This window comes from Pseudophryne corroboree, chromosome 9 (genome assembly GCF_028390025.1).
Source record: "Pseudophryne corroboree isolate aPseCor3 chromosome 9, aPseCor3.hap2, whole genome shotgun sequence".
Lineage (NCBI taxonomy): Eukaryota > Metazoa > Chordata > Amphibia > Anura > Myobatrachidae > Pseudophryne > Pseudophryne corroboree.
The window spans coordinates 328,918,492-329,062,670 of NC_086452.1; the positions used below are offsets into that span (position 1 = coordinate 328,918,492).

The 144,179-nt window shown below is 46.9% G+C and overlaps 2 protein-coding genes across 8 annotated transcripts in view; one reads left to right on the forward strand and one right to left on the reverse strand.

Moving 5' to 3' along the window:
• LOC134958144 (probable endonuclease 4) overlaps positions 1-8,937 on the forward strand; it is a 149,841-nt gene extending 140,904 nt beyond the window's left edge. For 3 of the 7 annotated variants that reach the window (XM_063940533.1, XM_063940534.1, XM_063940535.1), the window contains exon 11: positions 8,306-8,935. In XM_063940533.1, coding sequence (XP_063796603.1) covers positions 8,306-8,375 — 70 coding nt within the window. In that variant the 3' untranslated portion in view covers positions 8,376-8,935. Of the gene's footprint in view, positions 1-8,305 lie in introns of all 7 variants that reach the window. The other 4 variants (XM_063940532.1, XM_063940537.1, XM_063940538.1 and 1 more) reach the window with 2 other exon arrangements.
• Positions 8,938-16,144: 7,207 nt separating this feature from the next.
• Positions 16,145-85,416, reverse strand: KDELR3 (KDEL endoplasmic reticulum protein retention receptor 3). The gene is made up of 5 exons (XM_063940539.1): positions 84,830-85,416; positions 53,455-53,555; positions 41,431-41,589; positions 16,653-16,905; positions 16,145-16,358 (listed from the first exon to the last, which is right to left on the reverse strand). Exons 1-5 carry the CDS (start codon positions 84,918-84,920, stop codon positions 16,318-16,320), a joined length of 645 nt encoding a protein of 214 aa, XP_063796609.1. The 5' UTR covers positions 84,921-85,416; the 3' UTR covers positions 16,145-16,317.
• Positions 85,417-144,179: the final 58,763 nt, after the last annotated feature.

Below are 144,179 nucleotides of genomic sequence, written 5' to 3' on the forward strand. Positions count from 1 at the left end.
TATTTTAGGAACACAGAGATCTAATTATAATGTTTCTTGTTAGAACATAACCACTTCATTTGTCTTTGCACATATGAATATATAAATATGACATGAGTATGAGCCATCAAGTTGCAAACTTTTTGGCTAATGTCCTGAAAGATAATCATTTACATAAACAGTGACATCACCAAGCTAGGGATATGAAGAGTCAGATACTGACGGGGATGAACTCTTGTACAGACTTTTGGTTGAGAATGCAGTTTAATAAAAACAGCAAAGCACTGTAACAGTACCGATGTGTCCTCATACACTATAGCTGCAGTCGTGCCAAATATCCCTTTCTTGCAAGGTCCCGTGTGACTCTGCTTGTGCCAAGTGTCTTATTTGCATGGTTTCCTTGGGAATGTGTATGCGACTAAACAGATTTGCAAGACACATTTATCACATTTGATACACGACACTTGTATATCTGTGCACGACTGAGTATGAATCTGTATGTGAAGTGCTATGATGCATTGGCCACGGTTTTTACATGCCAAGTTCTGTTCTTCGTATAGATTCAGACTCTGTTGCACGCACATATCCCCGTCTGTGTATCCCTCTTCTTTAGAATGTAATCTTTCACGAGCAGGGCCCTCTTCCCTCATGTGCCTGTATGTCTCTTACTTAACCTATCTTCTTTTCAATACTTCTTTTGATGCCACCAAATCCCTCGGTTTTCTGCCACCCTGATACTTATTTCAGTGCTATTTACTGACGCACCCTGTATCTGTCCTATATTGTATTGAACTGTAAGTCATACCCCTTTTCCACTAGAGTAGCACGGGTCGCAGCCGTGTCGCCTGACACGGCTGCGACCCGTGCTATAGCCCCCTGCAGACAGCGCTCACCAACCCGGCAATTGCCGGGTTGGTGATGCGCTAGTGACGCGGCAGGGGCGGCGCTGGGAGATCACATGATCTCCCAGCGCCGCCTTCCCTATGCACTGTGAACGGGAGCCGTGTCACCTCGACACGGCTCCCGTTCACACTAGACAGCTAGCCGGGTTGAACACGTGTTCAACCCGGCTAGCTACCAGGGTAGGATTCCCGGATCACTTGATCCGGGAATTTGCCGGGGGACCCGTTTCCACTAGGGAAAAACACGGCTAAATGCGCGCCCCACGCTTTTACCCGTGTTTTAAGGAGCTAGTGGAAAAGGGGTATCACTGTCATCATGTTTTGCTTATTTGTTTACTCTGTAATTGGTCGCTGCAGATCCCATGTGGCGCCATATAAATAAAGGATAATATACAAGTGTCGCATATCAAATTTAACAGTGCTGGCTGATGAAGCTTTACGATTAAGACACACACTTGTGTGAAAAACCACCTGTCGCAGTACACTCAAGCCAGATGTCTCGCGCCTCATGACATATTTGAGGCTAGGTGTATGAGGATACAGCTGTATAACCATGAGCCTGCTGTTACAGCCTAGACATTTCTTTATGCTTCCTTTGGTTTACTGGTAGGACCTGCCACACAGAAGACTTGGACTTTGTCAGGGCTCCCACCTACAAAACAATTAAGTTAACTTAACTATTATGGAAGGAGGCTTTTATGTGAATAATCGCCCTTTTCAGATCTGACTATGGGAAGCATCATGTTATCTTTAAACTGCTTCATGAATATTCAGTATACACCCACAGCATCAAAATATCTGCATGCTTAAAATGACACAAACAGTCACCATTCTCATTGTAGGGATTCCAGAGCTTAATGGGAAATAGAATACAGCCTATAGCCGAAGGACACAAGCATTGAGTGCAGGGGCGGCAGACATTTTTTGGTAGCAGAAGAATTCAGGTCACTGTCCAGGCATGTTGAAGATGTGTGTTCTATTAGCCAGCAACTCTTACAGGCTGCTTCTTACACTGCAGCATCATCCCAGACAATTGGCATTTCTAGTTACATTTTATGTTGTTGTTGTTTTTTTTTTTTAAATAATAAAAACAATAACTGGGTTTCACCTTGCCAATAGGACAGACACCAGAGACCTAGGCTGAAGTGAGGGTGGGGCAAAAACTGGGCATGGGTAAGAGCAGTGTTTGTGGAGTCAGTGTGGATGGCAGTAAGCAATGACTGCTTAAGTGAGAAGTTGGTGAGAACATGGTGATGTATAGAACAGCATCCACATTGCAAGTGGTGCATATATAGTAAGTGCCGTTATCATACGAGTCCCATATTGGTTCATTCTCAAGTCTGGAGATGGTCTCTTTCTAAGTAACATTAATCCACCTAGCATTTTGTGGATAGAGGCGTTATGGGTCGTTTCTCCCAGGACTGCCTGTATTGGTATTGTTGGAGCTATGTAGGATAGGCGTCCTGATCCATGTTCTGAATCTTCCAACTGAATGCGGCACAACTGTATCTCTTCAATAGCTGCAGCAATTAATCCAACATTATAAATTATGCTGCTTAGTTTTTATTTAGCTTGTTGGTTATTGTGAACGGTTTGTGAAATTTGATGACAATGTTGTGGTCTGTTACCACACTTCTGTTTGTTATTGTGTTGGTGTCTTGGTGCAGAATTCGCTTTAGTGTATGATAGTGCCTTCCCCTTGCATAAGCTTCCTATTTAATACACTTTTTGTACAGGTACATAAACCTTGCATTGAAATATTTTTAGTGTACGTGTTTCTATTGGTTCCACTCCGAGGCATAACTACAGTGGGTGCAGGTGGTGCTGTGGTGCCTGGACCACCTACAGGGCCTGCCTGCCTCCCCTGTACCGGGCACCCAGCTCATGTGACGAATGCTGCTGTGACTGTGATGCAGGGACGTGCAGGCCTCCCCTGTTGTTATTAATGATAAAGGTAATACAAAGAAGATACTTATGACACATATTCTGTGTCATAAATATTCTCTTTATATTATTGTAATCATTGTAATTCATTAAAGTAGTTTGGGAGGCACCAATAGCAGTGCCTCCCAAAGACAATGGTAACGGGATAGATTGGGGGGAGCAGTGGGCTAGAAGAGCCCATCGAAAAAAGCAGCACATATACAAGTGCCTCGTTGACAGGGACAGGCTTTCAGCCCACATCAAAGCACATCCCTGTCAGCGAGGCATATGTGATTGGACAGCGGATCCAGTGCTGGGTGCGCTGGTCCAATAACCCATAAGCGGTGGCAGGACAAGGGACTCTGAGCTGCCAATGGTGATTACCAGCTCCCCTCTCCTCATTCCCCTGACTCTTTGCCTGCTGCTGCTGGGAGCCTGCAGGAGCCGACCAGTAATCTCCGTTACCCCTCAGCTGCAGCACCAAGGCCAGATGCACTCTCCCGCCGGCGGCTCTGTGCAGGACCCAGGTTAGAGGGGCTGGAGAAGAAGGTGAATGGAAGCAGTGTGGCCAGGGGGTGCCTCACCCCCACATCCGAGACATGAGGCATTATGTGTAACTGGCACTTTATGGGGCACTGCGCGTAACTTTCACTATACTGGGGCATTGCACGTAACTGTCACTATACTGGGGCATTGCACGTAACTGGCACTATACTGGGGGCATTATGTGTAAGACTGCCAACTGCGTGTGTAGGGGGTGGTGATAATACGGTATATATATTTTATAATTTGATTTCATAATATATAGTTGCTGGGCCATGCACACTGGTTAGAGGGGGCGCCTCAAATGATCTCGCTCAGGGTTCTAGTAGGCCTGGAGCCGGCTCTGGCTGTTGTCTGGGTACTTTGAGGTCTGTCCTGTAATCACAGTATACATACAGATGGGTCCACGGTTATCTTGACTAGTTTTCTGTGCCTAGGCACAACATGACTTATTAGCATAAACCCTTCATCTATTGTTCTCAACTGCAATACAATACAGAGAACAATACAGCAGGGGATTAAGTCATTACAGCAGGGGATTAAGTCTGATTGGCCAGTCTCAGTTAATCCTATTAAAGGTCAAGATAAATGTGGACCCATCTGTACAATGGCTGCAGTACCCGCCCACCTCCCATGTACTCTATTGTATCTGCTGTTCCTAAAAAGTGAGATGAAGTTTGTATTCTTGTGCTGCTGGGGATGTACAGGAGCAGCCAGTGCCTCCCCAGCCATTGACCTCACTGCACATCACTGCTGTGATGTTCCACCCAGCATATGTGACGGCACATGCTTGCATTGTCATGTGAGGTTTATCCATGCAGGCATGTTCAGTATGTACTCTTTCTGAAATGTAACAGTGCATGTAGGTACGCTTGTACAAAGAGCACTGGAGAACACATTCTTGTCTGCATTGCTAGACTTTTCATTATATAGCACAAATACCATTACGTAGAAAATACAAACTTTTTTATAAATCTATTTGTCATTGTCATAATGAGGAAATAATAACAAATACTAAAGTAGGGTAGGCCCTAGGAAATAGCGATCACAATATGATCACATTCGATATCGGCTTTCAAAAACAACAATATAAGGGTTTAACTAAGATTTTTAACTTTAGGAAAGCAAATTTCACATTGCTGATACAAGCAATGAAGGAGATCATTTGGGAAATTGTATTTCATGGTAAGAATACTGCTGAAATGTGGGACGTTTTTACAACTGCGCTCAATAAGTACACTAATTTATATATTCCCAAAGTCAACAAAAACAGAAGTAGGAAATGCAAACCAATGTGGCTTAATAAGAAGGTCAAGGAACAAATGGATAAAAAGAGGCGTGCTTTCAATGCATTTAAGTCTGACGGAAAGGTGGAATCATTCCAGTTAAACAAGAAATGTAACAAAAAATGCAAAAAAGCGATCAGAGCAGCTAAAATAGAAAACGAAAAACAAATCGCAAAAGAGAGTAAAACAAACCCCAAAAAGTTCTTTATGTATATAAACGGTAAAAGGTTTAAAAGGGAGAATATTGGGCCCTTAAAGGGCAAGCTGGATGTCTTGATTAATGATTATAGGGAAAAAGCTGATTTATTTAATAAATTCTTTTCATCAGTATTCACGAAAGAGGACAGGTTGACGAGAGTAGAGCATAACATAAAAAATAATAATGACCCATTGCTTGGTACTTGCTTAAACGAGGGAGTAATCCGGGAGAGGATAAGTAAAATTAAGATAAATAAATCTCCTGGGCCGGTTGGACTCCACCCCAGGGTTCTTATGGAACTCAACGTAGGGATATTGAAACCTCTATATTTGATCTTCAGCGAGTCAATTAGATCATGAATGATACCAAAGGACTGGCGTATAGCAGAGGTAGTCCTAATATTTAAAAAGGGTAGTAAAACGCTCCCCGGGAACTATAGACCAGTTAGTTTGACATCTATAGTGGGGAAAATACTAGAAGGTATATTAAGGGATAGCATTCTAGGGTACTTGGATACCTCCAAGGATATTACTACGAATCAACATGGCTTTGTGAAGGACAGGTCATGTCAAACTTACTTAATAAGCTTCTACGAGAAAGTGAGCGATAATATTGATCAGGGTCAAGCAGTGGATGTGATCTTTTTAGACTTTGCTAAGGCTTTTGACAAAGTTCCACACAGGAGACTAATTCTCAAACTAAGAGAGCTTGGGGTAGGAAACACTATCTGTACTTGGGTGAGTAATTGGTTGTTTAATAGGGAACAGCGAGTGGGGATTAATGTGATGTACTCTGAACGGGTTTCAGTACTCAGTGGAATACCGCAGGGCTCAGTACTCGGGCCATTGCTGTTTAACATATTCATTAATGACCTAGGAGAGGGACTGGAAAGCACAGTGTAAATTTTCGCAGATAATACTAAACTATGTAGAATAATTAATTCGGACAAGGATGTTGAGTCTCTACAGAATGATTTATCTAGACTGGAGGCCTGGGCAGACAAATGGAGAATGAGGTTCAATATAGACAAATGTAAAGTTATGCACGTTGGGACTAAGAAAAATCAGGCAGCCTATAAACTAAATGGGGAAAATGTAGGAATAACGGTAGTTGAAGAAGATTTGGGTGTGCTCATCGATAATAAACTTGGTAGCAGTACGCAATGTCAAAATGCAGCAGCAAAGGCTAATAAGGTGTTAACATGCATAAAACGGGGTATGGAGACCAGGGATGAGAGTGTAATCCTGCCACTGTATAAATCATTGGTGCGGCCACACCTGGAATATTGTGTACAGTTTTGGGCACCATATTATAAAAAAGATATCTTGGAAATCGAAAGGGTTCAGAGGCGAGCCACTAAACTGGTTAAGGGGTTAGAGGCACTGGATTATGAGGAAAGACTTAAAAGGCTTGATATGTTCACACTGGAAAAGAGGCGACTGAGAGGGGACATCATTAATATTTATAAATACATTAAAGGACAATACAAGGATTTATCAAACAATTTGTTTACCAAAAAAAACACTACATAGGACACGAGGACACCCCCTGAGGTTAGAAGAGAAAAAGTTCCATACTCAACGGAGAAAAGGATTATTCACGGTAAGAGCAGTAAGGATTTGGAATTCTCTGCCAGAGAAGATAGTAATGGTGGACTCAATCAATAAGTTTAAAAATGGATTAGATAAATTCCTAGCGGAAAAAAATATCCAGGGATACCGCATTTAATTAATATAAAAAAAAATATGTAATATACAGTAGGCTGAACTCGATGGACATTTGTCTTTTTTCAACATCAACAACTATGTAACTATGTGATCGCACTGAATAAAAGTCTATTTTAGCCTTCATTTTTGTTAAATAAACAATTTCCTTATTTTTGCAATATGGCTAGATTCTTTAATTATTGTTTGATAATGAATGAAAAAAACCTTGCAAAACACTGGACTGAAACCGGGTGACGCCGTGGACTGGTATATATATGTGTGTGTTTATATATAGATATATCCTATAATTTTAGCTCCAGGTCTGATCTCCAGTCTCAGCAGGAAGCTAAACTACTGATCTCCTTACAAGTAAATCCTATCTAAGATGATGCTGTATAGTCATTAGCGAAGAGACCTGGGGAGGGGGATGCAGCAATTCAGTGTGATGATTCTAATAATAATTAAAAGCACAACATGTTAAATATCAGGTTGTTATGGAGATGCAATAACCCATTCAGTGTCTATGCAATACAAAATAACAATTCCTCCGACAGGGATTTATATATAGACTGCTAATTAAAATGAATGATTGTAAACCTGCATTAATTACTTATCTTCTCTCCTTTAACGGTTAGGCCAGAATATTGTATCTCAGGCCCAAGTATTGGGATATGGGGGGTAATTCAGACCTGATTGTAGCAGCAAATTGGTTAGCAGTTGGGCAAAACCATGTGCACTGCGGGGTTGGGGGGGGGGGGGGGGGGCCAGATATAACGTGCAGATAGAGTTAGATTTGGGTGGGGTGTGTTTAAACTGAAATTTTTGCCCAGCTATTAACAAATTTGCAGCTTTGATCAGGTCTGAATTAGGCCAATGATTTGCTTTATAATGTATGTGTACCACCAATTTGTCTGTGAATGATGTCGTTCTCACAAACATTGTGTTGGTCCTACAGCAAAGCTTGCAGATATATCGCCGACAGCCTGTACACTGGCTGCAGGGACTGACGTCACAGATGGGCGGGCAAATTCAAATGCCTGCCCAGCTATATGTTAGGAACGACATGTCGAGGGGCCGATCAGTAAGTGCATATGCTTACCTGAATCAGCCGCTCCATTGATGCGATGGGTCGGCAGATAGATCTACCAGGTGTGTTCCCATCCTTAGTTAGATGGAAGTTGAATCAAAAATACTTCTACATTCACAAACATTACCTACAGAATATAAAGTAATATTAATTGTATGTAAATGTGTTATCTATGTAATTACAGGGTGTTACCTTTATCGTCTAAGGCTCCTGCTGACATTACAATTATCGGCAGCTCTGCACGATAATTGTATAATGTGAATCCAGCTTATGGGTTTATTTGACAGATTTTCACACAGGAAGTCGGGTGTGCACAGAGTAACATGCCTCCCCAGTGAGGCAATTGCTACATAAGGGGGTAGTCTAACCAGTCTCAAGTTTTCTCAGCCAATCAAATCAGGTCAGAACCACAAACATGGGAAATATACGCAACCTCACCTTCTTGACAGTTGTTTTATATAGATGTTTGTGACAGTTACTCTTAATTGACTAATATAAACTGATCAGTCCCTTTAAAGAAGTATCTGCATAATAGGTTACCTCTTTCAGTTACACTGCTAATTAGAGAGAAGTCTTGTTGTGTTAGTATCTATTCCTCCACAAATCTCAAAATAACATGCAATGTTACTGGGTGTCTTGGAAAAGTAATTTTAATTGTCTTCTCTTCTTTTCCTTCCCAGCTCTGAGCACGAAGACTATTCCAAAGAGATTGATCTTCTGTACTCTCTTTGTGCAGGGGGGGTGCAGTAGTAAGTGGCATAATTTCATTCTATTTCACCATTCATAACGTAAACCTGATAGAACAGTATTTGGCAACCGGTTTACCAGAGGCTTTGGAACTGTAAATCGCAGAATGGCGTGTCAGCCATAGATTCTTTCCAGCCCTATCTGCAGACCCTAATTGCTGAAAAGAAAATGTGTTATAAGAATGTAGTATAGATTTCACAAGAATTATTTTTCATGTAAATAATTGGCTGGAGACTCCAAAGCAACTACATGTAAATATTTAAATAACTATTTTACACTGATAATCCAAAAGTTCCTGTTTAGCACTTTCCAATTCTGTTGACATGATTAAAGTAGTTAAGGATTATGGGACATTCAGACAAATGACAGCAGAAGTGCGTAACTTAATCCACATTGGAGGTCTTATGTATCTTCTTCTGAAAGATGCTGTTGATGTACATTTAATGTTACTTTGTTAATTTTTACAGATTTATTGCAGTACTCTTGTGTTTACTTTCTGTATCGCTAAGCTTATGTTGTGGAAATAGTCAAACATAAATGTTTATAAATGATTGTGTTAATTTCTTATAAATAAAATTGTAAACATGTTCTTTCACAATGAGGCTTTGATTTGTCCATCTGTGCTACACAGCCCAACTCTTCCGGTTCAAATAGCACACCACTGTGCCTACAGACAGTATCCTGAACAGGACTTCATTTAAAACCAACCGGGTTATAGCCTCTAAATTGCACTAGAATCAGAAGTTGTAGTTTGTTTGGTATAGGTTACAGTATACTTATGCATGTTTAACAATTAAATAGGCCCTAATCTGTTTGTAGAATTGGTTTAACAGGTGAGATTGTTCTGGAGAGTTTGTAATTTTAAAAAAATAGGGACATATCAAAGACCAATACAATTTCCAGGGATTAAATCTTTGAAATCGGGTGCTGTCCCTGGACATTTGGGGCTCTTTGCGACAATATACTTGCTGCATTCTTGTGTTGGTTCATCCCACTGAATTTTGTCTTTACTGTAAGTGAGTATACTTCATTTAGGCTGATTTAGATTAACAACTGATCATCTTGACCGACATTTCCATCATTTCAGGGAAAAAAGTCAGCAAATACCACCTGGCATACGTGTCCTAGATGTAAAACATACATTTCTCTTACGTCCTAGACTATACTGGGGTCCACATTAGTACCATGGGGTATAGATGGGTCCACTAGGAGCTTTGGGCATTTTAAGAAATCAATAGTGTGCACTGGCTCCTCCCTCTATGCCCCTCTTACCAGACTCCGTTTAGAAAATGTGCCCGGAGGAGCTGATCACGCTTTGGAGAGCTCCCGAAGAGTTTTCTACATTTTATTTTTCTATTATTTTCAGTCAGGGCTGTTTGGCAACAGCCTGACTGCTTTGTGGGACTTAGGGGAGAAAATGGCCCAACTTCCTAAAGAGTTAATGGTCCCGTTTCACTGCTGACAGGACACTGAGCTCCTGAGGGAGCCATTCGTGAGCTACACCACAGCGCAGCGTACCCTCCCGCAGCACGCCGCCACCCCCTAACGGAGCCAGAAGACTGAAGAGTGGTGAGTACAGCGCCGGCGTCCAGGTCAGCTGGCCGCCGGCGGGTTGGCGGCACAAGGGTAGGAGCGCAGCTCTGAGTACAGGCTGCGCTCCGGGGGCTCAGAAGGACATTTTCATATAGGTGTCCCGCTGCAGAGGGGCACGCTGAGCCACCACTGTTACCCACACTCACTACAGACATAACAGGGGTTTTAACCCGCTGTTTTTCACAAAAATTACCTCAGGTCAGTTTCAATAAAGTGTGGGAAGCCACGTGCCATTAAGGGGGCGGGGATTCTCACTGAGCGGATCCAAAAGATCACCAGCGCCATTTTCCCTCCGCAGATTGTACAAGCAGCATATACAGGGAAGCGCAGCTCCTCCAGAAGGACTCCTCGTCTCCTCAACGGTACCAGGGGGTCTTAGTGAGGAAGGGGGGGGGAGCGTAGATAGTATGCTAAGCCCGATTAAGGTGCTAGTATCGCTACCCAGCTAAAAATTTTGCTTTGGCTAAAGGGGCGCTGTGTGGCTGGCTCTGACTTCTGTATCTCCCTAAGACTCTGTAAAGATAATCTGTGTTCCCATTGTGTGCGTGTGTGTGGGTGTCCCTTCACAACCATGTCCAGGGACTGCATGTCATGCACAGCGGAGTGTCTTTCCTCCCCTGGGGACTCACTACCCTGTATTCAGGATAGTGTCCATTCTCAGGCTAGTGGGGCAGAACCCCCATGGTTAGCTTCCATTAAAGGGATGATATCTAATATTTCTACAAAATTATCCCATAATGAGAAAGAGACGCAAATTTTAAGACAGTCTATGGATGACCTAATGAATAAAGATTCAGTCCCCATACCAGCGTCTCACACCCCCGCCATTTGCCCACAAAAGCGTACTCTGGCCCAACTTATTCAGGGTGATACTGATGACGATACATCAGATCCAGAGGAGGGTGAAGTAGATGCGAGTGGGGGGGATGCCGTCCTGTCACAGGGCATACAAGCCATGATAGAAGCTGTCAGAAATGTCCTGCACATTCCTGATAAGACGGCTATAAAATAATATAAAAAAGAAATCCTCAGCTATTGTACCTTTCCGGCATCAAAGGAATTAAATTCTTTGTTTGAACAAACTTGGGCTAATCCTGACAAAAAATTTCAGATTCCTAAAAGATTAATAACATCCTTTCCCTTTCCTCTGGATGATAGAAAGAAATGGGAAAACCCGCCGATGGTGGACGCATCGGTATCTAGGCTGTCGTGTAAGATAGTCTTACCTGTTCTTGGGGCAGCATCCTTAAAGGACACAGCTGACCGCAAGATTGAGAACACTCTCAAATCACTGTACACTGCTGCTGGGGTGGCCCAGAGGCCCACTGTTGCTTGTGCATGGATCACTAAAGCCATTGCACAGTGGTCAGGTAACTTAATTGATGGATTGGATACATTACCCAGGGGGGAGATTGTTTTACTCCTGCAGCATATTCAGGACTCTGCTACCTTTATGGTGGAGGCCTTAAAGTAAATTGGTTTGCTCAACGCACTCAATGCATGACTGTGGTCCACAGTCCCTGGAAGACAGGCAGGTGGGAGCTCATTTACGTTATTTCAGTCACGTTTAGGCAACATCTTGCCAGGATCCCTGGGTCATAGATCTTATCGCCCAGAGATACAGACTGGAAATTCAGGAATTCCCACCTCACAGATTCTTCAAATCAGGCTTACCAGCTTCTCCGGAAGCAAGTGTGACTTTACAGGCAGCAATTCAAAAACTGGTTCAGACTCAGGTCATTGTCCCAGTTCCACTGCAACTACAAAACAAGGGTTATTACTCCAGCCTGTTTGTGGTTCCGAAACTGGACGGTTCGGTAAGGCCCATTCTCAACCTTAAATCTCTGAACCCATATTTAAGGGTGTTCAAATTCAAGATGGAGTCTCTGAGAGCAGTGATCTCAGGTCTGGAGGAGGGGGAATTCCTGGTGTCTCTGGACATCAAGGATGCGTACCTTCACATTCCAATTTGGCCGCCTCATCAGGCGTATCTAAGGTTTGCACTGCAGGACTGTCACTACCAGTTTCAGGCCCTGCCATTTGGCCTCTCCATGGCACTGAGGGTATTCACCAAGGTAATGGCAGAGATGATGTTTCTCCGCAAGCAGGGAGTGAACATAATACCATACCTGGATGACTTGCTGATAAAATCGCCTTCCAGGGAGAGGTTGTTGGACAGCATTGCCCTCTCAACCAGACTTCTCCAGGAACACGAGTGCATTCTGAACCTGCCAAAATCCGAGCTAGAAACAATTAGGAGGCTTCCGTTCCTAGGAATGATCCTGGATACGGAGGAACAAAGGGTGTTCCTTTCATTGGAAAAGGCATTGGTAATCCAGTCAATGGTGCGGGATGTCCTAAAACAAACCCGGATATTGGTGCATCTGTGCATTCGCCTTCTGGCGAAGATAGTAGCCTCTTACGAGGCTCTGCAGTACGGAAGGTTTCATGCAAGGCCATTCCAGCTGGATCTGTTGGACAAATGGTCCGGATCGCATCTTCACATGCACCAGAGGATACGTCTGTCGCCAAAAGCCAGGATTTCTCTTCTGTGGTGGCTCCAGACTTCTCTCCTGACTGAGGGTCGACGGTTCGGGATTCAAAATTGGATTCTGCTAACCACGGATGCAAGCTTAGAGGTTGGGGAGCAGTCACCCAAGGGGAACAGTTCCAAGGAAAGTGGTCAAGTCACCGATCAACATTCTGGAACTAAGGGCCATATAAAACGCCCTTCTTCTAGCTTCGCATCTTCTTCAAGATCAAGCCATTCAGGTTCAGTCGGACAACGTGATGGCAGTAACGTACATAAACCGACAGGGCGGAACGAAGAGCAGGGCTGCAATGTCAGAGGTAACAAAAATTATTCTCTGGGCAGAAAGACACGCGGTGGCGCTGTCGGCAATCTTCATTCCGGGAGTAGACAACTGGGAAGCGGACTTCCTCAGCAGACACGACCTCCACCCAGGAGAGTGGGGCCTTCACCCACAGGTGTTCGAGTCCTTAACAAGTTGGTGGGGCATTCCACAGATAGACATGATGGCCTCTCGTCTCAACAAGAAGCTAAAATGCTATTGTTCCAGGTCGAGGGACCCACAAGCAGTGGCGGTGGACGCTCTGGTTACTCCATGGGTCTACTAGATGATTTACGTGTTCCCACCTCTTCCTCTGATCCCAAGAATTCTCAAAAGAATAAAGAGGGAAAAGGTTCAAGCAATTCTCATTGCTCCAGATTGGCCGAGAAGGGCCTGGTATGCGGATCTACTGGAGTTGCTCCTGGAGGACCCGTGGCCTTTGCCTCTACGAGAGGATCTTCTGCAACAGGGGCCATTCGTCTATCAATACTTACCGCAGCTCTGTTTGACGGCATGGAAGTTGAGTGTCAGATTTTAGCCCGGAAAGGCATTCCGAACGAGGTTATTCTAACCCTGATCCAAGCTAGGAAAGGGGTAATGTCTAAACATTACCACCGTATTTGGAAAAAATATGTCTCGTGGTGTGAAAACAGGAAATTTCCTGCAGTGGAATTTCAACTGGGGCGTTTTCTCCTTTTTCTACAGTCAAGTGTGGCTGTGGGCCTACGTTTGGGCTCCTGCAAAGTCCAGATTTCGGCCTTGTCTATTTTCTTCCAGAAACAATTGGCTTCCAACCCTGAGGTTCAGACGTTCTTGAAGGGTGTTCTGCACATCCAACCGCCCTTTGTGCCTCCCACTGCACCTTGGGATCTTAACGTGGTGTTGCAGTTTCTGCAATCGGACTGGTTTGAACCTTTACAGGAGGCGTTGACGTTAAGTTTCTTACATGGAAGACTGTTACACTGTTGGCCTTTGCTTCCGCAAGGCGTGTGTCCGAACTGGGGGCGTTGTCTTACAAAAGCCCCTATTTGATTTTTCATGAGGATAGAGCTGAACTCAGAACTCGTCAGCAGTTTCTTCCTAAGGTGGTGTCTGCGTTTCATATCAACCAACCTATTGTGGTTCTGGTGCTTACTGACACCTCTGCTACTTCAAAGTCCCTGGATGTTGTGAGGGCTTTGAAGATCTCCGTGAAGAGGATAGCTCGTCACAGAAAATCTGACTCGCTGTTTGTTCTCTATGATCCCAAGAAAATTGGGTGTCCTGCTTCAAAGCAGTCTATTGCTCACTGGATCAGACTTACTATCCAGCATGCTTATTCCACGGCAGGTTTGCCGGGTTCCTAAAGTACAGACCCACTCTACTAGGTCGGTGGGTTCTTCCTGGGCGGCTGCCCAGGGTGTCTCGGCTTTACAGCTCTGCCGAGAAGCTACTTGGTCGGGTTTAAACACGTTTGCTAAGTTCTACAAGTTTGACACTTTGGCCTCTGAGGACCTTTAGTTTGGCCAATCAGTTCTGCAGGAACCTCAGCACTCTCCCACCTGGTTTGGGAGCTTTAGTACATCCCCATGGTACTAATGTGGACCCCAGTATCCTCTAGGACAGGCATGTCCAAACTGCGGCCCTCCAGCTGTTGAGAAACTACACATCCCAGCATGCCTCGACACCGCTTTAGCATTCTCTGACAGCAAAACTGTCAGGGCATGCTGGGATATGTAGTTTCACAACAGCTGGAGGACCGCAGTTTGGACATGCCTGCTCTAGGACGTAAGAGAAAATAGGATTTTATATACCTACCGGTAAATCCTTTTCTTGTAGTCCGTACAGGATACTGCGCGCCCGGCCAGTGCTTCGCGTTTCCTGCCCTGTTACTTCGTTAAGTAATATTGTTGGTTCAGCTGTTGCTGTTCCTGTTCAGTTTTGGTTAGCATGGCTTTCCTCTTGTTTGTGTGTGCTGGTTCGAATCTCACCACTGATCTGTTACATCCTTCCTCAGGATATGTCCGTCTCCTCGGGCACAGTTTCTAGACTGAGTCTGGTAGGAGGGGCATAGAGGGAGGAGCCAGTGCACACTATTGATTTCTTAAAGTGCCCAAGGCTCCTAGTGGACCCGTCTATACCCCATGGTACTACTGTGGACCTCAGTATCCTCTACGGACTACGAGAAAAGGATTTACCGGTAGGTAATTTAAAATCCTATTATTACTTACATGTTTGTGTACTGAAATTAGCTCTTTCTAGTTCCTTCAGCCTTCACATACCTGTACGTATATAAAGACCTAGTATTTTAGATCTGTCATATGCCGGGTTGCTAAGTATTGTGCTTGGCATCAGTGTTTTTTCCCTATCATCTCTGCTCCCCTCCCCTATCTTCTGTCTCCCTCGCTCCCCTCATCTCCCTGTCTCTCTCTCTCTCTCTCTTGGTCCTACATGTCCCTTTCTCTCATCTATGGGGTATATTCAATTAGGGTCGAAAACTGCCGTCTGTCAAAAAGACGTCAGTTTTCGACTTTTTAAGGTCGAATAGTGATTTGACCTATTCAGTCCCATCAGTTTTTTTATTCGACAAGTCGGGGAATCGGCAGCTATACTGCTGATTCACGTACTTTTGAGTGAAACGGGGCTAAATTCGACAGGATTTGGCCCTGTTTCCGACCATCTCAGTCCGACATAAAAAAATGTCGGACTGAGATGTGGGACCTAGAGGAGGTGGGGAGGGGAGACGGGGACAGCCGCAGGGCATACAGGGGAGAGCAGCGCTACAGCACAGCACTGCAGCAGGATTTCTCACAGCCGCGCCGCTCACGGCAGCGTCCACCCGGCTTCAGCAAGTGAGGCTACGCTTGCTGGAGCTGGGTGGACACTGCCGTGAGTTCGGGCGGCTGTGGGATGTCCTTCTGCAGCGCTACTATAACGCTGCTGTCCCTGCTGGTCTCCCCGCGGCTCTTCTCCCCTCTCCTCCTCTGAGTCCCTCATCTCAATTCGACTTTTTAAAAGTCGAATTGAGATGAGATTGAATAGGGGTTGTCGGATCCATTCCGACAAATGCATGTCGGAATGGATCCGATCCTAATTGAATATACCGCTATGTCTCTAATGTCAGTCTCTCTCATATCTGTCCCAGCTCCTCCTGGGACATGGGGAAACACTGCTAAGACTTGACTGTTCCCTCCTATAAACATCTGCATCCCCCCTCTCATCTCTATCCCCCTACCTCCCCATCTCTCATTTCTGTCCCTCTCACCTGTCTCCCTTTCTCTCATCTCTAGCCTCTTTGCAGCTAGAAACACAGTCTAGGAGATTATATAACAGATATTTACAAGTGCGTATACCAAATATATTTTATTACATTTATAGAAAACCAAGTGTACCATCATTGTCCCATTGTGGAAAGAGTTAATGGAGCACACATTTTTAGGAGTGAAGTTGCTCTCTTTTAAAGTCCATGAATGATTGATGAGGGCATGAGTCCGGATGTCATGTTCAGGAGACCTAGTCCATTACACAGGCATAGGCAGACTCAGCTTCTTTCCACGGAGAACTATGTGGAGGGGAGAGGGGTAAGAAAATGAAATAAATAACCCAAGGATTAAAGTGGTCCTGTCAATCCAACAACCAAAAACTTTAGGTACTGATCTGGTCATCTTTAGACACACACACACACACACACACACACATTTATTTATTTATTTTCTCCATTATTTGTGTATAATGTAAGTGGGGACTGTCAACAATCAACAACATTATTTTTATATTGCACTCTTTTATATATCCCTTGGCAATTGCTTACATTTTTTTAAGTTACCATTCAGATTGCTCTGTATGGTCTTCTTACCTTTAGTGATATAGAGGTAGAAAAAATCAAAGTAGAATATGGTCTGCACAACTCCCGAGACCACAGCTATCTGGTCGTAGAACTTTTCTGTGTGGTAACGCCAGATCCAGTTGGCTAAGTACAGCAAACGATAAAGCCCAAGAAAGAAGAGGTAGTGAGTAGTTATAGATTCGGCTTCTCCTGTTTTACTGATCATGAAGAGTTGTGGCAGGATGGCCACTGACTCCAGGTAAATGGAAAATGTCCACAGGATCTAGAAGTAACAAGAGTAAATGCGCTATCATATAAATTCATGGGTGCTCTTATAACAAAGTCACCGCACTGTTCTCCTGGATTAAACTGGGGAAATGTAATTTGCAATTGGGATGTTCGGCTGTGTACACCATGGTAGAATGCAGTTACCCCAATATCGCTAATTTTCCTGTGGCGTGCAGGTGTCCCAAAGCTTATGATTTAGGACCAGATCATCCGCAGAACCCCAGTGCACAGTTTGGAGAACATTTCTCACCCCGTTTCGCCATGGATTATATTGTGAACTTGGAGTGAACCCAAATATGGTCCTTTACAGCCAATAAAATGTCCATATCTTTTAGGATCTGTGGAGTGCTTTTATGGGCAATAAGCACATTTTGAGTGGTTTTCTGTATCATCATCCTTCTGTTTATCTGTCTCCAAACTGTATCTGTCCTAGTCTATCTGTGTGTACCTGTCTCTTACCGCTTTCACATCGCAAATGCCGGGTCGCACACGGGAATTAGAAACGAGTCCTTCCCGGGTGCGACCCAGCATTGGACCCTAAACACTGGATTCCCTGACACAGCAATATGCCGGGTCGGGTTGCCATCAGGAACGGGAGCCGCAGCGGCATTGGAGGCAGCTGCGGAGGTGGCGCTGGGAGATTCTATCATCTCTGCACCGCCTCTCCCTATGCACTGAAAGGGTGGCATCGACCCAGCAACCCGCTCACACTGCACCTGACCCGGTATTTAACCCAGGAATAACGCTGCTTTATTCCCGGATTGAATTACTGGGTCAGGCGACCCGGGAATTCGTCATGGCCCCTTTCACATCGCCAGGTTGACACGGGTAGCTGTGCGATGTACCGTCGATACCGGGTTATTTATGCAATGTGAAAGAGGTATCTGTCTCCCTTTGTCACCCCCACCCCATCTGCTCCTACGACCTACTGTACTTGTACCATACCTTCCACTTCCTCCTCTTCTGCTCATTGTGATAGGCAAAACCAGTGCTGGTAGCTGATGATCAGAATAGTCGAGGACAAACAGAAGAGCAACTGTGTCCACTACCACCTTGTAAATGCCATTTGTGCCAATTTGCTGTGTGCTGTGAGGTATTCTTCTGCTGTTCACAGAGAAGGGAGGTGCATTCACCATGTGCAGCAATAAGGAGTCTTCTCTTACGTCCTAGAGGATGCTGGGGACTCCGTAAGGACCATGGGGAATAGACGGACTCCGCAGGAGGCATGGGCACTAAAAAGAACTTTAGATATGGGTGTGCACTGGCTCCTCCCTCTATGCCCCTCCTCCAGACCTCGGTTTGATACTGTGCCCAGAGGAGACTAGGTGCATTACAGGGAGCTCTCCTGAGTTTCCTGAAAGAAATCATTTTTGTTAGGTTTTTTATTTTCAGGGAGCCTGCTGGCAACAGGCTCCCTGCATCGAGGGACTGAGGAGAGAGTAGCAGACCTACTTAACTGCTAGGCTCTGCTTCTTAGGCTACTGGACACCATTAGCTCCAGAGGGAGTCGGAACGCAGGTCTCTCCTAGCTGTTCGTCCCGGAGCCGCGCCGCCGTCCTCCTCACAGAACCGGAAGATAGAAGCCGGGTGAGTATGAGAAGATAAGAAGACTTCAGAGGTGGCAGAAGACTTTGGATCTTCACTGAGGTAACGCTGCGTGCCATTGCTCCCGCACAACACACACACGGCAGGCACTGTAAGGGTGCAGGGGGGGCGCCTTGGGCAGCAATTTAAACCTCTGGTCTGGCAAAATCAGGACATATCTGGGCTCTGCACTGTATATTTGAGATCCCCCGCCAGTTTTTAAAAGAAATCAAGCGGGACCGAAGCCCGCCACTGAGGGGGCGGAGCTTGATCCTCAGCACTCACCAGCGCCATTTTCTCCACAGCACACCGCTGAGAAGCTGGCTCCCCCGACTCTCCCCTGCTGAACACGGTGACAGAGGGTTTGAAAGAAGGGGGGGGGGGGGGGGCACATAATTTGGCGCAGTGTTATATATTATATATATATATATATATATATATGTGTATTAAAAGCGCTATCTCGGTAATTTTTTTCCCTGGGTCATTGGCGCTGGGTGTGTGCTGGCATACTCTCTCTCTGTCTTTCCAAAGGGCCTTGTGGGGGAACTGTCTCCAGATAGAGAATTCCCTGAGTGTGTGGTGTGTCGGTACGCGTGTGTCGGCATGTCTGAAGCGGAAGGCTCTTCTAGGGAGGAGGTGGAGCAAATGAGTGTGGTGTCTCCGTCGGCAACGCCGACAGCTGACTGGTTGGATATGTGGAATGTTTTAAATGCAAATGTGAATTTATTGCAGAAAAGGTTGGACAAAGCTGAGTCCAGGGAATGTACAGGGAGTTTAGCCCTGCCTTTCACTATGTCGCAGGGACCTTCTGGGTCTCAAAAGCGCCCACTATCCCAAATAGTAGACACTGATACCGACACGGATTCTGACTCCAGTGTCTACTACGATGATGCAAAGTTGCAGCCAAAATTGGCTAAAAGTATTCATTATATGATTATTGCTATAAGAGGTGTTGCATATCACGGATGAACCCTCTGTCCCTGACACGAGGGTGCGCATGTATAAGGAGAAGAAACCTGAGGTAACCTTTCCCCCTTCTCATGAGCTGAACGAATTATTTGAAAAGGCTTGGGAATCTCCAGACAAAAAACTGCAGATTCCCAAAAGGATTCTTATGGCGTATCCTTTCCCGACTAAGGACAGGATACGGTGGGAATCCTCCCCGAGGGTGGATAAAGCGTTGACACGCTTATCCAAAAAGGTAGCGCTGCCATCTCAAGATACGGCAACCCTCAAGGATCCGGCGGATCGCAGGCAGGAGACTACCTTGAAGTCTATTTACACACATACTGGTACCTTACTCAGACCGGCGATAGCGTCGGCTTGGGTTTGTAGCGCTGTAGCAGCGTGGACAGATACCTTATCTGCTGATATAGATACGCTGGATAAGGAAAACATTTTATTGACCCTGGGTCATATTAAAGATGCTGTCCTATATATGAGAGATGCTCAGAGAGACATTGGCCTACTGGGTTCCAGAGCCAACGCTATGGCGATTTCGGCTAGACGAGCCCTATGGACCCGACAATGGACGGGCGATGCCGACTCGAAGAGGCATATGGAGGTTTTACCTTACAAGGGTGAGGAATTGTTTGGGGAAGGTCTCACGGACCTTGTTTCCACGGCTACGGCAGGTAAATCAACTTTTTTGCCTTATGTTTCCTCACAGCCTAAGAAAACACCACATTATCAGATGCAGTCCTTTCGGTCGCATAAACCCAAGAGAGTGCGGGGATCTTCCTTTCTTGCCAGAGGTAAGGGCAAGGGGAAAAAGCTGCCAACCACAGCTCGTTCCCAGGAGCAGAAGTCCTCCCCGGCCTCTACAAAATCCACCGCATGACGCTGGGGCTCCGCTGAGGGAGTCCTCCCCAGTGGGGGCACGTCTTCGACTTTTCAGCCACGTCTGGGTTCACTCACAGGTGGATCCCCCACCGGCTTCTCCCCCAGCTTTGCGACCTACCGGTTCTGATCCAGTCAGACAACATCACCGCAGTGGCGCATGTAAACCGCCAAGGCGGAACAAAGAGCAGAGTAGCAATGGCAGAAGCTACCAGGATTCTTTGCTGGGCGGAAAATCATGTAAGCGCCCTGACAGCAGTCTTCATTCCGGGAGTGGACAACTGGGAAGCAGACTTCCTCAGCAGACACGATCTACATCCAGGAGAGTGGGGACTTCATCAGGAAGTCTTCGCAGAGATTGCAAGTCGGTGGGGACTGCCTCAGATAGACATGATGGCGTCACGCCTCAACAAGAAACTACCGAAGTATTGCGCCAGGTCGAGGGACCCTCAGGCAGTGGCGGTGGACGCCCTGGTGACACCATGGGTGTTTCAGTCGGTCTATGTGTTCCCTCCTCTTCCACTCATCTCAAAGATATTGAGAATCATAAGAAGAGGAGTACAGACAATTCTCATTGTTCCAGATTGGCCGCGAAGGGCCTGGTATCCGGATCTGCAGGAAATGCTCACAGAAGATCCGTGGCCTCTTCCTCTCAGAGAGGACCTGTTACAACAGGAGCCCTGTCTGTTCCAAGACTTACCGCGGCTGCGTTTGACGGCATGGCGGTTGAACGCCGGATCCTAGCGGAAAAGGACATTCCGGATGAGGTCATTCCTACTCTGATAAAGGCTAGGAAAGATGTGACAGCGAAACATTATCACCGTATATGGCGAAAGTATGTATCTTGGTGTGAGTCCAGGAATGCTCCTCCGGAAGAATTCCATTTGGGCCGTTTCCTTCACTTCCTACAGACGGGAGTGAATTTGGGCCTAAAATGAGGCTCCATTAAGGTTCAGATTTCGTCCCTATCCACTTTCTTTCAGAAGGAATTGGCTTCTCTCCCAGAAGTCCAGACTTTTGTGAAGGGAGTGCTGCATATCCAGCCTCCTTTTGTGCCTCTAGTGGCACCCTGGGACCTTAACGTGGTGTTGCGGTTCCTTAAGTCTCACTGGTTTGAACCACTTAAAACGGTGGAATTAAAATATCTCACTTGGAAAGTGGTCATGTTGTTGGCCTTGGCATCGGCAAGGCGAGTGTCGGAGTTGGCGGCTTTAACTCACAAGAGCCCCTATCTGATTTTCCATGTGGATAGAGCAGAGTTGCGAACTCGTCCTCAATTTTTGCCCAAGGTGGTTTCTTCTTTTCATATGAACCAACCTATTGTGGTGCCTGTGGCTACACGGGACTTGGAGGATTCCGAGTCCCTTGATGTGGTCAGGGCATTGAAAATGTATGTGGCCAGAACGGCTCGGGTTAGGAAAACAGAGGCACTGTTTGTCCTGTATGCAGCCGACAAGGTTGGCGCTCCTGCTTCAAAGCAGACTATTGCTCGCTGGATCTGTAACACGATTCAGCAGGCTCATTCTACGGCAGGATTGCAGTTACCAAATTCTGTAAAGGTCCATTCCACTAGGAAGGTGGGCTCTTCTTGGGCGGCTGCCCGAGGGGTCTCGGCATTACAGCTGTGCCGAGCTGCTACTTGGTCGGGTTCAAACACCTTTGCGAAGTTCTACAAGTTTGATACCCTGGCTGATGAGGACCTCATGTTTGCTCAATCGGTGCTGCAGAGTCATCCGCACTCTCCCGCCCGTTTTGGAGCTTTGGTATAATCCCCATGGTCCTTACGGAGTCCCCAGCATCCTCTAGGACGTAAGAGAAAATAAGATTTTAAACCTACCGGTAAATCTTTTTCTCCTAGTCTGTAGAGGATGCTGGCCGCCCGTCCCAGTGCGGACAAAATCTGCAAGCCTTGTATATAGTTGTTGCTTACGTAAGGGTTATGTTACAGTTTTGTCAAGTCTCGGGCTGATGCTATTTTGTTTCATGCTGTTAACTGGTTCGTATATTCCATGTTATACGGTGTGGGCTGGTATGAATCTTGCCCTTAGATTAACAAAAATCCTTTCCTCGTACTGTCCGTCTCCTCTGGGCACAGTTTCTCTAACTGAGGTCTGGAGGAGGGGCATAGAGGGAGGAGCCAGTGCACACCCATATCTAAAGTTCTTTTTAGTGCCCATGTCTCCTGCGGAGCCCGTCTATTCCCCATGGTCCTTACGGAGTCCCCAGCATCCTCTACGGACTAGGAGAAATAGATTTACCGGTAGGTTTAAAATCTTATTTTTTCTGACTCTGCAGGACATGGCCATACCCAGTATTATGTGGTTACAGCTTCTATTTTTACCTGACTACACCTTAGGTCAGTGGTTTCCAAACTTTTTTGAATCACGGCGCCCTAGAATATCAGAATTTTTTTCACGGCACCCCTAGGCCAAAAATTTCTTATTGAGACATTTTTAAAGAAATATTACATTAAGTAGATCGCGTTTATATGTCATCCTTAGGGTCAGTTGTGTGGTGAGGGACAAGATTTGCTTCTGTTTAGCCACATATTTTATGACTGGCAGCCACCAGCACTGGTTTTGCCTATTATATTGACCATTAATAATTTGAATTGGTCCTGGACCACCAACCCAGGGCACCCCTGCAAGTGTCCCGAGGCACCCCAGGGAGCCACGGCACACAGTTTGGGAACCTCTGCCTTAGGTGGAAGTATAATGGATCAAAGCCTTACATTTCATAATGCTCTGTTTAAATTTGTATCTACTGGAAATAAGCACATGAAATGTTTCCGTTACATATACATGTATCATACAGGTAAGGAATGTCCCAAGGAGTAAATTACAATATCATGTAATGTTGATTGCAGGGGAAAGGAAGGAGGACATGAGGAGAAAATGATCATGTTATGTAAGGTATGACATATGAATGCCCTATTTCTGCTGTACTCCAGAAGAGTACCATAATATAATTTTAAAACCCATTATTAGAACTGTTCTTGGACCAATGGTAATAATACAAATTTGCATCCCAGCAATACCTCTTGCCCTTGTGACTCAAGAATAGGTTTGGGAACAGAAAGAACAAGTTTAAAAAGTTCTGAAATTTCTCGTTTCTGTTTCCGAAATTTGCCCAAATGCTCTAGCCTAGTGGCAGAGTACAATGGGTATGGGATTCAAGGTCGACACACCTTAGGTCGACGCCTGAAATAGGTCGCCATGGACCAAAGATTGACATGGAAAAATGTCGACGTGTTTTTTTTTTTTTTGTCGTTTTCTCCGTAATGTGAACGGGAAACCCAATTAGTGCACAGTGTCCCCTCGCATGGCTCTCGTTTGGGCAAGGTGCCTAGCTTCGCTACCGCTGCGCTCGGCACAGGTTACCGTTCCCAATTGTATTCCACGTGGATTGTAAAGTATGAAAAAGTTAAAAAAAATGGGGGGGAAAGTGAAAAACTCATGTCGACATTTTTCCATGTCGACTTTGTTCATGTCGACCTAAGGTGTGTTGATCAATTGGTGTCGACCTTATTGGTGTCGACCTGGCGTCCGGATACAGAGTACAATAATGTGTAGTTTTTCTGTTATTATCTTTAATGAAACTGTTCTTCATTCTATTCTTTAATGCCATTTTTTTTTATTCAATGGGTACTGCAGATTTATTATTTTGAATCCCATATGATTTTTCTTTCTTTGTGTACTTAAATAATTATAGGCTTGGTTTTCCAATGCTACACTGACTCAGGGAATTGTGTGGTTTACAGTAACTGTTTAATTCAGGTGCTGATTGTCTTTTGGAATAAGTCCAGTAATAACTGAAGGCTTCTTATGTCGGGGAAATCTGATCAGGTTTGTATACTATTGAAAAAAAATACTATTGAAAAAATAGACACAGCTTTGTGAGGCTTCCAGGACGCAGTGGGCTCCTCTGCCTTCATACCCCACCCCCATGCTCAGGCATATCAGTTTTAGTTAACAAGCCCAAAGCAGGAGCAGGAGAAAGGAGAGAAGAAAGTATGGTACACACATAAAATCACAATCTCATAGAGAAGGGAACTGGTGGCCTAAAAGGCAACCCATTGAAGCGTGGTGCTTCAGGGTGGGCGCCCTGTGGATCCCATGGACCGCAAAGAAAAATAGTTAACAAAGGTAAGTTTTGCCATCTCTTTTTTTTTTTTTTTTTCTCCTTCGGGGTCCATGGTCTCCGCAGGGTTAACCTTGGGATGTCCCAAAGCAGTTATTATAGGGAAGAAACGCTCCTAAGCTGAAAGGAGGACTTGGCCAAAGGTCGCATCCTGAGAGCCAAACGTATCAAAGCCACAGAATCTAAGAAACGTGTGGGCAGAAGATCACGTAGCAGTCTTGTGCAGTTATTCAGCTGAAGCTCCGCGGTGTGCTGCCCATGAAGGACTCACAGAGCAAGTAGAATGAGCAGATACTGTACACTGAACAGGCAGATCAGTCTGTGTGTAAGCCTGTGATATGGTCATGCAAAGCCAATGTTTGTTTATTGGCTGGCCAGCCCCACTTATGGAATCCATAGAGGATGAATAAGGCATCTGTTTTCCTAACAGAACTAGTGCGGTACACATAGATCCGAAGAGCACGGACCATATCAAACTAGACTTCCTCTGGTGAGAGACCAGGTTCCAGGAAGGCTGGTACCACAGTTGGTTTGTTGACCTGAAATTTAGATACTACACTAGGTATATAACCACGTTTAATCCAAAGGACCGCCTGCTCGTGGTGGAATTTCAGAAATGGGGAGAAACATGAGAGCGCACCCAAGTCAGAGACCGTATGGGGCGAAGCAATAGCTAATAGAAACAGAGTTTTAGGGGTGAGGCACTTGCGGTATATCATTTCCAGTGGTTCAAATGGACTGTTGAAGAGCCTTAAGAACCATGTCCCAAGGAGCTATCGGAGGTACGAATGGAGGCTGTCTCCGGAGTAACCCCTAAAGGAAGGTACGCACATCTGGCAAAGGAGCCACCCTCTTCCGGAACCAGACCAACAAAGCCGATACCTGGACCTTGAGAAGTCAGATGAAGACCCATGGTGAGTTCTGCCTGCAAGAAGACTAACAATCTAGGGGATCCGAAAGACCTTGGGATCGTAGTGATGATGAGCACACCACTGGAAATAGGAGTGTCAAATCCGGTGATAAATGCGAGCAGAGGCTGGTTGACTAGCCTGAAGCATAGTTTGAACCACCTCCCCAGAGAAACCTTTGTCTCTAAGGAGAGAAGTCTCAAGAGCCATGCTGTCAAAGACAGACGAGGCAGGTCCGGATGGAGGCAGGGACCTTGGGAGAGGAGGCCCTGATGAAGAGGCAGAGGAAAGGGCTCATCTATGGAAAGCTCTATTAGATCTGTGTACCAATGGCGTCTGGGACATGCTGGAGCCAGTATTATGATCGTGCCGACGTCCTCTTTTAATTTTCGCAGGACTTAGAGATACTGGAGGGAAGAGATGGACCGGCTGAAAGTCCCAGGGGACTGTGAGAGTGTCCACAAAGCTTGCTCCTGGATCTCTTGCCCTGGCCCCATACACTGGAACCTTGTGATTGTGTCTGGAGGCCATGAGATCGACGTCCGGAAGTCCCCATTTGCGTACAAGCACCTGAAAGACCTCTGGGTGGAGAGACCATTTCCCGGCGTGAATGTCCTGTCGACTGAGGAAGTCTGCTTCCTAGTTGAAGACTCCTGGAATGAAGATTGCGGATATGGCCGGGAGGTGAAGCTCTGCCCAGGCAAGAATCCTTGTTACCTCCTGCATTGCTGTCACGCTGCGAGTGCCGCCCGGTTGATTTATATATGCCACTGCCGTGGCGATGTCCGACTGGCTCTGTACTGGAGAACCCTGGAGCAGGGCATGGGCCATCAGAAGGGCCCTTGTAGACAGCTTGAAGTTCCAGGACGTTGATCGGCAGATCCCTTTCCGACAGACCAGCGACCCTGAAAGGAGTGACTGCCTGTGACAGCCACCAAGACTGGCATCCATGGTGAGGAGTGTCCAGTGAGGAATCCAGAATAGTCAGCCCTAGTCTAAATTGGTTGTGTGTAACCACCATGACAGATACCCGAAGAGATCGGGGAAGAATCAAGGTCTGGGGTTTGATTTAAAACTGTAATCTCATCCATTCGGAGAGTATCAGGCGCTGTAGAGGCCTGGAGTGAAATTGGGCATATTCCACCATGCTGAACACTGAGACCATGGAGCCTAGGGTCTGCATTGCTGACTGAACCAAGACCCTGAGACTGCGGAGTAGGTTGCGGATGCGCAGCTGCAAGGTTACAATCTTGTCCTGAGGGAGGAATATGCGTTGTACCCTGGCGTCCAGCAGTGCTCCCAGGTGCTGCATTTCCTGGGATGATATGAGCGAGGACTTGGGCCAGTTGATTAGCCATCCATGGTATTGAAGAAAGGCCATATCCGTTGTAGGTGACTTCTCAGCACTGTTGGGGACTGCGCCAGAAGAAGCAAACCGTCCAGGTAAGGCAATATCCGAATTCCCTGTTTCCGGAGAGTGGCCAACATCACCGCCATGAGTTTGGTGAACATCCTGGGGGCTGTAGACAGTCCGAAGGGAAGGGTCTGGAATTGGAAATACTGTTGCAGAACAGCAAAGCAAAGATATCGATGACAGGGTGCAATAGGTGGGCATCCACGGAGACTATGTAGTCTCCAGGTCGTATACCCAGGACAATGGACCATAGAGTTTCCATACAGAACCTGTGGACCTTGAGGTACTTGTTCAGAAATTTCAGATTCAGAATTTGACTGTATGATCCATTTGGTTTCTGAACCAAAAAGAGGATAGAATAGAACCTCTGACTCTGCTGAGACTGTGGAACAGGGGTGATAACCCCCAACTGTAGGAGGGATAGTATGACCCCAGGCAGTGCTTGTGCTTTGTCTGGGTCCGGTGATGGAGTAGTAGGGAAATACTGTCTGGAGGGACACTTCAGGAAGTAAAGAGCGTACCCGTGAGAGGACCCAGGCGTCTGTGGGTGATTTGAAAAAGTCTGCTTCCCACCCTGGGGTCCCCCAGGAGTAGGCCCGCCCCGTCAGGCAGAGGGTTTGTCCTCTGGCTTTGAAGTTGGATGTCTGGCAGCTCAAGCCGGTTTGGTCTTTGGCTTGGAAGCCTTGACTGCGCAAATGTCTGACCCTTGGTTTTGCCTTGCTGACGAAAGGATGAAGTCCTAGGTCGCGCTGATGATGCTGAAGGCATACAGACTGTCTTAGAGGTAGCCAATTTCTCAACAATTTTGTCTAGTTCAAATCCAAACAGGAGGTCAGTCGCCTGTGTATGGCAAGACTTCCAGGGCCTTTGCATCTGAATCTGCTTTCCAAGATCGGAGCTACACAATGTGGCATGCTGCAATGGAAACAACGGAAGCCTTAGAGGACAATAGGACTGTGTCCAAAACTGCCTCTCCGATGTAGTAGGCTGCGTCTCTAATGTTATTGAGTAGAGACAACTTGTCCTTGGTGGGATCAGAGGTGAAACTTTGTTCAAGGTTGTTTGCCCAAGTCTCTGTGGTCTTAACCACCCAGGCTGTAGCAGCAGCCGGTCTAGCCATTGCTCCTGTGAGGGAGTACATAGACTTGAAACACATGTCCCACTACCTGTCTGTAAAATCCCTAAGTGAAGATGCCGTAGGGATAGGGAGTATCGAACTTTTAGTTAAATGAGGGGAATAAAAATGTTTGAGAAGTTGGTTGGGTGTCTGTTTTTTCCTGTCTATTAGATAGGAAAAAACAGACACCCAACTGACTTTTCAAACATTTGAATTCCCCCCAATGTGTCACATGAGCATCCACCATAGGTGGAGTCTCCCTCTTTGTACAGTCAGCTGGTGGTAGCGGATAAAAGGAGCTGAGCTACTTAGTGACCGTAAATTTCTTAGTAGGCGTTTTCCATGCTTTGTTCATGGCTTCTGCGAAGTGGTCTGAGTGAGGAAACTCTGCTAAAACTACTTTCTGCCGTTTATGCAGAGGGTCTTTAGTACTAGGGGCTGGTTCAGCATCTTCTAGCTGAAGTGACAACTTCACTGCCCTAATGTGAAATTTAGGTGTGTCATCCACGGAGGAGAGGGATTCAGCATCTGAAACCTCAGCCTGCTCAGCACTAACTAATGATTCCTCAGAATCAGAGAAGTGGGTAGATTGTGAGGAAGGCACAGGCTGCTTAGAAGTAGAGATACATTACCTTGACCCTGCATCATGTTTTGAAAAGTAGCCAAGCTCTGTATAGAACTAGAGAATGAGTCCAACCATGTGGTAGGGACGGGTGGGGCTGCAATTGCCTGATAAACTGGCTGTAATGAATGTGGAAATCCCATAGAGGGATCCATTGAGGGCTGCAGTGATCTGCGGTATAGCCATAGGGGGAGCCACGGGCTGCAGGGAGGAGCAGCCCAGGGCGGGAAGACTGCTGTGGAATGGTGCCCTGGGCTGGAGTATGGGCCACTTGGGAAGCGCTGATCTCCACTATGCTGAACTTCACCACGGGTTCTCCTGACCTGTCTGTGTACCCAGCACCAGTGTACATTACAGCCGTGGTGGTCTAGTACGGCCGCAGGGAACACTTAATGGTCCGGGAGCACCTCAGCGCCGCTAGCTCTCTCCCTAGGACGTATATGGACTGCGCTATAAGCGGGTCCAGCGAGCGGGTTATCCGCCTCACCTGTACCCCAGTGATCCGTCTGCAGTCCCAGGTGTCCCTGCGCCTTTGCTAGTGAAGGAAGTATGCCAGTTCGGCCGAAATCACGCACATTGTTGTGGCATCGTGGCCCGGGGGGGAAGGGGGGGATTGGAGCATCAGCACTGGCTTCCTGTTGGACTGCCAGACGCTGATTGCTCAGTAAAATGTTAAAAATGTAAAGAATAAAAATAAAAGCTTGGGCTGCAGTGTGCAGCCTTTGTTCACTGTGACCAGCTCCATGCGGACACCGAAAAAAACTGATGTTCCTGAGCATGGGGGCGGGGTATGAAGGCAGAGGAGTCCACTGCATCCTGGGAGCCTCACAGAGCTTTATTACTTGGTGCCAGTTCTGATCTCCACCAGATCATACCCAAGGTTAATCCTGTGGAGACCATGGACCCCAAAGAAGAAAGATGGATTTTCTGTTGGTTGCTTTGTGTTTTAAATTGTACAAATATAAGGGTAAAAAAGCAAACTGCAACCTATTCAGGCTTTATAAATCCATACTGTCATTATAAACCATAAATACACTAAATGGCTGAAAATAAGTGGACAGACACACACACACATGCTTGTTGAAGATTTCATTCCAAATCAGTGTCATTAATATGGAGTTGGTCTCCCCTTTGTTACGAGGACAGCCTCAGCACCTGCAGGAAGGCTGTAGATTTTATGGCTGTGGGGATTTGCCTCTATTTAGCCACAAAAGCATTAGGGGCATATGTATCTAATAATATCTGCAGGATATCCTCCCAAAATGCCCATTTTCATGGGGTACCCACAAATTTTAAGGATCCCTTAACTGTATATACATGGGACCACGTGATTTTCAATCACAGAGGTAGCTCCCATACAGATAGCAATGGCCGCTCACACATGCACAGTCTGATGACTGCACAATGGCATGACCAGCCCCAGGAGCAAGAAGTAAAGTGATTGTATTAACAATCGCTTAGCTTTTACCATTGCAAAGATGTCCCTGCATGTTTATTTTAATATTTTTTGGAAATCCATGTAATAAATTATATTTGTCAGGTCTAAAATCTGATAATAAAAAGGCCTTTTCTGATGCTTGGGAGTTGAGGCCTGGTTTGCTGTCGCTTTCCAATTCATCCCAAAGGTGTTCAGTGAGATTGAGGTCAGGGTTCTGTCAAGTTCTTGCACAGCAACCGCTGCAAACCATTTTTTGATGGACTTCACCAAGCTGTTGTCACAGCTGGAAACACATCGTTTCTAGAATGTCACTGTATGCGGTAGCAATAATGTTTCATTCACTGAAAGTAAGCGGCCCTGGCCAAGCCATCAGCAACAGACCCAACTATTATTCCTCCTCCACCAAATTTACAGTTGGCAATATGCATTTGTGTTCTTTCGACATCCACCAAACCAAGATTTGTCTATCAGACTGCCAAATAATGAAGTGTCATTCACCCCTCTAGAGAAAACATCAGCTGACATTTGGCATTGCAAATGGTGATCTCATACGTGTGTGCAGATGCTCAAGCGTGAAAAATCAATCCATGAAGCTCCCAATAAACAGTTTTTGCAATGATCCTGCTACCAGAAGTAGTGTGGGACTCCAGTCAATGTTGCAACAGATCATTTGTCTGTGATCTTTTGTTGCTCCTAAACGTTTCAATTTTACAATTACACTTCGGGTGGGTACACACAGGGTGGGTGCTAGGGTGTTCGGCGCCCCCCTGCAAACGATAAATTTGCGCCGTCTAATATCCCACAAAGGGTCAGCGCGCGCAGGGAAGGGGCATGGCCACACAATAGTACCGCCATTTAAAATTACGCCACACATACCACAATCTTATTCAACGTATACGTAATGCCCCACTCATAGTAGTAGCATCCTTATACGTAATGCACCCCAGTAGTAGTAGCGTCCTCATACATAATGCCCACCCCAGTAGTAGTAGTGTCCTTATACGTAGTGCACCCCCCAGTAGTAGAAGCGTCCTTATACGTAATGCCCCCCCAGTAGTAGTAGCGTCCTTATATGTACTGCACCCCCAGTAGTAGACGCGTTCTTATACGTAATGCCCCCCCCAGTAGTAGTAGCGTCCTTACATGTAATGTCCCCCCAATAGTAGTGTCGTTATACGTAATGCCCCCCCAGTAGTAGTAGCGTCCTTACATGTAATGCCCCCCCCCCAGTAGTAGTAGCGTTCGTAAATGTAATGTCACCCCAGTAATACCGTCGTTATAAGTAATGCCCCACCTGGGGCGTGGCTAGCTGTACACTGAGGTGGACGTGTGGCCTCTCAGCTCCCGCATAAATCAGCGAAACAAGCCTGTCTAGGCCACCCCACACCAATTTGAGGGCCATCTCCCTGCATCCCTTACCCTATGGCAGCTACCCGGTGCTCGCTGCGGAGCCGGCGGGCGCTGCCCGTGCAGGTTGCGGCCTGTACCGGGCTAGAAGCCGGGGACTCGCGTATCCCAGAAGTCGGACCGGAAGCCGTCGCGGAGGACCTCGGATGCGCTGGATGCCGCTGACTCCGGCTGCACTGTGCCTCCTCTAGGGTGACCGGGAGGTCGCCCGGCCCGCCGCCACAGTACGAAGCAGAAGGGACTTGGAGGAGCGCTCGCTCATCCCTGCGAGCGGCTCCAACATCTTCCGGCCGTGCCGTACTACAGGCGCCTAGACCTGCCTCTCTCCCTCGGGGGATACTCATCGCGGACGACCCTGGCTGACCCGTGACCACCAATCCTACCGTGCTCAGCCCCATTGGCACGGCGGCGGGACCCTCTCCTTCCTGCTGCTGTGGAAGGCCTGGACGGAGCAGGGAGCAGGTGAGTGGACACCAGCACCACACTTCCAGTCGCATTACTGGTAAGGTGTCCTCCCCTGTATTGCTCCCAGATACATCTCCTGCTGACCTGCCTACAACCGAGGGTCTTCTAATTACACACCTTGCTGCCCCCCCCCCGTTGTGGTAGTTATTTGTGATCTGCAGAAATTCAGCAGCAACCCGCATTTTTGGCGCAGTATTTCTTTACACCAAAGCTACCCTGGGAACCGGGAGACGGGAGCCACACTACCGGTGTTGAAATACAGTATACTGGCGGTGTGGTGAGGAACTCTCCCTCCCCTCCCCCCTCTTCACGACCGGGGCGCTACACGCTTACACCGGCTTGCTACATCCCCCTTTACATACAGCTCCTTATCAGTTTTACCGTCTACTTTCTCCATGAGAGCTGCTGTGGGCGAGTTGCAATTATTTCATGCATGTTTGCCGTCTTCGCAGTGATGTAACTCTCTAGTCTCTCCCTCTCACTGATGTGACCCTCATTAAACTACTCTCTGCGCCCTTTACTATTGCTTGCTTTATAAATTTGTCTCTGGCGACCTCATATGGAAAAGTTCCTGGTGTCCACTCCAATGTCCTCCTCTGGTCCTGCTTCAAGCGCACGTGAGGACATCTCCCATAGAAATTCTTCGGATTCTGACTGTTCCACCACCCGTTCTCGTTCCCAATGAAAACGTACTAACGCTACGGTCACTAAACAGCCTAAAATGAAACCTACTGATGTTGCTGCGGTTCTCGGGCCTCTTCTAGATGAAAAGCTGGCGGGCCTCAAAGAGGTCATAGATTCCTCCTTGACCCAGCTAACTCAACATAATGGCCGTTTGGATGAAGTCGAGCAGAGGGTCTCAACATTGGAGGATGATCTACAGTCTGCACAGTCCACTATTGAGGCCCAAACCAAAGAAATTAAAGGCCTCACTGATAAGCTCGACGACTTGGAGAATCGGAGCCGGCTAGCCATTGAAAGGGCTCATAGGATTGGCCCTGAACGTAAAGACTCTGCTGGACGTCCTCGCCCTGTTATCATGAGGATCCTAAACTATGCCGATAAATCCAAGCTCTTAGACCACTACCGAAAGTCAGAAGGTCTCCTCTACAAGGGTGAAAGGTTGCTTATATTCCAGGACTTTTCCACTTATGTCGCTAACAGACGCAGAGCGTTCGCTCCGATATGCAAACGGCTGTTTGAAGATAACGTCAAGTTTTCACTGTTGTATCCAGCTCGCCTTCGAGTCTTTATCAATGGAAAACCACACTTCTTCGATGATCCATTGTCGGCAAAAGCCCATTTGCTCACCCTGACACTTGACTGTTGATTCCTACTTAAAGTTTGCTCTTCTCTTCAATTGCTATTGTTTACAGGTCACACAGTGTTAGGGGCATGATGTCAGCATGCTATTTATGCATGCTGGAGGCTACACCTCTAATTGTTTCATGTTTACTAGTTTGATGTCTTTGTTTGTTTGTCTTGCCTGAGGGATGATGTGTTTCGGTCCTCCATGGGTTGGCCCCTCCTTGCTCACTGGGAAGGGGGGGGCACCACTTTACCTATACAATTTTGATATTTTATTCTCCATCTGCGGGGGTGGGGTAGTATGACTGACCATGCTGCTTCTCAACCCTCAGATCCGGCAGTCACCCCACTTTTTGATTTTAACATAATTTCTTGGAATGTAGAGGGTCTTAATAGCCCCATTAAACGTAAGAAGGTACTCGCCCACCTCTCTCGTATGTCCCCTCAAGTTGTGTTTTTACAGGAGACACACTGGGTGCGTGATTCATCTCCGTCATTTAAGGCCCCATGGATAGGAGAGTGTGTCTCCGCTCCTTACACCAATAAAACCAGAGGTGTTGCCATCCTCTTTCATAGGAATCTCCGATTCTCGATCCTTAAAAAATGTATTGACCCTGAGGGCAGATTTATCCTCTTAGATGTTTCTATTGATAACATGGTATACACCTTTTTGAATCTTTATGCACCTACTGGATATAACAACCTCTTTTTTGCAGATGTTCTTCAGAGAGTTCTGTCTTGGGGCGGCCAAAATGTAATTTTAGGGGGAGATTTCAATACAGTCGTCGATCCGTCCATGGAGAGGTCGGGGGTGAGTACTAAACAATCCGGGCCCTCTCCTAATCTTCTCTCCTCTTTTTGTTCCCAACTTGCTTTATTAGACCCTTGGCGTATACATCACCCCCTCCAACGGGACTACTCTTTCTACTCACACCCACACTCCACTCATTCTCGCATCGATTATCTTTTCTTATCTAAACACCTATTCTTCAAAGTCTCTCACACTTCAATTAAGGATATTATTATCTCAGACCATGCCCCCATAACTCTATCCCTACATTTGGCTTTACCCCAAAGTATTTCCAAATGTTGGAGGTTCCCAGCATATCTCTTACACTCTGAAGATTTTTTACTATATCTTAAACACACCTGGCATAACTGTTACTGATAACCTGGATCAGGAATCCAATACTCCGCTTTTTTGGGGAGCCTCTAAGGCGGTCCTTCGAGGCCACATTATTTCTTATATTAATTCTAAGCGCAAGAAATTCAATACTAAATTGCAGAAACTTAGTACGGCTCTTACGCTTGCTTATCGCATTTACAAACAATGCGATAGCCCCACTCACAAGGCCCAGATAAGCTATGACTATGGCAGGAAGAGGTTTCATAGATGGGGGAATAAGTCCGGAAAACTCTTGGCTAATTTAGTCAGAGGGCCTCGGAACAAGACTTGGGTTGATTCACTACACAGTTCTGGAATTGTTCTTTCTGATCCTACCGACATATGCTCGGCTTTTATGCGTTTTTACAAATCCTTATATACTGCGGGCACTGATAATGCAGTTGATGGACAATCGTTTCTAGATGAGACACCTGCCGAAGCTTGTATCGGAGGAGAGGGACTTGTTGGACGCTCCTATAACCGATGATGAGGTTCGAGCCACCATTAAGTCCCTTCCTAATGGAAAAAGCCCTGGCCCTGACGGCTTCAGTGCCGAATTCTATAAGATGCTAGACGCTGATATCCTCCCTGTTCTAACGCGATTATATAACCATATCCTTACGACCGGGGAGACCCCCCTCTGTTTTAACGAGGCGAAGCTTATCGTGCTTGCGAAACCTGGTAAGGATCCCACCCAGGTAGGGTCATACCGCCCTATCTCACTCCTCAACCAAGACTTTAAAATCTTGACTAAAATCATGGCTAATAGGCTGCAGACCTGCCTCCCCCGTCTCATTTCGCCTGCACAGATGGGCTTTGTCAAGGGTAGACAATCCACACGGGGAACACGGGCGGCCTTAGCTGCGATATCTTACACTCACTTCAGTCAGGCCAAAAATAACATTATCATAAATTTAGACGCAGAAAAGGCATTTGATAAGATTGTCTGGCCTCATTTGAATAGAGTACTTACCCACCAGGGTTTTGGCACCTCGTTCTGTAATTTAGTGCAGACTATATATACCAACCATGTGGCGCAGGTGCTGGTCAACAATGTGACATCCTCCTCTTTCACATTAGAAAGAGGCACCAGACAAGGATGCCCTTTATCTCCCCTTCTTTTTAATTTAGCATTAGAACCCCTTATACGACATATCCTGTTACACAGAGACTATAGGGGCATTGCTGTTGGCACGCAAGAACTAAAAGTAAAAGTGGTGGCGTTTGCCGACGACCTTCTCCTTTTTATGTCTGACCCTCACTGTGCAATTCCGCAGCTAATTGCCATAATTGATCGCTTTTCTTCTTTTGCAGGATTCTCTATTAATTATGGAAAGTCGGAGGCGTTGGCTATGTATGGACGGGCAAGACTGGGATGGGGGAACACTTTTCCCTTTAAATGGGCTACTACCCATATAACTTTTCTAGGTGTCGCACTCCCCTCTCATCCTTGCCATCTATATAGGCTCGATATTACCCCGGTCCTGCGTAAGATAAGGACCGAGCTTGACGTTTGGCAATCCCTCCCTCTTAATTTGCTGGGACGATGCAACCTGTTTAAAATGGCCAGCTTCCCAAAACTTCTTTATATTCTACAGATGACCCCTTTATTATTGTCTAAACCGGATCTATCTTCTCTGAATGCTTCTATCTCCAAGTTCATCTGGGCTGGCAAGCGACCTCGGATTAGTATGAAAAAATTATCCCAAACAGTGCTTAGAGATGGAATCAACCTACCCAATGTTAATACAATCTCGCATGCCTCCTCCGCATTGCTATGGATTGGCTTGGAGATAATAACTACTATACAGATTCTGTTCTAGACTCTCAGCTCTGCGCTCCTTTGTCCCTCAGTTACCTTCTCCATGCCAGACCCTCCAAATTGGCCTTGCATATAACTACCAACTTGTTGCTATTCCTTATCATACAGGCATGGAGAATGGCGAGGAAACCTCTTAAACTTCAGTATTTCTACTCACTTTCATTACCCTTTGTCGGTAACCTGGAGTTTCAGGAGGGGGTGGGGGGGGGGGGCATTACAGCCCTTCACTGCCTGGTGCTCCTATCGTATCCGTAACCTGCGCAACCTGTATAATACTTCTCGCCTCCCATTGTCTTTCGCGGAGGCAAGGGATAAATATGGCTTGCCCCCTCACCATGAGTTTGCCTATTTCCAGGCAGTACACTATCTTAAAACTGTTTTGCCCAAATTGACAGGGGTCGATTTTCTTAATTCCTTTGACACACTTCTCCAATCGGCCTTCTATTCTATTTCAACCATATATGCATGCATTCGTATTGAAATAGACCCAGACACGGACCGTCCAGAACTGTCCCAATGGTCCTCCCACATTTCAACGGTCACCCCTGATTCCCTCTTAAACCACTTTCAGCTGACTCTGAAACTTATTCCTGCAAGCTCATACCAAGAAATGGCCTATAAAATGCTCCATAGGGCATATGTTTCGCCTAAGCGCCGACTTTTAATGGGCATTTCGGAAGATGCTAAATGCACCAAATGCTTAACGGATGAGGCAGATCTCTTCCACTGTTTCTGGGATTGCGCTTTGGTATCACAGTTTTGGCATGAGGTACATCACTATGGGACTACAACCTTAGGCATATCTTTCCGTTGTACTACCGCCTGGGCACTGTTTGGATGTTTGACTGACCAGCCGGACATCCCTAGGTTTAACAAAAGACTGCTCATGATATTATCAGCAGCTAGTAGGAAAGCAATTTTACAACAATGGATCCATAACATAGCCCCCACTCTTTCGATGGTGACTTCTAGATTATTTTTTCTATTTACCATGGACTGGTTGGAGGCCTCTATCCATAAGGAACGGCTTACCCCTGCTCTATTTCAGTGTTGGGGTACCTATATTTTGACACTTCCCTTAAATACTAAACAGGCAATTAAAAAATGTTTCCAATCCACCTCATGGTATCTCCTTCACACTATAGACCATCCTAACCCCTTGGGCATCTAAATACTCTACCCCCTTCTTTCTTCTCTTGGTCCTCTCTCCACCTCTTTCTATATCCTGTCGTCTGCCGGGTTGATTGGGGGTCTGAACCCCTGCTTTTGGAGATAGCTCTGTGGACGGATCGACTGCTCGTAACTCCTATCTGGCAGTGTGTATTATTTTATTTTATTATATTTTAGTTATTGTGTTTATATCTGGAGATTTTGATGTAATATGTCTATGCTGGTGGAGAATAACGGTTTTATTTGTCCACTTTTTATTTTCATTTTTCTCCATTTTTACAAGTTAACCACATTATAAATTCTCCGCCTTTACTTGTTACACATATGTTCTCTATATTGGAATGTTTAAAGGTTTTATGTGAGGAAAAGTTTGAAAATATGTTTTGATCTCTCCTTGATCTAACACGAGATTGAATATTCTATGTCTTACTATCTTTTGGCATGATGACCCTTTGTCCACCCTGTTATATAATGCTGGTTATTATATTCTTTGTCTCGAAATGCTGGATTCCTATTCTGTACTATGAGAGATTATAATAAAAACATTTTTGAAAAAAAAAAGTAATGCCCCACCCAGTAGTAGCGTCGTCATACGTAATGCCCCCCCCAGTAGTAGTAGCGTCCGTAAATGTAATGCCCCCCCAGTAGTAGCGTCATTATGCATACTGCCCCCCCAGTAGTAGCGTTGTTATATGTAATGCCCCCCCCCCCCCAGTTGTAGTAGCGTCCATAAATGTAATACCCCCCTAGTAGTAGCATCGTTATATGTAATGCCCCCCCCAGTAGTAGCGTCGTTATACGTAATGCCCCCCGCCAGTAGTAGCGTCCATTATGCGCACGCACACACACACACACACACATCCATATATATATACACACCCACCATACACACACACCCACACATACACACCCACCATACACACATTTCTCTCTCACCCCCCACTTACCTAAGTCTGGCTGGTTGCCACTGTAATTGCTCTCCAGTTTCCCTCTGTACAGCATCCTGGTCATGTAGCTCCGCCCCTTTTATCCCGTGTAGCTCTGCCCCCTCCTCTGATCCGTAAACAGTGCTGTCACACAGGTGAGGGGAGGGAAGGAGGCTTTTCATGCTGCCAGTGCCTGTCATACAGTGACAGCAACAGCAGGGGGGACAGGACGGCGCAGCAGCAGGGAAGGGATGCAGAGAAGGGGCAGCGCCTCTCCGTCCCAGCGCCTCCCTGCACTGCATCCCTTTGCTGAGCAGGTAGCGCGGGGCCTGGATACACACTTGCATGGTTTCGGGTGATTTGCCATATCGGAATGACAAATCGTCTACATCGGCAGTGCTGCACAACCAACCAAAAGATATGGACTGTGACCCAGTGCAGTGTAATGAAGGACAGAACAAGGTATCATTCCATCGGGCTAGTGTGTACGGGCAATCAGGGACGGTCAGGACAAAGGGAAATCTCCCTGGCCATCATCCCAATTGCCTCTCAGCCTAACGTGCACCCACCCTTACTAGGGCAGACATTGAGAAATTGACTTGTTGGAAAATTAACATCCTGGAGATAGTTTGAATGAATGCTCGATTTTATCCACCTGTTAGGTATGGGTAGTGTCAACATACTCAGACCATATATCGTACATAGTCATCTGTTGTATATACTTTGTGTCCTATCATTTAGTGCTGTAATCATTTTCTGCAGAATGCTGATCTTAGCTTTCATGAGAGAAGGGATTCATTAAAGGGTCTGTCCTCCATCAGCCTAAACAGCGCTTCCAGGGCGTAGACAGCTTTTGGGCAACATGAAGCTTGAAAGAAAGTGGGATGTGATGGGCGAGCAGTGGCATTGGTCAAATAATATGCTGCTCTGTCCTGCAATCTCACCTCCCTCCTTCAAATCTCCTAAGGCCCAGCTGCGTAAAAATCAAGGGAGAACAGAGAACCCTTTAATACTGTATATCCAGTGGATACCTGACTATAAATAGGCATATGGGGTTATGCATAGAGCTGTTCATATTCATGGGAAAAACATTTTAAAGACATAAAGAAACCTATGAGTGCAGAGGAACTTTGTAAATGTTTCTATTAAAACATACTTTTTAGAAACTTCTTTTTAATCCTTTAAAAGTAGATGGTGGTGATTTGAGGGGAGAGGGTGATTTATTTACTTAATTTTTTTTTCGTACAGATGTGTCCTCATACATCTTTGCTGCAGTCACGCCAAACAGTCCCTCTTGGCACACCAGGTTGCATGATAATCTGCTAGCGTCAAGCGTCTTTTTTGCCAAATATAGGTCTTATTTGCAACGCAATGCATCTAGGACACACAAGAAGACTCTGCTGATTAATTGGATATGACACTTGTATATCTGTGTGCGACTGAGTCTCTGAATCGTACACGTAGAGCTACAATGTAGCAGCTGCAGCTTTTTTCCAAAACAAGTTCTGTTCCACTCCGTGTACAGACTGTACAGTATATCACATTAATCAGCCCAGTCTCCTTGTGCGTCCTAGTCGAATTGTGTTGCGACTAAGATGCATTATCTGCAAAAAAGATGCCCACTGTTAGCAGAGTTGCATGTGACCTGGAGGCTCACTCACGCCAGGCTTCTTACAATGCATGGAATATTGAGGCTGGATGTATTAGGACACATCTGTAAATAGTCATTCATTCTCAATTAGCTTAACACAGGATAAGTCCTATTTAATGTGAAATTCAGATCATGTCAGAAAAAAAAAGTAACAATTACCAAATAAGATATTTTTGTTTTTCAATAAAAGTAGTGTCAGTGGTTCCCAAACGTTCTTGAATCACAGCTTCCTAGAGTATCAGCATTTACCACACCCCTAGTACAAAAATATTGAGAAAGAAAAAAAATAATCATCAAATTAAGTAAATTGTGTTTTTCAGCCTTAAGTTCATTAATATGGTAGTGGACAGGCTTGCACTACTGTTCGTCCACTTATTTTATGATAGGCAAAACCAGTGGCTGGTGGCTGACAATCTGGTGGCTGACAATCACATTGACCATAAATAATTTTATTTGGTCCTGGCCCACCAATCCATGGCAGCTCTGCAAGTGTCCCATGATACCCAATTTGGGAACCCCTGTTATATGTAAAGAAGATATTAACTACCCCATAGCTTATTTTACTAACTACAAGAAGAGGCTATGGAGGTGTAACCTCATATACAGTAATATGAAATACAGAGGATAATATTGAAGTTATTTTTCTAATTCCTACACTTTTTTAAAGCAAGACTACTTGTGTATCTGATCACTTTGGTACTGCCAGGTTTGTCTGTTCTAGCAATTTAAGAGAGAAGAGATCTAAAAACAAATGTAGTTATAGCAAAGCATGAGGGTAGCACAGTGGATAAATAGAGGATGATGGGAGAAAGGAATTGTGGTGTCAAGCTTGTTTTGGAAGGCAGAGAGTTAAGGCCCCCATCCACTAGTCCGATTTGGGCAGTTTTCTTCAGATTTCGACACATCTGACCGTCATATCTGAAGAAAAGTGTCACATTGGATGGCTCTTCCGATCCAATGCTCACTCCCGTGTCAGATATGTCTGAACTACAGATCTCTGAGGCTGCCCCAACTATTTATCTGAATCTGAAGAAAACAGGTGCACATCGGATTGTTTTTTTTTACTTCCGATGTATCTGATCAGATTCATCTGAAGCGTCACTTGACTGGCATCTCCCTAGCCACTCCCACCCACCAAGAGGGGGAACAGCGGCAGCAGCAGCATCAGATCAATCACATGTAGCATGTGTGCATCAGATATATCTGATGCGATCTGGCACATGATATATTGCATCAGATATATCTGAAATGAATGTAATGAAAATTAAAGCCAGGGTCTGATCCAATTCCCGGGACGCTCCCGGGAGAGTTCAAGAGAAATCTGATGCTACCTGCAGTTCAGACAAGTCTGAGTAGTGGATGGCCACCTTTACCTGTATTCATCCTTGTTCAAATAAGTCAGCACCTCATCAAACTTATAACAATATAACAACAGTTAGTACGTAGCTATGCCTGACACATTCAACTTACAGTACCAGTGTTTTCTCTTTATAAAGAACAAATGTTATTGAATGCTGAAATTAGTAGTATTCAGTCTCCCTCACCTCCAGATGTGTAAACTCATAGTTGTGAAGGAAGGACAGCCCAATTACTGGCACCAATAGAAATTCCAGTCGAAATGTGTCATTCTCTGTGCTGTAAGTCTTGCGGAACTTTATGTAGATTAGGTAAACTGTGATATATGCGCAGATAAGGAAGACGACCTGAGGAAAAAGAACGGTTTTGGCATCAATGTTTGTGGTTATTTCCTGAACTTGACCTACATAGCTGCAACAATAGTTCATTGAATCAACAAGCTTGGCCAAACAGTGGATTCTGTGCCTAGCAGGGCAAGCTGAAACCTGCAGCTTATTGCCCGCTTCTGGTCCATGATATGGAACAGCGAATAAAGATAATCACCTTGTTCAGTCTTAAGGCCCCCATCCACTAGTGCGATATGGGCTCTTTTATGCGATTGTGAAAAATTGCTGAGACGGATCGCATGAAGTGTCACATCTCATGTCCTTTTCTTGCGATGCGAGGCGCGTTCCCATGCACATCGCAAATTATATGGACTCACCATAATATTTATCTCAATCGCAAGGAAATAGGTGCAATACTGTACGTTAAATCGCATGCAATAAATCACATGTAAAAAAATACACTCAAGTAGCAAATCGCAATCGCAGGGCTCCCAGGAAGCTGTCAGCCAGATTGCAGGAAAAAAGGATTCAACTCATTGCTGAGATAAATCTCGCTAGTGGATGGGGGCCTTTATTCTACTGTAGCAATATTAATAGTAGAATTTTGAATGCCAATAGTTTCGATTATAAGAGAGTTACAAACGCTGTTAATCTAGAAATCCCCATGATTATCAACAAGTAGTAGTGCCAGGCAAACTATTGTTAAACAGGTGCTTTTATGTTCCGCTGCCATATATATGTGTAAATTAATATAAAAACGTTTACACTATTTTTTTTTCTATTGCGTTTAAACCCAAAGAACAAAACCGGTTATCAACATGTTTGAGGACTATATTCATAGAGGGATTGCAAAACAGTTCTATAAGGTAAGCTTTTGCTGGTAGTGGGTATTACTGTGCTGTACTGAATGTATAGCATTAAGTATTACATTAAAAGGGGTGGTCTTCAGTATGCCGACTGTCGGGATCCCGGCGCACAGTATACCGGCGCCGGAATCCCGACATCCGGCATACCGACACTTTTTCTCCCTCGTGGGGGTCCACGACCCCCCTGGAGGGAGAATAAAATAGCGTGGCGCGCTCAGCGCGCCAGCGTGCCCGCAAGGGGCTCATTTGCGCTCGCTGCGCTGTTGGTATGCCAGCGGTCGGGCTCCCGGCCGCCGGCATACCATACTACACCCCATTAAAAGGGCTTGTCCAGTTCAGGGTTCCAAAGCACAATTTCTCTAACGTCCTAGTGGATGCTGGGGACTCCATAAGGACCATGGGGAATAGACGGGCTCCGCAGGAGACGGGGCACTTTAAGAAAGAATTTGGATACTGGTGTGCTCTGGCTCCTCCCTCTATGTCCCTCCTCCAGACCTCAGTTTGAATCTGTGCCCGGACGAGCTGGGTGCTACTTAGTGAGCTCTCCTAAGCTTGCTAAAAAGAAAGTATTTTGTTAGGTTTTTTTTTTGTTTTTGTTTTTTTTTCAGAGAGATCTGCTGGCAACACACTCTCTGCTACGTGGGACTGAGGGGAGAGAAGCAGCCCTACTCACTGAAGATAGGTCCTGCTTCTTAGGCTACTGGACACCATTAGCTCCAGAGGGATCGTACACAGGATCGCACCCTTGGTCGTCCGATCCCGGAGCCGCGCCGCCGTCCCCCTCGCAGAGCCGGAAGACAGAAGCCGGTGACAGAAGCAAGAAGACTTTGAAATCGGCGGCAGAAGACTCCAGTCTTCATATGAGGTAGCGCACAGCACTGCAGCTGTGCGCCATTGCTCCCACACTAAACCCACATACTCCGGTCACTGTAGGGTGCAGGGCGCAGGGGGGGGCGCCCTGGGCAGCAATTAGAGACCTCTTGGCAAAAGTGGGCATATATACAGTTGGGCACTGTATATATGCATGGGCCCCCGCCATATTTTTACACAGAAACGCGGGACAGAAGCCCGCCGCTGAGGGGGCGGGGCTTCTTCCTCAGCACTCACCAGCGCCATTTTCTCTCCACAGCTCCGCTGAGAGGAAGCTCCCCAGGCTCTCCCCTGCAGAATCACGGTAGAAGAGGGTAAAAAGAGAGGGGGGGCACATAAATTTGGCGCAAAAACAGTATATACAGCAGCTACTGGGTTAACACTAAGTTACTGTGTGCTTCCTGGGACATATAGCGCTGGGGTGTGTGCTGGCATACTCTCTCTCTGTCTCTCCAAAAGGCCTTGTGGGGGAACTGTCTTCAAATAGAGCATCCCCTGTGTGTGTGGTGTGTCGGTACGCTTGTGTCGGCATGTTTGACGAGGAAGGCTATGTGGAAACAGAGCGGGAACAAATGAATGTGGGGTCGCCGCCGACACCCGATTGGATGGATATGTGGAAGGTTTTAAATGATAATGTTACTTCCTTGCATAAAAGGTTGGATAAAGCTGAAGCCTTGGGACAGCCGGGGTCTCAGCCCATGCCTGTTCCTATGTCGCAGCGGCCGTCAGGGTCCCAGAAGCGCCCACTATCCCAAATTGTTGACACAGATATCGACACGGATTCTGCCTCCTGTGACGATGGCGATGATGCAAAGTTACAGCCTAAAATGGCTAAAGCCATCCGTTACATGATTATAGCAATGAAAGATGTGTTGCACATCACAGAGGAATCCCCAGTCCCTGACAAGAGGGTTTATATGTATGGGGGAAAAAGGCAAGAGGTGACCTTTCCCCCTTCACATGAGTTAAATGAGTTATGTGAAAAGGCTTGGGAATCTCCAGATAGAAAACTGCAGATTTCCAAACGGATGCTTATGGCGTATCCCTTCCCGCCAACGGACAGGTTACGCTGGGAATCCTCCCCTAGGGTAGACAAAGCTTTAACACGCTTATCCAAGAGGGTAGCCCTGCCGTCACAGGATACGGCCACCCTAAAAGATGCTGCGGATAGAAAGCAGGAGGGTATCCTGAAGTCCATTTATACACATTCAGGTACCTTACTAAGGCCGGCGATTGCGTCGGCCTGGATGTGTAGTGCTGTAGCAGCATGGACAGATACCTTATCTGAGGAACTTGATACCTTGGATAAGGATACTATATTACTAACCCTGGGGCACATAAAAGACGCTGTCCTATATATGAGAGATGCTCAAAGAGACATTAGCCTACTGGGCTCTAGAATAAATGCAATGTCGATTTCTGCAGAAGGGTCCTGTGGACTCGGCAATGGACAGGCGATGCCGACTCAAAAAGGCACATGGAGATTTCACCTTATCGGACCTGGTCTCCACAGCTACGGCTGGAAAGTCACATTTTTTGCCATATGTTCCCTCACAACCTAAGAAAGCACCGTATTACCAAATGCAGTCCTTTCGATCACAAAAAGGCAAGAAAGTCCGAGGTGCATCCTTTCTTGCCAGAGGCAGGGGTAGAGGAAAGAAGCTGCACAATACAGCTAGTTCCCAGGAACAGAAGTCCTCCCCGGCTTCCACTAAATCCACCGCATGACGCTGGGGCTCCACAGGCGGAGCTAGGCCCGGTGGGGGGCGCATCTCCGAAATTTCAGCCACAAGTGGGTTCACTCCCAGGTGGATCCCTGGGCTATAGAGATTGTGTCTCAGGGATACAAGCTGGAATTCGAAGAGATGCCCCCTCACCGTTACCTCAAATCGGCCCTGCCAGCTTCCCCCTTAGAGAGGGAAATAGTGTTAGCTGCAATTCACAAATTGTATCTTCAGCAGGTGGTGGTAAAGGTTCCCCTCCAACAGGGAAGGGGTTACTATTCGACCATGTTTGTGGTACCGAAACCGGACGGTTCGGTCAGACCCATATTGAATTTAAAATCCCTGAACATATACCTGAAAAGGTTCAAGTTCAAGATGGAATCGCTCAGAGCGGTCATCGCAAGCCTGGAGGAGGGGGATTTTATGGTGTCTCTGGACATAAAGGATGCTTACCTTCATGTCCCCATTTATCCACCTCATCAGGAGTACCTCAGATTTGTGGTACAGGATTGTCATTACCAATTCCAGACGTTGCCGTTTGGTCTCTCCACGGCACCGAGAATATTTACCAAGGTAATGGCGGAAATTATGGTGCTCCTGCGACGGCAAGGAGTCACAATTATCCCATACTTGGACGATCTCCTCATAAAGGCGAGGTCCAGAGAGCAGTTGCTGATCAGCGTGGCACGTTCTCGGGAAGTGTTACAACAGCACGGCTGGATTCTGAATATTCCAAAGTCGCAGTTGATTCCTACGACTCGTCTGCCCTTCCTGGGCATGATTCTGGACACAGACCAGAAGAGGGTCTATCTCCCGATGGAGAAGGCTCAGGAGCTCATGACACTGGTCAGAGACCTATTAAAACCAAAACAGGTGTCGGTGCATCACTGCACACGAGTCCTGGGAAAGATGGTGGCATCATACGAGGCCATTCCCTTCGGCAGGTTCCATGCGAGGACCTTTCAATGGGATCTGTTGGACAAGTGGTCCGGATCACATCTACAAATGCATCGGCTGATCACCCTATCCCCCAGGGCCAGGGTGTCTCTCCTGTGGTGGTTGCAGAGTGCTCACCTTCTCGAGGGCCACAGATTCGGCATTCAGGACTGGGTCCTGGTGACCACGGACGCAAGCCTCCGAGGGTGGGGAGCAGTCACACAGGGAAGAAATTTCCAAGGTCTGTGGTCAAGTCAGAAGACTTGCCTTCACATCAACATCCTGGAACTAAGGGCAATATACAACGCCCTACGTCAAGCGCAGACCCTGCTTCGCGACCGACGCTGATTCAGTCAGACAACATCACCGCAGTGGCTCATGTAAACCGCCAAGGCGGCACAAGGAGCAGGGTGGCGATGGCGGAAGCCACCAGAATTCTTCGCTGGGCGGAGAAACACGTAAGTGCACTGTCAGCAGTGTTCATTCCGGGAGTAGACAACTGGGAAGCAGACTTCCTCAGCAGGCACGACCTCCACCCGGGAGAGTGGGGACTTCATCCAGAAGTCTTCACGCAGATTGCAAGTCGGTGGGAACTGCCACAAGTAGACATGATGGCATCCCGCCTCAACAGAAAGCTACAGAGGTATTGCGCCAGGTCAAGAGACCCTCAGGCGATAGCTGTAGACGCACTAGTGACACCGTGGGTGTTCCAGTCGGTCTATGTATTTCCTCCTCTTCCTCTCATACCCAAGGTGCTGAGAATCATAAGAAGAAGAGGAGTGAGAACAATACTCATTGTTCTGGATTGGCCAAGAAGGACTTGCTATCCAGAGCTGCAAGAAATGCTCACAGAGGACCCATGGCCTCTGCCTCTAAGACAGGACTTGTTGCAACAGGGGCCCTGTCTGTTCCAAGACTTACCGCGGCTGCGTTTGACGGCATGGCGGTTGAACGCCGGATCCTAGCAGAAAAAGGCATTCCGGATGAGGTTATTCCTACGCTGATAAAGGCTAGGAAGGACGTGACGGCTAAACATTATCACCGTATATGGCGAAAATATGTTGCTTGGTGTGAGGCCAGGAATGCCCCTACGGAGGAATTCCAGCTGGGCCGTTTCCTTCACTTCCTACAGTCGGGAGTGACTTTGGGCCTAAAATTGGGTTCCATTAAGGTCCAGATTTCGGCCCTATCCATTTTCTTTCAAAAAGAACTGGCTTCTCTTCCTGAAGTTCAGACGTTTGTAAAGGGAGTGCTGCATATTCAGCCCCCTTTTGTGCCTCCAGTGGCACCTTGGGATCTTAACGTGGTGTTGAGTTTCCTGAAGTCACACTGGTTTGAGCCACTTAAAACCGTGGAGTTAAAATTTCTCACGTGGAAGGTGGTCATGCTATTAGCCTTGGCTTCAGCTAGGCGTGTGGCAGAATTAGCGGCTTTGTCACATAAAAGCCCCTATCTGGTTTTCCATATGGACAGGGCGGAATTGCGGACCCGTCCGCAATTTCTGCCAAAAGTGGTGTCATCTTTTCATATGAACCAACCTATTGTGGTGCCTGTGGCTACTCGTGACTTGGAGGATTCAGAGTTACTAGATGTGGTCAGGGCTTTGAAGGTTTATGTAGCCAGAACGGCTAGAGTCAGGAAAACTGAGTCACTGTTTATCCTGTATGCACCCAACAAGCTGGGTGCTCCTGCTTCAAAGCAAACTATTGCTCGCTGGATCTGTAACACGATTCAGCAGGCTCATTCTGCGGCTGGATTGCCGCTGCCAAAATCAGTAAAAGCCCATTCCACAAGGAAGGTGGGCTCTTCTTGGGCGGCTGCCCGAGGGGTCTCGGCATTACAGCTTCGCCGAGCAGCTACTTGGTCGGGTTCAAACACTTTTGCAAAGTTCTACAAGTTTGATACCCTGGCTGAGGGAGGACCTTGTGTTTGCTCATTCGGTGCTGCAGAGTCATCCGCACTCTTCCGTCCGTTTGGGAGCTTTGGTATAATCCCCATGGTCCTTACGGAGTCCCCAGCATCCACTAGGACGTTAGAGAAAATAAGATTTTACTTACCGGTAAATCTATTTCTCGTAGTTCGTAGTGGATGCTGGGCGCCCGTCCCAAGTGCGGACTTTTTCTGCAATGCTTGTATATAGTTATTGCTTACATAAGGGTTATGTTATAGTTGCATCAGGGTTGATCTGATGCTCTATTGTTGTTCATACTGTTAACTGGGTAAGTTTATCACAAGTTATACGGTGTGATTGGTGTGGCTGGTATGAGTCTTGCCCTGGATTCCAAAATCCTTTCCTTGTACTGTCAGCTCTTCCGGGCACAGTTTCTTTAACTGAGGTCTGGAGGAGGGACATAGAGGGAGGAGCCAGAGCACACCAGTATCCAAATTCTTTCTTAAAGTGCCCTGTCTCCTGCGGAGCCCGTCTATTCCCCATGGTCCTTACGGAGTCCCCAGCATCCACTACGTACTACGAGAAATAGATTTACCGGTAAGTAAAATCTTATTTTCCTTCCTCTCCCCCTCAACTGCCTGCAATGTATTCTGAAAACGTATATGTTCCAGCAGCAGCTGAGCTGTGTGCATAGATCACTGGCATCGCTACTCAGCCTGCTCAGTATCGGATGTAATTATGAATAATTTGATTGAATAACACTCTCCCGCCCCTCTATGACATTATAATGTACAATATTTTAAAGCATAGTATAGTGTCCTATAGAGGCAGGAGTGCTTGCAAGGTAATAAGAGGTACTTATACTGGTTCCGGGCAAGGCGTGGAGCCCCTCTATCAGCACTACATTCCCGATAGGTACATGTAAATAACAAAATAAGATACAAAGAGGTGATGGGGAACGTTTGCTTTTAAAGACAAATCCCTTAAGAACTGTACATTCTCTGTGAGTAATGTGTACTGTTACTTGTAGACATATACAGGTCAGACATCCACAGAGAGACTCAGAGAGGCATGAAGAATGTAACACACATACCATGGGATGCGGTCAAGATCCCGGCGGTCGGAATATCGACACCGGAATCCCGACCGGCACAATCCCGACATATTCTCCCTCTGTGGGTGTCCACGAAACCCATAGAGGGAGAATAACTTAGTGTGCCGAGCGTAGCGAGCCCGTTTGGCGGGATTTCGTTCTGATCCCCATACCATATGTATGACTAGACCAATAAAGCACTAGCAAAATAAATCCACTAACTGAACAGTTTTTTGTTTTGTTTTGTTTTTTGTTTAAGTACAAGGTTTAGTTGTAAGTTCAAACTATGGTACAGCAGAACTGGGTACACACTAGGCGATATTTTTTATAATTTTGTATGTGTATGTGTGTATGCACTATGGGGGTCATTCCGAGTTGATCGCTCACTGGCGATTTTCGCAGCGCAGTGACCAGGTGAAAAAAATGGCATTTCTGCGCATGCGTATACACCCCGCAATGCGCACGCGCGATGTACAGGTACAAAGCTCTTTGTGGTTGTGCTCAGGTTCTAGCAAAGTTTTCCTTCGCACTGGCGGCCGCAAGAAGATTGACAGGAAAGGGGCGTTTCTGGGTGTCAACTGACCGTTTGCAGGGAGTGTTTGCAAAAACGCAGGCGTGTCTGAAAAAACACAGGCATGGCTGGGCGGGCGTATGACGTAAAATCCGGACACGAATAGGCTGAACTGATCGCAAGAGCTGAGTAGGTTCAGAGCTACTCTGAAACTGCACAAACTGTTTTTGCAGAGCTCGCCTGCACGTGCGTTCGCACTTCTGCTAAGCTAAAATACACTCCCCAGTGGGCGGCGGCATAGCGTTTGCACGGCTGCTAAAACTAGCTAGCGCGCGATCAACGTGGAATGACCCCCTATGTTGTGAACAATGCGCTCTCCCGTGGGTCGCCAACGATCTCCCCTGTCTACCATACATGCTGGTCAATCTGGGGATGTCACTGACGACACCATGCTGCCAAATGCAGCATGGCGCCTGCTGTCGTTCACGGCAATTGCCGATGCTGCCAGCCCGCCAAGACTCAGCGCCCATGGTATCGCAGGGAACACACTAGCGTTACCCCTTTGCATCAGCTGGTTACAGTTGTTATAAAGCAGGATGACTGCAGAGGTGGGGCTTAGCTGTTTGTGGAGGGGGCTCTTTACAGCATCCTTTATACTAGGATGTTTTTTTTTTATAGAACTCACTCTGTTAAATGAAACTACAAATATAGGGAAAGCATGATTTTAATATTGTGAACAATTCTGCAACAGTTTCATCTGGAAAAAAAAAAGCATATTGCTACAGTCTGTTCATACCACTGTTGCAATTTCTTTTTAAATGAAAATGCTACCACAGTCTTAAACAGAGTATTCAACTTATAGGCCCTACACACTGGCCGATTTTCTGTAAGATATGAACGATCTCGTTCATAAATGAACGAGAACTCGTTCATATCTTTCAGTGTGGAGACTCCAGCGATGAACGATGCGCGGCCCCGCGCTCGTTCATCGCTGTTCTCCTGTCGGCTGTGCATGCAGGCCAATATGGACGATCTCGTCCATATTTGCCTGCACTTCAATGCAGCCGCGTGACGGGGGGAGTGAAGAAACTTCACTCCCCCCGTCACTGCCCCCCCGCCGCCGGGTCGCTCGTCGGCCGTTTCGGCCGTCGGGCACCTCGGCGGCGCATCGTCTAATGAGTAGGGCCCCTTACTATCTGAGACTCAAATTATATCTGTGAATCTGCTTTTCTACCCAGTAATTCAGGTTTTTATTTAATAATGCCTTCCTTTCATTTATTTTTCCATTTTGTATAAATCAAATCATCTTAATAGTAAAAACGTAGGTCTTCTACTAAATGATACTTAAATGTGATTTTAAATTGGCATACTGGATTTTGGAGGTCATGCGCATCCTACCGATAAGTACTTTTGAACTGTATATTGCTTTATAGACAGTAATAGCACCAGCTGTAATAAGAGGTTATTGCTCAACATCTTTTATAGTGCCAAATCAAAACAATCAATTTGGCAAATCTATTTGTTGTAATCACAAAGTTCACAGAATGTACAGTTCTCACTGAATAGTAGGGTGGCCAATCCCAGGATCGAGATTGGCGGGTTCCTGGCCTAAAATTGTCCAGGATTCAACCCCGGCATTGGAGCTTCCAATCCCTGGGATTACGGGATTGGCCACCACTAGTTTTCTCTATGCCGGGCAGCGTTGAGCGTCCTCAAGAGCTCAGACGCTGCCCAGCTCCCCCTCGCCCCGGCTGTGCGCACTGCGCAGTGTGATGTGAAGTCGGATGTCATGCTACGCAGCCAGTTGCCTGCCGGACCTCACCGCCGCACTGGTCGCCCTCCCGCTGGACCTCACAGCAATTGCCTTCCCCCCCATGTCCCCCATCAAGATTAGGGCGAGTTATTTGGGCTGGGCAGGGCAGTTGTGTTTGTGACAGGTTGAAAAACAGCCAATCCCGGGATTGATTATTTTTCAGTCCCGATTCCCGGGATTGAAAAAATGGCCCGGGATTGTCCACCCTACTGAGAAGTATTTATAATGATATCAAAGGGTTCTCTCCCTCCTGCAAAGGGGCAGGATAGAGAGAAGAAAAAACTCCTTTGTGTGTCACTCTTACAGATAATTACAGTAACTTTTAATAAGACTTAAGGTGCACTAGGCGATATAGTAAACAATATAGCAAATTTTTACCCTCCTAAGTGATATCATTTAATACACTGCCCAGTGTGTATGCTGCTGACAGCCGATGCGCGGCCCCACGGGTCGTTAATGACCCTCAGTGTCTGCCAAACATGCAGCTCAATTTGTACTCATCGTCCAAAGCTGCATGCACGGCTCGGCCATAGTGTGACGTCACTGTGCGATATCGCTTCCAATATCGCACTCTGTGTATACCCACGTTGGGCGGCCCGGGCCGTGAGGGGGACACACTAGGCTATGTCGCTCATGGAGCACATCGCCTAGTGTGTACCCACCTTTAGACAAAAACACAAAGCTAATGATCAGTATTGATATAGTCACAGGAGAAAACCATACTGTATATCACCATAAAGACAGGTATAAGATATAATTCTATCAATTTATACAGTATAGGCCCTTACATAGGCTGATAGTATACAGATGAAATATATTTGATGTATGTTACAGTGGTGGCTTCCAATTCTCTAGTTATGGGAGGAGGCAGAGAGTCTGATATAATTAATGTATCTGATCCAAATGTAAAGTGGCTTGAAACCTCCCTGACCCCCCCCCCCCCCCCTCGCTCCCGCATTAACTAGTTTGTTTTCAAGAGCTGCGGAGCATTAACACATAGGTCCAAGAACTTATTACCTATTTCTATGTGTTTGCACCTGAAAGATAATTTAACGCAGTGGTTCTCAACCGCGGTCCTCAAGTACCCCCAACAGTTCATGTTTTCCAGGTCTCCTCACAGGATTGCAAGTGAAATAATTTGCTCCACCTGTGGGTCTTTTACAATATGTCAGTTAGTAAAGAATACACCTGTGCACCTGCTAGGTGACCTAGAAAACATGAACTGTTGGGGGTACTTGAGGACCAAGGTTGAGAACCATTGATTTAACGGGTGAAAAAAAGTCTGTATTTGAGTAACCCGAAGCAAAAACTCTTGAGCCTACCCTCGTTTTTTGTCCCATTAAGTTATTGGAGTTAACTGAATACCCCCTTTAGGGGATTATGTAATAGTCTGTGACATGTAGTCTATGGTGAGATTCTGGTGAGTCTGTCCCAATTTTGAAAGCGCACTCATTTAAAAGGCAAAAACCAGCCAGATTTGACCTCTTAAATGATTGCCGTTATGGGCAGACTTGTCAGAATTTTGCCATAGACTGCATCTTGCTGGGTATTACAAACCCCCATAGGATTTTTTTGAGGAAGTCCTTTGCACCAGGGGCACTTGTCTACATTATTTAATCAAATGCATTAACAACTTTAATGACACGGTTATTAACCCCTACCTATTCAGCTAAAGAGGAATATGTATCAAAGCTTGGAGAGAGATAAACTACCCACCAATCATCACAGCCTGTAAAGTGACAGAAGCGGATTGGTTGGTACTTTATCTTTCTCCAAGCTTTGATACTGTACATATGTCCCAAAGTGAGGTAAGAGCTGGACAAATCCCAGGTGCCAGATAGCTAAAACGTAAAAACAATTTTTGTCGGAGCTTAAGTTTAGTAGTCATTTCTATTGATGTGTATAAATGCACTTCTTCACTGATTAAATAATAAATTTCCTGACTAAAGTAAATAAGGTCAGTTGGCTGGTACTTTATCACAGTGAAATTATCACTATTCAAGGTTTAGTACATCGCGCCCAAGTGGCTGGCAAACTAGTCATGCAGTTTGGCAAAGTTTAAGCTCCAACATATGATCTAGTTTCTTGGCCTGAAAGTTGCTTGTGGCCAACCTGGAAGCAGAGCAACAGTATTATGTATGTGTGGCACAATCATCCATCAGTCCTGCAAGTTTCTCCTTACCTTCATAACCGTGTTATAGATGGATATGAACGTGGTCAGCAAATCCAAGTAACGTGTGGTAAATACAAGGGCAAACAGTAACTGACTCTTTCCTGATATGCCTGCAAAAAATATACACAACATTAAAGATTAGACTCCTCTATCACTATAACAGAAAATGTCCATTTGTTGTTACGAGTGCACAAACTGTTATGTAACTTGTTTAAATACCATTTTTTCTGATTTTCTAAAATAGTGTCCCTTCTTAACGGCTTCAGCTGGTCACTGAGGTAGTGGCAGGGCTACTATAATACTCAGACACTAAAGACATAACTTCCTTAGTGATGTTTCATTTTGACAACGGCCCATAGATTTTAAGCGCCAATTAATTTTACGGAAAACCCAGATTGTTTTTTCCTTCAAACAAAATGGCACTTTAAATCTAGCAGCTACTGTATCTCACCGGAATTTCCCTGCTTCCTGCAAGTCACAGGCTATTATATTTCGGCCAATGTGTCCTTTCAGTCGACACATACAGACAAAGGTATACTTTATTAAAAGTATATAAATATGTAATAATCTGCTCTAAAATTACTTACAGTATGTACAACACACTTATGCTGGGCATACACTCTACAATTATCTGGCTGATTCACCCGATAACAATGGATCGCCCAGATACTTGTAGCGTATATATGCGGGTGACCGATCAGAAAATATTAATGCCCTACGAAAGGACCTTTCCCCTGTTCCTTCACATGGGAACGGGGATATGTCTCCTCCTCAGGGGAGGAGCACAAATATTGTGGCCAATACACTGTGAGAGATCTCAGTGCATAGCCATAATAGCTGCAGGGTCTGAGGCTGTCCGATAAAATGCCTGACTGAATCTGCCCCTGAGTGTCATTTTCAATGTGCTGGCTGTAGTATATACATGACTAGTATATCACTATTGACACCAAATGGTCAACATGCACAAGGTCTACACATACTTGCCTACTCTCCCGGAATGGCCTGGAGGCTCCCAAAAATCTGGTGGTGCTTCTGGCCCCTCGGAACAGTGGGCAAGTCTCCCGGCCGAGCGCCAGCCGCCCACAACCCCCTGCATTCCCTAGCAACCCCCCAACGCTGCTGTCCATAGTGGGCGGCCCGGGAGGTCAGATGATGTGAATTGCATCATCCCGGCCCAGCAATGTCTATAATCTTAGCATTGCATAGTGGGGGCGGGGCCACGATGATGCAATCGCACGGCCCGTCCCCAATCCTGCCCCAAAATGTCATCGGTCATACTCACCACACCCCCTCTGCTGCGTCACGCCCCCCTTCCCCCCCAACCCCCACCCCATCCCGCTGCTCCGACCTGGCTGTCGGGGGCATCCAGAATGTTGGTAAGTATGGGTCTACAGGTTCGAAAAGTTGACACATGTAAAGGTCGTCATTAGTTTTTCATGTTTTTTTGTATCAAATTTGCACACACCTCACAAAGAAGGACAAATAATGCCACTAACTGGGCTTTCATTAATAGCAAATCACCCACCCAATGGAAGTGAGCCTCAGACAGCTAATAAATGGCATGGTAATATAGATGGCTGTCTAGCCGCCAAAGGTGCTACACCCCAAAATATGTGGGGAACATGTACTGTATAGCACCCATTGCACCACCTGACAATATAGCCCCACTAAGCAATATTTCAACTATGCTACGTAATTTAACTCCAAGCTCAATTATTCCCCCGCCCCAAGGTGAGAGGTGTGTAAGCTGATAAAAATGGGTTCTGTTCAATAATCTGCAGTGCGGCAATTAATTAAGGGGTAACATTGTTGCAGGTATAAGCACTGTGGAGATCACAGGTGTAATCACAAATAGCCTAATTTGGTCTCAGACTTGACTGCATCAGTCTAATGTCTGTCAAATGTTTACATGATTAATTCCACTCATTAGAACATTGTGTTATAGGTAGTTCCATGGTTTTGTTAACTTGTCACCTTGAGCCAGAACAAGGTTAGTGATAATACACCGAATAAGTAATATAAATAATGAAGAGGATGTTTGTATTTTGACAGGGTTGTGCTAATGGGATCAATCCCCCTCCCCCACTGCGCACACCCACACACACACACACACACACACATTTATAGTTTGCAGGGGGAGGTGGTGGTGGGGGGGTCCTGAACACATTGTACAATGTCATTTTACAGTGTCTCCTATTTTGAAATGTAATGGGCACTATGCTATGAAATAAGTTATAAGGGGTACAGTGGTATATGCGTGTTGGAGGGGGTAAGGGTACAGTAGTGTGTGCAGGGTTAGGGGAGAAAGGGTACAGTAGTGTGTGCAGGGTTAGGGGGTAAGTGTACAGTAGTGTGGGCAGGGTTAGGGGGCAGGGTACAGTAGTGTGGGCAGGGTTAGGGGGTAGGGTTACAGTAGTATTTGCAGGGGTACAGTAGTATGTGCGGGGTAAGGGTACAGTAGTGTGGGCAGGGTTAGGGGTACAGTAGGGTGGGCAGGGTGAGGGGGGTAAGGGTACAGTAGTGTGGGCAGGGTTAGGGGGGTATGGGTACAGAAGTGTGGGTAGAGTTAGGGAACAGTAGTGTGGGCAGGGTTAGGGGGTAGGGTTACAGTAGTATGTGCAGGGTTAGGGGATAAGGGTACAGTAGTGTGGGCAGTGTTGGGGTAAGGGTACAGTAGTGTGGGCAGTGTTAGGGGGGTAGGGGTACAATAGTGTGGGCAGTGTTAGGGGGGTAGGGGTACAGTAGTGTGTGCAGTGTTAGGAGGTGGGGGTACAGTAGTGTGGGCAGGGTTAGGGGTACAGTAGTATGTGCAGGGTTAGGGGGGTAAGGGTACAGTAGTGTGTGTGTGCAGGGTTACGACTTTTCTTTTACATCCTAGAGGATACTGGGGTCCACATTAGTACCATGGGGTATAGACAGGTCCACTAGGAGCTTTGGGCACTTTAAGAAATCAATAGTGTGTACTGGCTACTCCCTCTATGCCCCTCCTACAGGACTCAGTTTAGAAAATGTGCCTGGAGGAGACGGTCACGCTTAGGGAAGCTCCTGAAGAGTTTTCTGCATTTTATTTTCTGTGTTGTTTTCAGGCAGGTCTGATTGGCACCGGACTGCCTGCTTCGTAGGACTTAGGGGGAGAAAGGCCCAACTTCCTAAACAGTTAATGGTCACGTTTTTCTGCCAACAGGACACTGAGCTCCTGAGGGAGCCATTTTCAAGCCCCACCACGGCGAGCGTACCCTCCCGCAGCACGCCGCCACCCCTAACAGAGCCAGGAGATAGAAGAGTGGTGAGTACAGCGCCGGCGTCATGGTTAGTGGGTCGCCAGCAGGAATGGTGGCACAAAGGTAGGAGCACAGCTCTGAGTGCAGGCTGCGCTCCAGGGGGCTCAGAGGACATACACAGACGTGTGTCCCGCTGTGAGGGGGGCTCTGAGCCACCAAAGCATACCCACACTGCCTATCATACCTAACCAGGGTTTTAACCCTCTGTTAGGCATAAAAATTACCTCAGGCCAGTATAAAAAAAGCGGGAAGCCGAGCACCATTAAGGGGGCAGGGCTTCACTGAGCGGATCCAGCAGCTCACCAGCGCCATTTTCCCTCTGCAGTTTACACTGACAGGAATCACAGGGAAGCACAGCTCCTCCACAAAGACTCCACGTCTCCTCAACAGTACAGGGGATCTTAGAAGGGGGGGAGTGTTGTAGTATACTAAGCCCTATTAAGGGTCTTAGTGTGGCGACCCAGCTAAGTTTTACTTGGCTACAAGGGCGCTGTGTGGCTGGCTCCAATTTCTGTGTCTCCCTGAGGGCTCTGTGTGGGTTAAACTGTGTTTTTACCTTCTGTCTGTGGGTGTGTGTGTCCCTTCACGTTACCATGTCCAGGGACTGTGTTTCCTACACAGCTGAGTGTCTTTCCTCCTCCGGAGACTCACTACCCTGTACTCAGGATAGTGCACATTCTCAGGCTAGTGGGGCAGAACCCCCAAGGTTAGCTTCCATTAAAGGGATGATATCTAATATTTCTACTAAATTATCCCATAATGAGAGACGCAATTCTTAAGACAGTCTATGGATGACCTGATGAATAGAGATTCAGTTCCCATACCAGCGTCTCAAACCCCCGTCATTTGCCCACAAAAGCGTACTCTGGCCCAGCTGATGCAGGATGATACTGATGACGATACATCAGATCCAGAGGAGGGTGAAGTGGATGCGAGTGGGGGGAATGCGGTCCTGTCACAAGGAATACAGGCCCTGATAGAGGCTATCAGAAATTTCCTGCACATTCCTGACAAGACGGCGGAGGTAGAGGAGGAATCTTATATTAATTTAAAAAAGAAATCCTAAGCTACTTTTCCTGCATCAAAGGAATTGATTGCCCTGTTTGAAGAAACTTGGGCTAAGCCTGACAAAAAATTTCAGATCCCTAAAAGGTTAATTACATACTTTTCCCTTTCCTCTGGAAGATAGAAAGAAATGGGAAAACCCGCCGATTGTGGACGCATCGGTATCTAGGTTGTCCTGTTCCTGGGGCAGCATCCTTAAAGGAAACAGCTGACCGCAAGATTGAGAACACTCTCAAATCATTATACACTGCTGCTGGGGTGGCCCAGAGACCCACTATTGCTTGCACATGGATCACTAAAGCCATTGCAAAGTGGTCAGGTAACCTAATTGACGGATTGGATACCTTACCCGGGGGGCAGATAGTTTTACTCCTGCAGCATATTCAAGACTCTAACTTTATGGTGGAGGCCTTAAAGGAAATTGGTTTGCTCAACGCATGGCAGTGTCAGCATGCAGGGGCTTGTGGCTACGCCAGCGGACCGTGGATGCGGATTCCAGAAAAGGCGTGGAAAACCTACCATCCACAGGTGAGGCGCTTTTTGGCGATGAACTGGATAAGTGGATATCCAAGGCTATGGCAGGTAAGTCTACGTACCTTCCTTCCGCAGCACCCCCAGCTAGGAAAACCTACTCTGCTCGAACTCTGCAGTCCTTTCGGACAGCGAAATTCAAAGGCAAATAGAAAAAAGGTTCTTCTACAGCCTTCAAAGGTAATAGAGGTAAACCCAGATAAACAGCAGCTGTAGGTTCTCAGGAACAGACCTCCAGGTCTGCTTCCTCAAAGCCTTCAGCATGACGGTGGTCCCCACTGCCTGGAAGACAGGCAGGTGGGAGCTCGGTTACGTTATTTCAGTCACGTTTGGGCAACATCTTGCCAGGATCCCTGGGTCACAGACCTTATCACGCAGGAATACAGACTTGAGTTTCAGAAAATCCCACCTCACAGATTCTTCAAATCGGGCTTACCAGCTTCTCTGGAAGCAAGTATGACTTTACAGGCAGCAATTCTTAAACTGGTACAGACTCCGGTCATTGTCCCAGTTCCACTTCAACTACAAAGCAAGGGTTATTACTCCAACCTGTTAGTGGTACCGAAACCAGACGGTTCGGTAAGGCCCATTCTCAACCTCAAATCACTGAACCCGTATTTAAGGGTGTTCAAGTTCAAGATGGAGTCTCTAAGAGCGGTGATCTCAAGTCTGGAGGAAGGGGAATTCTTGGTGTCTCTGGACATCAAGGATGCGTACCTTCATATTCCGATTTGGCCGCCTCATCAGGCTAATCTAAGGTTTGCACTACAGGACTGTCACTACCAGTTTCAGGCCCTGCCATTTGGCCTCTCCACGGCACCGAGGGTATTCACCAAGGTAACATAATACCGTACATGGACGACCTGCTGATAAAAGCACCTTCCAGAGAGAGGAGGTTGGACAGCATTGCCGTCTCAACCCAACTACTTCAGGATCACGGATTGATTCTGAACCTACCAAAATCCCACCTGGAACCAACACGGAGGCTTCCGTTTCTGGGGATGATACTGGATACGGAGGAACAGAAGGTATTCCTTCCGTTGGAAAAGGCATTGGTAATCCAGTCGATGGTGCAGGATGTCCTAAAACCAGCCCGGATATCGGTGCATCTATGCATTCATCTTCTGGGATAGATGGTCGCCTCTTACGAGGCTCTGCAGTATGGAAGGTTTCATGCGAGGCCCTTCCAGCTGGATCTGCTGGACAAATGGTCCAGATCGCATCTTCACATGCACCACAGGCTACGTCTGTCACCAAAAGCCATGATTTCTCCTCTGTGGTGGCTTCAGACTTCTCACCTGACTGAGGGTCAAAGGTCCGGGATTCAAAATTGGGTTCTGCTAACCGCAGACACAAGCCTCAGACGTTGGGGAGCAGTCACCCAGGGGGAACAGTTCCAAGGAAAATGGTCAAGTCAGGAAACCATTCTTCCGATCAACATTCGGGAACCAAGGGCCATATACAATGCCCTGCTACTTGCGTCGCATCTTCTTCAAATCACGCCATTCAGGTTCAGTCGGACAATGTGACAGCAGTAACGTACATAAACCAACAGGGCGGAACGAAGAGCAGAGCAGCAATGTCAGAAGTAACCAGACTTCTCCTCTGGGCAGAAAGACACACAGTGGCGCTGTCGGCAATCTTCATTCCTGGAGTAGACAGCTGAGAGGCGGACTTCCTCAGCAGACACGACCTCCACCCGGGAGAGTGGGGCCTTCACCCACTGGTGTTAGAGTCCTTAACACGTTGGTGGGGAATTCCACAAATAAACATGATGGCCTCTCAACTCAACAAGAAGCTAAAGCGGTATTGTTTCAGGTCAAGGGACCCACAAGCAGTGGCGGTGGATGCTCTGGTGACTCCATGGGTCTACCAAATGGTTTGTGTGTTTCCACCTCTTCCACTGATCCCAAGAATTCTCAAAAGAATAAAAAGGGAAAAAGTTCAAGCAATTCTCATTGCTCCGGATTGGCCAAGAAGGGCCTGGTACGCGGATCTACTGTAGATGTTCCTGGAGGACCCGTGGCCTCTGCCTCTTCGAGAGGATCTTCTACAACAGGGGACGTTCATCTATCACGACTTACTGCGGCTATGTTTGACGGCATGGAAGTTGAGCGTCAAATTCTAGCCCGGAAAGGCATTCCAGACAGGGTTATTCCAACCCTAATCCAAGCCCAGAAAGGGATAACATATAAACATTACCACCGTATTTGGAAAAAAATATGTCTCGTGGTGTGAAAACAGGAAATTTCCTGCAGTGGAATTTCAACTGGGACGTTTTCTCCTTTTTCTACAGTTGGGTGTGGATGTGGGCCTACGTTTCGGCTCATTGAAGGTTCAGATTTTGGCCTTATCCATTTTCTTCCAGAAACAATTGGATTCCCTCCCTGAAGTTCAGATGTTCCTGAAGGGATCCCGCACCAATGTTTCAAGCTCATATTATATATGGATATCAAATGGTTTCAACTGCTGTATAGTTAATTTTATGTATAGTCTATAATGACAAATATATAATATTTTTGATTTGCAGGTGATACTCCAATGCTCCAAGTTCCTAGGACCAACATATAACAGAAAAAAGAAAGAGGCAAGAGAAGCATTTTTCTAGGATGCACTGGAACCACACTAAATATTAAGATAATAAATATTTATTAGATATACATTAAAATATTAAAATATAGTGTGATAAGAAAATTAAAGTGTGAAAATAAAAACTATAAAGACTCAGGTCAATGTGTTTCTATGTGAATTTATTTCATTTGAAGTAAAGGCTAATTTGCCTGTTATATCTGGGTATGTCTATATTATTATGTATCGTCCTCCACTGTCCTCTATTTTGGGTAATCCTTGATAGTTTCTATATTAGATTCTATCTTTCAGTATTTTTTTTCCCTTCATAACCAAACACAATACTGTTAGTATTCACCACAGGTTACTTCCAATGTTGCAAAAACTGATGCCTCATCTGTTGATACTATGTATGGATTGCAACATGGATTGTCTGCTACACTTCAAGTTCATATACAAAGTGTTTTCTGTCTAACTAAAGATTTCATCCAGTGTTGCAGAAAAAATATCTTGTCTATTAATACTATAGACGGAATACAGCTTGATCAATTAATTCAACATCAACTTAATGGCAAATTAACTTCTGATGTGTCTCCTTTATTGTTAGGATATGATTGCCCTCCTAGATTAATATTGTCATATACTTATATGCTGTAGTATGGGGGGAGGCTCTCCCTTCTGCTGAGTAGGAATATTCTACATACACATTATCCGGGTGGTATTCATGTGACCGACGGTCACATGACCTCCTCCAGCATCCCGACCCCCACTATCCCGATGGTCAGCATGCCGACCAACAGGGACTATTTCCACTCGTGGGTGTCCACGACACCCATAGAGTGGGAATAGAACCCGTGGCGACCGTAGGTCGCCACCGAGCCCGCAGCGTCGGTATGCTGCCGGGATCCCAGCGTCGGTAAGCTGACCGGCGGTCAGGAGACCGCCGGTCAGCCATACTACACCCCATTATCCCACTATGTACATTTTCCATCATTAGCCAATTGTCGGCTATAATGGAAGGCTCTAAGGAAGCCTATGGTAGAACGGCCGTGGGCTGCTTCTCGGTCAATGTTAAAAGTAGAGAGCATGTGAATGACCACTATATAATTCAGAGTAGTTTTGAGCTGACAGGGAAGTGAGGCCTCCTGTGTCACACTTACTGACACAGACACCCCTTACTGACACAAACATACTTACTGATATGGACACCCCTTACTGACACAAACACTTGTTGACAGATGCCGCTTACTGACAGACACACCTACACAAACACCAATTACTGACAGATACCCCTTACTGACACACTTATTGACAGAGATACCACATAGTGATGGATACCCCTTACTGACACAGACACTACTTACTGACACAATTTTGACACAAATACAACCACTTACAGACACACACACACACACCTTACTGACACACACACATTTATTGACACAAACACCACTTACTGAAAGATACCCCTTACTGACACAGACACGACTTATTGGCACATACATACTGACAGACACTCCTTACTAAGACAGATAAACTTACTGAAACAAACACACTTACACACCTTATTGATACAAACCCTGACACACTTATACCCCTTTCACATTGCCAATGCCGGATCCCACCCGGGAATTGAAAACGGGTCTTTCCCGGGTGCGATCCAGCATTGGACGCTGTTGCTGGCTTCCCCGACCTGGCAATATGCCGGGCGGGTTGCCATAGCAGCGGAGGGCGGAGGCAGAAGCGGGGATAGAGGCGGCACTGGGAGATGAGCTAATCTCCGCGCCACCTTTCCCTGTTGTTGTGAACGGGTCCCGGGTCGCATCGACCTGGGAACCCATTTATGCTGCCACTGACCCGTTATTCCACCTGGGAATAACACTGCTTTATTCCCGGGTTGAATTGCCGGGTTAGGCGACCCGGTATTTCAGCTATGGCGCTTTCACACCGCACGCTGACCCGTGTCGACCTGGCAATATGCCGGGTCTATACCGGGTTATTTGTGCGGTGTGAAAGGGGTATTATTGAAACATACACCACTTACCAGCAGCGCTGACCACATAGTGTAGAGTTGGGGATGAGGAACGCTTAGCACATATATTACATACAACATAAACATGTATGTTTATATGTGCTGGCTAGTTGTCCCCAGAATCGGCAGTGCTGTGTGTATTAAACTGTGGTGCGGCACCCGAGACTCAGCAGTGATAGGATTCACTCTCCTCCTAAGCCCATCCCCTAGACTCCCATTGGCTAGTTTCACAGGAGTTTAGGAGTGAGCTTGGAAGGAGAGTATTAATACGTGAATAACCACCCCGAGATAACCAGCCAGCATATATCTTACACACCGCACAATGGGGGTAATTCCAAGTTGATCGCAGCAGGACATTTTTTAGCAGTTTGGCAAAACCATGTGCACTGCAGGGGGGGCAGATATAACATGCAGAAAGAGTTAGATTTGGGTGGGTTATTTTGTTTCTGTGCAGGGTAAAAATAAGAATTTACTCACCGGTAATTATATTTCTCGTAGTCCGTAGTGGATGCTGGGAACTCCGTAAGGACCATGGGGAATAGCGGCTCCGCAGGAGACTGGGCACAACTAAGAAAGATTTAGGACTACCTGGTGTGCACTGGCTCCTCCCTCTATGCCCCTCCTCCAGACCTCAGGATACTGTGCCCGGAAGAGCTGACACAATAAGGAAAGGATTTTGGAATCCCGGGTAAGACTCATACCAGCCACACCAATCACACTGTATAACTCGTGATACTATACCCAGTTAACAGTATGAAAAATAACTGAGCCTCTCAACAGATGGCTCTAAACAATAACCCTTTAGTTAGACAATAACTATATACAAGTATTGCAGACAATCCGCACTTGGGATGGGCGCCCAGCATCCACTACGGACTACGAGAAATAGAATTACCGGTGAGTAAATTCTTATTTTCTCTGACGTCCTAGTGGATGCTAGGACCATGGGGATTATACCGAAGCTCCCAAACGGGCGGGAGAGTGCGGATGACTCTGCAGCACCGAATGAGCAAAAGCAAGGTCCTCCTCAGCCAGGGTATCAAACTTGTAGAACTTAGCAAACGTGTTTGAACCCGACCAAGTAGCAGCTCGGCAAAGTTGTAAAGCCGAGACCCCTCGGGCAGCCGCCCAAGAAGAGCCCACTTTCCTCGTGGAATGGGCTTTTACAGATTTAGGATGCGGCAGTCCAGCCGCAGAATGTGCAAGTTGAATCGTACTACAGATCCAGCGAGCAATAGACTGCTTTGAAGCAGGAGCACCCAGCTTGTTGGGCGCATACAGGATAAATAGCGAGTCAGTTTTCCTGACTACAGCCGTCCTGGAAACATAAATTTTCAGGGCCCTGACCACGTCCAGCAACTTGGAATCCTCCAAGTCCTTAGTAGCCACAGGCACCACAATAGGTTGGTTCAAATGAAAAGCAGATACCAGCTTAGGAAGAAATTGGGGACGAGTCCTCAATTCTGCCCTATCCATATGGAAAATCAGATAAGGGCTTTTACATGACAAAGCCGCCAATTCTGACACACGCCTGGCCGAAGCCAAGGCCAACAGCATGACCACTTTCCACGTGAGATATTTTAGTTCCACGGTTTTAAGTGGCTCAAACCAATGTGACTTAAGGAAATCCAACACCACGTTGAGATCCCAAGGTGCCACTGGAGGCACAAAAGGGGGCTGAATATGCAGCACTCCTTTAACAAACGTCTGGGCAGTGAAGCCAGTTCTTTTTGGAAGAAAATCGACAGAGCCGAAATCTGGACCTTAATGGAACCTAATTTGAGGCCCATAGTCACCCCTGACTGTAGGAAGTGCAGAAATCGACCCAGCTGAAATTCCTCCATTGGGGCCCTTCTGGCCTCACACCACGCAACATATTTTCGCCATATGCGGTGATAATGGTTTGCGGTCACCTCCTTCCCAGCTTTAATCAGCGTAGGGATGACCTCCTCCGGAATGCCCTTTTCCATCAGGATCCGGCGTTCAACCGCCATGCCGTCAAACGCAGTCGCGGTAAGTCTTGGAACAGACAGGGTCCCTGCTGCAGCAGGTCCTGTCTGAGCGGCAGAGGCCATGGGTCCTCTGAGATCATTTCTTGAAGTTCTGGGTACCAAGCTCTTCTTGGCCAATCCGGAACCACAAGTATAGTTCTTACTCCTCTCCTTCTTATTATTCTCAGTACCTTGGGTATGAGACGCAGAGGAGGGAACACATAAACCGACTGGTACACCCACGGTGTCACTAGAGCGTCCACAGCTATCGCCTGAGGGTCCCTTGACCTGGCGCAATATCTTTTTAGCTTTTTGTTGAGGCGGGACGCCATCATGTCCACCTGTGGCCTTTCCCAACGGTGTACAATCATTTGGAAGACTTCTGGATGAAGTCCCCACTCTCCCGGGTGGAGGTCGTGCCTGCTGAGGAAGTCTGCTTCCCAGTTGTCCACTCCCGGAATGAACACTGCTGACAGTGCTAACACATGATTTTCCGCCCATCGGAGAATCCTTGTGGCTTCTGCCATCGCCATCCTGCTTCTTGTGCCGCCCTGACGATTTACATGGGCGACCGCCGTGATGTTGTCTGACTGTATCAGCACCGGCTGGTGTTGAAGCAGGGGTCTTGCCTGACTTAGGGCATTGTAAATGGCCCTTAGTTCCAGAATATTTATGTGTAGGGAAGTCTCCTGACTTGTCCATAGTCCTTGGAAGTTTCTTCCCTGTGTGACTGCCCCCCAACCTCGAAGGCTGGCATCCGTGGTCACCAGGATCCAGTCCTGTATGCCGAATCTGCGGCCCTCTAGAAGATGAGCACTCTGCAGCCACCACAGTAGCGACACCCTGGCCCTTGGAGACAGGGTTATCAGCCGATGCATCTGAAGATGCGACCCGGACCACTTGTCCAACAGATCCCACTGAAAGATCCTTGCATGGAACCTTCCGAATGGAATTGCTTCGTAAGAAGCCACCATCTTTCCCAGGACTCGCGTGCAGTGGTGCACCGACACCTGTTTTGGTTTTAGGAGGTCTCTGACTAGAGACGATAACTCCTTGGCCTTCTCCTCCGGGAGAAACACTTTTTTCTGTTCTGTGTCCAGAACCATCCCCAGGAACAGTAGACGCGTTGTAGGAACCAGCTGCGACTTTGGAATATTCAGGATCCAGCCGTGCTGTTGTAGCACTTCCCGAGCTAGTGCTACTCCGATCAACAACTGTTCCCTGGACCTCGCCTTTATAAGGAGATCGTCCAAGTACGGGATAATTAAAACTCCCTTTTTCCGAAGGAGTATCATCATTTCGGCCATTACTTTGGTAAATACCCTCGGTGCCGTGGACAGACCAAACGGCAACGTCTGGAATTGGTAATGACAGTCCTGTACCACAAATCTGAGGTACTCCTGGTGAGGAGGGTAAATGGGGACATGCAGGTAAGCATCCTTGATGTCCAGTGACACCATGTAATCCCCCTCGTCAAGGCTTGCAATCACCGCTCTGAGCGATTCCATCTTGAACTTGAACCTTCTTATATAAGTGTTCAAAGATTTTAAATTTAAAATGGGTCTCACCGAACCGTCCGGTTTCGGTACCACAAACATTGTGGAATAGTAACCCCGTCCTTGTTGAAGGAGGGGTACCTTGATTATCACCTGCTGAGAATACAGCTTGTGAATCGCCTCTAGCACTGCCTCCCTGTCCGGGGGAGCTGTCTGCAAGGCAGATTTGAGGAAACGGCGAGGGGGAGACGTCTCGAATTCCAGCTTGTACCCCTGAGATACTACCTGTAGAATCCAGGGATCCACCCGTGAACGAGCCCACTGGTTGCTGAAGTTCTTGAGACGGGCCCCCACCGTACCTGGCTCCGCCTGTGGAGCCCCAGCGTCATGCGGTGGACTTAGAGGAAGCGGGGGAGGACTTTTGTTCCTGGGAACTGGCTGTATGTTGCAGCTTTTTCCCTCTACCTCTGGGCAGAAAGGATGCGCCTCTAACCCGCTTACCTTTTTGGGGCCGAAAGGACTGTACCTGATAATACGGTGCTTTCTTTGGCTGTGAGGGAACATGGGGTAAAAATGCTGACTTCCCAGCTGTTGCTGTGGAAACGAGGTCCGAGAGACCATCCCCAAACAACTCCTCACCCTTGTAAGGCAAAACTTCCATGTGCCTTTTAGAATCTGCATCTCCTGTCCACTGCCGAGTCCACAATCCTCTCCTGGCAGAAATGGACATTGCGTTTATTTTAGATGCCAGCCGGCAAATATCCCTCTGTGCATCTCTCATGTATAAGACAGCGTCTTTAATATGCTCTACGGTTAGCAATATAGTGTCCCTGTCTAGGGTATCAATGTTTTCCGACAGGGAATCTGACCACGCAGCAGCAGCACTGCACATCCATGCTGAAGCAATAGCCGGTCTCAGTATAATTCCTGAGTGTGTATATACAGACTTCAGGATAGCCTCCTGCTTCCTATCAGCAGGTTCCTTTAGGGCGGCCGTGTCCGGAGACGGTAGTGCCACCTTCTTTGACAGGCGTGTGAGCGCTTTATCCACCCTAGGGGATGTCTCCCAACGTGACCTATCCTCTGGCGGGAAAGGGTACGCCATTAGTAACTTTTTAGAAATTACCAGTTTCTTATCGGGGGAAGCCCACGCTTCTTCACATACTTCATTTAATTCATCAGAAGGGGGAAAAACCACTGGTAGTTTTTTCTCCCCAAACATAATACCCTTTTTTGTGGTACCTGGGGTAATATCAGAAATGTGCAACACATTCTTCATTGCCGTAATCATGTAACGGGTGGCTCTATTGGAATGTACACTAGTCTCATCATCGTCAACACTGGAGTCAGTATCCGTGTCGACATCTGTGTCTGCCATCTGAGGTAGCGGGCGTTTTAGAGCCCCTGGTGGCTTTTGAGACGCCTGGGCAGGCACGAGCTGAGAAGCCGGCTGTCCCACATCTGCTATGTCGTCAAACTTTTTATGTAAGGAGTTGACACTGTCACGTAATTCCTTCCACATGTCCATCCATTCAGGTGTCGACCCCGCAGGGGGTGACATCACATTTATCGGCCCCTGCTCCGCCTCCACATAAGCCTCCTCATCAAACATGTCGACACAGCCGTACCGACACACCGCACACACACAGGGAATGCTCTGAACGAGGACAGGACCCCACAAAGTCCTTTGGGGAGACAGAGAGAGAGTATGCCAGCACACACCAGAGCGCTGTATAATGCAGGGATACACACTACACAAGTGATTTTTCCCTATAGCAGCTATATATATATTATATGCGCCTACATTTAGTGCCCCCCCTCTCTTTTTTACCCTATGTAGTCTGGAAACTGCAGGGGAGAGCCTTGGGAGCGTCCTTCCAGCGGAGCTGTGAGGGAAAATGGCGCCAGTGTGCTGAGGGAGATAGCCCCGCCCCTTTTCCGGCGGATTTGGCAGGGGTATTTTTACACATATATAGTCTTTATGACTATATTATGTGGTATTTGCCAGCAAGGTACTCTTATTGCAGCCCAGGGCGCCCCCCCCCAGCACCCTGCACCCATCAGTGACCGGAGTATGTGGTGTGCGTGGGGAGCAATGGCGCACAGCTGCAGTGCTGTGCGCTACCTTGATGAAGACCGAAGTCTTCTGCCGCCGATTTCCAGGAACGTCTTCTTGCTTCTGGCTCTGTAAGGGGGACGGCGGCGCGGCTCCGGGACTGGACGACCGAGGCTGGGCCTGTGTTCGATCCCTCTGGAGCTAATGGTGTCCAGTAGCCTAGAAGCCCAAGCTAGCTGCAAGCAGGTAGGTTCGCTTCTCTTCCCTTAGTCCCACGTAGCAGTGAGTCTGTTGCCAGCAGATCTCACTGAAAATAAAAAACCTAAAATATACTTTCTTTTCTAGGAGCTCAGGAGAGCCCCTGGTGTGCATCCAGCTCGGCCGGGCACAAAATTCTAACTGAGGTCTGGAGGAGGGGCATAGAGGGAGGAGCCAGTGCACACCAGGTAGTCCTAAATCTTTCTTAGTTGTGCCCAGTCTCCTGCGGAGCCGCTATTCCCCATGGTCCTTACGGAGTTCCCAGCATCCACTAGGACGTCAGAGAAATAAGAATTTACTCACCGGTAATTCTATTTCTCGTAGTCCGTAGTGGATGCTGGGAACTCCGTAAGGACCATGGGGAATAGACGGGCTCCGCAGGAGACTGGGCACTCTAAAAAAAGATTAGGTACTATCTGGTGTGCACTGGCTCCACCCTCTATGCCCCTCCTCCAGACCTCAGTTAGGGAAACTGTGCCCGGAAGAGCTGACATTACAAGGAAAGGAAATTTTGAATCCAGGGTAAGACTCATACCAGCCACACCAATCACACCGTACAACTTGTGATAACCTTACCCAGTTAACAGTATGAACAACAACTGAGCCTCACTAAACGGATGGCTCATAACAATAACCCTTAGTTAAGCAATAACTATATACACGTATTGCAGAGAGTCCGCACTTGGGACGGGCGCCCAGCATCCACTACGGACTACGAGAAATAGAATTACCGGTGAGTAAATTCTTATTTTCTCTGACGTCCTAGTGGATGCTGGGAACGCCGTAAGAACCATGGGGATTATACCAAAGCTCCCAAACGGGCGGGAGAGTGCGGATGACTCTGCAGCACCGAATGAGCAAACACAAGGTCCTCCTCAGCCAGGGTATCAAACTTGTAAAACTTTGCAAATGTGTTTGAATATGACCAAGTAGCAGCTCGGCAAAGCTGTAATGCCGAGACCCCTCGGTCAGCCGCCCAAGAAGAGCCCACCTTCCTCGTGGAATGGGCTTTTACCGATTTTGGATACGGCAATCCAGCCGCAGAATGAGCCTGCTGAATCGTGCTACAGATCCAGCGAGCAATAGTTTGCTTTGAAGCAGGAGCACCCAGCTTGTTGGGTGCATGCAAGATAAACAGCGAGTCAGTCTTCCTGACTCCAGCCGTTTTGGAAACATATCTTCAAAGCCCTGACTACGTCCAGCAACTTGGAGTCCTCCAAGTCCCTAGTAGCCGCAGGCACCACAATAGGTTGGTTCAAATGAAACGATGACACCACCTTTGGGAGAAATTGGGGACGAGTCCTCAATTCTGCCCTGTCCATATGGAAGATCAGATATGGGCTTTTACATGACAAAGCCGCCAATTCCGACACACGCCTAGCCGATGCCAAGGCCAACAGCATGACCACTTTCCACGTGAGATATTTTAGTTCCACGGTTTTAAGTGGCTCAAACCAGTGTGATTTCAGGAAATCAACACAACGTTAAGATCCCAGGGTGCCACTGGTGGCACAAAAGGGGGCTGGATATGCAGCACTCCCTTTACAATTACTGAACCTCAGGCAGTGAAGCCAGTTCTCTTTGAAAGAAAATGGATAGGGCCGAAATCTGGACCTTTATGGACCCCAATTTTAGGCCCATAGTCACCCCTGACTGTAGGAAGTGCAGGAATCGACCCAGCTGGAATTCCTCCGTAGGGGCCTTCCTGGCCTCACACCAAGCAACATACTTCTGCCATATACGGTGATAATGTTTTGCAGTCACGTCTTTCCTAGCTTTTATCAGCGTAGGAATAACTTCATCTGGAATGCCTTTTTCCGCTAGGATCCGACGTTCAACCGCCATGCCGTCAAACGCAGCCGCGGTAAGTCTTGGAACAGACAGGGCCCTTGTTGCAGCAAGTCCTGTCTGAGAGGCAGAGGCCATGGGTCCTCTGTGCGCATTTCTTGCAGTTCCGGGTACCAAGTCCTTCTTGGCCAGTCCGGAACAATGAGTATTGTTCTTATTCCTCTCCTTCTTACTATTCTCAGTACTTTTGGTATGAGAGGAAGAGGAGGAAAAACATATACCGACTGGTACACCCACGGTGTCACTAGGGCGTCCACAGCTATCGCCTGAGGGTCCCTTGACCTGGCGCAATAACGCTTTTTGTTGAGGCGGGACGCCATCATGTCCACCTGTGGCAGTTCCCATCGGTTTGCAATCAGTTGGAAAACTTCTTGATGAAGTCCCCACTCTCCCGGGTGGAGGTCGTGTCTGCTGAGGAAGTCTGCTTCCCAGTTGTCCACTCCCGGAATGAACACTGCTGATAGTGCTTGCACGTGATTCTCCGCCCATCGAAGAATCTTTGTGGCTTCCGCCATTGCCATCCTGCTTCTTGTGCCGCCCTGGCGGTTTACATGGGCGACCGCCGTGATGTTGTCTGACTGAATCAGCACTGGCCGGTTTTGAAGCAAAGGCTCTGCTTGATTCAGGGCGTTGTAAATGGCCCTTAGTTCCAGTATATTTATGTGTAGAGAAGTCTCCAGACTTGACCACAGCCCTTGGAAGTTTCTTCCCTGTGTGACTGCCCCCCACCCTCGGAGGCTTGCATCCGTGGTCACCAGGACCCAGTCCTGTATGCCGAACCTGCGGCCCTCGAGAAGGTGAGCACTCTGCAGCCACCACAGAAGAGACACCCTGGCCCTTGGGGACAGGGTGATCAGCCGATGCACCTGAGGATGCGATCCGGACCATTTGTCCAACAGATCCCACTGAAAGATCCTCGCATGGAACCTGCCGAAGGGAATGGCTTCGTATGAAGCCACCATCTTTCCCAGGACTCGCGTGCAGTGATGCACCGATACCTGTTTTGGTTTCAGGAGGTCCCTGACCAGAGATGCTAATTCCTGGGCCTTCTCCACCGGGAGAAACACCTTCTTCTGTTCTGTGTCCAGAATCATGCCCAGGAAAAGCAGACGCGTCGTAGGAATCAGCTGCGACTTTGGAACATTCAGAATCCAACCGTGCTGTAGTAACACTTCCTGAGAGAGTGTTACGCTGACCTACAACTGCTCCCTGGACCTCGCCTTTATGAGGAGATCGTCCAAGTACGGGATAATTATAACTCCCTTCTGCCGAAGGAGTATCATCATTTCGGCCATTACCTTGGTAAATATTCTCGGTGCCGTGGACAGGCCAAACGGCAACGTCTGGAATTGGTAATGACAGTCCTATACCACAAATCTGAGGTACTCCTGGTGAGGTAGGTAAATGGGGACATGCAAGTAAGCATCTTTGATGTCCAGCGACACCATAAAATCCCCCTCTTCCAGGCTTGCAATCACCGCTCTGAGCGATTCCATTTTGAACTTGAATTTCTTTATATAAGTGTTCAAGGACTTTAAATTCAGAATGGGTCTCACCGAACCGTCCGGTTTCGGTACCACAAACATTGTGGAATAGTAACCCCTTCCCTGTTGAAGGAGGGGGACCCTGACAATCACTTGCTGGAGGTACAGCTTGTGAATTGCCGCCAGCACTACCTCCCTTTCTATGGGGGAAGCTGGCAAGGCTGATTTGAGGTAACGGCGGTGGGGAGTCGCTTCGAATTCCAGTTTGTATCCCTGAGATACAATTTGTATAGCCCAGAGATCCACCTGTGAGCGAACCCACTGGCTGCTGAAGTTTCGGAGACGCGCCCCCACCGCACCTGGCTCCGTCTGTGGAGCCCCAACGTCATGCGGTGGACTTAGTGGAAGCAGGGGAGGACTTTTGTTCCTGGGAACTGGCTGCATGGTGCAGCTTCTTACCGCTACCCCTGCCAAGAAAGGATGCACCCCTGACCCTCTTGCCTTTTTGGGAACGAAAGGACTGCATTTGATAATATGGTGCTTTCTTAGGCTGTGAGGAAACCTGAGGCAAGAAAGTGAACTTTCCAGCTGTCGCTGTAGACACGAGGTCCGACAGACCGTCCCCAAACAATTCCTCACCCTTATAAGGCAAAACCTCCATGTGTTTTTTAGAATCAGCATCTCCTGTCCATGGCCGAGTCCATAAGACCCTCCTGGCAGAAATGGACATAGCATTAATTCTAGATCCCAGCAGGCAAATGTCCCTCTGAGCATCTTGCATATATAAGACGACGTCTTTGATATGGCCCAGGGTTAGCAAAACAGTATCTCTGTCGAGGGAATCTATGTCGTCTAACAGAGTATCTGTCCACGCTGCTACAGCACTACACATCCAGGCTGAAGCAATAGCAGGTCTCAGTAGAGTACCAGAGTGTGTATACACCGACTTCAGGATAGCTTCCTGCTTTCTATCCGCAGGCTCCTTTAAGGCGGCCGTATCCTGAGACGGCAGGGCCACCTTTTTAGATAAGCGTGTCAGCGCCTTGTCCACCCTAGGGGATGTTTCCCAACGTAACCTGTCCGTTGGCGGGAAAGGGTACGCCATCAGTAACCTCTTAGAAATCACTAGTTTCTTATCAGGGGAACTCCACGCTTCTTCACACAATTCATTTAATTCATCAGATGAGGGAAAAGTCACTGGCTGCTTTTTCTCCCCAAACATATAAACCCTTTTGGTATTAACCGGGTTACTCTCAGAAATGTGTAATACATCTTTCATTGCAATAATCATGTATCGGATGGCCTTAGTCATTTTATACTGTAAATGTGCCTCATCATCGTCGACACTGGAGTCGGACTCCGTGTCGGCATCAGTGTCAACCATCTGAGCTAGAGGGCGTTTATGAGCCCAAGACGGTTTCTGAGTCGCCTGGGCAGGGGCGGGCTGAGACCCCGGCTGTCCCAAGGCTGCAGCGTCATCAAACCTTTTATGTAAGGAGTTTACATTGTCATTTAAGACCTTCCACATATCCATCCAATCTGGTGTCGGCCCTGATGGGGGCGATACCACACTTATCTGCCCTTGCTCCGCCTCCACGTAACCTTCCTCATCAAACATGTCGACACAGCCGTACCGACACACCGCACACACACAGGGAATGCTCAGACTGAGGACAGGACCCCACAAAGTCCTTTGGGGAGACAGAGAGAGAGTATGCCAGCACACACCACAGCGCTATATAACACAGGGATTTACACTGCTAATAAGTGATTTTCCCAATAGCTGCTTGTCTGTATCGATTTGCGCCTAAATTTATGTGCCCCCCCTCTTTTTAACCCATCTTGTACCTGGATACTGCAGGGGAGAGCCTTGGGAGCGTGCTTCCAGCGGAGCTGTGAAGGGAAAATGGCGCTGGTGTGCTGAGGAAGAAGGCCCCGCCCCCTCAGTGGCGGGCTTCTGTCCCGCTTTCAGTGTATAATAATGGCGGGGTTTTTTACATATATACAGTGCTAGACTGTATATATGTATGATTTTGTGCCAAAGGTATCTCAATTGCAGCCCAGGGCGCCCCCCCCCCCCCCCCCCCCCCGCGCCCTGCACCCTACAGTGACCGGAGTGTGTAAGTGTGCTGGGAGCAATGGCGCACAGCTGCGCTGCTGTGCGCTACCTTAATGAAGACAGGAGTATTCAGCCGCCGATTTTGACGTCTTCCAGCTTCTGTTCTTCTGGCTCTGCAAGGGGGACGGCGGCGCGGCTCCGGGAACGGACAATCGAGGACAGGTGCCTGTGTTCTAACCCTCTGGAGCTACTGGTGTCCAGTAGCCTAAGAAGCACAAGCTAGCTGCAAGCAGGTAGGTTTGCTTCTCTCCCCTTAGTCCCACGTAGCAGTGAGTCTGTTGCCAGCAGAAACTCACTGAAAATAAAAAACCTAAAAATACTTTCTTTTCTAGTAAGCTCAGGAGAGCCCACTAGGAGCACCCAGCTCTGGCCGGGCACAGATTCTAACTGAGGTCTGGAGGAGGGGCATAGAGGGAGGAGCCAGTGCACACCAGATAGTACCTAATCTTTTTTTAGAGTGCCCAGTCTCCTGCGGAGCCTGTCTATTCCCCATGGTCCTTACGGAGTTCCCAGCATCCACTAGGACGTCTGAGAAATACTGGCTGCTTTATTTTTACACTGCAAATTAGACTGCAGATTGAACACACCCCACCCAAATCTAACTCTCTCTGCACGTTATATCTGCCCCCCTGCAGTGCACATGGTTTTGCCCAACTGCTAAAAAATTTCCTGCTGCGATCAACTTGGAATTACCCCCAATGTGTATGTTTGCATGTGCTAAGCAACCCCCCCCCCCCCTCCCCCCCAACACTGCATTGTGTGGTCAGCGCTTCTGGTAAGTGACAGATACCCCTTACTGACAACACTTATTGGCACATACTTACTGAGGACACTCCTTACTAACACAAATACCCCTTACTGACACGCACAGAACACAAACACACACAACGCAAACACCACTTACTGACACAAACAAACTTACTGAGAAAGACATTTATTGAAATAGGGGGAGAGGGAGAACAGAGTCTGATGTACTCTGCGTCTCGCCGGGTGTCACACATCTGCTCTGCTCTGACATCCACCTACCTGGCTCTCCTCACAGACAGTAGCCTCCTCCCCCAGGCCCTTCCCCCTCTTTCATCCCGCATCTGATGGTCCTACTGTGGTGGGAGTAGGCGAGTGTGGGCCCCCTGAGACTACCCACTTGTACCGTTTTGTCTGAAATATGCTGGTGGAGTTGGGAAGGGAAAGTGCCTCTCCAGTAGTGCATACCCCCACTTACTGCATTGCTCTTGCCCTGTATTTTGGCATATAATATATAATTTACAATATGCTGCACTCCCTGTTTACTGCAGGAAGATTGGTGACCGAAGATCTGACATTCCTGAGCTGCATAGACTCTTTCTCAATGATGTATTATTATTATTATCCTTTATTTATGTGGCAGCACAAGGGTTCCGCAGCGCCCAATTACAGAGTATATAAACAAATAATCAAACTGGAAAACAGCAACTTATAGTTGACGACAGTATAGGACAAGTACAGGGTAAATAAACATAGCTACATCAGCAGATGACACTGGAATAAGTATCAGGTGGCAGAAGACTGCTGGATTTGGTGCAGTTGCAGATTATTAAAGTAAGAGAAAATATAAGCACATGAGGAAAGAGGGCCCTACTCGTGAGAGCTTACATTCTAAAGGTGAGGGGTATACAGACAGGTGACACAGATGGGGTACATAGAGAGCGTGGAACAGAGGGATAGGATGAGATTTGGCTGGGTTTGGTGAAGAAGTGGGTCTTGTGAGCCCGTTTGAAGTTTTGTAGAGAGGTGGAGAGTCTGAGGGGGAGAGGTAGGAAATTCCAGAGAAGTGGTGCAGCATGTGAAAAAATAAGAATTTACTTACCGATAATTCTATTTCTCGGAGTCCGTAGTGGATGCTGGGGTTCCTGAAAGGACCATGGGGAATAGCGGCTCCGCAGGAGACAGGGCACAAAAAGTAAAGCTTTAGGATCAGGTGGTGTGCACTGGCTCCTCCCCCTATGACCCCCCTCCAAGCCTCAGTTAGGTACTGTGCCCGGACGAGCGTACACAATAAGGAAGGATTTATGAATCCCGGGTAAGACTCATACCAGCCACACCAATCACACTGTACAACCTGTGATCTGAACCCAGTTAACAGTATGATAACAGCGGAGCCTCTGAAAGGATGGCTCACAACAATAATAACCCGATTTTTGTAACTATGTACAAGTAATGCAGATAATCCGCACTTGGGATGGGCGCCCAGCATCCACTACGGACTCCGAGAAATAGAATTATCGGTAAGTAAATTCTTATTTTCTCTATCGTCCTAGTGGATGCTGGGGTTCCTGAAAGGACCATGGGGATTATACCAAAGCTCCCAAACGGGCGGGAGAGTGCGGATGACTCTGCAGCACCGAATGAGAGAACTCCAGGTCCTCCTTAGCCAGGGTATCAAATTTGTAGGATTTTACAAACGTGTTTGCCCCTGACTAAATAGCCGCTCGGCAAAGTTGTAAAGCCGAGACCCCTCGGGCAGCCGCCCAAGATGAGCCCACCTTCCTTGTGGAATGGGCATTTACATATTTTGGCTGTGGCAGGCCTGCCACAGAATGTGCAAGCTGAATTGTATTACACATCCAACTAGCAAAAGTCTGCTTAAAAGCAAGAGCACCCAGTTTGTTGGGTGCATACAGGATAACAGCAAGTCAGTTTTCCTGACTCCAGCCGTCCTGGAACCTATATTTTCAGGGCCCTGACCACATCTAGCAACTTGGAGTCCTCCAAGTCCCTAGTAGGCGCAAGACACCACAATAAGCTGGTTCAGGTGAAACACTGACACCACCTTAGGGAGAGAACTGGGGACGAGTCCGCAGCTCTGCCCTGTCCGAATGGACAAACAGATATGGGCTTTTTTGAGAAAAAAACCACCAATTTGACACTCGCCTGGTCCAGGCCAGGTCCAAGAGCATGTTCACTTTTCATGTGAGATGCTTCAAATCCACAGATTTGACTGGTTTTAAACCAATGTGTTTTGAGGAATCCCAGAACTACGTTGAGATCCCACAGTGCCACTGGAGGCACAAAAGGGGGTTGTATATGCAATACTCCCTTGACAAACTTCTGGACTTCAGGAACTGAAGCCAATTCTTTCTGGAAGAAAAATCGACAGGGCCGAAATTTGAACCTTAATGGACCCCAATTTGAGGCCCATAGACACTCCTGTTTGCAAGAAATGCAGGAATCGACCGAGTTGAAATTTCTTCGTGGGGCCTTCCTGGCCTCACACCACGCAACATATTTTCGCCACATGTGGTGATAATGTTGTGCGGTCACCTCCTTTCTGGCTTTGACCAGGGTAGGAATGACCTCTTCCTGAATGCCTTTTTCCTTAGGATCCGGCGTTCCACCGCCATGCCGTCAAACGCAGCTGCGGTAAGTCTTGGAACAGACATGGTACTTGCTGAAACAAGTCCCTTCTTAGCGGCAGAGGCCATAAGTCCTCTGTGAGCATCTCTTGAAGTTCCGGGTACCAAGTCCTTCTTGGCCAATCCGGAGCCATGAGTATAGTTCTTACTCCTCTACGTCTTATAATTCTCAGTACCTTAGGTATGAAAAGCAGAGGATGGAACACATACACCGACTGGTACACCCACGGTGTTACCAGAACGTCCACAGCTATTGCCTGAGGGTCTCTTAACCTGGCGCAATACCTGTCCCGTTTTTTGTTCAGACGGGACGCCATCATGTCCACCTTTGGTAATTCCCAACGGTTTACAATTATGTGGAAAACTTCCCCATGAAGTTCCCACTCTGCCGGGTGGAGGTCGTGCCTACTGAGGAAGTCTGCTTCCCAGTTTCCATTCCCGGAATGAAACACTGTTGACAGTGCTATCACATGATTTTCCGCCCAGCGAAAAGTCCTTGCAGTTTTTGCCACTGCCCTCCTGCTTCTTGTGCCGCCCTGTCTATTTACGTGGGCGACTGCCGTGATGTTTTATCCCACTGGATCAATACCGGCTGACCTTGAAGCAGAGGTCTTGCTAAGCTTAGAGCATTATATATTTACCCTTAGCTATATTTATGTGGAGAAAAATCTCCAGACTTGATCACACTCCCTGGAAATTTTTTCCTTGTGTGACTGCTCCCCAGCCTTTCGGGCTGGCCTCCGTGGTCACCAACATCCAAAACTGAATGCCGAATCTGCGGCCCTCTAGAAGATGAGCACTCTGTAACCACCACAGGAGAGACACCCTTGTCCTTGGATATAGGGTTATCCGCTGATGCATCTGAAGATGCGATCCGGACCATTTGTCCAGCAGATCCCACTGAAAAGTTCTTGCATGAAATCTGCCGACTGGAATTGCTTCGAAGGAAGTCACCATTTTTTTTACCATGGCCCTTGTGCAATGATGCACTGATTTTAGGAGGTTCCTGACTAGCTCGGATAACTCCCTGGCTTTCTCTTCCGGGAGAAACACCTTTTTCTGGACTGTGTCCAGAATCATCCCTAAGCACAGGAGACTTGTTGTCGGGATCAGCTGCGATTTTGGAATATTTAGAATCCACCCCTGCTGTTGTAACAGTATCCGAGATAGTGCTACTCCGACCTCCAACTGTTCCCTGGACTTTGCCCTTATCAGGAGATCGTCCAAGTAAGGGATAATTAAGACGCCTTTTCTTCGAAGAAGAACCATCATTTCGGCCATTACCTTGGTAAAGACCCGGGGTGCCGTAGACAATCCAAACGGCAGCGTCTGAAACTGATAGTGACAGTTCTGTACCACGAACCTGAGGTACCCTTAGTGATAAGGGCAAATTTGGGACATGGAGGTAAGCATCCCTGATGTCTCGGGACACCAGATAGTCCCCTTCTTCCCGGTTCGTTATCACCTTTGTAAGTGTTCAAATTTTTTTAGATTTAGAATAGGTCTCACCTAGCCTTCTGGCTTCAGTACCACAATATAGTGTGGAATAATACCCCTTTTCTTGTTGTAGGAGGGGTAATTTAATTATCACCTGCTGGGAATACAGCTCGTGAATTTTTTCCCATACTGCCTCCTTGTCGGAGGGAGACCTTGGTAAAGCAGACTTCAGGAGCCTGCGCAGGGGAAACGTCTCGACATTCCAAACTGTACCCCTGGGATACTACTTGTAGGATCCAGGGGTCCTGTACGGTCTCAGCCTCATGCTGAGAGCTTGTCAGAAGCGGTGGAACGCTTCTGTTCCTGGGAATGGGCTGCCTGCTGCAGTCTTCTTCCCTTTCCTCTATCCCTGGGCAGATATGACTCTTATAGGGACGAAAGGACTGAAGCTGAAAAGACGGTGTCTTTTTCTGCAGAGATGTGACTTAGGGTAAAAACGGTGGATTTTCCAGCAGTTGCCGTGACCACCAGGTCCGATGGACCGACCCCAAATAACTCCTCTTCCTTTATACGGCAATACACCTTTGTGCCGTTTGGAATCTGCATCACCTGACCACTGTCGTGTCCATAAACATCTTCTGGCAGATATAGACATCGCACTTACTCTTGATGCCAGAGTGCAAATATCCCTCTGTGCATCTCGCATATATAGAAATACATCCTTTAAATGCTCTATAGTCAATAAAATACTGTCCCTGTCAAGGGTATCAATATTTTTAGTCAGGGAATCCGACCAAGCCACCCCAGCTCTGCACATCCAGGCTGAGGCGATCGCTGGTCGCAGTATAACACCAGTATGTGTGTATATACTTTTTATGATATTTTTCCAGCCTCCTGTCAGCTGGTTCCTTGAGGACGGCCCTATCTATAGACGGTACCGCCACTTGTTCTGATAAGCGTGTGAGCGCCTTATCCACCCTAAGGGGTGTTTCCCAACGCGCCCTAACTTCTGGCGGGAAAGGGTATACCGCCCATATTTTCTATCGGGGGGAACCCACGCATCATCACACACTTCATTTAATTTATCTGATTCAGGAAAAACTACGGTAGTTTTTTCACATCCCACATAATACCCTCTTTTGTGGTACTTGTAGTATCAGAAATATGTAACACCTCCTTCATTGCCCTTAACGTGTGGCCCTAATAAGGAATACGTTTGTTTATTCACCGTCGACACTGGATTCAGTGTCCCTGTCTGTGTCTGTGTCGACCGACTAAAGTAAACGGGCGTTTTAAAACCCCTGACGGTGTTTTTGAGACGTCTGGACCGGTACTAATTGTTTGTCGGCCGTCTCATGTCGTCAACCGACCTTGGCGCGTGTTGACATTATCACGTAATTCCCTAAATAAGCCATCCATTCCGGTGTCGACTCCCTAGAGAGTGACATCACCATTACAGGCAATTGCTCCGCCTCCTCACCAACATCGTCCTCATACATGTCGACACACACATACCGACACACAGCACACACACAGGGAATGCTCTGATAGAGGACAGGACCTACTAGCCCTTTGGAGAGACAGAGGGAGAGTTTGCCAGCACACACCAAAAACGCTATAATTATATAGGGACAACCTTATATAAGTGTTTTCCCTTATAGCATCTTTTTTATATATTTCTAACGCCAAATTAGTGCCCCCCCTCTCTGTTTTAACCCTGTTTCTGTAGTGCAGTGCAGGGGAGAGCCTGGGAGCCTTCCCTCCAGCCTTTCTGTGAGGGAAAATGGCGCTGTGTGCTGAGGAGATAGGCCCCGCCCCTTTTTCGGCGGCCTCGTCTCCCGCTCTTAACGGATTCTGGCAGGGGTTAAATATCTCCATATAGCCCCCGGAGGCTATATGTGAGGTATTTTTAGCCAAAAAAGGTTTTCATTTGCCTCCCAGGGCGCCCCCCTCCCAGCGCCCTGCACCCTCAGTGACTGCCGTGTGAAGTGTGCTGAGAGGAAAATGGCGCACAGCTGCAGTGCTGTGCGCTACCTTAAGAAGACTGAGGAGTCTTCTGCCGCCGATTCTGGACCTCTTCTCGTTTCAGCATCTGCAAGGGGGCCGGCGGCGAGGCTCCGGTGACCATCCAGGCTGTACCTGTGATCGTCCCTCTGGAGCTAATGTCCAGTAGCCAAGAAGCCAATCCATCCTGCACGCAGGTGAGTTCACTTCTTCTCCCCTAAGTCCCTCGTTGCAGTGATCCTGTTGCCAGCAGGACTCACTGTAAAATAAAAAACCTAAGCTAAACTTTTCTAAGCAGCTCTTTAGGAGAGCCACCTAGATTGCACCCTTCTCGGCCGGGCACAAAAATCTAACTGAGGCTTGGAGGGGGGTCATAGGGGGAGGAGCCAGTGCACACCACCTGATCCTAAAGCTTTACTTTTTGTGCCCTGTCTCCTGCGGAGCCGCTATTCCCCATGGTCCTTTCAGGAACCCCAGCATCCACTAGGACGATAGAGAAATCTTGGAGGTAGGAGTGGAAGTAATCCGTAGGTAGGAGAGTCGGCGTGCATTAGCAGAGCGAAGAGGACGGGTGGGAGTGTAAAGGGAGATAATGTCAGATGTACAAATGGGTCCGTGCATATCTCGGCTTCTCTGCTGCGCCTAGGCACCCCATGGATCATTAACATAAGCCCTTCATCTACTGTTCTCAGCTGCAAGAGAGGAGAGGTGGACGTAGTGCGTTTGGTGAGGAAAATGAGCCAGGCAGCAGCATTGAGGATAGACTGGAGTGGAGAGAGGTATTTGTCAGGAATGCCAGTCAGGAGGAGATTACAGTAGTCCAGTCTTGAGATGACCAGCGAGTGGATAAGAGTCTTAGTAGCATCCTGGGTCAGAAAAGGTCTGATCCTGGAAATATTTTTTAGATGAAAACGGCAGGTTTGTGAGAGGTGCTGAATGTGTGGTTTGAAGGAGAGGGAGGAGTCCAGGATTACTCCAAGACAGCGCACTTGGGGGCAAGAGGAGATAGTAGTGCCATCAATAGATAATGAGATTGCAGGAGGGGAGGAAGATGATCAGCTCGGTGTATATATTTAAATAAATTATTTGTCAGAATATACGCACATGTAACATACATAAAGCTTTACCACATAAAATTATGTGTAGCACACTAGGAAAGTAAACATTCACCATCAAACTCTACCTCCCTCTGAGTGGAGGTACTATGAATGGCCCTCAACAGGATTTCCTGCCTGTTAGGAACTCAGAAAGGGTCATGGTAGATTTACAGTCTGTTGGCACCCAGTTAGACAAGTTTTGCCATCCTAGCCACACATCCTATTTATATTCTTCAGAAACAGACACTCAAGAAAAGGAAACGGGTGCAATTCTTGTACCAATCTCGGTAATTATAGCGGTGTCTCCCCTGATACTCCAGAAAATGCAACAGATTTCTAGCTACTGGTTATCTAAATATTATAATAATGCTTTGTGTACTGGTTAGCATTACTGCTTCACAGTACTAAGGTCTTGCGTTTGTTCCCACCAAGCCTTGTATGTGTGAAGTTTGTATGCTCTCCCCATTTTGCCTGGAATATACAGATTGTAAATTCTACTTGGGCAGGGGCCAATGTGAATGACTATGAGGTATATTATTTATCAAGCCTGTTTTTTTCAGAAAATGATGCAGAAACTACAGTTTTTGCATCACTTTATGTATCCTGTCTATGTATCAATAGCCAAAGGCAGAATAGTTCACAATCAGAAGCGCAAAAAGGCTAATTAGCGCTTTAGAGTGCATGCCCCATTGTTCTCCATGGAGACTACAGTCTGAGTCCTATGTACCGAGCTCCAGAAAGTGTCATGTGTTGGAGCTTTGTACCTCAGATGGCCGCAGATGCTTTATGCCTATGGAGGCCTCACTGATTAAATATTCTCTATAAAGCACTGCATAATATGTGCATGCAGTATGCATAATTGTTACTAAACAAATAATCCTGTATTGGGCCAGCTTTTGCTCACTCTGAAAGGGGCCAGGAAAAATAACCCGGGTCCTGCAACCTGTACTTACCAGGGCTGGACCAGGGTTCAACCTGGGTAGCGGTGCAGTGTAGTACCTCTTTAAGATTATAAAAGCCGGGTAGCACCCTGGATTTTGTACACGGGTCCAACGCCAAGGAAACCCAGGTCATCCGACCCAGAACCAGTTTACAGCATAGAAGAAGCTGGCGCTTGGAGATTATCTCATGTCCAAGCGCCAGCACTGCACCCATGTGCAATAACGTGGCTGACCCGGGAATAAGCACCCTGTGTGGAAGGGGCACGAGTGCATTTAGATCTGTAAGGGGAATTACATGCAGTGTTTACCACGCAGTTAAAGCTCTGGGTTTAAGGCCCAGAGCTATTCTATTACTAGTCAAATCCCCCGCATGGTAAACCAATGGGTATCTAGTTTTAACCCGTGCGAAGTGTCGGAATCCATAGGTTACCCTGCTCGTTAAGTCACAGAAGGTGTATTTAACGCAGATTTTCCTTGCAGCCCCTGAGTGCATCCTCTGGGGCTTAACGCATGGGCTATAGGGGGTAATTCAGACCTGATCGCTGGGCTGCAAACTTTGCTGTTCTGCGATCAGATAGTCGCCGCCTTCAGGGTGAGTGTAAATTCGCCGTGCAAGTGTGTGATCCTATGTGTATGACAAGCTGCAAAACTTCAGTGTGTGCAGTGTGTGCGCAGTCCAGGACTTACTCCTACAGTGCGATGAGAACAGGCTGATTGGGGCCGGAGCTGACGTCACACAACCTCCGGACACTCCCAGTAAATGGTCAGTTGCCATCCACAACCTGCCTCTTCCTGTCATTCACCTTGCGAAAGCCCGTGTGAGCGGATGTTTCGTACAGTCCCGTCGCTGACCGACGATGCCCGTCACGCATGCGCAGTTAGGTCATGATCGCCCGCTGTGCGAAAACGCACAGCAGTGATCAGGTCTGAATTACCCCTATAGAACCTTGGTTGGTTCTAAATTGCAGTAGGAGAAGGGACCTTCTGACGTCACTAGGGGAGGAGACGTTACCAGGGGGAGGAGCTATGGCCGAATAGGGTACCCGAAAAGTACCCTTGCGGGATTGCTTCGCTCGCCACGCTTCGGGCTCGGTGGCTCGCCACCGCGTTACTAAAGGTAATAGTTGGTGGCGTGGATAGTAGAGGAACTATCCCGCTGGCCTAGTTCCTCCCCCTTGTGTCGTGGCTCCTCCCCCTGACATAAAAGATCCCTTTGGCCACTTGAATCTAGCATCTACCATAGAACCTTCATTGAATAGTTCAGGGCTGACAATTCGCCATGGAGTGGAGTTTATGGCTAATTTGATCTGCCCCATGTTCATCAACATTTTTCTAGATGAAATGTAAAAGTCACATAACATAAGTCACATAACACAAGGCAGTTTGAAAAACAAATCTAGTCATACAGTAGAGTACAGTAAACACTTAGGGGGAGATTCAAATGTTTGAAAAGTCAGTTGGGAGTCTGTTTTTTCCTATCTAATAGACAGGAAAAAACAGACACCCAACTGACTTTTCAAACATTTGAATCTTCCCCTTAGAGTAGTGTTGATGAAACAATACTTTGAAGACAATAACGTACAGTACACATATTTTCAGATACATACATTATACCCAGGGATATACATATAAAAGTCAGGACGTTACATATCGGCGCAGAATATAGACATTGCATCCCTTCATCCCAGAACTTTCCATTGCACAGTGGAAGCTGCCCCCACCCGCCAGTGCCCTGCTCCGACCTAAGATAACTGAGCGACTTCCCCTCAATCCCAGAATCTTACCAGCACACGACTTGGTCTTCCACATTTTCATCAGCAGAATGATGATCGCTAGTAAATGGGACAAATCTCCGAGAATTCTAAAAAGATTCATTTTTCGTGCAAATAAAGTGACCTGAAAGCGCTACTACCAACACGATCAGTAAGGGCTCCCACTAAAGTGACTACTGTAACCGCATTCACAGGTCACCCGCGCTGCTTACACATGAAACCGCGGTGTATACCGCGCAGTCTGCAGTTAGCGAGCGGCTGGAGGTAGTTACAGAAGTGCGAAGTTCCCACAGTCGCTGTTTACTATTACCTCTAGCTGAAACAGAATAACCCAACTTTGTGTGAATGGGCGACTACAGTATATAACCCGCTATAACTGTGCAGCAGAACCAATGTGGGGTTTCCCTGGATGCCCAGTGGGTGCCCGGGGGTTAGAGCCCTGCTCCTGCTGCTGCACCAATGCTGCTCTCGGACTCCGCAGCTGGCGGGTGACGTGGCTGCTGTTAGCAGGACACAGGGGCAGCAGCAATGTGAGCAGTGGGAGGAGGAGGAGAGAGGGCTGGGAGGCAACATCACCGTAATCAGCCCCATTAAAGGGGATGGGATAGCGTCTGGCCGACACAAAGTGATCTCCGCTCGCTGTCTCACCTCCAAGTTTAATAAAGACTATCAATTAGAATCAGGATGTAAACACTGTGGTAGTTAATCAGATCCAAGTGAAAGTGCACGGGAATGCTTACTAATAGTTTCCCATACACGTGTAAATACTAAAGTGAGGACACGGCACTGATGAGGTGGCAATGTAAGCAAGATGTACGCATATTTTCTCTTACGTTCTCTAGAGGATACTGGGGATCCATTTAGTACCATGGGGTATAGACGGGTCCACTAGTAGCCTTGGGCACTTTAAGAATTTGATAGAATGCGCTGGCTCCTCCCTCTATGCCCCACCTACCAGACTCGGGTACATTTACTAAGCAGTGATAAGAGTGGAGAAGTGAGCCAGTGGAGAAGTTGCCCATGGCAACCAATCAGCACTGAAGTAACATGTATAATTTGCATACTATAAAATAATACAGAGCTGCTGATTGGTTGATGAGGAATTTTCTCCACTGGCTCACTTCTCCGCTCTTATCACTGCTTAGTAAATGTACCCCTATGTCACTTCGCATGGAAGCTCCTGAATAGTTTTCTGCATTTATTTTTTCTGTTTGTTATTTTCAGGCAGGACTGGATGGCACCAGCCTGCCTGCTTCGTGGGACAGGGGGGAGCGGGGGGGGGGGGGGGGGGAAGGAGACGGCCCAACCTCTTGGAAGGTTAATGGTCCCATTCCCCGCTGATAGGACACCAGCTCCTGAGGGAACTGTTCGCATGCCCCACCACGGCAAGCGTACATTCCTGCAGCACGCCGCCACCCCTAACAGAGCCAGAAGATAGAAAAGTGGTAAGTACTAAGCCGGCATGAGGGTACAGAGATGCATGGCTTCTACGGGGGCGGTGGAGTCTCCAGACTTAGTACACAGTACCAACGCGCCACTTCTGAGAGAGCGAACTGAGTCTAAGCACACTACGGGTGTACACAGTACCCAGACTGGCATTACAGACTTAAAAGGCAACTGATTCCATTTTAAGCACTAAAAATTACCTCAGCCAGTATAAAAAAGCGGGAAGACCGGGCCGGGGCTTCACTATGACTGGATCCAGCAGCTCACGAGCGCCATTTTTTCCCTCTGCAGTGGACACAGACGCTGACTGACAGGGACGCGCAGCTCCTCCGGAGAGACTGCAGATTACAGTACCTCAGCGGTACCAGGGGGTCACAGCAGGGGGGAAGCGCTTACTTGTGTACTAAGTCCCCAATATGGGCACTTAGTATGCGACCCGGCTAAGCTTGGCATTAGCAGTAAGGGCGCTTTTGTGCTGGCCCCAAGCTATCTCTGTGTCTCTCTTAAAGGGCTCTTTGTGGGTTAATTGTGCATTTAACCTTTTCCTGTGTGTGTGTGTGTGTGTGTGTGTGTGTGTGTGTGTGTGTGTGTGTGTGTGTGTGTGTGTGTGTGTGTGTGTGCTGTCACCGTCACAGTATATCAGACAAAGAGTGTGTTTCATGTAAGGCACAGTGTTCCTCTTCTCCAGGGGGTTCACTGCAGTGTACTCAGTGCAGTGTACCCGCCCAGGCTAGTGGGGCAGAGTCAGCTTGGCTGGATAACATTGGGCAAATGATTTTCAATATCTCTTCTAAATTGTCCCGCAATGAGAAAGATATGCAATACTTAAGACATTCGATGACTGAGTTTATGAACAGAGGCTCAGCACCCAAACTAGCGTCTCAGTCCCCTGCCATTTGTCCGCAAAAACGTCCTTTGGCCCATATCCTGCAGTCTGACTCTGATGATGACAGGTCAGACATGGAGGAGGGGGAGGTGGACTCAGAGGTGGGGAGGCTACTGTGTCACATGGAATATAGACCTCATAGAAGCTATCAGAGACGTTCTGCATATCCCTGATAAGATAGCAGGCTATTCAGGAGTCTTATTTTAATATAAAAATGAAATCCTCAGCCACTTTTCCTGTGTCAAAGGAACTAAATATCCTATTTGAAGAACCATGGGTTAATCCTGATAGGAAATTTCAGATCCCTAAAAGGTTGATATCATCTTTTCTCTTTCCTCCTGAGGATAGAAAAAAATGGGAAAATCCACTGATAGTGGATGCATCAGTATCCAGACTGTCAAGGAAAATTGTATTGCCTGTCCCTGGTGCAGCCTCCCTAAAAGACACGGCTGATCGTTGACTTGAGAATACACTCAAATCTTTGTATACAGCTACTGGGGTGGCACAGAGACCCACTATAGCATGTGGGTGGATTACTAAGGCCATCACAAAATGGTCAGGTAACCTAATTGAGGGGGTTAGGTACCTTGCCTAAGGGGGAGATTATTTTACTCCTGCAACATATGTAGGACTCTGCAAAATTTATGGGGGAAGCCATAAAAGAAATAGGTTTACTTAATGCATGCACCACTGCTATGGCAGTGTCGGCACGCAGAGGCTTATGGCTATGCCAGTGGTCTGCTGACGCGGATTCCAGGAAAGGCGTGGAAGGCCTACCCTTCACAGGAGAGGCCTTATTTGGAGATGAACTAGACAAATGGATCTCCAAAGCTACTGTGGGTAAGTCCACATATCTTCCTCCTGCAGCTTCCCCAGCCAGGAAGGCTAACTCAGGACCTAATCTACAGTCCTTTCGGACTGCCAAGTTTAGGAGCAAAACCAAAGGTTCTTCTACAGCCACCAGAGGCGCTAGAGGTAAACCACAAAAACCAGCAAATGTAGGTTCACAGGAACAGAGCTCAAGTCCTGCTTCCTCAAAGCCTTCAGCATGACGGTGGACTGCGATGCCTGGAAGACCGGCAGGTGGGAGCCCGACTAAAAAATTTTAGTCACATCTGGACAACATCATGCCAGGATCCCTGGGTCATAGATCTTATTTCCCAGGGCTACAGACTGGAGTTTCAGGAGCTCCCACCTCACAGATTCTTCAAATCAGGCTTACCAGTTTCACAGGAAGCAAGTAAAACCTTACAGGACGCCATTCAAAAACTGGTACAGACTCAGGTCATTGTTCCAGTTCCACCTCATCTGCAAAACAAGGGATATTATTTCAACCTATTTGTAGTACCAAAACCGGACGGTTCTGTAAGTCCGATTTTGAAATTCAAGTCGTACTTATGAGTGTTCAAATTCAAAATAGAATCTCTGAGAGCGGTGATCTTAGGTCTGGAGGAAGGAAAATTCCTTGTGTCGCTGGATATCAAGGATGCGTACCTTCACATTCCGACCTGGCCACCTCATCAGGCTTATCTATGGTTTGCACTGCAGGACTGCCACTACCAGTTCCAGGCCCTGCCATTTGGTCTCTCCACGGCACCGAGAGTGTTCACCAAAGTGATGGCAGAGATGATGTTTCTACTCCGCAAACCGGGAGTGAACATAATTCCATACCTGGATGATCTTCTGATAAAGGCATTAGCCTCTCAACAAGACTACTCCTGGATCACGGGTGGATTCTGAGCTTACCAAAATCTCACCTGGAACCAACACAAAGGCTTTCCTTTCTGGGAATGATACTGGACATGGAATCTCAGACAGTGTTCCTTCCCGTGGAGAAGGCTATGGAAATCCAGGCGACGGTTCAGGATGTCCTGAAGCCAACCTGGATCTTGGTGCATCTGTGCATTCGCCTTCTGGGTGAAATGGTGGCCTCTTATGAGGCGCTTCAGTACGGAAGTTTTCATGCGAGGCCCTTCCAGCTAGATCTATTGGACAAATGGTCCGGATCACATCTTCACTTGCACCAGAGGATCCGTCTGTCGCCAAGAGCCAGGATCTCCCTTCTGTGATGGCTACAGACGTCTCACCTCATCGAGGGTCGGAGGTTCGGAATTCAGAATTGGATTCTGCTAACCACGGACGCAAGCCTCAGAGGTTGGGGAACAGTCACCCAGAGGGTGCAGTTTCAAGGAAGATGGTCAAGTCAGGAAGTCGTCCTTCCACTAAACATCTTGGAACTCAGGGATATCTACAATGCCCTTCTGCAGGCCTCATGTCTACTTCGGAATCAGGCCATTCAAGTCCAGTCGGACAATGTAACGGTGGTAACGTACATAAACCGACAGGGCGGAACGAAAAGCAGAGCAACAATGTCAGAGGTGTCAAAAATTCTCCTCTGGGTGGAAAAACACATTGTGGCGTTGTTGGTGGTCTTCATTCCGGGAGTAGACAACTGGGAAGCAGACTTCCTCAGCAGACATGACCTGCACCCGGGGGAGTGGAGCCTTCACCCGGAGGTGTACAGGTGATAGCCACAAATCGACATGATGACCTCTCGTCTCAACAAGAAGATCAAGCGGTATTGTTCCAGGCCAAGAAACCCACAAGAAGTGGTGGTAGATGCTCTGACTACTCTGTGGGTCTACCAGATGGTGTACGTGTTTCCTCCACTTCCCCTGATCCCAAGAATTCTAAAAAGAATAAGAAGGGAAAAGGTTCAAGCAATACTCATTGCTCCGGATTGGCCAAGAAGGCCCTGGTACGCGGACCTTCTGGAGATGCTCCTCGAAGAACCCTGGCCTTTGCCTTTTCGCTAGGATCTTCTGCAGCAGGGCCCATTCGTCTATCAGGACTTACCGCGGCTACGTTTAACGGCAGGGAGGTTGAACGGCTGATCCTAGCCAGGAGAGGGATTCCTGACAGGGTCGTCCCGACTATGATCCAAGCCAGAAAAGGGGTAACGTCTAAACATTATCACCGTATATGGAAAAAGTATGGGGGTAATTCATAGTTGATCGCAGCAGCAAATTTGTTAGCAGTTGGGCAAAACCATGTGCTCTGCAGGTGTGGCAGATATAACAATTGCAGAGAGAGTTAGATTTGGGTGTGTTATTTTGTTTCTGTGCAGGGTAAATACTGGCTGCTTTATTTTTACACTGTAATTTAGATTTCAGTTTGAACACACCGCACCCAAATCTAACTCTCTCTGCACATGTTATATCTGCTCCCCCTGCAGAGCACATGCTTTTGCCCAACTGCTAACAAATTTGCTGCTGCGATCAACTAGGCCCTATGGGGGACATTCCGAGTTGATCGTAGATGTGCTAAATTTAGCACAGCTACGATCATTCACACTGACATGCGGGGGGGGGGGGGGGGGACGCCCAGCACAGGCCTAGTCCGCCCCGCATGTTAGTGCTGGCCCCCGCACAGAAGTGCAAAGGCATCGCACAGCGGCGCATGCGCAGTTCCGACCCAACCGCTGTGAGAAACTGCAGCGAGCGATCAGGTCGGAATGACCCCCTATGTTTCTTGGTGTGAGACCAGACAATGTTCCGCAGTGGAATTTCGTCTGAGACGTCTCCTGCTTTTTCTGCAGTTGGGAGTGGATGTCGGCCTACGTCTAGGTTCCATTAAAGTCCAGATTTCGGCTTTGTCTATTTTCTTTCAAAAACAATTGTCTTCTCTCCCAAGGCACCTAAGGTGGTGTCCGCGTTTCACATCAACCAACCTATTGTGGTTCCGGCTGTGACGGACGCCTCTGCTACGTCAAAGTCTTTGGATGTTGTGAGGGCTTTGAAGGTGTATGTGAAAAGAACAGTTCGTCACAGAAAATCTGACTCGCTGTTCGTTTTCTATGATCCCAATAAAATTGGGTGTCCTGCTTCAAAGCAGTCTATTGCACGCTGGATCAAGCTCACGATCCAGCATGCTTATTCCACGGCAGCACTGCCGGTTCCAAAATCTGTACAGGCCCACTCTACTAGGTCGGTGGGTTCTTCTTGGACGGCTGCCCGGGGTGTCTCGGCTTTACAGCTCTGCTGAGCAGCTACTAGGTCAGGTTCGAACACGTTCGCAAAGTTTTACAAGTTCGATACTTTGGCCTCTGAGGTCCTTCAGTTTGGTCAATCAGTTCTGCAGGAACCTCAGCACTCTCCCACCCGGTTTGGGAGCTTTGGTACTTCCCCATGGTACTAAATGGATCCCCAGTATCCTCTAGGACATAAGAGAAAATAGGATTTTAATTACCTATCTGTAAATCCTTTTCTCGTAGTCCGTAGAGGATACTGGGCGCCCGGTGCTTCGTTCTTCCTGCACTGTTACTTGGTTAAGTATTCTGATTTGTTCAGCTGTTGCTGTTCATGTTTCAAGTTTGGTTAGCATGGCTTTCCCATTGTTCTGTGTGTTGGTTCGTAATCTCACCACTATCCTTATCTATCCTTCTCTCAAAGTATGTCCGTCTCCTCGGGTACAGTTTCCTAGACTGAGTCTCGTAGGAGCGGCATAGAGGGAGGAGCCAGCGCACACTATCAAATTCTTAAAGTGCCCAAGGCTCCTAGTGGACCCGTCTATACCCCATGGTACTAAATGTATCCCCAGTATCCTCTACGGACTACAAGAAAAGGATTTACCGGTAGGTAATTAAAATTCTATTATTTTTTATTTCTGGGAATTGAACCCATGTACATGGGCATGCTAAGCTTTGAAAGTACCTCTACTATAGTAGCCCGATGTTTGCATAGTTAGAAAACCTTGGGACCATAGGTAATATTACAAAGGTTGTTTTACATTTCTGAGCATCACCAGTTCTTACCGACGTATCTTCTTCAAACATAATTTTTATTGAAATTATCATATATCATTATCATATATGTTCATATATCAAAATACAGATGAATAACATCAGGCATGAAAAGAACAGAGTATTACTGACGTAATGTATGTGTACAATGAGAGTCACCTCCCCCATCACCACCAGCACCACCAAAATAAAAAGACAGGGGCAAATTGGGGGCAGGTAGGTCTAATAATTATAATTAAGGTGTTAACCAGGGGATCAGTACGAAATCCCGACACCGGAATCCCGACAGGGGGCGAGCGAAACGCAGCCCCTTGCGTGCTCGCTGCGCTCGCCACGCTGCGGGCATGGTGCCTCACCACGCTGCGGGCACGGTGCCTTGCTACGCTCGGCACACTAATTTATTCTCCCTCTATGGGTGTTGTGGGCACCCACAGAGGGAGAATATGTCAGGATTGTGCCGGTCGGGATTCCGGTGTCGGTACTCCGACCGCCGGGATTCCGTCTGGCGGGGTCTTGACCGCATCCCATTGACCAGTTCTATGGTGCATGCTATAAGTAAATTAGACTATAGATAATATTATACCTTTTTTTACAGATCTTAATACTTTCATACGTTAATTTATATAATTAGATATTTTTATTGATTTACCAGCGAAGTTACTGATGTTGGCACCCATGTATTGGTATCATTATGCTTTATACCTGACCACAATGCAAGTGCACAGATTGTCCAGCTTGTCCTCCACTCTGTGCTATGTGCTTTGGATGTGAGGGGTGTACGGCATGTAGCACCTCATTGATCCAGCCACCTAACCAGATATAACTTGCAGAATAAAACTCCCACCCTACCTGACTGAGAGTTTGTCGCTAGCGCAATTTGTGCCTTTTTCATGCAAATAGCTTTTTTTTGGTGTTTACACACACCAAAAATTATAACGCATCCACCACCATGCTGAATGGGACACATTTTGCGCTTACAATCTGCTGCGCAAATGTTGTAGGTCATATGTGTTCAGCAAAATTATAGATAGTGTTTGTGTGATTGCACAAAATGCATTAAATGCTGACCACAAAACAAACAGATGCATATGTGCCTTTTTGGAGGCAGTTCAACTCCCTGATAAAGAAGACTCATTGATCATGATGAAAATAGGCAGCTGCCTCTAATTAGCAAAGTGTGTGAATCCCACCTATTTATGTTAATACTATAGTAACTAGTATTTTGGATCCGTCATTAACCAAGCTATAACCTATTGTGGCCACTGTTGGAGGGTTTTCTTCCATCTCCTTCTCTTCCTCCTCTCTCCCTTTTTCCTCCATTACCATAGTCGGACTGGGGCATGAAGGTCCAACTGGGGATATTCAGTGGTAGGGGCATTGGCGATTCTATAATGGGTGCAGTATGTGCAGTGCACATGGGTCCCTGGGTCCAGGGGGGCTCACACTGCACACACTGCATCCATTTAATATACTTACCATTCCAGAGTCCCGCGGCGACTGCCCTCTAGTGCAGGCATAAATCACTTGGAAAATCGCCACTGAGGGCCATTTCCGAGTGATTTACGCATGCGCACTGGAGATGTCCCCGGGAGCAAGGCACGGACGCCATGCTCCTGCAGACTTGCGCATGCGCAGTAAACTCTGGCAGTATGCCAGAGTCTACTTGCTGATGGAGAGGAGGGGGCCGCAATGGAGGCTGCATGCGGGTCCCCTCCTCTTTTAAAATGCCCCTGGGTAGGGACCGATGCTTAGGGGTGTGGCCAGATACCACAAAGGTTTTGCTAACCAGTAGAGAGTGCATAGTCATGGGCCCCTTTATACATACATGCATACATACATACCTCCCAACTTTATACATACATACATACCTCCCAACTACATACATACATACATACCTCCCAACTGTCCCGATTTTCACGAGACAGTCCCTTTTTTGGGGACTGTCGCACCCGCGGGCCACAGTGTCCCACGGAGGTGGAGAGTCAGTTTGGAGGCTCCTCTAATTGCTGCTCTTCTGTAGAGCAGCATTGAATAGATGCTGTGCGCATGGCAGACAGGGGGCATGGCCAGCAGCTCACACAGCACTAGCCATGTCCCCACTGTGACAAAAACTGGAGGCATGGCAGTGACGTGCGGTGGGGAGAGGCAGGTGAGGCAGAGCCTTTCCTGGCATACTAACGTTTGTGCCAGAGTTTTGACTGGATAAAGTATATGAAACATACAATGAATATGTTTGAATATCTTCTTTGCATTTTTCTAATAATTTTTATAGCCCAAACCGTGGAGTAAAAAGTCTATGACAGGTGAGGCAGTGCCTCATCTGACTATCTTTTCTGTACATCTCTGATCAAAACTCACCAAATTTCCAAAAGTATATACTGCTGCACCTGTGTATAATGTCCAGATGTACCTTTTGGCTCATATATTGCATGTAAATCTGGCTCTGGTGCTAGCCAGTGCCACCTGAGCCATTTAGCTCACTGCACGTCCCTGAGGTGTGGCATGCAGTTGCGGCATTGCCACGAAGTCACTCCCCTTTCATCGAGGTGACATCCCCTTTTCGGGCGGACGCGGCTACACCACGCAGAAGAGTCTCGCCTCTCAACTAATTAAAGTTGGGAGGTATGTATATATGTAGTGAATACTACCAGTGCATACATGGCAATGTACCAGATTAATAACAGCAATGTACTGTAGAAAATACACCAAAGTCCTATACAGTATAACATATGTATAATACAAGGGGGTACCCAAAATAAACAGGATTTAATGGTTTATTAATTGTCGAAGTCTGAAAATATTACAGTACACACATCACGTACAAACTCCACACAGATGGCCTCCGTGCGTGTACTTGTTCTGCCGTGCGTGCACATATTCGCAAGTTGCATATGACCGCTCACGCGGTCCTGCGTATTAGCGCGTGGTATGGGTAATTACGGTAGCATTGGTACTCGCATGGCAAATCCACAAAGACAAAGCTCATATTTAATCCACATAGTGCACAATGTACACATAGCCCACACTCACCACACCAGCAAGTTATAATTGTTTAAAAGGTACAACAACAAAGGGATTCACCTTTACAGGATATGAGGGGACAGCATTAGGTTATGAGGTGGTGTTTGGTATCCATCTGTAGGGTATTTTAAGGGCAACATTCCGGTAGCAGTTTGCAGAAGATAGCACGCTCCTGCGCATAGTTATGCGCAGAAACAAGATATTAATATTATACTGTGTTTACTGTACTCTGATATTCAGCGGGAACCCAGTGGAGACCAACTGCAAGCACACCTGGAACAGACATTGCCCACCTATTCAAACCAACCTATGACCCCTCCTGCACTGTAAATGACCAGCCCTTTGACCTATGAATGAAGAGGTTACAGTTTCCATTGTATTGTGTTTTTACCAACTGTATAAAAGCTAAGCTGCCTAGCCGGTCACTCAATCTCTCTCTGAAGGTCATCTTGCTTGATTGATCTGAGCACCGGACCGTGTGGCACTGGCGAAATCAAACGTATGTACCATTGTATTGTAGCCTCTTTCCTGTTATTGTGATTGTATATCTGTTGTAACCCCCTTTCAGCAATTATATGTTGGTGGGTCGGATCCCAACATCTTAAATACAATTGGTGTAGTGTCTCTTTTCCTGCTAAGGTATTAAGTGTAATTCAGCCACACGTGAAGCTGCATTGTGCTCTCAGCGTGTTGGTGTGTGTGTATGCACTGCGTGTACTTTGTACGTCCGTCGTGGCGTTTGTAAGCAAAGTGCGTACCCGGTACAGGCCTTTGTACGCTAAGTAAAAAGTACGTAGGTTAAGGATTGAATACAGCAGCCGCAGCGGCTCGAATTTAAAGTGTATTAAGGTATTGCTTTTAGTCCTGTAAGTAAATCAGCATTTACAATTGGGGGCTCAATCCGTTTTTTCACACGCTCGTAGGCTAGCAGGTCATAGCAGACTTTAATCTATCAGCAAAGGGTGGTTATACATCTTTAAGTTAAACCTTTTCCTGGTTGTTTGGATGTTTTAAAACCCTATTTTGTGCTGTTAGATTGCGTCTGCTCTGTCTGGTTTGCAGAGGTGCTGATAGAACCCGGAGGTAAACAGGAAAAAAGCTATTTAAAAAATCTGGGTAATTTTTTTGGCGCCAAAAGCATGCACAAAGGGTACTGATATTTTGCATACTCTCACATATTGTTGCCATAGGTTATTAGTCATTATAGATCTGTGTGAAATCGGATACATTTGTGTGCTATATAGATAAATTTGAAATAAATGTATTTAAGGGTGTAATTATAAAACACAAAACTCAGTTCTGGCCTAGTCATTTTAGGTTTATACAGAACAAGTGTGGGTTGTGTTTGTGAATGATAGTAGCTTTTATCGATCACATTTATAGAGACTGTGTGATTCGTTTTATTGCGGACGCACGTTTGTACACGTGGTCCGGACAAAGTAAAAGGCACGTAAAAGGCACGCACGGTCACGTGTTTACACAAGGTTGCGTAGGAGTACGGGCGCTAAGTACAAATCACACGATAGTTTGTTCAATTAAAGGCGGGATAGTATACATTTAATACAATAGCACATAACTATCCGATTTCAAAAACAGGTTACCTTAAATATTTTGTTTAAAACTGTAAGTACCTCTGGGGTAAACTAACCAATCTAAGGGAGTGGAATTTTCTGTACAGAAAAGAAAAACAAGGTGTATCTGAGTGAGTGAAAGCAAGAGTGAGTGGAGCTGAACCCCGGAAATCGGGTCCCATGGGAACACTGGGTTAGTAGAGGCCCGGTGGCGTAAGGACTGCTACCTTACGTGAACATATTGTGAAAATACGCAAGTCGTGAGGAGACTTGCACAGGAGCATGGTAGGGAATTGAGAATTGTGACCCCATATAGTTTTTGTTACGCTCCGGCTGAGGATCGCAGCTTGTGAATTCGACTCCCGCGATCGCAGGGCATATAGATAACTAGTATCTATAGGCTGTACGATTGAACCGCACGTCCGTGTGTTCTACACAGCACAACGTGATACCATTGTGTCATATGCGCTGTGGAAAACAAGGGGTATTTCTTTGATAACGTCGGGAAATCTCCCTGGTGGGCTTCCACTGGAAAGGGTGAGCAATAGTTATTAGGCAACTATTTTTTTCACCCTACAAAAATTCCAGTGGAAAGATACCGAAAAGGATTTTTTTCGCTGCCTCTCTCAGGAAAAGATTCCAACAGAACCTTCACCGAAAGAAATTACGGTCCTGTAAGGTCTGATAGGGCCCTAGGTTGGGTACATTGCGATCCACTATCGACAGTGTATCGTTGTACTGGCCAACGTGGGTGAGAGCGGGTGAAGAGCGCTCAGTGAACTTTCACAGTCTGCTTGCATTGAGTATTTTGGTGTTTGTGGGAACGGCCGAGAGGGCAAGACCCACAATTATGGGAGCCATTTGCTCAAGTGAAAGACGTTCAGTATGCAGGGTTCAGGCTGGAGAATTGCGGCCGAGAGCATCAGCAAGGTATATTATGTGTGAGAAATATGGTTCACACACGGAGGCTTATTGCAATGAATGGGTACGTATGACTGCTGAAGATAGGGCCTCATTCCCCAGGGTGGGCAGCTTTGAATCAGAGGTATTACAGAACATAAGGATTAGAATATGTCTGATTAAATCTAGAAAACAAAGGATCGGGCATACCGATTGTTTAAATCTGTGGAAACAAGAGGGGGAGGTGCAAAAGGAACTAGCTCGCACAGCAGGTTCAAAACCTAGCGGGAAAGCGATTGCGAGCGCACCACCACCACCATATGCTGATGGGGAGAAATTGGCTACAAGCAATGGTACATTGGTAAAGGATAGGAAAGTGATTGATCAATGTGTTAACCCTAACCCTTGCCAGCTGTATCCCAATTTAAATTTTCCCCAGGAATGTGCACAGGAAGATGAGCCCAGCACGATATCGGCACTCTCTCTAGCAGCCACCATACAGGACACCCAGGTGGGCACGGCCCAACCACCAAGAGTAGTAGCGATACCCCCCAGTGAAGGGGTGAGTGAGGTTGTGTCCACTGGTAAGTATGGTACCACACACTATGCAGAAACGATAGCTCCTCGCATTATAGAATCAAGTCAAAATGATATAGTTGAACTAAATCCTGTCAGGGTGATTGCGGTCCCCAATGGGAAGACTGACAGTCAGGGAGTAACTCCCATCAGGAACATTGCCATGCACTGTCCTTGGTCCCGAGCAGAGTTAAGGTCAATTATGTCAGAATTCCCCGATCCCAGAAAAGATCTAGTCGGATGCCAGAAATTCGTTAAAGAGTTAGGTTACGCCCATGAACCCACAAATAAAGATTGGCGAACAGTGCTACGGATGTGTCTACCCTCAAATATTGACATCACAAAATTCGTAATGGATTGTAAGTTAGATGCAGAGGTACCTCTCACTGATGAGTACAATCAGGAGAACATAAAGCAAATCAATCTGCAATTAGGAGTGTATTTCCCTACTGTTGTTAAATGGAATAAAATCTTCTCCATAAGACAAAAGGAAAGTGAAATGGCATCTGAATATTTCCATAGAGCACTGCAGGAAATAGCTAGATACACTGGGATCGAGGACATTAAGGAGAATGCACATCACAGGGAGGTAGCTGTTTCTGTGTTAATGGACGGTTTAAAGGAGGCACTGAGGACAAGGGTGCAAACCTCTCTACCTAATTGGAGAGGTATCTTGATGGCTGCATTGAGAGAGTCCGCTATCGAGCATGATCGTAACATCAGCAAACACAGGGAGTCGCAAGGGGATAAGCTGATGACTGTGAGTATACAGGCACTTACAGGAAAATCCTATCAGCCAAAACCCCAGACCCCTGATGGTAAGTCAAGGTCAATGGTATGTTACTATTGTAAGAAGGAAGGACATTATGCAAGAGATTGTAGGAATAAAGGGACACATAATGTACACAGACCCCCTAGACCTGAATACGAGTCACACTACAATTCACATAATTGGGATCAGGGACCACATAGAAGAGATTACGAGCCACATAGAGGGGAAACAAGGAGATACCCACCAAGGAGAGACTGGCAGGCCTCCGAAAACTCACAGCTACCCCCTCACATATTGTAGCTGCCAATGCGCTGCGGGAGGGTCCCACTACACAATAGGGGATGGGCCACACCTGTAGTCTGCAGCCAGTGAAGTTGATTGCTAGCCTTGGTAGTGAACCTGGGGTCATGGTTGATGTAGCTGGTGTACCATTTCCTTTTCTTGTAGATACAGGGGCGGCCAGGTCAGTGTTGAATTCCACATCAGGCGTAAAAACCACGGTTAAAACGATTTCGGCAATGGGAGTAGCAGGAACGGTGCAACAATACCCTTTGAGTAGACCTGCAGAGATTACGATATGGCCCTTGCAGACAAAACATTCCTTTCTGCTGGCTGCATTGGCTCCGACTAATCTACTCGGCAGAGACTTATTGTGTAAAATGCGGTGTGTCATATATTGTACTCCTGAGGGTATCTTCTTGGATATACCTGAGAACCACGCACAAGAAGTGCAAGATATACTAGACACCCCTCAAAGGCTAATGTCGCATTCTACTGTTATAGACATGTGTCCATCGCAGGTAGAGGAAATGATCTCACAAATACCGGGTTCCCTTTGGACCAAAGATGGACAGGACACTGGATTGATGGCGAATGTAGCTCCAGTAGCAGTACAAGTAAAAGATGGCAGGATAGCTTCAAAAATCCCTCAGTATCCTCTGAAGCCAGAGGTAGAGTCAGGAGTGTACCCTGTCATAGAGCGGCTGCTACAGCAGGGCATCCTAGTCAGGACATCCAGCACAGCCAATAGTCCCATCTTCCCTGTGAAAAAGAGTGGGGGAGGGGTTACAGGCTAGTGCAGGATCTAAGGGGGATAAACAAAATAGTTGAGAGCCAATTCCCCATAGTGCCCAATCCAGCTGTCATCCTCATACAGATTCCCTCTACCGCAAAATTCTTCACTGTCATTGATCTCAGCTCTGCTTTCTTTTTTGTCCCTCTTCACCCTGACAGCCAATACCTCTTTGCCTTCACGTACAGGGGAGTACAGTACACCTGGACTCATCTCCCCCAAGGTTTCATTGACAGCCTGAGTATTTTCTCTCAGGCCTTACATGACTGTTTGCAATCCTTTCAACCAGAGAGTGGATCAGTGCTAATACAATACGTTGATGACTTGTTGTGTTCTGACTCACTCGAGTTGTCCTTGGCAGATACTAAACAGCTTCTGTTTCATCTCTCCCAGACAGGACACAAGATTTCAAAGGATAAGCTTCAGTTGTGCCGGACCAGGGTTAAATACTTGGGACACTGCTTGACACAAGGACTTAGGCACCTGATCGCTGATAGGATACAGGCGATTCGCGACATGACTCTGCTGCAAACTCAGCAACAGATTGTTAGGGTCTCCTGCCCTGTGCTGCCACGTCGTCATGGCAACCGGGAGACAAGTGCTAGCGGAGTAACCTGAGCGCAGCTGATACTCCGGTTCGGGTCTTTTGCTGTGCAGTGGTTACAGGCTCTGTGCACGGCAGGGGATCCGGTGCTGGTTTTTGTGCTCACAGTCTGTGAGGTCTGAGTGGGGCGTGGACAGCACCTGCTTTATAAGGCCTCTTCTCAGGTTAAGCAGATGCTGCTGAATCTTTGTTGGTTAGTCAGTTCCTGAAAGTTAGCCAGTACTGTGTAGCTTTGTATTTGTTGTTGCTTACTGCAAATAGGCCTGGGGATTTGGTACTACACTCTGCCAATCCAGACCTAGCAGTAAGACTGGAGTCAGTCGTTTAGCTTGCTGGGGTTCTTTTACTACTCTGTGAACTTAGCAAGTTTGCGGCTGTATTCTAAGACTTGCCTGCCTAAATCCTGTCTCACTGTGCAAGGTGTCAGGTGTCAGTTTAGTGGCAGTAAGCTGAACCTGTGCACTGCAAGTGAGAATTAGGATTGTGGAGACTCTCCTTGTGTCTATCATTCCATCTCTGACCAAGGAGTTTACTGCCACACCCGTTGGTAACCCTTTAGGGTTTTGCTGTTGCCCTTAGCAACAGCATTTCGGGTTCTCTACGTATTAAAACACAACATCTTGCTTTTCCCATCTGAGCATTACTAATACTAGGGAGACACCCAGTTCCTTAGCCTCTGGGCTTCTCTGTTCACTTTGTGTGTATTTTGTTACCCTATCACCTTCTGTGTACGTAATGTCATATTCCCCAGTCTGTCTGTGAGTTCATTTGTTTTGCATACCTATCCGTTCAGACACCAGTACATTCCTGCAGGCACTGGTGTGCATAACAGTTCAAACACCAGTACATTCCTGCAGGCACTGGAGTGCATAACAGTTCTGACACCAGTACATTCCTGCAGGCACTGGTGTGCATAACATATTCAGCAGCCTAATACTCCTGTTGAAATATTGTGGGAATATGGAGCATACCCCTCAAAATACGTTGCAACAGGTGGTCGATCAGGTGCAGGTCCTGACTCGACAATTTAATGATTTGTCCATTAAAATGCACACCTCCCAGGCCGCTGGCGGAGCTCCCGCAGCAGCAGCACCTTCAGGGGTAAAGGAGCCGAAAGTAAATCTCCCGGATCGTTTTTCTGGAGATCGCTCGCAGTTCTTTTGTTTCAAGGAGAGCTGCAAGCTATACTTCCGGCTTAGGCCTCAGTCTTCTGGGTTGGAGATTTAGCGGGTGGGCATAGTGATTTCCTTGCTACAAGGAGACCCACAGGTCTGGGCATATGGGTTGCAGCCTGACTGTCCGTCGCTTAAAAGTGTTGATGCTTTTTTTTACGGCACTGGGCATGTTGTATGATGACCCTGACAAGACGGCCTCAGCCGAGGCTCAGATTTCGATCCTTAAGCAAGGGCGAAGGCCAGTTGAGGTTTATTGTACGGAGTTTCGGAGGTTGGCCCATGATACCCAGTGGAATGACCCAGCCCTGAGACACCAGTACCGAAGAGGTCTTTCTAACCAGATAAAGGACCAACTGGTACAATATCCCTTGCCTGATAGCTTGGATCAGCTCATGTAGTTATCCATCCGGGTGGATAGACGGCTGAGAGAGCGTAGGCTTGAAAGGGAGACTGAGGTTTCCTTCTTTCCCAAGGGAACCTCAGACTCTGAGGAATTTTCCGAGGAGCCTATGCAGATTGGGGCTACCCGCCTCTCCTCGCGTGAGAAGACGCGGAGGAGACAGCAGGGGTTGTGTTTGTACTGTGGGAATAAAGGTCATGTGGTAGTATCATGCCCAGAAAAGCCGGAAAACTTCAGGGCCTGAGGGTGATGGGAAATATCCTGTCAGGCCAGAAGTCAGAATTTCCCAAGAAGACTTTTATCATTCCGGTGACCTTGAAGATCCTCGGTCAAACTGTCAAGACTGAGGCCTTTGTGGACAGTGGGGCCGACGGGGTTTTTATGGACCGCCAATTCGCCCTGAAACACTCTGTTCCCTTAGTACCCTTGGCATCGGAAATTGAGATTTGTGGGTTAAACGGGGAACCATTATCCCAAGGAAAAATTACCTCTTGCACTAGCCAGATTTCTTTGTTTATTGGAGCCACACACTCTGAAAAATTGTCCTTTTATGTGACTGTCTGTACTTTTGCCCCATTGGTGTTGGGGTTACCCTGGTTAAGGGCCCACAATCCTCAATTTGACTGGGTCTCTGGGGAGATTCTTAGTTGGGGTACTGATTGTTTCAGGAGTTGCTTGAGCCTTCCAGTCAGGCTCTCGCAGCTAAGTTTGCCAGGATTGCCAGGGTGTTATGCAGATTTTGCGGACGTGTTCTCCAAAAAAGTTGCAGAGGTACTACCTCCCCATCGCCCCTATGACTGTGCCATTGATTTGTTGCCAAATGCTAAGCTTCCCAAGAGCAGGTTGTACTCCCTGTCACGTCCTGAGACTCAGGCTATGGCAGAGTACATTCAGGAGAACTTGGCTAAGGGATTTATCAGACCTTCACAGTCTCCAGTTGGGTCGGGGTTCTTCTTCGTGGGTAAAAAGGACGGTTCGTTGCGACCCTGCATCGACTTCAGGGAATTGAACCGTATCACGATTAAAAACTCATACCCACTGCCTCTCATTTCGGTCTTGTTTGACCAGCTTCGTACTGCCACCATTTTTTCTAAGATTGACCTACGCGGTGCGTACAATCTAATCCGAATAAGAGAGGGGGATGAATGGAAGACTGCCTTTAATACCCACTCAGGGCATTATGAATATTTGGTGATGCCTTTTGGGCTCTGTAATGCCCCGGCAGTCTTCCAGGATTTCATGAATGATGTGCTCAGGGAATATTTGGATAGATTCTTAGTTGTATACTTAGATGACATCCTAATCTTCTCCCATTCCCTGGAGGAACATCGGAAGCATGTACGCTTAGTCCTCCAGAAACTCAGAGACCACCGGCTTGGGGCGAAGCTGGAGAAGTGCGAATTTGAAGTTCAGCAAATCGCATTTCTAGGATATATTATCTCCCCAGAAGGTTTCCAAATGGAGGGTTCCAAGGTACAGGCAGTCCTGGATTGGGTGCAGCCCACTAGTTTGAAGGCGCTTCAGCGTTTCCTGGGCTTTGCGAATTTTTATAGACGATTTATCGCTGGATTTTCGTCTATAGTGGCGCCCTTGGTGGCACTCACTAAGAAAGGGGAGGATGTTGCTCACTGGTCTTGTGAGGCTAAAGCGGCTTTTGCCCGTCTCAAAAGGGCATTTGTATCGGCCAAGGTGCTGCGACACCCAGATCCAGAGCGTCCTTTTGTGGTGGAGGTGGATGCCTCTGAGATGGGTATTGGGGCAGTGCTTTCTCAGATGGGAGTGTCTGATAATCGCCTTCATCCCTGTGCTTACTTTTCCCGTAAATTTTCGCCTGCCGAGATGAATTATGACGTGGGTAACCGGGAATTGTTGGCTATTAAGGATGCACTCGAGGAGTGGAGACACTGGCTTGAGGGGGCTAAGTTTGTGGTCTCAATTCTCACCGACCATAAGAATCTGGCATATTTAGAGTCAGCGAAGCGTCTCAATGCCAGGCAGGCACGATGGGCTTTGTTTTTTGCTCGCTTTAATTTTTTGATAACATATCGCCCTGGGTCAAAAAATATCAAGGCTGATGCGCTCTCGCGGAGTTTTGCTCCAATCCAGGAGACCACCGAGGAGCCATTGCCCATTGTGTCCCCATCATGTATTAAAGTGGGCATTACCCAGGACCTCTTATCATTAGTCCTTAGAGCACAGGAGCAGGCTCCTCCAGACCTTCCGGTAGGTCTTTTGTTTGTGCCTCCTAGGTTAAGACAGCGAGTGTTCCTGGAATTCCATGCCAAGAAGTCGGCAGGTCACCCGGGTATTGCCAGAACTTGGGAGTTGCTATCTAGGGCGGTGTGGTGGCCCTCGGTGGCTAAGGATGTGGATCAGTGGGTTCGGGCATGTGACATCTGTGCCCGAAATAAGACTCCTAGAGGGGTTCCTGTTGGCCCATTACATCCACTCTCTATCCCATCTAAGCCATGGACCCACATTTCAATGGATTTTGTGGTGGACTTGTCCAAATCCTCGGGGATGACAGCCATCTGGGTTGTCGTTGACAGGTTTTCGAAGATGGCGCACTTCGTTCCACTGGTTGGGCTGCCATCGGCCAGACGCCTGTCTGAATTACTTATGCTGCATGTTGTGCGTCTCCACGGGTTGCCACTTGATGTGGTCTCTGACCGCGGATCCCAGTTTGTGGCCAAATTCTGGAGGGCATTTTGTTCCGATCTCCAGATTTCTGTCAGCTTGTCATCAGGCTACCATCCGCAGTCTAATGGGCAGACTGAAAGGGTGAACCAGTCCTTGGAGCAGTTCCTCAGGTGTTATGTCTCCAAGTGTCAGACTGACTGGGTTGCTCATCTGTCCATGGCGGAGTTTGCCTATAGCAACGCGGCTCACTCTGCTACAGGGATCTCTCCCTTCCTTTGTGTGTATGGGCATCATCCTAAGGCCAATTCTTTTGACCCCCTGGACTCCACGCCTGGTGGTTCCTCTGTGGTTTCGGTCCTTAGAGGTATTTGGCGGAAAGTGAAGAAAGCCCTTGTGTCTGTGTCATTAGTGACCAAAAGGGTTTTTGATAAGCGGAAAAGACCCTGCAGCTTCAAATTAGGAGACTTCGTCTGGTTGTCTACCAAGAATTTGAAGTTGAGACAGCCATCTCATAAGTTAGGCCCCCGGTTCATCGGCCCTTATAAGATCACCAGGGTTATCAATCCGGTAGCATTTCAGTTAGATCTGCCCCGTTCTTTGGGTATCAATAAAACATTTCATTGTTCCCTTTTAAAACGGGCGATTAGTAATCCTTCTTCCAGTGGAAGACCTTCCCCTCTTCTGATACGTGGCCAGAGGGAGTTTGTTGTTGAAAGGATTCTTGACTCCAAGATGGTTCGGGGTCGGCTGTCATTTTTGGTGCACTGGAAGGGGTATGGCCCGGAGGAGCGGTCGTGGGTGCGCAGTTGTGATCTTCATGCCCCCAGACTGATATGCTCTTTCTTCTCGCAGTTCCCAGATAAACCCGGTGGTAGGGGTTCTTTGACCCCTCGTCAGAGGGGGGGTACTGTTAGGGTCTCCTGCCCTGTGCTCCCACGTCGTCATGGCAACCGGGAGACAAGTGCTAGCGGAGTAACCTGAGCGCAGCTGATACTCCGGTTCGGGTCTTTTGCTGTGCAGTGGTTACAGGCTCTGTGCACGGCAGGGGATCCGGTGCTGGTTTTTGTGCTCACAGTCTGTGAGGTCTGAGTGGGGCGTGGACAGCACCTGCTTTATAAGGCCTCTTCTCAGGTTAAGCAGATGCTGCTGAATCTTTGTTGGTTAGTCAGTTCCTGAAAGTTAGCCAGTACTGTGTAGCTTTGTATTTGTTGTTGCTTACTGCAAATAGGCCTGGGGATTTGGTACTACACTCTGCCAATCCAGACCTAGCAGTAAGACTGGAGTCAGTCGTTTAGCTTGCTGGGGTTCTTTTACTACTCTGTGAACTTAGCAAGTTTGCGGCTGTATTCTAAGACTTGCCTGCCTAAATCCTGTCTCACTGTGCAAGGTGTCAGGTGTCAGTTTAGTGGCAGTAAGCTGAACCTGTGCACTGCAAGTGAGAATTAGGATTGTGGAGACTCTCCTTGTGTCTATCATTCCATCTCTGACCAAGGAGTTTACTGCCACACCCGTTGGTAACCCTTTAGGGTTTTGCTGTTGCCCTTAGCAACAGCATTTCGGGTTCTCTACGTATTAAAACACAACATCTTGCTTTTCCCATCTGAGCATTACTAATACTAGGGAGACACCCAGTTCCTTAGCCTCTGGGCTTCTCTGTTCACTTTGTGTGTATTTTGTTACCCTATCACCTTCTGTGTACGTAATGTCATATTCCCCAGTCTGTCTGTGAGTTCATTTGTTTTGCATACCTATCCGTTCAGACACCAGTACATTCCTGCAGGCACTGGTGTGCATAACAGTTCAAACACCAGTACATTCCTGCAGGCACTGGAGTGCATAACAGTTCTGACACCAGTACATTCCTGCAGGCACTGGTGTGCATAACACAGATCTGCACTTTCCTCGGAATGTGTGGGTACTGTCGGAACTGGATTCTGGGGTTCTCCATACTGGCTTTACCTTTACAAGAAATGGTCTCTTCGAACAAACCGGAACGGGTCACTCACACAGATAAGTCCGAACTGGCGTTTGAGAGACTAAAACAGTGTTTATCACAAGCACCTTCATTGGGTATGCCAGATTATGAGAAGCCCTTTGAATTGTACGGTACTGAAAGTGCTGGGTGCGCGGCAGGAGTCTTAACACAGAGACATGGTGATGCCAGCAGACCGGTAGCTTACTACAGTGCACAGTTGGACACCGTAGCGCGGTCTCTCCCCACTTGCTTGCGAAGTGTTGCAGCGATAGCTTTGCTGGTAAGTAAAAGTGAGTACGTAGTGTTAGGACATGACTTGACCATCCATACACCTCATGCAGTATCAGCCTTGCTAAACTCCGCCCAAACCAGACATGTCTCATCTGCTCGGTTTACAAAGTGGGAATTATCACTGATGGTCCCTGTAAACATCACCATTAAGAGATGCAGCTCACTAAATCCTGCAACATACTTGCCAAGTGTGCCTGGTCATGCACAAAGAGTGGAGGATGAGAACAACGGTGAAGGAGGATTTAGTGCAGATACTGATACGCATGATTGTATGAAATACCTGAACCAAACTTTCACTGCGAGACCTGACATCAGTGACAACCCACTGGAAGGAGTAGACTGTACCTTCTACACTGATGGTAGTTACCACAGACAGACGGAATCGGGAGACCTGTGCACCGGATATGCAGTTGTAGATGACGAAGGTATCATAGAAGCTGAACCCCTTGGCCCACCACACTCAGCACAAGTCGCTGAGCTGGTCGCCCTGACCAGAGCATGTGAGTTGGCTAAAGGTAAGTCAGCTAATATATACACGGACTCTAGGTACGCCTTTGGAGTGGTGCATAATTTTGGGGCCCTGTGGTGCCTCAGAAATTTCATGACGACAGCTGGCACACCTATACCGCATGCGTCTCACATCAAAAGGCTCCTGACAGCAATACAGGAACCAGACAGAGTGGCTGTTATCAAGTGTAAAGCACACACTTACAACCAAGACCCAGTCTCACTTGGTAACAGCCTGGCAGACGAAGCTGCTAAATCAGCAGCAAGCACAACCATTCAAACGAACACCACATCACTGATGACATTTGAAACCGTTAACATGCAACAGATAATTGAAATGCAAAATTTGTGTTCCCTACAGGAAAAGGCAGTCCGGAAAGCGAAGGGATATGGTCAGGAGTCCTCAGACCTTTGGACAGATGGACACGGTAAGCCAGTGGCCCCCAGAACATATCTCCCAAGTCTAGCTGAGGCAGTACACGGTCTGATTCATCTGGGCAAGGAGGGTATGTGCAAGCTGGTAAGAGCCTACTGGAGTGCACCAGGATTCTCTTCTCATGCAGGTAAGAAAGCAATGACGTCTTACTTGCTTGAGGAAGAATATTGGTAAGGCAATACCAATGGAGCCATCCCATATCCCTCCTACAGACAGACCTTTTCAGGTAATACAAATCGACTTCATACAGTTACCACCCTGTAGGAATTTGAAATATGTGTTAGTATGTACTGATGTGTTTTCCAACTGGGTAGAAGCATTCCCCGCGTGCCAACAATACGGCTGTGTTCACTGTAAAGAAAATCGTGCAGGAATTTGTGTGCAGATATGGTATCCCTAGAATGATTGAAAGTGATAGGGGTACCCACTTTACAGGTGAAGTCATTCAGGTCATGTGCAAACTGATGGAAATTAATAGCAAGCTGCATACTCCGTACCGACCACAGGCGAGTGCGAAGGTGGAGAGAATGAACAGCACTATTAAGAATAAGCTGAGCAAAGTGATGGCTGAAACTGGATTGCTGTGGCCAGAAGCTTTGCCACTAGTGTTGTACAGCATCAGAACCACTCCCAGGTCACTGCTTAACTTATCACCCTTTGAAATTCTTTTTGGTCGACAACCCCATGTAATGATAGACCCCCAGGATGATATGAAATGCAATAACGAAATAACTGTGAAATATTTGGTTAAGATGAGCCAGCAGCTGAGAAATCAACAAAGAAATCTAAAGCTGGTGATTCCTGACCTACCGAACAGTAATTGTCATGACATTGAGCCTGGGGATTATGTGATGATTAGAAATTTCTTACGCTCAGGTTGCCTCATAGACAGGTGGGAAGGACCGTATCAAGTCTTGTTAACCAGCACGACAGCACTAAAGGTCGCCGAAAGAGAGACTTGGGTCCACTCATCCCACTACAAGAAGGTCGCTGACCCGAAGAAAACTCGTGACAAAGAGCAAGGTGAAGAGAACCTCATATCACTAGAGTGTTTGTTCCGGGAAAGCTGAGAGGCAGGACTGTTGAAACGGCACCTGAGCGCGGAGAGCAACAAGATCAAAGACGGTTGTCGTACCAGTTTTCTTTTTTCACCTCCCACTGTCTTTTTCTCTTTCTCCCCCTTCTTATCTCCCTTCTTCCCTTAACGAAATGGATCTACCCCAAGAGACTGCGTTTCGGGTTCTGCTAGTAATTCTGTTTTTGCTCAGGACAATTTGTTTTGGTGAGGGTCCCAGAGAAGTCGAGCAAGGATCTGGAATGGGTTCTGATGGCAAGTACGGATTTGTAGGATCTCAGGAGCAGCACATCACTCGAGTATAGGCTGGTATCAGTAAGCGCTCTGGTAGTCATGGAGCTCGGAGGCAATGTGAGGGGTTATTGTCTGATGAATATTGTATTTGTAGGAATTGTGAGAACATAATCGAAGATAGGTGCATCCAGAGATGTCAGTCCAATATTAATATCGACATGGACAGACATCCGTTGAGTGATTACCACTCATTAGTGGGTAAGGTCTCACACCAGACAGAATGTTGGGTGTGCTCACAGGTACCTCAAGGACAGAGTAAGTCAGGATTAGTACCATGAGGTACTCGAATTACGGGGTGGGAGATCGGTGGACAAGAAATTCAATATATCTAGGCCCCCTAGTTTGAAGCTCCACCAGTATCATGTAGATAAGTCACTGTTGTGTTTTAATATTTCCAATATCCAAAAACCAGGAAATTGGGAAGTGACGTGGAATAACCAGACAATGACCTTTTCACACTGAGCTGATAGGATACCCATCGACTCTGAACTTGTACGCAAGATAGCCAACAGTGGAAAGTATTTTCGTTACCGGTATACACGTGGAAGCAAAACGATGTGGGTTGGAAAGGTATCACAGGGGTATTGTGCCCATACCGGTAACGAAAGGTTACTCACAGCCGTATTAGGCGGCTGTGAGTAACCTTTCAAAAGACGTGCTGCGGCTGGGACGTAGGGGTCATAGCATACCGCTGTGCATCCATTTACTACACAGCGCTCTCCCCCTACTGCTATCTATTAAGGAGCCTTCCAGTGACTGATACATTTTTGCTGGATACAAATAATAAGAAGGTTGCCTTGTTTAAAGCCAATTAATTATCAAAACAGCATGGTTACAATTGGACACAATTAATGTGTACCAGTGGAGATTGTACAGATCTATCTGTGTGAATAGACAATTACTAATTCGAGCTCAGGGCATGGGACTAAATAAAGAGTGCACTATATTGTTTTTAATATCCGGATATTATCCTTGATTTTATTTGCTGTTTATATGTGGATTTTAATAAATGTGTGATTTAAACTGACCCTGTTCTTAGCGCTCCCTTGTTTAAAGAAAATAATACAATGTGGACCTCCTCATCACCCCCCAAGTGGTCACTCTCAAACTATAATTATGAGATAACCTATACATGAATAGAAGTAATACTCTTTCACACCCAGAGATTGAGTTTACAAAATTCTACAAGAATTGGGTCTCCTACTTAGAGTCCCTAGAGGCTCCTTGACTACGTTTATGATATGTTGGCAGATTTCTGAGACACTGATGGCATATGCTAAACCAGAGGCATCCCCAAACTACCGTCTGCGGGCCCGCTTCCTGCTCAAATATGGCACTCTGACCGGACCACTGTTTGAAGTCTCCAATCTGCTGCTACACCCCTGCACCTTCACCTCAGAGAGTGAGAAGAGCCGTGTCCACTCTGTTCGAGAGACAAGCCGAGCTGAGGCAATTTCCCCTATTTGGAAGTAGCAGCCTACCCAGGTATCCCACCCTTATGCCAGCCCCGGGCCTCCCACCTAGCTTCAGAGTCAGAAACAGGACTGCTTCCGAGGAGAGCTGGGTAGTGATTGGAGGGATTTAGTCTATTATCTGAGGGAGGACAGGCACTGGGGCCTGTATGCTAGGAGGAACCCTGTAGGATGGGGGAAGGGAGCATAATTTAACAAGGAGAGAGTGTGGACAGGGCCGTTATTTGAGGGGAATAGGAACCAGTGACAGTATCTCTGGAGAGGGAAGGGTACTATAACCTAAGTATAATACAGACCGCAGTTTATATGTGTGGGTCAGTATCTGGGGAGAATATAGACCAGGGACAATAGCATGCAGTCAAAGTCTCAACTCCACTGTTAGTATTAGTGCAGCCTTTCATCACAGTGAGTAAAATCGCTATCAGAAATCATTAAATATACATTGATTTTATTAGTTTTAGTATAGTGAGAGGAATATTGTAACCCTCCATTGCTTCCTTAATACGGCACTCCAAGAAAAAAGTTTGGACGCTTCTGTGCACAAACTAAAAATTTGTGTTAGATGTTTTGTTATTTGTTGTGCTAGATGTGTTCATATTTCTCAGTGACGTCATACAGCGGCCGGCTGTGCATGCAGCTCCTAGACGACAGTCCAGATAGAGCATGCATGCACTGCCGACAGCGATGATCGTTGCAGACCCGCAGGGCCGCGCATCGATCGTCGCTGGGGGCATACACACGTGCCAAGAAAATTCGCACGTCACTCAGGAAGGGGGAAAATGAGCAACGTTGCTTATTTTCTTGGCAAGTGTGTATGGGCCTTTAGCCTTTACTTTCTTTACACACTGTTAATGTACATATGTTCTATTTGTGCCTGTACTAAAATGAATTAAAAAGATTTAGAAAAAAAACTGTCTGGAACAATATTTTAAGTGTCATTTGTATTGCAAACCGCTGTGTACATAATATAATAGGGTATTATATCAGTCTATAACAGTGGTTCCCAAACTCGCGCTTCAAGGAGCACTAACGGGCCAGTTCAGTTCTAGAACATGTGCATAAGAGCAGCAGGTACGTACACGCTCCCTGCTGACAGGATGCAGGCCGGATCCTTGCAGACAGGATACCCGCAGTCGGGATCCAGACAGAATACCGACAGAGGGATCCCAACGGTTAGAATCCTGACAGATCCCAAAGGTAAGCAATGGGCTTAAGGTTAGGGTTAGGCATTAGGGTAGGTTTTGGTAAGGCTGTGGGGTGTGGGAGGTTAGGATTATGCTGAGTGGGGGTTAGGATTAGGCTACGGGAGGGGTAGGGTAAAAATGCTTACTGTGATCCATCAGGATTCTGACCATTGGGATCCCACTGTCGATATTCCAGCTGCCAGGATTTTGTACCCAACCCCTCCTGACAGCTCTCTCAAACTGCCATTATTGAGGAAGGATCTGTACATCCATAGACGAGGAGAGACCTGTGGATCTTTCACACCCAGAAAACTATGCGCTACCCCCAGAGGAATATGGAGTCAAACGGTACACCATCTGGTGAAAGCATACGCTGGAGCCAAAACACTGGAGCTGCACCTGCGCTAGAGCATGCACACTGAGATAGTGCTGCCAGAGGCGACCTGCGGGCAGGATTTCAACAGTTTCCGTTTGATACCACAGATAATGGGGGTAAGGTACAAATGTGATAGGAGGCTATGCTTTGTAGTAAGTATTTAGTTTTACACACCATGTGCTGCTGTCACAGTAAAAAATATATGTATGCAATGGTCATAGGAAAATCCTGAACAGATGGCCAATAAGTCTGCTTTTTAGCCCATTAACCCACAAATGCAAGATGTTTTACCATAGGTGTGACTGTGTATTAAAAATATGCACTGTTATATTAGGGTAAATGGATGTTACAACACTTACTTAGCTGAGAAATCAACATGACAGATGAAATTCATGCTAACACATATGCTAAGAAATAAAGTTGGGTGTATAGAACTCTGCGATTTGCTATTCTAGGATTCAGTATTTAATTAACTTTGGTCTTTGATTTCCCTATCTTTAGTCCCCTATGTAAATCTGCATAAACAGAAAAAAAAGGTATTCAAATGGGTTATTGTTCGAAATATATGTGTACAGTATATAGTCTAACACCTTACTAGGTAAGAAAATCATTACTTACCTAGGTGTTTCCATATTTTTGCCTAACCCCTATATATATACAGTATATATATATATATATATATATATATTATTATTGCTATTATTATTATTATTACAATTTATTTATAAGGCGTCACCAGTGTTTCGCAGCGTCGTACATACAACACACATTAGAACAATACAGGGTATACAGAACTTAACATCACAGAAAACTAAAACAGAGCACAGGTAACAATTAGCACCACAGTTCTCAGTACACAATACAGCTGAGATGTAAGGAAGTAAAGGAGTAATCGGTGTACTACTGGGGGCGGGCAGCCGTTGGAAGAGATGAACAGTCACAAGCAGGAGGAAATGCAGGTATAGACAGTAACTGAGTAGGAGAGAGCTGTCATTGAAGTGCAAGAGAAGAGGGCTGTGAGAACAGGAGGGAAGAGGGCGCTGCTCTAACAAGCTTACTATATATATATATATATATATATATATATACTGTATATAGTACAGAGTGGGTCAGGGAAACGATTTTTAAATCTCGGTAATTAAAACTAGAGAAGCGTGTTTTCGGATTCGCTGTTTTGCTTTACATATATGTTTTGCATAGCTAATAAGTAAAGGCCCTCATTCTGAGTTTTTCGCTCTGTAATTTTCTTCGCATCGGTGCGATTTTCCGCTAATTGCGCATGCGCAATGTTCGCACTGCGACTGCGCCAAGTAAATTTGCTAAGAAGTTTGGTATTTTACTCACGGCATTACGAGGTTTTTTCTTCGTTCTGGTGATCGGAGTGTGATTGACAGGAAGTGGGTGTTTCTGGGCGGAAACTGGCCGTTTTATGGGTGTGTGTGAAAAAACGCTGCCGTTTCTGGGAAAAACGCGGGAGTGGCTGGAGAAACGGGGGAGTGTCTGGGCGAACGCTGGGTGTGTTTGTGACGTCAAACCAGGAACGAAACTGACTGAACTGATCGCAGTGGCAGAGTAAGTATCGAGCTACTCAGAAACTGCAAAGAAATTTCTATTTTACAATTTAGAGAATCTTTCGTTCGCAATTTTGCTACGCTAAGATTCACTCCCAGTAGGCGGCGGCTTAGCGTGTGCAATGCTGCTAAAAGCAGCTTGCGAGCGAACAACTCGGAATGAGGGCCAAAATCCAGATAAATCCAAACTTGCGCTAATTTGGCATTAGGAACGGAGTAAATCCAAACCTGCACATCCCTAATTAAAACACAGAAAGATAGAATTTGACGGCAGATAAGACCTACTTGGCCCATCTACTCCGCCCCATTTTAGCTTTTGGTAATCTCATCCCTATTTGATCCTTACTTCTTTGTGAGGATATTCATATGTCTATCCCATGCATGTTTAAATTGCTCTACTGCAGGCATGTCCAAACTGCGGCCATCCAGCTGTTGTGAAACTACATATCCCAGCACGCCCTAACTCAGTTTTGCTGTCAGAGAATGCTAAAGCTGTGTCAGTGCATGCTGGGATGTGTAGTTTCTCAACAGCTGGAGGGCCGCAGTTTGGACATGCCTGCTCTACTGTCTACTATTCAACTTATCCACTACCCTTTCTTCAAAGTAATTTTTCCTTAGGCTTCCCCTGTACCTACCTCCCTTCAGTGTCAGCGCATGTCCTCATGCTCTAATACAGGGGTGTCAAAGACAAGGCCCGCGGGCCAAATCCGGCCCGCCAGACCTCGTCTGATGGCCCGCGGTGCCGCCGCCATGAAACCCCCTTCTCCCGAGTGCCCAGCTCGGGGGGGGGGGGGGGGGCGGGGTTTCGCGGAATGACGCGATTGCGTCGTGACGTCACGGCGCAAACGCGTCATTCAACGAAACCCCGTCGGAGGAGGGAGAAGGGAGCCGCGCAGACGAGGAGGGAGAGGCGGCTGAAGAGCGGCGAGAACCGCTTCAAATGTAAGTCAGCCCCTCTCCCTTCCTCTCTTTCTCTCTCTCTCCCTCCTTCCACCACCTGCCGCAATGTGTAAAATGGGGACCTGTGCCTGCCACAATGTGTAAAATGGGGACCTGTGCCTGCCGCTATGTGTAAAATGGGGACCTGTGCCTGCCACAATGTGTAAAATGGGGACCTGTGCCTGCCACAATGTGTAAAATGGGGACCTGTACCTGCCGCTATGTGTAAAATGGGGACCTGTGCCTGCCACAATGTGTAAAATGGGGACCTGTGCCTGCCACAATGTGTAAAATGGGGACCTGTACCTGCCGCTATGTGTAAAATGGGGACCTGTGCCTGCCACAATGTGTAAAATGGGGACCTGTACCTGCCGCTATGTGTAAAATGGGGACCTGTGCCTGCCACAATGTGTAAAATGGGGACCTGTGCCTGCCACAATGTGTAAAATGGGGACCTGTACCTGCCGCTATGTGTAAAATGGGGACCTGTGCCTGCCACAATGTGTAAAATGGGGACCTGTGCCTGCCACAATGTGTAAAATGGGGACCTGTACCTGCCGCTATGTGTAAAATGGGGACCTGTGCCTGCCACAATGTGTAAAATGGGGACCTGTACCTGCCGCTATGTGTAAAATGGGGACCTGTGCCTGCCGCAATGTGTAAAATGGGGACCTGTGCCTGCCGCAATGTGTAAAATGGGGACCTGTGCACTATAAAAGGGGGCACATGGCTGGGCACTATAAAAGGGGGCACATGGCTGGGCACTTTAAAAGGGGGCAGATGGCTGGGCACATATAAGGCAGGTGGAGCGGTAAATTTTGGATAGACCTACAGATACAACCGGCCCTTTGATGGGGACCAAACTGCTGATGCGGCCCCCGATGAATTTGAGTTTGACACCCCTGCTCTAATACTTCTTTTCCATTGAAGAATGTATTCCCTCCTGTACCTTGTTAAAACTCTTCATATAGATCAGTGGTCAGGGAACAGGGGTAAATTACCCCAAATGGGGTATAAATGAAAACCCTGCGGGTAATGGATGGTCACTCTGCGGAGACACAGCCCCATCCAGCACCGGCCGGCTCGTAATGCGACGTGCTGACGTTACACTGCTCTCCCTCCTGCCCGCCCTGCGCTGTGCTCCTGGCCGTGGTGTGACGTACTGACGTCACACCGCGCTCCCTCATGCCCGCCCGTCCTGCGCTGTCCTGTCCTCCCGTCCGCGGCCCGCCCACCCACACACAGAACTTGAAGTGTTCTGTGGCTGACTGTTGACGGAGTTTCGCAGGATCAGACAGTGGCCCACATAACAGTGGGAAATTCCCACTGACATTACTGAGGAGAGGATGTGACCATCTGTTGCCTAAAAGTCGTGTCCCCCTCATCTATCTTTCTTACATTCATTCTGGTGTTTTGGGGAGAAAGTGTTAATTAACCCATTCATTGCCAAAAAATAATTGGCGAAAATAATAATTAAAAAAAATAATAATAATTATATATATATATATATATATATATATATATATATGTAAAAACAAGGATTATTACTGCGCCACATGCGAGATAAAACAAATATGTTGTGTAATAGCTAGCTTATATGACACTCCCCTATGCTGCTAATGGGGCGTCAGCTGTTTCCCTCAATAAATACAGGGGTGGTAATTACCTGAGAGTAATGTAGGAGAAAGGAGGGGATGAGGGATAAATAGCGACCAAGGTGTCAATAAAATAAGTTGCCAGTTAAAGTATTAAAAATAAAGCTATTTATTATCATAAAAATGAACATAAAAGAAACACATAAAAAATAGGGACAACAATATATACACAACTGAACTAAAAGCACTAAATGAATATATGCACTACAATAAAAACAATTTTTTTTCTTATCTTAGAATGAGGTAGGTACAGGTCACCCAACGCGTTTCGTCTGATGAGACTTCTTCAAGGGGTAGGGACAGAATGAGACAGTATATCCTTTTATAGCCAGGGTAATCAGTGGGAGGGCTATGACATCATATAGAGTCATGTGATGCAATTATATGGTATATACTTTAAGGCTGCTCATATATATAGGTCAATGATTAGCAGGTTATTAGGGACTAAATATAAGTAAAAAAGAGTAGGTACACAGTTAAAAAACAGATTAAAATCACTGTAAAAGGCTCTAGAACGGTTAAAGGCGGAACTTCTGCCACACTTCCGGTGACGGCGGACGCGACATGTCACTTCCGCCCCACTTCCGGCGCTTATTGCGCGTGCGCCCGCGGCGATTCTGTGCTTGTACGTGTACACTGATTATTGTACACGTATTAGCAATTTAAAAAAATTATTTATACTAAATTTTGTTTTTATACTAAATTTCTTTAGAAACCGGGTAGTTTGGTGCTATTGTAGCGTGGCTACTGTCCCACCTTTAAACTAAACAAACTATTGTGTAAAATACTGTTATTCAAATTTACCTATAAATTTACCTATATAGCAACAAATGTATCCTATTTCACACAGATCTATAAAAACTCTAGCAATAATCAATAATTTAAATTATATGATTCAGATTGGATAGCTATCTTGCAGAACTTACACTGATATAAATATACACATAATTATAATAATATTATATATAATATATATTTATATAATATATATCACTTGACTCTCATAGAACCCCCACACAGTACACACCTACTGAATGAATGCATTTCCTTTAAAGTCTCTAATTTGCATATCAACAAAGGTTCATATGCCTGTTCAAGAGGGTAGTGGGACAGGTTAATTAACATTTCAATGTCTATCCTAAACTAGCAAGCAGAGTTAACTGAATCCTAGAGGTAAAAGAGAAAAAAAACAAAAACTTTTTTTTAAATATCTGTGTGTAATTCTTACACTTACTTCCTTAACATTTATTTTAGTTTTAACTATATAGCAACAAAAATATCTCCGGTTTCACATAGGTTTAAATGAATCTAGCAATCTGAATGTTATGGCAACAATGTGAGAGAGTATGCAAAGAGTATGGGTGCTGTGTACGGTTTTGGCGCCAAAAAGAAATTCACAGATTTGAAATAGCTTTTTTTTCTGTTTACCTTACGGGTTCTACCAGCATCTCTACAAACCATACAGAGCAGACGCCATCTAATCAGCAATCAAGCAGGGTTTTCAGCATCCATCGACCAAGAAAAGGATACGTAGGATACTTTCTGTCCACCCTTTTGCTAATAGATTTAGTCTGCTGTGACCTGTTAGGTAGTAAGTAAGTGGAAAACCGGAGAGCCCCCAATTGATAATGCATTATCTTACAGGAATGAAAGCTATACCTTATACACACTTAGAATACACTTTACCATGGAGCCGCTGCGGCCGCTAAACTTAGTACACACGCTACGTACTTTATACACTGTTTGCGTACGGAGTCCCGTATCACTGTACGGACTTTGCATATGAACGCCGCTCTGGGGGTACAAAGTACACACAGCGCGCGCACACCCAGAGATGCACTTTAAACCTTTACAGTAATGCAATGCAATGATAACACACTTAAAACTTAGCAGGGCAATGAAGACACGACACCAATTGTGATTTTACCGCTGGGTTCCGACACCACAGTGGATTATTGCTGAAAGGGGGTTACAATACAAATAATACAATACAATATAACAGAGTAAATGGCTACATTCAATGGTACATACTTGAGTAGATTCGCTTGCGCTTCCTGGCCCAGTCCTCGGTCATCTAATAGATAACTTTGTGAGTCTTGTGTCTGACCAGGCCAGCAGCAGCTCTCTTTATACACTTCTTCCAAAAAGCAATACAATAGATACTGTAATCTCTTTGTCCATTGGACACAGAGATGCACATTTACAGTACAGGAGAGGTCATAGGTCGGTTTGAATAGGTAGGCGATGTCTTTCCCAACTGCTCTTGTGGGTGGTCTACTCTGGATTTCCGCCTCATACATAATGTACAGTAAATACAGTTCATATCTATATTCTGCTTCTGCACATAACTATCCGCAGGAACATGCGATCTTCCTCAAACCAACACCGGAATGTTACCCTTAAAATACACTTCAGCTGGATACCAAACACCACCTTATGACCTTGTTCTGTCCCCTCATATTCTGTAAAGGTGAATCCCTTTGTTCTGTTACCATTTAAACTGTTGTTACTTTCTGATGTGGTGCAGGGATACTATGTGTACATTGTGCACTATTTGGATTAAATATGTAATGTGTTTGATAGCCTTCCGTGCGTTCACATACTCTACCGTAAATAATCATACCACGCGCTAATGCGCAGGACTGCGGGAGCGACCATACGCAAATTGCGGATATGCGCACGCACGACAGAACAAGTGCACGCAGGGAGGCCATCTGTGTGTAGTTTGTATGTGATGTGTGTACTGCAATATTTTTCGACTTTGACAGTTCATATTTGTACTGTTAGGCACATAGATTGGGGTAACTATAGTTTGTGCAGTAGGATTATGGGTATATGACCATGCACAGTGAATGGTGGACGTGTTCATTAGGCACATGCGCATGTTTAAGTGTGCCCAGTAGGTGTGTGCACAGTGGGGTGGATGAGAGAAAGATCGGGGAGCAGAGAGGCATGTGAGGGAAAAGTTGTCGAGCAGAAACATTGTGATGGAAAAACTGGGGGGCAGAGTGGCATATGAGAAAAAGGCTACTGGACAAAGGGGTATGTGAGGGAAAGCTGACAGGCAGAGGGGCATATAACGGATAAGCTGGCGGACAGAAGGTAACTTCAACTTAAAGCTGATGGCCAGAGGGGCATGTAAGCAAAAGCTGGTGGGCAGGGGGACATGTAAGGCAAAAGCTGGTGGGTAGAAAGACGTATGAGGGAAAATCTGACAGGCAGATGTCCTTGTGAGTGAAGATCTGGCAGGCAGAATGTCATGTAAGAAAAAAGGTGGTGGACAGGGGGCATATATAGAGGCAAAAGGCCTGATTAATAGATGCACGCAAAGCAGATGCAGCTGCAACTGCTAAATGATGCTAATGCCACAGATGGTGTCTTGTGTAGATAGATGCTTCCTGCGGCTTCTGTGATCTGCAACTGCATCCGAAGATGCAGCATCTGATCACTTGTGATCATGTTACTCAGATGACCGTCACAGTAGATGCAGACACTGTACTCTGTAATACCACAAAATGGGAACCACATGGTCAGGAATACTGCCTGACGTCACCACTTGTCGATCAAAAGAGTTGGCAATTATTTTTATTTGCAAATATCAAAGTTATAAGTTCAGAGTGCAATTATTATGAAAATATGGAGGGGGAGGGGCAGTCCCATACGTCAGACCCTAGATACACCCCTGGCATTGATTAACAGCAATACACAGGGCTGCAACTAGGGTTGGGATGAGGGTGCACGTGACCTGGGCATCAGCTTAGGGGGGATGCTGGGACCTTGCTGCACCAGACAAATACAGCACCCAGCTAGCCAGAGAAGGAAGAGGAGCAGCATGGGATTTGTAGTTATTCTTTCACTGCTCAGACTCAGAGCAGTAAAAGATAAACTACAAATCTCAGGAGGCATTGCGCCCTTCCAAAGACCTCTGGAGTTCCGTGTCCAGGGAGTGGTGTGAGTTGGAGCGGGAAGTGGAGTGGCGGGCTGGGGACTGCTGTGGCCACTCTATCATCACCAGCAGCACGGGACTCAACCTGGGACACTGAACAAGTCGGAGCCATGACTGCCGCATTCACTTATGGGCAGGCCCCCCCACACTAAGAGAAACTTCGAGTCTATTTGGAGCAGTTGCTGTACACAAGGCTGCAGACAGCAAGGGGAGGTGGCCCGGGAAGAAGCCAAAGATTACTAGGGAGAGAATAGGGTGAGTCTAACTTCAATATCCTGTACATCTTATGTGGGAACCCAAAGATCTATAAACATTATATTCAGTGTCATCATAGAGGTAAACTGTATATTGCTGGTTCTTTCTCATTGTTTTAGTATTCTTTGTTTTCTTTATGTTTTTAATATTTGTTATTGATTTTTTTTATTTATTCTTTATTTTTTTATAATTTTTTATTATTTTAATTTTATAATTTTTATTTTTTCTTTCCTTATTTTTATTTATTTATGTTTATTTGTTCCTTTACTTAGTTTTTTGTGTGCTGTCTAGTGCTTCTTAAACTGTATTGCTACTCTGCTGCTGGGGACTAAGGGCCTACTTCAGACCTTATTGTAGCCCTACAAAATTTTGCAGAGCTACGATCAGGCACACTGACATATGGGGGGATGCCCAGCACAGGGCTAGTCTGACCCTGCATTTCATGCCCCCCCCCCCCCCCCCCTACCGAAGTACAAAAGCATCGAACAGCAGTGATGCTTTTGCACTTCAGGAGTAGCTCCCGGCCAGCGCAGCTTTTGCTTGCTGGCCTGGGGCTACTCGTTGCTGCCCGGGTCGCAGCTGCTGCGTATGACATCACGCAGCCGATGCGGCCTGCCCCGCACTTGGTCTGGCCACGCCTGCGTTGGCCGTACTGTGCCCACATAACGCTGTGCCGCCCCCTCCCACCCAGCAACCGTGTCAGAGGCGATCGCTAGGCAACGACAGCCGTGCGCACTTCTGACCTGATCGCTGCGCTGCGTTGAACGGCAGCATGCAATCAGGTCAGAATGACCCACTAGGGGCACCAAATTACTGGTGACAGAAATCCTAGTTTCGGCCCTGCTATATGCTACAAGATGACTGATTGCATCCCAGAATATCAGCGTAGTGGAAACAGAGCCAAAATCCTCCTTCAAAAGGAGGCAAGGTGGATCTATGAACTCAATACTATGCATCCATTTGGGCTCAATGAACAATGTTATTTAAATTGCTTCTTATGACTCAATCACTGTAGAAACCTGACTATGGCCCTCATTCCGAGTTGTTCGCTCGCAAGGCGATTTTAGCAGAGTTACACACGCTAAGCCGCCGCCTACTGGGAGTGAATCTTAGCTTCTTAAAATTGCGAACGATGTATTCGCAATATTGCGATTACAAACTACTTAGCAGTTTCAGAGTAGCTTCAGACTTACTCGGCATCTGCGATCAGTTCAGTGCTTGTCGTTCCTGGTTTGACGTCACAAACACACCCAGCATTCGCCCAGACACTCCTCCGTTTCTCCAGCCACTCCTGCGTTTTTTCCGGAAACGGTAGCGTTTTCATCCACACGCCCATAAAACGCAGTGTTTCCGCCCAGTAACACCCATTTCCTGTCAATCACATTACGTTCGCCGGAGCGAAGAAAAAGCCGTGAGTAAAAAAACTATCTTCATAGCAAAATTACTTGGCGCAGTCGCAGTGCGAACATTGCGCATGCGTACTAAGCAGAAAAACGCTGCGATGCGAAGAAAATTACCGAGCGAACGACTCGGAATGAGGGCCTATACTCTTAAGATTTGCTTGGAGAAGCCAGTGCATAAGTTAGGGAGAAACAGGCTTGAAACTGGGCTGGAACTGGAGGATGCTGGATGCCGGGCTACGACTGGCTCTGCTGGGCTGGAATTGGCTATGCTGGGTGCTGGTACCATCTATGCTGGAATCAGTAGTGCTGCAGATCAGGTCAGAGCTAGATCTGTATTAGGCAAGCTGGGACTGGTATTGCTGGACACAACAGTGGAGTCGCAGACAACTTGAAGACTGCATCATGATCTTTGTATGATGTATTTACCAGTGGCGTGCGATGAGGTCATTGGCTGGTGAGGCACTGCAGCCATAATGATCCGCAAAGTCTGGCGATGGACCTTACCGCCACTTGTGATGTCATGGAAGTAGGCTGACAGTGCCTGTCTACTTCTATTTTTCTATTTAAACATTTATATATATTTTTTAAAATATGTGTTTTAGGTAGCCCTTGAGTTGAAATAGTTGGGGGATTTGGGATCAGAGTTAGGTACCCCTTTTTACACATTACAGGAGACAGTCCCCCTTTTTACATATTACGGCATACAGCGTCCCCTTTTTACACATTACGGCAGACAGCCCCCCTTTTTTTAGACATTACGGCATACAGCGTCTCCCTCTTTTACTCATTACGGCAGACAGTCCCCCTTTTTTACACATTACGGCAGACAGCGTCCCTTTTTTGCACATTACGGCAGACAGCGTCCCCCTTTTTACACATTACGGCAGACAGTCCCCCTTTTTAGACATTACAGCAGACAGCGTCCCCCTTTTTGACTCATTACGGCAGACAGTCCCCCTTTTTTTACACATTACGGCAGACAGTGTGCCCTATTTTACACATTACGGCAGACAGCATCCCCTTTTTTACACATTACGGCAGACAGTGTGCCCTATTTTACACATTAAGGCAGACAGCATCCCCTTTTTTACACATTACGGCAGACAGCGTCCCCCTTTTTACACATTACAGCAGACAGTTCCCCTTTTTTACACATTACGGCAGACAGTCCCCCTTTTTTAGACATTACGGCAGACAGCGTCCCCCTCTCTTACTCATTACGGCAGCTTTTTTTTATTTTTTAGTGTGTGTGTGTGTGTTGTGTGTGTGTGTGTGTTTTACTCGCCTTGGGGGGCCACGATCCAGACACTCTCCTCGGCTGCGCAACGATGGTATCAGGGGCTGAGTAGGGGAGGCGGGACTCGGGGACGACGGCGGCGGCGGGACAAGGGGAAGGTGTGCCTCACACTCCTTCCACTGGCAGGACAGAGGCTTAGGCTCCGGGACAGATCCCCTCCCACTCTGCTGCCTCCGGCCTGACAGGGCCAGCCGCCTGCTCCACCACTGCTGCTCACTCTTAGCTACAGGGGCGTGCTATGGGTTGAAAGCACGCCCCTGCCACTCCCCTGTCAAAGCGGCACTTCCACAAAGTGCCGCTTCAGATGCATTTTTTCATGGGCTTTTACTGCCCAGTTCTTAGTACCGCCTACCCGCTTCCTGCTAGTTGCGATGACAGCGGGAGGCACCGACAGCGGTGCCTCCTAAACTCACTTAAAATGATTATTTTAAACTAAAAGAATCATTCAAATAATATAAAGCCTAATGCATATACTTATGACACATAATATGTGTCATAAGTATTTTCTTTATATTATTTTAATGTTTATGACAGGGGAGGCACTGCCTCCCCTGCCTCCCCTGACTGCACGTCCCTGGTATTTACACTGAAATAGGAAATGAGGGAGATAACCACACTATAATACTGTATGTGCACACTGCAAAGGAATACAGGAGATGACGGGATCAATATGCTGACAGCACAGTACAGAAATAATTAGGCTGAAAATTGTGATAAAAAGCAGCAACATAGTGAATTATTTTTTAAAATCTGAAATGTAATGAATGAACAAGATATAAAACAGATGCAAAACTTACAAGTGAGAAAACATCATTTGGATTACAGCTAGTGCCACAGATTACCACAGGGTGGTGCACCCCTGCACTCTTCTGATGACAGTCATTTAAAACATGCGACACAAGATTTTGTTGGTTGCAGTTGAAATCCAGACAATGGAGAGAAGGTGACATTAAATAGTCATGTGGTTCCAAGGAGCTCCATTGTTCAACGTCTGGGACTTTTTTGGCATTGTGCTCCTTCTCTTAGTTACTTAAGGCTTCTTTATTTAATCATAATTGGAAAGAGAACTGCAGGCATAGTACAGTACTTGTCAATGAATTTATTGGGCAGCTGATACAACCAGCCAGACAGCTTTACCAATAGCTATCTAATAAGTCGTTTGTATAAGCTTTCTTGATTTAATACAAAAACAGCCAAAATTGAACTTGGAATCAGAAAATATACTGTTTTTATATCTTAATTTATTACAATGCCAAAAGATGTACGGTCCTGTGTACACTTTGGGGCACCTAACAAATGAAAGATAATAATACAGATAATTATTATGCAGTATTTACTGTATATAGCACCAAGGGCCTGATTCTGAGTCAGATGGATGCAAATTACATAGTGCTTCCAGACTAACGAAGCTTGTTTCTGACAGATCTCTTGCACCTTGCATGGGGTTGGTACAAGTGGCAATAATAAAGCTAATAGTTGTGGCAGCCGCGCAAACTTACATTAGCCCTATGGATATTCTTGTATAAGTAGGAAATCAGGCTTCGCTGGCTGTCTACAACTGCAACTCCAACCAAACCCCAAATGTTCAGCCAACCACAAGATTGAAGCAAGAGTCAAACCATACTCGCGGGACAATAACGCTCTTCTTGGACAGTCCTACCATCCCACCTGAGGGCCACAGTGTCAGTGGTTGGGGAGGGGAGCACGCACCATTGCATTGCATAGCAGGTGAAGTGCAGGGAGACTCCCTGTAGTACTGGCCATGCCCCCAGAGTGATAAAACAGAGGCATACTACGAGTCCACACTCCTCCCTGTGAGGCCTTGACCCCTTTTCAAGTGTGGGAGGAGTCCCTATTTCCACAGCTCAGATGTTGGAAGGTATGTTGAGATCTTTCCACTCACCCCTTCCTCTCATAGGGCTCAGCTCAATGCACTTATTCAGAGACTGACTCTGGAGAGAGGATAGCATGGTGGCTTCCTCTCTGTGACGCCAGAATATGTCCCGCTCACTCTGATCACTCCTGAAAGGGAAGCTGTGTGCACCTTATAGTAGTGCATGGTCATGTGCTTGTAGTGAATGTGAAAGGGTTGGGTATTGTCCTAGCACTGTTTAAAATGATATCCACAACCCTGGCATGATGGTCATGCCCATTCTGGGGGCATGGCATGGAAACCCTACCCTAGAAACCATGCTTTTGGCCCTGTCGCCAGTCCTTGGAAATACCCATTTTGTTGCTGAGAGTCATTAAGTCCAGGTAAGCCAACGCAAGAACTGTCACGCTTGTGTTTGTTTGTGGAACCAGTGTCAGGGAAAAGTCTGTATAGGTATCTGGGGGTGTGTAGCTAAAGCTGACAGGCCCGACGAGACCTCCTGGTATAAAGTAAAGGTGCCTCTCTGACCGGGAATCGAACCCAGGTCTCTGCAGAAAGATGCCGGATCGTACCCACTAGGCCACCAGGTACTTCAGTGTTGGTGATAGGTGATATATATATATAGTAAAGAAGTGTGTAGCAGTAGATTAGGGGTGTAGTTTGCATAAGTGTAAAGTGAGATCAGGAATCTGTGCAGCATTCCGAACAAAACCGCAACTGCAGTATACCAGAATAAATGCAGCAGTGGCACAGCTACCATATGTGAAAATATATTTTGGAATTTATCAGACTAACAAGTAAGCAAAAGATAGATGGATATTTTGAAGTAATAACTCAGTACATCATATTTTATTGGTAATACAATCCAAGAGAGAATACGTCAGTGTTGTCATTTAGTTATAGTTTTTTTTATAGTTACGCTACAGTTTTCACATTTGTATCTGGTATATTGGCCCAAACCTTGGGACCTCGGACCTCAGAGAGACCTGCTGTACATGGCGGGCCAGACAGGAATCCACACCAGCTACAACAGGTACCTTCATTTCCGTCTGCTCTCATTCTATTCGCTGTAAGCGTCATCCTCCCCTATGCATTCACATTAGGGTGCAGATCCCACATGCAGGAGCAACAGCAGAAGCAGTCACTATACTCTTTGTCTACAGTGCCAATGGTCGCTCCCTCAGCACTTGTTCAATGCTTCATGCAAACAAGTGACAGTAGTGCTGCCCATGGACTAATGGTCCACACACTGAGCGATTTTAGGGCCAATTTGGCTGAAAACAATACATTGTTTACAAAAGTGCAAATCATTTGTTATCCATAAACAAAAACGATCCGATGCGCATCCCCGCTGCTTATTTCATGTATTCTCTGATCTTTCCTGCTACAGTCAAGACAGCATGCTCCTGGATGTGGCCACTCTTAAGATCTATCTTATGTGTATATCGTATGTCCAGGACGGCCAGGGAGCTGCCGGGGAGTTCAAGGAAAATCGCTCAGTGTGTGGGCACCAATACAGTGTAGTCACTTTACTTCTTTTACTGGCATCCTGCCAATTGTATGACTCATACCTAAGCTGTGATTTTAAAGTGGCTTTGATTCCCTTAACAGCATCAATTTGTTTGAAGTCTATAATGTTTACAAATATCGCTATCTTGTTCTCTTATTGCTATATCACAGACCGAGTTGGACATTTTTAATCTCTGTAATTTTTCAATCATGTCCATAATTTTCAGTTCATATGTCTGCCTCACAAGCCCCATTTCCCTGAACACTTGTTTAATGCATAAGTAGTTGATGTTTTTGATCTAATTTCAGTACCATCCAGTACATTTTACATCTTATATAATAAAAGTTAATCGACGGGATGTAATGGAGAACGAGATCGCCGGAGGTACAGGATGCTGGAAGATCTCCATCTTTTTTAAAGGGTCAATCACTTACAAGGCATGGTTTTGCCATGTAAGTGTTTGCCCCTTTAAAGAAATGTCCGAGATCGGCCAGCACCCCCGCATCTCCAGCGATTTCAGACTCCATTACATCCCCCTGAAAGTAATTTAGAATTTCAGTAAGAATAGTTATAGTCCGTACCCAGGTTTGGGGGGTGGGGATTACAGGGCCCCCCATTGCCACAACCCAAAGCTGCACTATGTAGTCCCATAGTGTGGATGGACAGATACTATCGATCCTCCCGCCCCCCCCCCCTCTCTGCCCCAGGTCTGGCACTCCTGTCCGGTAATAAATCTGTTTATCTCCAGCCTCGGCCGCCAGCCCATCAGCAGCAGCAGTTCTCCCAGTTGCCGCACTGCCTCATGGATTTGGAGAGGGAGGGAGTACGCAGCAGACAAAGTCAAAGAGGCAGAGGAGTGGGGGTGGACTCACCTGTCCTAAGTGTCCCAGGCACTCGAGGGCTTAATTCCACCCTTACCAGAAGCGGCTGATTTCTCCTATTGTATAATTACTGTGCTAACTGAGCTTGTGGGTAGCACCTGGCACTTTGTACTTGTCTATAATAGATAATTAAGATGGTCTTTTCAACATTCGATTCATTTAGGAATCCTATTTTCCAGTAGAGGAGTCTTCCTACAATTTGCCATATTGGCTCAAACACCATGTATAATGAGTAACTATTTGATAAGGGTGCAGTTACACAGGAGTTTTCCAGACATTTTGTGTTACCTAGATTAGTAGGATTGATAACAATATTTGCCATTACTACATACCTCCCAACATGACCCTCTCCAGGAGGGACACAATGCTCTGCTTCTGGACTTTTCTCTTTATTTATTATTGCCAGCACCTGTTTTGAATAGGTTAATGGACAAGAAAGGTGTTTCAGCACAGGTGATGGCAATCATAAATTAAGAGGGAAGTGCAGAAGCAGAGCATTCTGTCCCTCCTGGAGAGGGTCATGTTGGGAGGTACAGTATGTTACTATTTGCTTGTAGTTAGCACCAGAAATAATAAATAAATACTTTGTCCAGAGAATTACCATATCAATATGCAATATGTTGTGGCTTTTTGTCAAGTTCCGATGCGATCATACTATCTCTGGGTCATAAGTACTTAAGAGGTCACCTCATGATCACTTAGTGGCATGTTATACATGCAGAACACTAGTTTCTACATTTTTTTATATATTGGGCCTATTCATTATTAAGACCGTATATTCAGCAAATTTAGTCAACTAAAAGTTTTCAGAGTTTGACTGAAGGAAGCGAAGTTGGTCCATGAAGTCCCGCTCCTTCCTTTGGGAAAAAGGTGTGGGCTATGAAAAGGAATCCAATTGGATCCCATCCCCCCCTCTGGCCCTGTGTCATGTGATGACGTGATTCTCAAAGAATTATCATCTTGCCACCGTCCCCTCTTCATGGAAACTCATACCACTATTATGCAAGGGTGTGGGACCTAATGACAAGAAGCTCTTGGTCCCGCCACCCACAGTGATCAGCTGTATCTTCTGTCCCAAAACTCTCCTGGAGGAGAACATTTTAAAGTTGGGAATTATGCGTCTTTTTTATGGTGCAGGCTTAAGTTAAAGATGAACTAAAATGATCTGCCCTATTTTCCCCCATTAAGTCGCTATAGGGGTGATTCAGTTAGCACCACAGGGATGTACAGTAGCTTCCAGGTTAAGTATCCAAATTACTCCCAATGTAAGGCGATGACTAGCCCTTATTGTAGACTTTTGATTGCACCGTCAGAAATTGTATTAACTATTGCCTCAAGGCTAGTCATGGGCTTAAAACATGCGGTGCACCTCCTGGGTTGACTTCCAGGTGCGATGCAGTCAATTGAATAGCTCCAGACACAACCTGGGAGCTACACCCCTGATTGTTTTTACAGTACAGTTCATTCTGATAGCATGGATTTTCTGGACGTATTTGATTCATTTGAACAGCATTATTTGAGTGTTCTGCACTGCAGAAAGGAAGGAGCCCTCATGGAGTCCACACACAGGGCCCCTACTCTCTTAAACTTCCCCTGTATTGGGCAATTTTAATTTACAGTATTCATTAAAGCAGTAATGATACTGTATTACTTTATACAAAAGCCCACTACTATTTGTTAGAGATGTGCACTTGAAATTTTTCGGGTTTTGTGTTTTGGTTTTGGGTTCGGTTCCGCGGCCGTGTTTTGGGTTCGACCGCGTTTTGGCAAAACCTCACCGAATTTTTTTTGTCGGATTCGGGTATGTTTTGGATTCGGGTGTTTTTTTCAAAAAACACTAAAAAACAGCTTAAATCATAGAATTTGGGGGTCATTTTGATCCCAAAGTATTATTAACCTCAAAAACCATAATTTCCACTCATTTTCAGTCTATTCTGAACACCTCACACCTCACAATATTATTTTTAGTCCTAAAATTTGCACCGAGGTCGCTGGATGACTAAGCTAAGCGACCCTAGTGGCCGACACAAACACCTGGCCCATCTAGGAGTGGCACTGCAGTGTCACGCAGGATGGCCCTTCCAAAAAACACTCCCCAAACAGCACATGACGCAAAGAAGAAAAAAAGAGGCGCAATGAGGTAGCTGTGTGAGTAAGATAAGCGACCCTAGTGGCCGACACAAACACCTGGCCCATCTAGGAGTGTCACTGCAGTGTCACGCAGGATGGCCCTTCCAAAAAACACTCCCCAAACAGCACATGACGCAAAGAAGAAAAAAAGAGGCGCAATGAGGTAGCTGTGTGAGCAAGCTAAGCGACCCTAGTGGCCGACACAAACACCTGGCCCATCTAGGAGTGGCACTGCAGTGTCACGCAGGATGGCCCTTCCAAAAAAAACACTCCCCAAACAGCACATGACGCAAAGAAAAAAAGAGGCGCAATGAGGTAGCTGTGTGAGTAAGCTAAGCGACCCTAGTGGCCGACACAAACACCTGGCCCATCTAGGAGTGTCACTGCAGTATCACGCAGGATGGCCCTTCCAAAAAACACTCCCCAAACAGCACATGACGCAAAGAAGAAAAAAAGAGGCGCAATGAGGTAGCTGTGTGAGTAAGATAAGCGACCCTAGTGGCCGACAAACACCTGGCCCATCTAGGAGTGGCACTGCAGTGTCACGCAGGATGGCCCTTCCAAAAAACACTCCCCAAACAGCACATGATGCAAAGAAGAAAAAAAGAGGCGCAATGAGGTAGCTGTGTGAGTAAGATAAGCGACCCTAGTGGCCGACACAAACACCTGGCCCATCTAGGAGTGTCACTGCAGTGTCACGCAGGATGGCCCTTCCAAAAAACACTCCCCAAACAGCACATGACGCAAAGAAGAAAAAAAGAGGCGCAATGAGGTAGCTGTGTGAGTAAGCTAAGCGACCCTAGTGGCCGACACAAACACCTGGCCCATCTAGGAGTGGCACTGCAGTGTCACGCAGGATGGCCCTTCCAAAAAACACTCCCCAAACAGCACATGACGCAAAGAAAAATGAAAGAAAAAAGAGGTGCAAGATGGAATTGTCCTTGGGCCCTCCCACCCACCCTTATGTTGTATAAACAGGACATGCACACTTTAACCAACCCATCATTTCAGTGACAGGGTCTGCCACACGACTGTGACTGATATGACGGGTTGGTTTGGACCCCCACCGAAAAAGAAGCAATTAATCTCTCCTTGCACAAACTGGCTCTACAGAGGCAAGATGTCCACCTCATCATCATCCTCCGATATATCACCGTGTACATCCCGCTCCTCACAGATTATCAATTCGTCCCCACTGGAATCCACCATCTCAGCTCCCTGTGTACTTTGTGGAGGCAATTGCTGCTGGTCAATGTCTCCACGGAGGAATTGATTATAATTCATTTTAATGAACATCATCTTCTCTGCATTTTCTGGAAGTAACCTCGTACGCCGATTGCTGACAAGGTGAGCGGCGGCACTAAACACTCTTTCGGAGTACACACTTGTGGGAGGGCAACTTAGGTAGAATAAAGCCAGTTTGTGCAAGGGCCTCCAAATTGCCTCTTTTTCCTGCCAGTATAAGTACGGACTGTCTGACGTGCCTACTTGGATGCGGTCACTCATATAATCCTCCACCATTCTTTCAATGGTGACAGAATCATATGCAGTGACAGTAGACGACATGTCCGTAATCGTTGTCAGGTCCTTCAGTCCGGACCAGATGTCAGCATCAGCAGTCGCTCCAGACTGCCCTGCATCACCGCCAGCGGGTAGGCTCGGAATTCTGAGCCTTTTCCTCGCACCCCCAGTTGCGGGAGAATGTGAAGGAGGAGATGTTGACAGGTCGCGTTCCGCTTGACTTGACAATTTTGTCACCAGCAGGTCTTTGAACCCCAGCAGACTTGTGTCTGCCGGAAAGAGAGATCCAAGGTAGGTTTTAAATCTAGGATCGAGCACGGTGGCCAAAATGTAGTGCTCTGATTTCAACAGATTGACCACCCGTGAATCCTTGTTAAGCGAATTAAGGGCTCCATCCACAAGTCCCACATGCCTAGCGGAATCGCTCCCTTTTAGCTCCTCCTTCAATGCCTCCAGCTTCTTCTGCAAAAGCCTGATGAGGGGAATGACCTGACTCAGGCTGGCAGTGTCTGAACTGACTTCACGTGTGGCAAGTTCAAAAGGTTGCAGAACCTTGCACAACGTTGAAATCATTCTCCACTGCGCTTGAGACAGGTACATTCCACCTCCTATATCGTGCTCAATTGTATAGGCTTGAATGGCCTTTTGCTGCTCCTCCAACCTCTGAAGCATATAGAGGGTTGAATTCCACCTCGTTACCACTTCTTGCTTCAGATGATGGCAGGGCAGGTTCAGGCGTTTTTGGTGGTGCTCCAGTCTTCTGTACGTGGTGCCTGTACGCCGAAAGTGTCCCGCAATTCTTCTGGCCACCGACAGCATCTCTTGCACGCCCCTGTCGTTTTTTAAAAAATTCTGCACCACCAAATTCAAGGTATGTGCAAAACATGGGACGTGCTGGAATTTGCCCATATTTAATGCACACACAATATTGCTGGCGTTGTCCGATGCCACAAATCAACAGGAGAGTCCAATTGGGGTAAGCCATTCCGCGATGATCTTCCTCAGTTGCCGTAAGAGGTTTTCAGCTGTGTGCGTATTCTGGAAACCGGTGATACAAAGCGTAGCCTGCCTAGGAAAGAGTTGGCGTTTGCGAGATGCTGCTACTGGTGCCGCCGCTGCTGTTCTTGCGGCGGGAGTCCATACATCTACCCAGTGGGCTGTCACAGTCATATAGTCCTGACCCTGCCCTGCTCCACTTGTCCACATGTCCGTGGTTAAGTGGACATTGGGTACAACTGCATTTTTTAGGACACTGGTGAGTCTTTTTCTGACGTCCGTGTACATTCTCGGTATCGCCTGCCTAGAGAAGTGGAACCTAGATGGTATTTGGTAACGGGGGCACACTACCTCAAGAAATTGTCTAGTTCCCTGTGAACTAACGGCGGATACCGGACGCACGTCTAACACCAACATAGTTGTCAAGGCCTCAGTTATCCGCTTTGCAACAGGATGACTGCTGTGATATTTCATCTTCCTCGCAAAGGACTGTTGGACAGTCAATTGCTTGGTGGAAGTAGTAAAAGTGGGCTTACGACTTCCCCTCTGGGATGACCATCGACTCCCAGCAGCAACAACAGCAGCGCCAGCAGCAGTAGGCGTTACACGCAAGGATGCATCAGAGGAATCCCAGGCAGGAGAGGACTCGTCAGAATTGCCAGTGACATGGCCTGCAGGACTATTGGCATTCCTGGGGAAGGAGGAAATTGACACTGAGGGAGTTGGTGGGGTGGTTTGCGTGAGCTTGGTTACAAGAGGAAGGGATTTACTGGTCAGTGGACTGCTTCCGCTGTCGCCCAAAGTTTTTGAACTTGTCACTGACATATTATGAATGCGCTGCAGGTGACGTATAAGGGAGGATGTTCCGAGGTGGTTAACGTCCTTACCCCTACTTATTACAGCTTAACAAAGGCAACACACGGCTTGACAAATGTTGTCCGCATTTCTGTTGAAATACTTCCACACCGAAGAGCTGATTTTTTTGGTATTTTCACCAGGCATGTCAACGGCCCTATTCCTCCCACGGACAACAGGTGTCTCCCCGGGTGCCTGACTTAAACAAACCACCTCACCATCAGAATCCTCCTTGTCAATTTCCTCTCCAGCGCCAGCAACACCCATATCCTCCTCATCCTGGTGTACTTCAACACTGACATCTTCAATCTGACTATCAGGAACTGGACTGCGGGTGCTCCTTCCAGCACTTGCAGGGGGCGTGCAAATGGTGGAAGGCGCATGCTCTTCACGTCCAGTGTTGGGAAGGTCAGGCATCGCAACCGACACAATTGGACTCTCCTTGTGGATTTGGGATTTCGAAGAACGCACAGTTCTTTGCGGTGCTTTTGCCAGCTTGAGTCTTTTCATTTTTCTAGCGAGAGGCTGAGTGCTTCCATCCTCATGTGAAGCTGAACCACTAGCCATGAACATAGGCCAGGGCCTCAGCCGTTCCTTGCCACTCCGTGTGGTAAATGGCATATTGGCAAGTTTACGCTTCTCCTCCGACAATTTTATTTTAGATTTTGGAGTCCTTTTTTTACTGATATTTGGTGTTTTGGATTTGACATGCTCTGTACTATGACATTGGGCATCAGCCTTGGCAGACGACGTTGCTGGCATTTCATCGTCTCGGCCATGACTAGTGGCAGCAGCTTCAGCACGAGGTGGAAGTGGATCTTGATCTTTCCCTAATTTTGGAACCTCAACATTTTTGTTCTCCATATTTTAATAGGCACAACTAAAAGGCACCTCAGGTAAACAATGGAGATGGATGGATACTAGTATACTTATGGATGGACGAGCGACTGCCGACACAGAGGTAGCTACAGTCGTGGACTACCGTACTGTGTCTGCTGCTAATATAGACTGGATGATAAGGAGATGAAATTAATATATATATATATATATATAATATCACTAGTACTGCAGCCGGACAGGTATATATATTTATTATGTAATGACTGATGACGGACCTGCTGGACACTGTCAGCTCAGCAGCACCGCAGACTGCTACAGTAAGCTACTATAGTAGTATGTATCAAGAAGAAAGAAAAAAAAAAAAACCACGGGTAGGTGGTATACAATTATGGATGGACCAGCGACTGCCGACACAGAGGTAGCTACAGCCGTGGACTACCGTACTGTGTCTGCTGCTAATATAGACTGGATGATAATGAGATGAAATTAATATATATATATATATATATAATATCACTAGTACTGCAGCCGGACAGGTGTATATATTTATTATGTAATGACTGATGACGGACCTGCTGGACACTGTCAGCTCAGCAGCACCGCAGACTGCTACAGTAAGCTACTATAGTAGTATGTATCAAGAAGAAAGAGAAAAAAAAAACCACGGGTAGGTGGTATACAATTATGGATGGACCAGCGACTGCCGACACAGAGGTAGCTACAGCCGTGGACTACCGTACTGTGTCTGCTGCTAATATAGACTGGATGATAATGAGATGAAATTAATATATATATATATATATATAATATCACTAGTACTGCAGCCGGACAGGTATATATATTTATTATGTAATGACTGATGACGGACCTGCTGGACACTGTCAGCTCAGCAGCACCGCAGACTGCTACAGTAAGCTACTATAGTAGTATGTATCAAGAAGAAAGAGAAAAAAAAAAACCACGGGTAGGTGGTATACAATTATGGATGGACCAGCGACTGCCGACACAGAGGTAGCTACAGCCGTGGACTACCGTACTGTGTCTGCTGCTAATATAGACTGGATGATAATGAGATGAAATTAATATATATATATATATATAATATCACTAGTACTGCAGCCGGACAGGTATATATATTTATTATGTAATGACTGATGACGGACCTGCTGGACACTGTCAGCTCAGCAGCACCGCAGACTGCTACAGTAAGCTACTATAGTAGTATGTATAAAGAAGAAAGAGAAAAAAAAAACCACGGGTAGGTGGTATACAATTATGGATGGACCAGCGACTGCCGACACAGAGGTAGCTACAGCCGTGGACTACCGTACTGTGTCTGCTGCTAATATAGACTGGATGATAATGAGATGAAATTAATATATATATATATATAATATCACTAGTACTGCAGCCGGACAGGTATATATATTTATTATGTAATGACTGATGACGGACCTGCTGGACACTGTCAGCTCAGCAGCACCGCAGACTGCTACAGAAAGCTACTATAGTAGTATGTATCAAGAAGAAAGAAAAAAAAAAAAACACGGGTAGGTGGTATACATATACAATTATATATATATTATATACAATTATATATATATATATATATATATATATATGTATATTAAACTGGTGGTGATTAATTAAACTGGTGGTCAGGTCACTGGTCACACTATCAGCAACTTGCAAGTAGTACTCCTAAGCAGACAATCACAATATATACTGGTGGTCAGTGTGGTCACAATGGCCGTGTGGCACTCTGGCAGCAGAGTGCCAGCAAAAGTGTGCACTGTACGTTAAAATATGTACTCCTGCTCTCAGACTCTAACTGCTCCCCACTGTCTCCCCCACAAGTCAGATATACAGTCACACTATCACTTCAGCAAGTAGTAGTACTACTCCTAATGCTCCCCAAAATTACTAAAGTAAATAATACTGTGTCTCTCTCTACTCTAGTCTCACTCTCTATAAACGGAGAGGACGCCAGCCACGTCCTCTCCCTATCAATCTCAATGCACGTGTGAAAATGGCGGTGACGCGCGGCTCCTTATATAGAATCCGAGTCTCGCGATAGAATCCGAGCCTCGCGAGAATCCGACAGCGGGATGATGACGTTCGGGCGCGCTCGGGTTAACCGAGCAAGGCGGGAAGATCCGAGTCGCTCTGACCCGTGTAAAAAAACCTGAAGTTCGGGCGGGTTCGGTTTGTATACTAACTAACAGGGCATAATGATTACTTTATTCATCTTCTGGGAACAAAACTATTAATTTATTTACAGGTGATACAGTGATTACTTTATTCATCTGCTGGGGCACAATGATAACTTTATTTTTCTACTGAGGGCACAATTATTTATTCATATAACAACATGAATATACTCAAAGTGCAAATGTTTTTTTATAGACCACCTTCCTAGATAACAGGCCCAATGTGTAGACCACGCTTTTTAAAAGAAAGGTGATTTTCTTTATCCCTTAAATGTATTTATTTTTCACATTGTGACAGGCAAGGTAGCTCAGACATGCAGTGTGACCTATCTTATCTGTGTATACCACATCCCTTCTCTTAATTTTGTGTTATTTCTAAAAAGCAGCAGTTTTTAGTAAATGCCATGGTTTGTAACCTATCATTTCAGAGAATCAAGATTGCAGTATTAAACCTGGCAGTTTTGAGTGATGCACTTTGACTTTTATTGCATGATTTAAAAGCCACACATCTTTAGTGATTCACACTAATACTTCTAGAGTCTGTCTTCTATACGCTAGAGACAGGCAGTCCTTGCTCCTTGGAAAACTTGACTACAGTTCCAGTTGTAGATAAAATGTCAGTTATATCTCTCTCTTTATATATATATATATACACACAAACACAGGGTTGGACTGGCCCACAGGAGCATGAAGGGAAAACCCCGGTGGGTCCCACTGTCCGGGGGCCCACCCAGGTTCCAGACTGTTCATGTGAATTCTACATTATACATGTTACATTATATTGCACTGGATTACGGTGTATTTTCTACAGTGCATTGATGTTCTTAGGCTGATGCATTATCATGCATGCACTCTCTAATAATTTAGGCAAATCAATGTAATGTCTGGCCACACCCCCTCTGGAGACAGGCCACACCCCTAAACATGGTCCCCTACTACTGCATTACCCTGGTGGGTCCTTCATACCCCAGTCCGACACTGTGTACAGTAGTGGGCCAAATTGTGGAAACCTTTTGAAAAATTTGCATTTTTGAAGTTTATCAGTTTATAGCAGTGGCGTCACATGCGGGTGTGGGGGTGCAGACCGCACCCGGGTGTGACACCTGGAGGGTGGTGACACCAAATGTCAGCTCAGGGACGTGCCTCCCCTATGATTAATTATTAAAATAATACAAAGAAGATACTTATGACACACACAGTATTTTCTTTATGTAATTTTAATAATGTTCTATCCTTAAATGACTTTGGGAGGCACTGATAGCAGTGCCTCCCATAGATAATGGGAACGAGGACAGAGCGGGGGGCGGTCCCAGCCAGCAGCAGCATGATCACCGCGGCTCTCCCCCCTCCGCCGGCTCCATCCTCACTGGTCCCAGCCAGCAGCAGCATGATCACCGCGGCTCTCCCCCCTCCGCCGGCTCCATCCTCACTGGTCCCAGCCAGCAGCAGCATGATCACCGCGGCTCTCCCCCTCCGCCGGCTCCATCCTCACTGGTCCCAGCCAGCAGCAGAATGAGAACCAGGTCTCTCTTTCTCTCTCTCTCTCTCTCTCTCTCCCCCCCCCCGCTCCTTTTTTTCACCACCTGTGGATGACTTCAAGCACGACGTTTCTAAATATCATTTTCATTTTTACAGGTACCCCTATTGGATTCTGCATGAACAAGTGGACGTGATCGGCGTGGGATATAGGTAAGTATATATGTGTGTGTGTGTGTGTGTGTGTAAGTGTGTTTTAATAAATTTTTACTTTCTGGTTATACTGGTTATACTTAGGAGGGGGGACCTCACGCATTTTTGTTACATTTTTTTAACCCATTCAGACCATTTTCCATTAAGTTATTGGAAGCCCTGGACAACAAAATTGCATTCATGTCCTCCTCCCACTCCCTTCCCAGTCCCAAACTAATTTTTATTTTTTTTTCTATACAAATGTACAATATATTACAAGTAGGATGAGCAGGCAGGCAGCGGGCATTGGCGGCATCGGACTAAGATGCAAATTAGTGGCAGAGGGCTGGGTCAGTTGATGGTGGGCGAGTTTGTAAGCCATTGGTGGTGGCAGCGGGCATCGGCTCAGGGCCAGTAGCGGGCATTGGCTCAACGGTGGTAGGGGTCATAGGCAGGATTCGGTGGACATTATGGCTGTAGTGCCTCACCAGCCACTGACCTCACCGCACGCCACTGTGTCAGCTCCTCCACAGTGACAGGAGCCAGGTGCTGCAGTGTGAAAGTCTCCTACAGCACCCGGTTCCTGTCATAGAAGAGGAGCCGACAGCGCACGGAGACTGTCTCCAGGGGCAGCTCAGCATCTCCGGAGTGACGATTCCGGGATCCCTGTGAGGCCACGCCCCCTATAAGTCCATGCCCCTTTTTTGGCGCGAGCGCATCGGGAGACCAGGGGTGCGCACCGTGTGTCACCACACCCGGTGACGCCTCTGGCTTATAGCACTAATATATTTTTGTATTATACCAAAAAGCACACATCATTACAATGGCAATTTAATTTAGACATAATACAACATAATACAATGAACTTTATGACACAATTTTACATTTTGATAACAGTTATACGCAGGGGCGGATCCAGAAGAAAATGAAAGGGGGGGCACCATGATAGGGGAACAGTAATAGTTATATTTACATGCACCTAAGGCACGCGTGCTCCCAGATAAGGGGTGTGGTATCACAGGGGGCGTGGCCTCACATAATACGACATCAGGTAATGATTGGCTGTAGGAGCGCATCCTGGTTTATTGCCAATGTTTCACCCTGATGAAAAGGCTGATTGGGCCTTGAAATGTTGGTCACCTGTTCCATTAGTTATGGGAGCCTGGAAGGCACCCCAGCACAATATAATTATTATAGTTTTTACTTGGTGGTGGCAGGTGCAGCATACCTTGTTTTGGACACTGCACTGAGACTCAGACTGCAGGACACGAACTGCCCATCTTTGATCAGTAGAAGCTGTATCTCCTTTAAGCAGCATAAGACATCTGCAGAACAGCCCTGTCACAATTACATGGGCCGCCTTCTCAAAGCTGAAGCTGAGTTTGACTGCACCTAGCATGGGGGTAAAGGAAGTGGAGGAGGAAGCGCTGGGATTATTGTGCGGTGCAGTGAGGACCGATGAAGCCTTCTGTGCCGTCATAAGTAACAGTCTTACTCGATGCTGGCATTTGAACCCCGCGCCTGGGCTGGACTCTGGCCGGCTGGCAGTGGGGGAGGTTGGTTGCAGTGTGAGCAGGGGGAGGCTGTGCCTCCCCATTGGTTACCACACGGACTTGCTGTTAGAGCAGCGGCGGGTCCTTGTGCCTGCCGGCTCTTTTATCAAATCTGACTGAAGGAAATAGCAGTAGTGCTGCTGCTGTTCTCCTTTTGAAAAAAAGAAGTAAGAAATGACAGGTAAGGCACGGGCCAGAGTGTCCCCCCCCCTTTCCCCCCTGGATCCACCTATGGTTACACGTACTGAACTGTAGAAAAGTACATTTATTAGTTTCACACAATATTCTTTAGTACTTCGTCGGGAAGCCTTTTGCAGCAGTTACATACCTTCCAACATTGGTGGCCAGTGGGTCGGGACCTTTGGCATTCCGAAAGTGCACCTGCATTAGGAAAGGGGTGGGGCCTATGTAAAGGGGGTGGGGCCTTATGCCACTCCCTTTTCCGTCACTGTGGGGCATGCCCAGCACTCTCTGTTATGCTGGGCTGCTCCCAAGCTCTCTCTGCATTGAGTATAGATGCTGTATGCATGAGCACAGAGTCTGTTCACCCGCTGCTTACAAACTGCTCCCCCCTCCCCATTGTGGGACGCTGATGTATTTTCTGCTATTTAAAGTGCTATTGATCACATAAATTCATCCCACACCTTTTGCTGTCATACATCCCCATAGTATAACACTAACTGGATGCTTCACAGTAGGTGTTGTGCACTCAGGTAGCAAATTTTCTCCAATTCTTCTGTGGACAAATTTCATGCCATCACTACCAAATATGGATATTCTGGTTTTGACTCTCCAGATGACACTGTTCCGTTGTTCTTCTGACCAATTAATATGCTTTCTATTACATCCTAGTGGATACTGGGGAACTGTACTTTAGTTCCATGGGGTATAGATCGGGTCTACTGGAGACTGGTACTTTAAAACCTTTAGTGTGTGTATGTGTGTGCTGGCTCCTCCCCTCTATGCCCCTCCTACCAGACTCTGTTTACAAAAATGTGCCCAAGGAGCCAGGTGCATTTCTCTGGAGCTCCAGAGAGTATCCTTTATTTTTTATTAAAGTTATTTATTTTCAGATAGTACTGGTTGGCAACCAGTCTACCTGCTTCGTGGGACTTAGAGGGGGGACCGAACCAACCTCCTGATGGTTAATGTTTCGTAATCCCAGCTGACAGGACACTGAACTCCTGAGGTGCTGTTTCACACACCATACTGTGCGTGCCCACGCAAGCAGCTAGCCGCCACCCTCTAACAGACGCTGAAGAGTCGCAGGTGCGGTGAGTGTTAACATCGGGGTCCTGGTTAGTGGGTCCACGGTGCGGTTTGGTGGCATGTTGAGCGGCGGTCATGGGCCACAAGCTGCGGTGCCCGCTGCGGACTGCACTGGCTCAGCGGGACTTTATGCTCCACAGGGTGCTCACTGTCAGTAGGCATTGTGTGTACTGTGTATTATCACTTTCAGCCCATATAAACATCTATGTGGGACTGCGCGCCATTACAGGGACGGGGCTTCCCGGAGAGTGGGACCAGAGGTGGGAAGGCGCCATTTCCTGCTGCTGCGGATCTCAGGCTGCATGCACGCTGATCCTCCATGGACCCACACTGTTACAGACTCTGTACTGGTACCAGAGGGTCATAGCAGGGGAGGAGCACATCAGCGGTAGAGCAGCTGCACATAAGTAAGGTGATACACATATTTTCACACACTGCGCTGCTGTGTTTTGTGTGCTGGTCTCCGTTTCTCTGTGTTACTCCAGGGGCTCTCTAGGGTCTGTGAGGAGGTGTTTTCAGTGGGGTTGGCTGCATTACAGTTGTGTACAATATGTCTGTTGACATGGTGATGTGTACTGCTTGTAACTCTACCCCTTCTTCTGCGGTGCCCTCATGTGTGGACAGTGCTCCCATCTTCACAGGGACACAGTTCACAGGCACCTGACTGGCTAGATACCTTCAAGAGCATGATTCACAATGTGAATTCAGAATTAGCTGCAGCTAAGAAGGAGAGTCAGGTGTTAAAACAGTCTATTGATTGTATGGCTAAAGCAGCAGATACCAGAAAGGCTTCCCAGCCCCCTCTGTTGGTTTCACATAAATGCTCTCTGTAACAGATGCTCCAGTCTGATTCTGATTCTGACCAACCTGATGTAGATGATGATGATGATATGGATGAGGACAGCTTTGTCCCCCGGGGTGGATGCTCTCATTTATGCTGTAAGAGAGGTTCTTCACATACTTAATCAGGAAGCAGAACCAGATGAGGAGTTGTACTCTAATGTTAGACCCAAGACCGCAGCCACGTTTCCTGTGTCTAAGGAGTTAAACTCCCTGGCCCGGGAGGCATGGGTGAACCCTGACAAGAAATTAAAAACTCCTCATGTTTTTGTCTACCTTTCCCCTCCCAGCTGATGACAGGAAGGTATGGGAAAAAAAACCCCATCAGTCGATACATCTGTGTCCAGACCACTCTCAAGGCAATATATACGGCAGCGGGCGTAGCACAGTGCCCCACAATAGTTTGTGTTTGGATTTCTAGGGCAGTAGTCAAGTGGTCTGATAATATTATTGATGGATTAGACACTCTGCCCCAGGATGAGGTCATTACTCTGCTGCAACACATACAGGATGCTGCAGATTTTATGAGTGAAGCTATAAAGGAATTGTGTAAGATTAATGGCCACACTACTGCTATGGCAGTTTCGGCATGCAGAGCTCTGTGGTTACATCAATGGTCAGTGGACGCGGATTCCAAAAAGGGTATTGAAAATCTTCCCTTTAAAGGTGATGCCTTGTTTGGAGACAAGTTAAATAAATGGATCTCTCGGGCAACGGCGGGTAAGTCTACCTATCTACCGTCGGCTGCACCACCTGCTCAACGTTCTTACACAGGACCCTCCTTGCAGTCCTTTCTTGTGGCAAGGTTCAGAGGCAGGGGCCGAGGGGTCTCCATTACTCCAGAAGGATCTCGTGGTAAGTCCCGTAACCTGTAACTGCTGCATCCCTGGACCAGACCACCGGATCCCCTGCCACTAAGTCTTCTGCGTAACGGTTGGCCCCAGCAGCAAGGCGACTTTTAGGTAGGTGCTCACCTTCAACATTTCGCCCACTTGTGACCTTATCGCCGAAAGCCCGGATTTCTCTATTATGGTGGCTACAAGTTCCTCACCTGGTAGAAAGCAGGATTTTCAATATCCACTCGTGGATTCTACTGACAACGGATGCCAGCCTCCAGGCTGTGACTCAAGGGGCCCAGTTCCAGGGAATATGGTAAATTCAGGAATCTGCTCTGCCGATAAACATCCTGGAACTCAGGGCAATTTACAATGCCCTTCTGCAGGCTTCCCTCTCCTGAAGGATCAGGTGATCCAGGTTCAATCGGACAGCGCCACGTGGTGGCGTGCATAAACCGACAAGGGGGAACAAGAAGCAGAGCGGCGATGCGAGAAGTGTCAAAAATACTCTTCTGGGTGGAGGTCAACGCAAGGGCCATATCAGCCATATTCATTCCAGGAGTGGATAACTAGGAAGCAGACTTTCTCAGCAGACACGACCTCCATCTGGGGGAATGGACCATACATCCCCAGGTGTTTCAACAGTTAATTCACCAGTGGGGCTGTCCGCACATAGATCTGATAGCTTCTCATCTCAACAAGAAGCTTTGCCGTTACTGTTCCAGAACGAGGGATCCGCAGGCTGTAGCAGTGGACGCTCTGAACTCACTCCTCTGCCCACCTCCACCTCGTCTCCCTTCCTCACTCTCTGCTCTTGACTTTGCCACTTACTTCACATCCAAAATTTACTCCATACGTCAGGACATCACATCACACCAGACCATCAGTAACCAGCCTTCTCCCATCCCTTACCAACCCTCCCCATCCCTCGCACCAACTCTGTCATCTTTCTCCCATGCATCTGGAGAGGAAGTCATGGCCCTCATTCGTTCCTGTCCCCTCACCACCTCCCCACTTGACCCTATCCCCTCCCGCCTCCTCCGCTACCTCTCTTCTTCTGCTTGTTCCCATCTTTCCCACCTTCTCAATCTCTCCCTCTCATCAGGCACTGTCCCCTCTGCCTTCAAGCACGCACTCATCTCTCCTATTCTTAAAAAACCTACCCTTGATCCAAACACTCTCTCCAACTACCGACCCATCTCTCTCCTCCCTTTTGCCTCCAAACTCCTTGAGCGTATTGTCTACAACCGCCTTACTTCCTTTCTTTCCTCACACTCACTGCTTGACCCATTCCAATCTGGCTTCCGTCCTCTCCACTCCACTGAAACTGCCCTTACAAAAGTATGCAATGACCTCCATGCTGCTAAATCTAAGGGACACTACTCTCTACTTATTCTACTTGATCTCTCTGCTGCTTTTGACACTGTGGACCATCCTCTCCTACTGCAAATCCTTCACTCTATTGGTCTGCGTGACACTGCCCTCTCTTGGTTGTCGTCCTACCTTTCTGACCGTTCATTCTCTGTCTCCTCTCATGACTCCACCTCCCCCTCACTTCCACTAACTGTAGGGGTACCCCAAGGTTCTGTCCTTGGTCCTCTTCTCTTCTCTCTCTATACGTCCTCACTAGGTAAGCTCATTAGTTCTTTTGGTTTCCAATATCATCTCTATGCTGATGACACTCAAATCTATCTTTCCTCTCCAGACCTCTCCCCTACTCTCCTCACTCGTATCTCCAACTGTCTCTCTGCTATCTCTTCCTGGATGTCCCAGCGCTTTCTTAAACTTAACATGTCTAAGACCGAGCTGATCATCTTCCCTCCCTCCCGCATAACCTCAC

Bases quoted from the DNA above. Each gene is read 5' to 3' on its own strand.
- KDELR3 (XM_063940539.1), bottom strand. From the start codon at position 84,920: ATGAATCTTTTTAGAATTCTCGGAGATTTGTCCCATTTACTAGCGATC. The intron at 53,556-84,829 runs GTAAGATTCTGG...TATTTTTTGCAG, and splicing joins GAAGACCAAGTCGTGTGCTG to GCATATCAGGAAAGAGTCAG. The intron at 41,590-53,454 runs GTAAGGAGAAAC...CTTTTTCCTCAG, and splicing joins TCTATAACACGGTTATGAAG to GTCGTCTTCCTTATCTGCGC.